Source organism: Vipera berus, assembly GCF_964194415.1.
Source record: "Vipera berus genome assembly, chromosome: 2".
NCBI classification, from domain to species: domain Eukaryota; kingdom Metazoa; phylum Chordata; class Lepidosauria; order Squamata; family Viperidae; genus Vipera; species Vipera berus.
Window position 1 is genome coordinate 233,688,830 of NC_138203.1, and position 144,179 is coordinate 233,833,008.

The window sequence follows — 144,179 nt, forward strand, 5'->3', positions numbered from 1 at the left end:
TTTCTGCTGCTTCTGCCAAGAAGGGAAATCAAATGGATTGGCCATCTATGAATATGATTTCAGAGAGGTGGACCTGGCACTTTCTTGCCTATCATAATTCCATCTTGTATACTTTATGGCATATTGCCAGGTATGGGAGTGCACCACTTGTCCTCAGCACTGCTGTATCTTTGCAGTCCTCTCAATGAGAGGAAGATCTGGGTCCCAAAACAACCCATCCAGCAATTCAGGACCAGGGAGGAAGGAAGAGGGTAGGGTGCCTTCAATATATGTGCGATCTCCCTCCTGCTTCACCCTATTCCCCTCTCTGCCCCACTAGCCTTCTTGCTGATGGATAGGTTTGTTGTGAGAAGTAGTCCAAGTGCCACAAAACCAGATGGAGCACTTCCATACAAGTGATCTCTCACTCAGGAAACTTGAAGAGTAGATAAAGTCCCCATCCCAGCACCCATGCTCCTTCATCTGCTCAAGTTTGCCTTGTAAGAGCTACTGGCGTTGTTTCCTACTGGCAAACTGTTCAATAAGAGAGAGCCCTATAATTATACCAGCCAGAATTTGGATAAAGTCCTTTTCTCCTCTTGCCATCCTTGGAAAACACCAAACACTTTTCTGCGTGAGAGGCAGCATGGCTGATGAGGATTTTTATGGGGAGGAAGGGAGAGACTTGTTCTTTCGGTGAACTCTTATCAGCTCTAGTATCAGCGTTCGCAGGGGAGAGGCAGGCTGGAACTTTTCCTTTCTAGATTATCTGATGTCAGGACACAAGCTTTAGCTCTGCCTTCACTGAATTACAAAGCAGCCAGCCACCTAGTATGGTATGAACCCAGCCCATATGACTAATTTAAAGATCAATAGGCTATGTAAACCAGACAACAGGAATACATTCTAGTTAATCACGAGGAAGCCTATGAACACAGCCATTATTTTTCTAAAATGTAGGGCAATGAAAGCTGCATCTGTAGCCTTGCCTGGATGAACATGGAGCCCTGTGACTGAGCTAAGTGGATGGTGTGGGTCACAAACCTTTAAAATACATTTTAACCAGCAAATGAAGGAGCTCTTCACACAAGCTCTTCTGCAAGCTTCTTGTGGGGACAAGGGTTAATCATGTCAGATTCCTCCAGCAAGGAGTACTTGCATCAGTGTTTTTAAAAGGGCCCACCTGGATATAGGTGGTAAAGGTGTGGTACTCCTGGGCTAGGGGAAAGGATGGAACTTGCTCGCCTAGACCCGCTCAACTGACTTTTTATTGGTTAACTAGGTGGTCCAAGTCTCTCCTGAACACTGAATTACGTAAAATGAAGACAAACACTGTTTGTGGATTTATAAAACAGCCCTAAAACACAAAATGAATGCGGATAAAATGTTTAATCAATACGCTGAATGTGCCTATACCTCGTTCTTCTGCCCATTCACTAAAGTTTGGGACCTCTATCTTTCATGCTGCCTCTTAGAAATCCTACTTTCTTGTTAAAGGTAAAGGTAAAGTTTCCCCCGCACATGCGTGCTAGTCGTTTCCAACTCTAGGGGCCGGTGCTCATCTCCGTTTCAAAGCCGAAGAGCCAGCGCTTGTCCGAGGACGTCTCCGTGGTCATGTGGCCGGCATGACTAGACGCCAAAGGCGCACGGAACACTGTTACCTTCCCACCGTAGTGGTCCCTATTTTTCTACTTGCATTTTTACGTGCTTTCGAACTGCTAGGTTGGCAGAAGCTGGGACGAGTAACAGGCGCTCACTCTGTTACACGGCACTCGGGATTCGACCCACCAAACTGCCGACCTTCAGATCGACAAGCTCAGTGTCCTAACCCACTGAGCCACCACGTCCGCAAAACTCAGGTTATTTTGCAAAAGTAGGAAAAATGCAGAGCCTTTCACTTCTCTCCCACAGATTTCTTGCTATGGTAAGAAAGATCCTGGCTTTCTTCACTCCACACATTGAGACATGTTGCTTAACTAGTTTTCTGGCTTTACATGACACATTAAATCAGAATTTATAAATCACACTGTTTCCATTCACACAATATTCAAAAACTACAGGATGATTTGATACTTCCTTAGTAAATTGCATTAACCTAAAAAAAAACACCAGATAAACCATAGCTTAACATGATGTCTTATTCTGGATGCTGGTTGCATCTATACACCACACCAAATGAAAAGCCAGATAACAGAGCGCTCAAACCAACATCTTAGGCAATTAAACAGCCACTTTTTTGATTTACAGAAACAGAGCCAGTGACAGGCTTAGTGTATATTATCTACATTCTATAATGGCAACCAGGTCCAGAGGATGTAGTAAAGTTAATACTTTGGTTAAGAGCAGGGCAGGATGAAGTGGTTGCATGGATGAACTAAACTCTCCAGCTTAACTGCCTTAACATGTCATAAGGCAGCTGTATGAGTGAGAAAATCATTTAATCGCTTCACAATCCCACCTTTTGGCATGGCACTCCAGGGTATAGATGTTTCTGTGGTTAAATCAATCCCCTCTCAGCCTTGCCAAAACGTCTCCTCCCAATGGCTGCTGTGATACTTTAGGGAATCATTAGCTACAGCTGCAGGGCCTTATCTTTCAGGTTCAACCTGTCTGGCAAGCCCTAATGGTAAGGATTAACACCTGGTCCCACCTTATGAATGTCTCATCTGGACTCTTTTTCTCTAGCTTCCCCTCTTTGGTAAGGAAAATATAGACAGGTTCAGCAATGATTCCTTTTGCTGTGGTTTACTCCATAACTTTCACACACACCCCCATGAACTACAGCATCTGGAAACCTACAGCATGCTAAGTCAATGGCAAATGAATTACCTTATTATTTAGGAGGGTGTGTGAGTGTAATATATGGACTTACAAAAAAAATGTGTTTCTTTTGTCACCCAAACTTTAGGCTTACACATTTTGCTATGCCAAAATGTACTTTATTTTTGGCTTTGAATATTGTATGAATTGAGATTTAGAAAAAATGAGTACAGCTAAATGTCATGTGCGAACCCACCCTTTATGGCTTAATTAACAAACTATATACTGTATTATGCAAACTGGGTCAGTTGATTAACAAGGGTAAATCAAAAGCTCTACAGTATTCATAAGGCATTCTAAACAAAAATGCTTCATTAAACATCCATTATGCATTGCCATTTTATCCATTATATGAGGCTCTTTAAACTATCCTAGGTTTACTGAATCATCAGGCCTTAGACCAGTCATCAATATGAGTTTGTTATAACTGAAATTTCATTGTAGATTACTAATGCCAGTTTCCAAAAGACCAAATGAAGGTCCTTTGGGGGTTGGACAATATAGCAAACCTTATGCTTTGATGAAAGAGCCACACATAACTGGGTAAGACCTTGATATGTGTGATTGTTTAGCATATATTTTGGGATAATGTACAATAGTATTGAAGCTATATAATCTAGCTAATATGTAGCATAACTGCTTTGGACTGAACAAAATGTATAAAGGCAACTTACCTGTAGTTTCAGGATTCACATTACTAAACTATGGTTTGTTGAACCAACCACACTAGCTGGATTAACACATATGCTAAGCCATTTTATTTGCTTGTTAGATGACCCAACTACCTTGTATTCCTTCATCCCATCTTGGGCTATGTGTTTTCAGCAGCTGCTTGAACAGAATTTTCCTCCATGCTCCTGAAGCATGCAGAGACAAACATCAAATCATTCATTAAAATTGGCCTAATTGCTGTCAGCTGGGCCATGTGTCACTAACAGCAAAAAAGATTCCCATGTAACTTGCCAGCCTTAAAGTGCTAATTGCAGTGTATCCTTGCCCTGTTAAATGATATTTGATTTAGAACACTGGTCTGAGAAGTATGTCCTGATATTTCAATGTTGATAATAATAATTATTTTTTTTACTTCTCCGTCTCCCAGGTTCTGTCTTCACAAGCAGGGAAAGGCCTCTGTGATTTGTGCAGCCGGGAGCAGTGTGCCAAATGTCTTTTATATGAGTCCAAGGGAATTCAACCTGGCTACCTGCACGATTACTTTTCCACTTGAAAAACATCTTTGCTGAAACAAGATTGTGTGAGACTTGCCACTTTCTGTCAGATGCCAACACACACACAACTGTCATTGTTAGGGCCTCAGTTAGCCTTATAGCAGCAATATAAGTATCTGGGTTTTTTTTAACTGTTTGCTATCTTTTCTTGACTTGGCCTGTACTTTGGAGTGAGTCAGACTTTCTTTACTGTGCTGAAAACCACAATTGTGTCTGTAATTCATCCCAGTGAACCACAGAGAAACAAACCACATAATGGCCATTTTCTAATAAGGCTTCTCTTATGCTACTATGCTCTGGATTTCTTAAAAACTGGAGTCACCCACCCATGAGCTAAACTAGGAGACTGCTTAGGGTGCCAGTTGACAGTCATATTTTAAAGAGAACAATCAAACTTTAAAAAGTCCAAAAGGGCTTTGGAGGGTAATTACATGATTTGCCTAGACTTCTACTTCTTTGTAACTAATCTAGGATCACGAACCCTTGGGATTACAGTACATTTTCCTTGCTTTCCAGTCATGAGAACAACACTACAAGGTGTCCCTCTATATTTATCTGCCTAATATTATAGGATGATGGGTAAACTAGGTTACTGCTCTCATTCTAACCCTTCCTAAGACAGGAAACTGATCATCTAGGGATAGGGTGAGTCAGATAAATGGGTGCCATTGCAAATGTTCTCAGAATATAGTTGAATAAATTGTATGCATCCCCCATATGAACCCACAGAAAATGACGTGTGGATTTTAAAAAGTGACCAGTTTGCATCACCTGTGAAAAAGATTAGCTGGTTGTGAATTAAGTAGATTAAGCTTCACGAACTTTATTGCACTGAAAGATCCCTTCTGAAAGTTCCTTTAGAGGTCTAAAGGAAAACCGGAGTCCCATACTTTATCCTTGTTTTTGTCTCAGGGTTTGAAAGATTCCAGGACAAATCAAGTCATATTATGTGTTTTGCTTAAATATTCACAGTCCAAGCAAAATTATTTACATTATTAGGAGGCTGCAGTTGCAATGCTAAATGTTTTTTAAACCCAATGATCTCTATTTCAAAATGTCCACACACCGAGTGATTCATTTAGCTGCTTGTATTTGCTATACTAAATCATAAGGGCAGGGGGAAGTTTCAAGCAGAAATATACAATAGAGGAAGCTGAACCACTTTTTAACCACTAAGTGCCAGCCTTAAATGCCTTGTTGAGTAAGCCAGTGTTTCACAATTAAACAATTTAACCATAAAATGCCAAAGGTGGAATGTCTGAAAACCTGGCTTATGCAGATTTGTATGGCTGTGTTGTCTTTAGTAGGTTTCTTTGCAGAAATATTAAATTAGCATGGCAGTGATAAGAAAATGGTATATACCATGCTTTATTCATACATTTTACCTGTTATAATTCCCCAAAAATGAAAGCGTGTAATACACACACACACCAATAGTTACCTCACGGGTATACAACTGTAATGCTTAAGTAATAAAATATGTTAAAGCAATGTATTATTTGGATTCTGCAACTGTTGTCATAGATGTGTTTTGCTGAAACATACCAAGAGGCATGTGTTTGTACAAGTCTTATATGGATGAACACCTATTCATATTTTAAATCATCTATTAGTTTCCCCAAGACATCTGATTGCAAGATTTCTTTTTCCTTTCTCCTTCTTTCCTCCCTTCCCTCCCTCTCACTCATTGTAGCTTACTCAACAAGCTATGATTAAACTATTATGGATTAACACAATGCATATGGCTTCATACCAAACTGTATGCCATAATGTGGCTTGCTTGGTTTTACCTTAGTCTCAGACATTAGAGTTTCTAAATTATGCCCTATGGCTTAACATATTATATGACTTACTCAACAACCGTAATTAAACAAATCAGTTTAGCTGAACATGTGGACCTAGCCTGTGCTGTAACAGCTGTGTGAAATACATAAGGGGTGTGTATTTGTTTGGCCAGGATTGTTTTAAGATACAGTGGATTGATTCTAAATCTCCTAAAGATTTGCAGCTGTAATGTTATCATTTAATAGTAATCTTGATTCCTTTATCTCCATAGATTGTAGAAAAATTGTGGAATGTAAGACTGAAAATATTGCAAATAGTGAAAGCATGTCTCAGATCAAGCCTTCTGCAGTATTGACACAGAGACCATCAGAACTATATAATCAAATAACATTACAATAAAAAGAGTTACTATGGAGCTGCCTTAGTCAGCCTGTCATATGCTTTTTCTTCACTAGTATCAGTGAATGCCAGCAATGCTTTTCTCTCCCACACCCTTCTTCCGTTGGAAGCAAAGCTGAAAGGCCACTCCTTAATGAAATAACGAGAACAAAAACTTCTTCCTCCTGTTTAAACCTCAGAAATGTCTAAAAGATGCTTGCTTGCTTGCTTGAACTCTATATTTCTGTACTCTCTACAATTCCAGCTTTATAAGGGGCTTGCAGGAATTGTGCTGTTGGTGGCTATTAAAGCAAATGAAAGTAGTACTGCAGGGGTCCCCAAACCCCCGTCCATGGACCAGTGCCGGGCCGTGGCATGCCAGCAACCGGTTTGCACAAACAAGCAAAGCCACATCTGCGAGATGCAGGCACGCACCCTCTGGTCTGCAGAAAAACCTCTCTCCACCAAGCCGGTCCCTGGTACTCAAAAGGTTGGGGACTTCTGTAGTACTGTACATACAGAAGTGTGATTTGTCTCTCTCCCCTGCTCCATTTCAGGGATCTGCAATTGCCATCTCTGGAAAGCTGCCTATTTCTGGACATTTGGTGTTACCCTACAACATGTAGGGAGGATGAATTTGAAGAATTGGTACATGAAGTTGTAATAGTGGAGGTAACAACCTCCTGCCTGGTTTTGCATTAAATATATTAATCACTTGCACAGCTTGTAAATATATTAATATATTAATATACACTAAATATATTAATCACTTGTTTAACACAACTCACACCTCGCTAGAGCTCATTCTGTTGTTCCGGCATTATGGTCATTAAAATTGGTTGCTTTAATTTTACTTACAGAAAACCTTCTTAATGTAAAGAGCAATTGCCCCTTTCCCAAAGTTTATTTTTGCTAACGCATATATATCTTTTTAGAGCAATTTTCAAAATTTCTACTACTGGTATGGTTTAGGCTTTGTGAATCTTGTGTCAGTATAATGAATACAACCTGACAATATGGGAGGTCTCCTTCAGACTTAAGGTTTTATAAATAAATGCCAACAAACCAGCAAAATGTGTACTTGCCAATAGTGTACATTGTTCTTAACAGCTACTTTGACAGTCAATAGCACTCTACATTTTCATAAAGTAATATTTTATCATTGTTATTGGTTTGTGGGTGGGATGTATTCAGTAATTTAATAAAATCTCTATTAATTCAAGGAAAAAATAAAAAACCATATGTAGGGAAAGTACCTTCTAGACAGACATCTGGTTGTGCAATATGCAAAGGCTGACTAAGAAACTATCTTACTCAATATTTGCTATAGAAGTCAAACAAAAAAGGAACAGGATATGATATACTGCTGAAATACACATGCATGTAATCTACATACATGCACATACATTTGCTTTTACAATATACAGCCAAGGTCTTTCTCTGAGGGCTAGCTCACTTGTAATAATACACAGCACTTTAAAAATTTGCCAGCAAATCTGGGCATATTTCCAAAGCATGTTTTGTTTGAATATGTGTTCATTGTCAATGAGCATTCATATATTGTGGTTATGAGCACATATGAAAGGTGTTCCAGGTTTGGGGATCAAATCCTGCCCACTTGGGAATTTCTGTTCCTAGCCCACCCACCCCCAAGATTGGCCAGCCTGAAAGCAATTGTAAATTGTTTCATGGCTGCAGTGTGTATGTATTCATGGGAGGTCCAACACATCTTCCTAAAGCAAAGAGGCGAAGGAGTTGCCACCTACATAGCTGTAAGTCTTGCTTTGAGCTGCAATAATACATCCAGTGGGGAAATGACCCTTGATTGACTTAAATACATACCTAGCAAGTTGGTTGTATACAAAGCAAACTCACTAGCCATGGCAAAAACATGAGCTTGTTTGGAAGACTGTGATCTAAATATATCGGAAACAGAAGGGTACAAACCAAACATTTGGAGTTTCTGCATGCTACTTGGTTATTATTTTGAAGCAATTTTCTAAGGGACTTTGTAAAACCTCATTTCATAAGCACCAGACTAGAAACCTCGAAACTGTGAGGTCTGGTCTTGCCTTAGGCATGAACCCAGCTGGATGATCTTGGACCAGTCACTTCTTTTTGGCCCTAGCAAGGAGACAATGGCAAACCAATTTTGGAAAAATTAACAAAGTAATTCATCATTCCATGTCACAAAAGATTTTTCAAGCTAATGCTTAAGTATTCATACTGAAACCAAGGCTCTAATTTTAGAAGGTGCTGATTTGTTTTCCATTCTACGAGCTAAGTATTCAAAGATTTGTTTCTTAATTTGATGGAAAACTATACCAAATATCTTAATGGATATATCTGATAATGCACATTCTTCTGACTTCCACAAGATCCATGTTCTTTTGGGTATTTATGACATCTTTTGTTATGAAGAGAGATCTCTCTCTCTCTGGCAATTCCGTTTTTCTACACTCGCTGGGAAAAAAGACCCTTGTCTATAAAATACTTCATTAATCTTCATTTTTAAATGAGAGATTCTGAAACATAGTAAATTTGTTTGGTTTTCCCAATAAGATCGATTAAGGCATACGAAAGCCATCAGTAACATGACCACCCATGGAGACTTTGGCCAAGTAACTTAATGTACCTCTTCCTATTTATTTGTTTATTTAAAAAACCTTAAGCTAGAAGTGAAAGACCACTTTGGCTTAGAATAAGCTCAGTAGAGGAAAGGATGTATTTATTGGTCAGGCAGTGACAAGAAGGGTTGGGAAACTGCAATGGGCAAAAGTTTCAGAACGCTGAAACTCCATCCAAAAGTTAGAGGCCCAGTGATGAATTTTTCAGCTTGGTTTAACTTAACAAACCTCATCATCATCATAAATAACTGATTTTTCTCCACAAACCCTATTCAAGGGAAAAAAATGCCATACATCTATATGCATAATGATGAAAAATATAAAACATTAAAAAATGATAGAAATTGATTTTGGATATTGAAATTAATGATAGTGTTTACAGATCACACAAAGGCAAAATATAGTTTGTTTACTTTTAATTAAACATCTATTAATTTTAATTAAAATTCTGTATTAATGTTTCGTAATGTCAATAATTAACAGCAAGTATTCCCCTTGGCATCGATGTTTTTCTCCATAAGAAGAACAAGGGGAAAGGAAGTATGGAGGGGATGCTAATAACCATGAGCTTCAGCTGGCAACTAGCTATCTGGATATTTTTCACAGATGTGCCACATCTGACACGTAAGTTAGCATTATAATAAACTTCATATTTTAAAAGACTATTTTGTTCACAAAACCTGAACAAGGCAACAGCAGAAATATAGTTTAAATATAGTCACTGACAATGACAGGGCCACCAGATTTGGGATGCAAAAATCTAAATGAATACAACAAGGCAGGAAAGAATTTGCTCTATCTTTTCCTTCTCAGATCTCTACAGCAAGATCTTTTCCAGATCTTTACAGCCCAGGTCTGCTAGCCCTCACTATATCTAATAAGGTGTGCATTCTAGGCATAGTAACATCAAGACTCAGAAAACAAATATTTTGTAAGGTATTATGAAATACCGTGCATACTGACAGTACTTCCAACTAATCTTATTGAAGTACTGTATAAATATCTTAGGGAAGGCTGTCCATGACCTATTCCTTCTTTCCTAAGAATAGTTTCTTTTGACATTGTGAGCAACCATATGAAAGTTTGGCTTATTGCTAAATGGATAAGCATAATTCTAGAAGGCCTCTTTTGCAAACCTACCGTACTCCTTTCTCTGTTTCATTTCTCTTTTTTAAATCATGTTTTGCTGTTTTGGTGCTATGTCCCAGGATGCTTGTAGATGTTTATCTGGAATAACACAGAAGCCATAGAAACCCAAAACTGTATTAGCAATAGCCAATCCTCATTTCTTTAGCTACAAAAATGCCTTTTGCAAATAATATCCATGCAGTCGTGGGATTCAGCCAGTTCGCACCACTTCAGCAGAAACGGTAGCTAATTTTTTGTTGCCCAGAATAGACTTCTGGAAGCGGCATCCACACAGAGAACCGGTTGCTCACATAGTTGAATCCCACCACTGTACCCATGGCTCCAAATCCAATCTTTAAAAGAAGGTGGCTCTCCCTGCAACCTGAAACACAGTGTACCTCCTATTGCTTAACCCCACAACTCTTCCATCTCCAAAACATCTTGGATTTGGCATCAACTCAAAGGGCACCTCGCAGACTTTGCTCTTTCCGCATTTTAGGGATCGGCTAGGAAATGCGATATCCTTTTCTAACCGGCCTGTTGACAGGAAAAAGAATAATCCAAGTATGACATAGTCTCTTAAATCTCAAGGACAGGCTTCCAGGATCATACCGAAAAACACCTCAGACACAGGCTGCTGGAATCTATTTCCCCTTCCCTCCTTTTAAGACAAGGGACTCAAAATAACATTGCAGTGAAGGAGAACGGTCTGTCGGTTGCATAGGCCACTTGGTCACACAATCTATTGTATAAATCTGGCTTGGGCAAAGGCCAGCTACAGTGCAGACAGTTCTTAAGGAAACTGCCTTGGGAAAAATAGAGCAAGGGACTTAAGCCTCATAAAGGAAACTCAGAAAGAACAAGAATTTGAGTGTACGATTTAGACTCTAGTCATTTTCATCAGTAGGGACGCGGTGGCTCAGTGGGTTAGGACGCTGAGCTTGTCGATCAGAAGGTCGGCAGTTTGGCGGGTCGAATCCCGAGTGCCGCGTAACAGAGTGAGCGCCTGTTACTCGTCCCAGCTTCTGCCCACCTAGCAGTTTGAAAGCACGTAAAAATGCAAGTAGAAAAATAGGGACCACTATGGTGGGAAGGTAACAGCGTTCCGTGCGCCTTTGGCGTCTAGTCATGCCGGCCACATGACCACGGAGACGTCCTCGGACAAACGCTGGCTCTTCGGCTATGAAACGGAGATGAGCACCGGCCCCTAGAGTCGGAAACGACTAGCACGCATGTGCGGGGGAACCTTTACCTTTTACATTTTCATCAGTAGACTCAAATAGAAAGAATCTTACTCAAAAACAAGTCTAAGGAGTAGAATCAAGTAGCTTAACAGGTCTGAGCGTCTTATTAGCCAATTCAGCAGAAAAAGTATTTACCTATTCCAGACATGTCAAACACAAGGCCCGGGGGCCAGATCCGGCCCGTGTAGTGGTTTCATGTGGCCCGTGAAGCCATCCTGGAAACAGTGAGGGAACGGCCCCCACTGCCTTGGCTCCGGCCCAGGCCATCAGGAACCAATGTACAATTTTGTGGTGGTCATCTATGCTGAAATACAGCCACACCCACCCAGTAGGCCACGCCCACCCTGGCCCCACCCACCCGGCCCCTCAAGGGTAACCACAATGCTGATGCGGCCCTCAATGAAATTGAGTTTGACACCCCTGACCTATTCAATACAAATAACGGGACCACATACTGGCTGTTTCATGGAAAGCTAAATTTAAGAGGAACTGGGGTCTACCAATTAGGTGAAACCAGCACATTTTGGGGCTCTCCCATGGATGATTATTAGGCTCACTGTAAAAACAGGGAGGATTCATGAATATACAGGTTCCATTTAAAGAAAATCAATTTAGCACCATTCACAGAGGCTTCTACATTGGTCAGAGTGACTATACTAATTACTAAAACACAATCAAGACAAGACAATCATCATACAAAACAAATTATGCAGTAAAAGGAATTAGGTACAATATACAGAAAAGTATTTTCCTAGCAGACACTTCAACACTGGAGACTTCCAGACAGAGGTATGCCCACACTGAAACAGTATTTTCTTCTTGATGATACATTAAAACATTTTCAACTCTTCAGGCATTTAACTTTTCATATTTTCAGCACGATGATTAGTTTTTGCTCTATTTTCTTTCACCAATAAATAGGTTGTGTTAACGAAATGGAATTGCTTTTTAAAAATAGAAAATAGTTTAAAATAGCATAAAATATATTACTAAAGTTATATAAGAGTAATATAGTCATGACAACTTTTAAAAATGGAGAAAATGTTGAATTATTCCTCATATGCTTTTCTTACAATATTATCTAATATAGTATATAGGGATGTGGTGGCTCAGTGGGTTAGGACGCTGAGCTTTGTCGATCAGGTCGGCAGTTTGGCAGGTCAAATCCCGAGTGCCGCGTAACAGAGTGAGCGACTGTTACTCGTCCCAGCTTCTGCCAACCTAGCAGTTTGAAAGCACGTAAAAATGCAAGTAGAAAAATAGGGACCACCACGGTGGGAAGGTAACAGCGTTCCGTGTGCCTTTGGCGCCTAGTCATGCCGGCCACATGACCATGGAGACGTCCTCGGACAAGCGCTGGCTCTTCGGCTTTGAAACGGAGATGAGCACCCTAGAGTCGGAAACGACTAGCACGCATGTGCAGGGAACCTTTTTTAAATATAGTATAGAATTTTTAAAATCTAGAAGACGATGCCTTGTCTTGCTTGTGTTATGCCGGTCTTGTACTGGGAATTTTGTCCATCTACAGTTTTGACCTGCCATGTGAATATTTTTGATCGTTCTATGAATTTTCTCACCAGCGTAACAAAAAACAAAGCATTTTACTGGTCATAAGGAAAAAAAAATCCATATCAGCATAAGAATTTCTTTAGATTTTTTTTTAGAAAGGTAAATAAAATAGCAAGCTTTCAAAAAGCCCAGCTCTTCTTACAAGGTAAGATTGTATTAAATAAATGCATTTTTCCTAATGAAGAGAAGGACGTTGAAAGCTGGGAGATTTTTGTGACCTCTGAGTTAAAATATCATTTCTATACCAGAACTGAACAGGCTTTGTGCTTGAGTGATCTACTTTGCTTTTTATTAGGAACAAAAGCACCATCCAACAGAATCTGGCATGCAACTACTGTATTTTCTTTCAGTTGTTGTTTAGCTTGGAGAAACAATAGAAAAAGGCACCAAATCAGAAGCAGCATTTCTGGCCTGCAGATTTAATTGGTACAGGATGGGAGATCTCAGCAAATGATTTTCTCCATTGCCATTACCATTATTACAATAAACTGCCTCAGCTAAAAGTCTCTTCTATACTTGCTACCTTTAGTTTCATACACAGATCAATACACTTTGATGACGTTTTTTTTAAAAAATCAAAATACGTTTCATGAAATAAAGATATGTAACAATTAGTCATACATCCCACAATTCTTCCAGGTATATTATACCTGGGCTGCAAAATCCGAACTATGGCAGTTAAGAATATTCTCTATATTTTTTTTTGAGTCTAGCAGTTGTGGGGATTTTTGGATCCCAAATAGGGCAGCCCTATAGGAGGAAAGCCATGGCAAATCTAGACAGCACACTAAAAAGCAGAGACATCACCCTGTCAACAAAAGTGCGTATAGTCAAGGCTATGGTCTTCCCAGTTGCAATGTATGGCTGTGAAAGCTGGACCATAAGAAAGGCTGAGTGCCAAAGAATTGAAGCCTTTGAACTGTGGTGCCGGAGAAGATTCCTGCAAGTCCCTTGGACTGCAAGGCGATCAAACTGGTCAGTCCTAGAGGAGATCAACCCTGACTGCTCTTTAGAAGGCCAGATCCTGAAGGTGAAACTCAAATACTTTGGCCACCTAATGAGAAGGAAGGACTCACTGGAGAAGAGCCTAATGCTGGGAAAGATTGAGGGCAATAGAAGAAGGAGACGACAGAGAATGAGGTGGTTGGATGGAGTCACTGAAGCAGTAGGTGTGAGCTTAAATGGACTCCAGAAGATGGTAGAGGACAGGAAGACCTGCAGGAACGTTGTCCATAGGGTCGCGATGGGTCGGACACGACTTCGCAACTAACAACAACAATAGGAGTTTATACAGGCCACCCACCCGTTCACCAATAATTGGGGCCAGAGATTATTATAAATACAAACGTCTTTCTTTGCACTTAATCTCCCCGGGGCGAAGAACGGTATTTCCTGCAGGACTACAACTCCCATTAATCCTAACCCGACTATGCTGGCCTGGCTAATTTGCAGTCCGGCAGCTGGAGAGTCACAGTTTGTTTGCCTCTGCACTAAACAATGCAGGCACTCTAACGCGTTGCCCCACGCTTAGTGCGGCGGCGCCTCTGAACCGGGGTTGGGTGGGTGGGTGGAGGGCAAGATTTTCTTCGTCCCTGCCCTCCTGCTGCGATTGTCCTCTTCGCAGGCTCCGCCCCTTCCTTGGCCGGGATCCAATCCGTTAATCGGAGAGGGGTATTTAAGGTCTCGCCAAAAAAAAAGACGCCCTCGCTACTCCTTTGTAAGTCGGCACGTGGGTCTGGAGCGCGCGCGGCTCTCTGCTCTCTGCTCGGTCGGCGTTGCTAAGCTGACGGCGGGCTTCTCTCGCCCCTGCCGCTTCACCGCCTGCGCTTGGCCGCGACCCACTGGAAGCAGGGAGGGAGCGAGACACCGGCCTGGACCGGCGGGGTTGGTTGGTTGGTCGGTCTGCCCGCTCGTTACAGCCCAGACAAGAGAAGGCGGGGCGGCCCCAGCATGAGCACGCAGGCGCGGGGCCAGGCGGCTCGCAGTGACTGCGGCGGCGGAGGTGGGAGCGGTAGCGGCGAGCTCGGTCAGGGCTCGCACCCTCGGTGGCAGGAGCACCAGTATCCTTTGGGCCGGAGCGACCTCGAGGCGGACTGCCCAGCCATGCCCGTGACGGAGAAGGACCTGGCGGACGACGCGCCCTGGAAGCGGATCCAGCAAAACACCTTCACCCGCTGGTGCAACGAGCACCTCCGCTGCGTGAACAAGCGCATCGGCAACCTGCAGTTCGACCTGAGTGATGGGCTGCGCCTCATCGCCTTGCTGGAGGTGCTTAGCCAGAAGCGCATGTACCGCAAGTACCACCAGAGACCCACTTTCCGACAGATGCAGCTGGAGAACGTCTCGGTGGCGCTCGAGTTCCTGGAGAAGGAGAATATCAAGCTGGTCTCCATCGGTGAGCTGGGCAAAGAGCTGAAGCCGGGACGGGGGGGAGGGAGGGAGAGAGGGAGGGGGGGGAGCCTCGCCTCCCAGGCTTGTGTGGCACTTGGCCAGAGGAAGGCAAAACAGCTTCGCTTCCTCGCCCTTAAGGTGTTTTAGATCCCGAGCGTCACGGCAGACCCTAATTTTCCGCTTACCAGCTTGGCGTTGCCCCTCCACCCCCACCCCGAGAGCCCCTTCCCAATATTTGCAGCCGCTGGGTCGCCTTTTGCGTGAAAGTGGGACCCTTTCAAAGCTTGAGGGTTGGTAGAGACGAGCCGGTGTGAGTTGGCTTTGTCCCGCCAGCTGCCACCAAGCCTCTTCCTGGAGGTGTCGGAGAGCCTGCGGCAGCAGGAGGAAACTAGGTGGGGCTCTAGGTTGGGGAAGCCTAGCCCGCCACTCGCGGGCGGATACCTGCCGGGTGCTTGTTATACCCGCCAGCCTGGCTTTAGAAGCGGCTCGGTAAGGCGCCGCTGTGGGCGATAAGATATCCGGGATACCGTTTTCTTAACGCTAACAAACCCGCTCAAGTAAGAGCGTACAAGGGGTTTCTAGTCAAGAAGGAAAGGCGCTTTTAAGTTTGGGATATCCGCTCCTCTCACTCTCTCCCCCCTCCCCTTTCCCCAAATCCGGCTTTTCCATTGCATAGACCAGGGGTCTTCAAACTTGGCCCTTTTGTGACTTGTGGACTTCAACTCCCAGAATTCCTCAGCCAGCATGGCTGGCTGAGGAATTCTGGGAGTTGAAGTCCACAAGTCACAAAAGGGCCAAGTTTGAAGACCCCTGGCATAGACTATCTCTGGCTGGCTCTATGAGGGGGTCAGAGCAAATTCCGAGGAAGGGCAGACGTGGCTATAGCTTGGCAGACAGGATTTCCTGAGGTGCCTCCCTCCCAGCAGGTAGAGAGCCCTTTCCCTTAGGCTGCAGGATTTGGCCGCCTGTGTTGGAAATGTGAGGAGTTTGCACTGTAAAAAGATCCAGCCTCTCAAAACTTCAGGGAGAAGTGTGTATCAAAACCGTCTTTGTATCTCTTCAAAACCAAAACCAAAAAAGTGTTGTTATGGCAATCTATTTATTATGTTTGTATTTCTCTGAAAAGAAATGTTAAGATGACACACATTTTTCCAATCAACAGCACTCTGTGAGATAGCTTGGTTAAGAGAAGTGAGTTGCCCAAAATCACAAAGTAGACTCTGCAATCTGACAGGGAAGTATTTGTATGTAATGTGTAAAAAAAACAAACCCACTTAATTTTTACCCTGGAAAATATGCCTTGAAATCATACCGTACTATGTTTAATTGCAGTATGGTGCAATATTAATATTTTTAGCAAGGATTCTAAAGTGCCTATATTTGTAATTCTATTAACTTAAAGCAAACAGGTCCTGCATTATGCTAAACCCCAAAATGGCTTGATTGGTTTTGGCTTTGTGTGATGTGAGGAGTTAGCCATTGTGGTGGATAAACTAAGAATAAGGCTTAATGTTTGTGTACCAGGACATGTCTTGCTTAAGAAAAAAAGGTGGATAAATCAAACTCTGGGCTATTAACGTATATGACCCCAGATTAATGTTAACTTCCTAAATAAACAGAGCAGAAACTCTTTACAGTGGGCTCTTTTGGGTATCTTTGAGTCAGTTTTGAGATCCTGGCAACTGTCTTAAGAAGTCCATGCATTTCTTGGCAAGGGTTTGGGGAGTGGTTTGCCATTGCTGCCTTCCTCGGGTTAAGAGAAAATGGTTGGCCCAAAGTTGGCCAACATGCTTTGTGCCTAAGGTGAAATTCATGGTCTCCAGTTTAGCCTCAGATATTTAACCATTACACTAATTAATGCTCTTTAACATTAATTAAAATTATCCTGTTGATTACTAAGATATCCTAATGGTTTACAAAAAGATCTATCTTTCAGTTTTCAATGTCAAAAGATGCTATCTGTTTAGGTGAACTTTGTCTCATTATATCAGAGAGCTTGGCAGTTAATTCAATATGAAACTTCAAATATTAGGCTAAAGGTGAACAGACTTCAGGCTTATGGGACTGATTTAGTTTCTTTTCTAAATCTATAAACTCCAATTGGAGCCAAGTGGAAAATAAAGGTACAGGGAGACACATGTAAAGAATTAAGGAACAAGGTGCCTCTGAGCAGATGTTTATCTCAGGAATTTATGATGAGCACTGATATGCAGCTAGCAAGACTTTTCACCACACCAGTTTCTCTTGTATAACATCCTAAAGGGAATATGAAGGTTTTAAACATTTCTGATTAAACAACTGAGAATTGGAAACCGATCTGTTCCAGTTCACTGAGAACAAGTAGGAAATCTGTGACCCTACAGATACTGGAGTCCTACTGAGAATATTGACCATGGTGGCAAAGGCTGTGTTATAAACCAACACTATTTGGAAGACACATACTCCATTCCTTGCTTTAAAATGTACCACCAGTTTATGATTGTAATTTTTGTTTCCCCTTGAGAAATTGCCTAGTATAGCATGTGACTCTCCTAGATCTATATAAGGAATAAAGTAGCCTCACAGTAACCCTAAATTTCAAGGTTAGGAGAATTAGACTGCAAGCTAATAATTCTTAGGACATAAATGAGGAATGTATTTGGATTTCCTGTTTCTATGTCTTTAATGTTCTGGGCTCAGCCTAAAGCAAAAGTTAAATCCTTGCAGACCCACCCAGCATATCTGTAGCCTGGTATCTTTTCCACAGGGCAACCCTAAAGGGCTGTTATCCCGTGCAGGAATTGGCAGAAAACTCGGCTGGTTTAAATGAAGAACTAAGAGCCCTGCCTGTAATTTTTCTTTAGAAGTCTAGTATCCTACAGCAGACAAATGTCATGAATGCCCTCTGCAGCTTTGACACCACTGCACGAAAAGGAGCCCTGGCAGCCATACCGAGAAGGTGCACTTGAAGAACAGCCATCCAGTTATTGCAGCTTAGCTGCTGCACAGTTGGAGCAGTTGGGAGGCATCCTTGATGTATGTGCAGTGATCTTCTGGAAGACTGCCAGACAACTTTTGGACATTCTTCCTGCAACTGCAGGGCTTAAGACACGGGTGTTAAACTCGCCACGTAACGTGACGTGTTGTGACGTATCGTGACTTTTCCCATTGCCGGAGCTGGGGTGGTCAGAGTCTCCACATGATGCAACCGGCCCGCGGGCCAGCAGTTTGACACCCCTGGCTTAAGGTGTGCAGGGTGTGTGTGTGTGCCTGAGTCGTAGGAGTCTGCTGCTGGCATCTCTGTGGTAAAGCTACCATGGGGTTACTGTGCAGGTACAGGCTGGCTGATATCCAAAGAGCCTCTCCCTGTTTCTGGCCCCCACATGTTGGAAAGAAGTGTGGATAAAATGGTTTTTTGAGTGGCAGAGTGGCAGAGGCCTGACTCTCCTGCTGCTACCGAAAAGCTGAGTAGTAGCATAGAAGTGATGAATTTACAAGGAAAATAAAACTACGATTTGTCTGTGGGGAGCTCAGACATACCTCTTTAACAATTGTTACCCTGTTCGATGAATTGAAGTTCTGTCTGAATTCTAGCTAAGGATGTTAGTTGGTTCTCTTTTCAGTTGTGTCTCCAGGGTATAAAACTATGTTGTTCCGAGCAAAACGTGACCTTGAATTAGAGACCTGAAGCATAACTTTAGAGACGTTGTGTCTGTATAAATAGACTTGAGGCTTCAAGGAGAAGTATAGAAGAAGGAATGCTGGCTCTCTGTATGTAACCCATATGTTTTGAAGCAAGGGAACTGTGCTGATCTCAGATGGAGTCTCCTCGTAGAAACATATCTCTGACAGCTGCTATAAACTTGCTTTTCCAGAAATTACTTCACTCTCCTTTTTCAGTTTAAAAATTAACAGTAGAATAACTTGTTACCTCAGTTGGCACTTTGCACAATAGGAGTCATGTGTACTCTTGTACTACTTATGCTGCTATAACTAGCAGAAACTTGACACAACTATTAAGGCAGCTTCTTTTACATTATACTGGGAGAGGCTGCTTAAACCCTCATTAAAATTGGGATTATGATTACTGTAAAACGCAGTATCTACGTGTATATCATATCTTGGATAGTTAGAACTGAAGCTATAGAATACCAATGTATTGGATTTTAAAACCTGTGAAGACTATTACTAGGTAATCCTTGACCTACAACCACAATTGAACCTAATTTTTTTGTTGCTAAGCGAGACGGTTGTTAAGTGAATTTGCCCCATTTTACAGCACTTTTTGCTATGGTTGTTAAGTGAATCCCTGCAGTTATTAAGCGAATCTGGCCTCCCCATTGATTTTGCTTGTCAAAAGGTTGCAAAAGGTGATCACATGACCCAAAGACACTGCAACTGTCATAAATACCTGCCAGTTGCCAAGTGTCTAAGTTTTGTTCACATGACCATAGGGATGCTGCAATGATGGTGTGAAAAATGGCCATAAGTGCCATTGTAACTTCAAACAGTCACTAAATGAACTGTTATAGCTTGAGGACTATCTCTATTGTAAAATGTTTAAAGCACACTTACCTTAGGCTGCAAAATAGAAATGTATACTTTATTTTTTCAGCGCCATTCACTGGTAACTTGTAGCATGAGGTTAAGGGTTAGGAAATAATAGGGTAGTTGCTTAAACCCTTTTATTGCAGTTTCAGGTCGGCAAGTGGTCATTTGAAGATTTCTTTAAAAAATCTGATGGCACTAGGTGTGTGGTTCCTTATCATTTCTCTCTCTGGAAATAGCCTTGAATGTTTTCTCTGTTCCAGTGGCGTAGCGTGGGGGGTGCAGGGGGGGCCGGCCGCACCGGGCGCAACATCTGGGGGGGCGCGCTCGCACTGAGCTGCTCAGGGAGCCCCAAGGGCTGCACAGAGTTGGCTTGGCTCCGCTCCTGAGCTGCTCTTTCTTGCAAAGCGAAATGAGTCCGGCAGGTGAGATGGGCGGCCACATAAACTGAATAAAATAAATAGAAGCGGCCAACTCTCCGCCCAGGCTCAGGCCAACCGCAAGCGCCCCGCAGGCGCCCTGGCAGGTTTGGCCGAGCGAAGACGGACCCGCTGGCCGGCCGGCCTAGCTTCGTGCACATGCGTGGCTTTATTTAGCGGGGCTCATGTGCGAGCTTGAATGCAGCAGCTCTTGCAGGTCGGAGCCCCGCCCAGCCGCCCTCGAGAGGGACCAGGAAGCATCCCGCATGTGTGCGACTCTTCTTGGAAAGTCTACGCCACTGCGGGGAACGTCTTTTCAGCAGTGCCGTGACGTCACCGCCCGCCCGCCCCTCTATTTCCGCTTCCGGTTGCCTTGCCCCGGGTGCTGACAACCCACGCTACGCCACTGCTCTGTTCAATTATTGACTTCATGTGGGAGAACAAGGAGAAATTAGAAAGAGAGGGGGAGGGGGAGGGAGGGAGGGAGAGAGAGAGAGAGAGAGAGAGAGAGGGAGAGAGGGAGAGAGAGAGGGAGAGAGAGAGAGAGAGAGGCTCTGTTATCAATAAGGAACTGAATTAGGGGACTGGATGGGAGTTTACTAACCTTGAAAAAGCAAGTTCCTGAATTCTCAACTGTCAGTAGGTTGGCTAGGAGCGCATTTGCACAGTTGCATCTAATGAGTCAATTGTGGCCATTTCCAAACTGATCAAACTTGACAACTATTATCTGTGCCTTGGTTATATCCTGTTGACTGTTGCAACTTGCCACATTTAGGAAAAGTCTTTAAGTTGCAATCGGTATGAAATATATAATGTAACTGATGCAAAGTATAAGGAACATATGCATTGGCATCCATGACATGTTGCGGTGTCATCAAAATGACTGTGTGGTGAGGTCATCATGCAAATGCTACAATTACATGTTTATGTCATGTTTGACTCAAATGTGTAAGTTGTGGAAAATGGGTGATAATGCCATACAGGTGTTGTAATTTTCTCCCTGCAGATGCTCATGTCTCTGGGGTGCCTGATCTTTCTTAGTGCCATAAGATGTTAATGTTATTCTTCAAAGCCCTGAGTGGCTTGAATCCTTGCTATTTCAATTGTATCACTTCTATTAGTTTTCAATGCCGATTACTAGCTTTTGTTTGTACTTAAATTTAAAATAACCATTTTGTTAGCTTCCTTTCATACTTGCAAAGAAGAAAGGTGGGTACACAAGACACATAAATGCTTCCCATGGATGTTTCCTGCATGACTATCTCTTCTTTCTCAAGTTCTATTTCCTTTTTTCTGGGACCAATGATCTTGAGAACATATGATATAGCTTGAGCAATCATGTCTAGTTAAAGCAGACTAAATTCAATGAAGCTGGCAAGTGTCTGTAGATTTACAGTTTAGGCCAAGGAGAAAAATTTAAACTATAAATGCTATAATAAGTTTGTAGCTTTACCTCTGTTTAAGTTATTTTACAAGTTTGCCATTGGACAAAACCATGTTTTGGCCCTAGTATTACCAGAATTCCTGGAGTGTATGCAAACAGTTAAATGTCTTACATGTTATTATCAAGTAGTGAATTTGTTTAGAATTTGGCCTTTTCTCTCTCTCTCTCTCTCTCTGTCTCTCTGTCTCTCTCTCTCTCACACACACACACACAAACACACACACGCACAAAGAGAGAGAGAGAGAGATTGCTCACTTATGTAGATGTAAATTATTTTAGGCAATAAATTCTATTAGTATTGGCCTTGTGTACGACTATTCATCTAAGATGCAAGTAGCTGCCTTGAAATTGAAAGTTGCATCACACAACGTAACGACTGCGTTGTACCCATGCGACCTCTGACCCGACGCAGATCCCGTTGGGCCCCATGGTTCTCTGTGGAGCTCCGGGAGATGAAGCGGCGGAGACGAGGTCTAGAGAGCGGTTGGAGATCCAGCCGATCCGAATCCGACCGATTGCAGTTAAGAACCTTTATAAGGTCTTATCTTGCGGCGATAAGGACGGCGAAGTCTAACTACTTTGCCGCCCTTATCGCGTCCGCAGATAATCGCCCGGCCGCCCTGTTTAGGGTGACTCGCTCCCTCCTTAATCAGGAGGTGAGAGAGGATCCCTTGCAGGGACGAGCCGAGGAGTTTAGTCATCATCTGGCGGACAAAATCGCTCGGATCCGGACCGGCTTGGACTCTGACTGGGCAAAGTCTAATGTGGAGGAATCAGGCGGTCTTGAGCACGTTATCTGGAATGAGTTCGACCCTGTTTCCCCTGATGATGTGGACAGGATCATGGGGAGACTGAGCACCACCACCTGTTTGTTGGATCCGTGCCCCTCCTGGCTAGCTTATGCGGCTCGGGAAGGAACACGAGGCTGGTTCCATGCAGTAATAACTGCTTCCTTGAAGGAGGGTGTCTTTCCTGCCGCCTTGAAGGAGGCGGTGGTGAGACCCCTTCTCAAGAAGCCTGCTTTGGACCCGGCTGTTTTAAACAACTACCGTCCAGTCTCCAACCTTCGCTTTCTGGCGAAGGTTGTTGAGAGTGTGGTGGCGCATCAGCTCCCTCTGTTCCTGGAGGAAACTGATTATCTGGACCCGTACCAATTGGGCTTCAGGCCCGGACACAGCACGGAGATGGCATTGGTCGCGCTGGTGAATGATCTCTGGAGGGCTAGGGACAGGGGTTGCTCCTCTGTCCTGGTCCTATTAGATCTCTCAGCGGCGTTCGATACCATCGACCATGGTATCTTACTGCGGCGTCTCAGGGGGCTGGGAGTGGGAGGCACCGTTTTACGGTGGTTCTCCTCCTACCTCCAGGGCCGCTCGCAGTCGGTGTTGACAGGAGGGCAGAGATCCGCCCCGAGGTCTCTCATTTGTGGAGTCCCTCAGGGGTCGGTTCTCTCGCCTCTCCTGTTCAACATCTATATGAAGCCGCTGGGCGAGATCATTCGTGGTTTTGGGGTGGGGTATCATCAGTACGCTGATGATACCCAACTTTTTCTTTCCACCCCGAACCAACCCAGTGATGCCCTCTCCGTGATGTCCCGGTGCCTGGAGGCGGTTCAGGTCTGGATGGGGAGAAACAGGCTTCGTCTCAATCCCGCCAAGACTGAGTGGCTGTGCATATCGGCATCTCGCGTTAACCAAGTTATTCCATCCTTAATGATGGGGGGTGAGGTGTTACCCCCCGTCGATAGGGCTCGCAACTTGGGCGTCCTCCTGGATTCACGGCTCAATTTCGAAGACCATATAGGAGCCGTGACCAGGGGGGCTTTTGCCCAGGTTCGCCTGGTGCGCCAGTTGCGTCCCTATCTGGACCGAGACGCCCTACGCACAGTTACTCATGCGCTTGTGACCTCCCGTTTGGACTACTGTAACACTCTCTACATGGGGCTGCCCTTGAAGACCTCTCGGAGGCTTCAACTGGTGCAGAATGCGGCCGCGCGAGTTGTAATGGGGGTTTCCCGATACTCCCATGTAATACCTCTACTCCGTGAGCTGCATTGGCTTCCGGTTGCCCTCCGGGTGAAATTCAAGGTGCTGGTTATCACCTATAAAGCCCTACATGGCCTGGGTTCGGGATATCTGAGGGAACACCTGCTGCTGGCATCAAATACCCTTCGCCCAGTGCGCTCCCACAGGGAGGGTCTGCTCAGGGTCCCGCCGGTAAGAGACTGCCGGCGGGTGACACCCAGGGATAGGGCCTTCTCGGTGGGAGCGCCTGCCCTCTGGAACCAGCTGCCGGTGGAGCTGAGAACTGCCCCCGACCTTCGATCATTCCGCCGGGGCCTGAAGACCTGGCTCTTCGAGCTCTCGGGCCCAGACTGAGGAGGAATTTTTAATTTGGGGTTCTTTTTAACTGACTACAGGGTTAATTTAATATTTTTTAATTTGGTTCTTAATTTTTGTATTTTGGATTTTTAATTCCCTGTAAACCGCCCTGAGTCCTCAGGGAATAGGGCGGTATATAAATATAACTAAATAAAATAAATAAACATAAGAGGCTATTAAACAGGGATTTTTTGTTGAAAATTAAATAAAGTAATAATTAAGCACCTGTGTGTTTTAGCTCTGTAAGCATAGTTAATGACTAGCAATCAAATTTAATAACTTATATTACACTGAACTATTTTCGTTCACTTGCATGAAGTGAATGATTTATTGATTTATCTTTTTTCTCATACTGACAACTGGATCAGAAATATAAGTTTAGTAGATTTATTGAAGTGGTAATCCATCCAAATGTAACACAGAATGATGCATGATTGGGAGTCCCAGTTTTAAAGTTCAGGTTGTGATATGTTTTGTTAACTATACATTCCATATTTATATATGGAAACTTTTCCCACCTTAAACATGGCGGGCTTTTTTGTGACCAGTAAAATGATAGTTGTTAGATCAGTGATTGGACTAAAATTTTGAAGTGTCACTCATACAAGAAAGATGCATGTCTCCAATGAGTGAACAAGTTCCAGTAAAATGAAGCAAATTGAAGCATCTGTCTGTTTTCCCTTCTTAATTTATAATGTTAAGATGGCTTGTATCTCTCTATATGAGGTCCTAATTGTAGAATCCTGTCTAGGTACAGGTTGTCCCTGATTTACAACTATTGTTTTAATGACCATTCAAAGTTTAACAGTGTGGAAAAAAGTGATTTATGACTCTTGCAGTGTCCCTCTAGTCATGTGATTGTAATTTGGGTACTTGGCAACCAAGCTAAGCATCCTGAGATGTGCAAGCTTCCCAGGGGGCTTCTAACAAAGCTGGATCAGCTTAACAATCTTGACAGAAAAGGTCGCAGAATTGGGTGCAACTCGCTTAATGGCTGAATTTCTTAATAGAAATTCTGATTCCAATTGTGGCGGTAAATCAATGACTACCTTTACGTATTCCTGAGAGGGACGTATGTTTAGCTACTGTCTTGGTGATCATGTTTCCCTATATTGTCAAAAAAGGCAATTCTCTGTCAAAAGGTATTGTAACTCTTTGTAAAAGAGAAATGCATCATATCATGCAACATACTGGCATGAGTCACTCTATCAGGATTATTGATAAGCATTGTTGATATGATTTTGTTACAGGGAGATGTGCCAAACTCACTCCACGGTAATACTTTAGTAGTCCATTCATGTGGCATGTTTCCCTGAAAATAAGACTTGCCCCCCAAATAAGCCCTAGCCTGATTTTTGGGGTGGGCCTAACATAAGCCCTACCCCAAAAATAAGCCTGGGGGGAGTGGGTGTGGCCAGCACAAGCTGCAGTGAGCGTGCAGGGGTTGATGGTGTCTGGCAGCAGCCATAGCTGCCAGCCCCTTGGAGCAGCGCAGGTAAGTCCAGCGCAGAGGCAGAGGAGAGGCAGGCAATCCAGATGCGTCCCGCACTTTTCACCCAGAGGGACATGGAACCTTTGTCTACTTGTGAATGGGGTGGTTGGAAATGGAACAAATCCCTTGGTTTCCAAGTGCCCCATTTGCACAAAGATTCCAGTCTCCCTCTGGGCAAAAAGTGTTTGGGTGCCTATGGGGTGCTTGGAGCAGCTCCACCCCTCCCCCATCTGTTTCACCTTGTGGCGGCAGGCTATGGCTGCGAGCAGCCACAGAAGTGGGCCAGTGGCCAAACGGCCTCCTGCTAGATGGGCCTGTTGGTGCCGGTGAAGCAGGTGTCGGGGAAAAAAAATAAGGCATCCCCCCCCCTCCAAAGTAAGGCTTGGTGCCTCTTTTGGAGGGCAAAAAATATATAAGACCAGGTCTTATTTTCAGGTAAACATGGTAGCACTTGTACTTTTATCAGTGGCTCAGCAGGGTGTTTGCTAAGGCATGTCAATTACCTTGCATTTAATTTATTATTCAAGCAACTTCCAGTCTTCCTTTTGGTTTAAAGAACCAACCTGTATTTTAACTTAGAGTATTGGGTGGAGTTGTTTAACTGAAAGATTTGATTTATGGGTTTCTTTATATGCAGTTTCCTTAGTAAAACTAGTATAGATTAAATCAGGAAGGTGGTTTTATTACTGGCAGCTAATGTTCACACCCTATATTTATACATACAAAAATACCTAGGTAACAGTTGAATTAGTTATTACAATGTAGAATGATATCAGCTATACAGTTTGGGAGAGGGAGGAAGGATAGAAATTGCCATATTTGGAATTTGATATATGTGTTATGAGTCAAATTCTAGGTAAGGGAGGAGAATGAACCCCCCCCCCCCAGTGTCTGTGGGTGTGTATGTATGTATGTGTGTGAGAGAGAGATTCTGAGCTCTGTCTCATCCCAGTGCTGGATTTTGATTGTGTGAATTTTCAAAATTGGTAACATTTCCCAACTTGAGGAGGGACATTTATGAAGAGTGAAATATTAAGAACTAAGGCTTAACACATATACCTGGGAAATCTTGATTCTACTTGCCTTTGCATCTCTCTGCAGCCACCAGTCCCCCTAATTTATTAGGTTAAAGATGATTCATTTATGTCACAAGTCTATTTATCACCCATCTGGGACAGTTTCTGAGTAAGTGCTAAGAAAGTCAAGAGATGATGTTAAGAAATGCATAGTCCCTTATGTCAACATGCAAAAAGGGGTAGAAAACTCTTAATCATAGGATAATAGAGTTGAAAGAGACCATTTAGCCCACAGTTGTCAAACATGACTGTGTCACATGACGTATCGTGAGGTTTTTTTGCCTTTGTGGAGCCGGGGTGGGCATGGCTTACATGTGACACATCCGGCCCATGGGCTGCCAGTTTGACACCCCTGATTTAGGCCATTGAGCCCAATGGAGGAAGCCCTTCTCTGTGCAAAGAAATATTGATAATGAAGTCAATGTTTAGTGGAAATTCTTTGTTTGGTGTAAAAGCCGTTTGGCTAAGGAAAAAAAAGGACTTTTTCCGTTCAATACAAAACATAGTTTTTACTTTATATCAGACTTGTGAATTAATGTCTTTATTCAGGCTCTAGTGTGTAGGGGTGTAAAGGAATGCAGTGAAAACAGTGTTGGGGCTAATAGGGAAAATAAATTTCATAAGACTTTAAATTTTTTTCCATAAATTGAATTTGTTTGATAACATGGAAAGCACTGTTTAAATTGCAACCAATAAGCTAAAAATTATTGTTAATTATTTATTAATTTGGATTAGAGAAGCAAAAATATACGAACGATATCAAGAGAGTAAAAGAATTGAAATGGAAATGGGCTGGTCACATAGCAGGAAGAACTGATGGCAGTTGGAGCAAGGCAGTCTTTAGAATGGATCCCACTTGATAAAAAGCATCCATGAAAGAGACCTAAAACAAGATGGATTGACGACATCAGCAAGTATTGCGGGCCCAATTGGCAAAAGAAAGCTCAGGACATGCGGAAGAGGCCTTCATTCTGCAGTAGATAGACAATGGCTAGAATGATGATGATGATGATGATGAAACTAAAAGTGGAAATATCCTATCAGCTAGTCAGAATATTATATAGCTGTAATAGCTCAGAGCTTAGCATGAAAATGGCTTTGCTGATTCTGCTTCAGAAAGCAAATTACATAGAGTAAGTTCTGTTCTCCTTTGGCCTGTTTGACCAAAACATGTGCTACATGTTAAGATTCTGTGTTGAAAGGAATGTTAGCAGATTTGTCTCTTGTCTGTTTCCTGTAAAGGGTTTTTTTTATGGAGGAGAACTTTTGTTTAGGGATTATCACTATAAAGGACAACTCAACACTTTTGGTGCTAAAACAGATTTAAAATACAGTAAACCTTCTGTGGAAGGGACAAGGTTCAATGGTTGATATTAGCCTGATGACTAAGTCTTTAATCATGGGGAGTTAAAGCTCAGATTGATGCATCTCAGAACAAATATTTCCCCATCAGATTTGACCTTCTATAGTTTCATAATGGCATTCCTTCTTTATTTATTTATTGAGGCTTTTATGTTGCTTAAATGTATAGATTCTTTCATATGGATTAAAATAGATTAAAATAGGATTCTAATGACATGCTCAGTTTTAATAAAGGCTGATGCTAAATTTAATAATAGCTGCCTGGTGTCCTCTTATTTTGAACTGAAAAGTCTAACAGTATAGATGAACTGTGTTCAGAGATAAAACATTTCATGTACAATTTGTACTGCATCTGTCACTGTAAAATTGGTCTACACAGTATTGTATTTGGACTGCTGTAGGGTGTATTTATGTACATGAGCTGGTTTCCATGTAACCTACTTACTACTCTTGGCATGTTGAATTGTGCATTGGCACAAAGTGTCTGAAGGCCATTGGCACAAAGTGTCTGCATTCTAACCACAGTGGTTAGAATGCAGTATTGCAGGTTATTTCTGCTGACTGCCAGGGGTTTGATCCTCACCGGCTCAGGGGTGACTTAGCCTTCCCTCCTTCCAAGGTCAGTAAATTGAGGGCCCAGATTGTTGGAGGCAATAGGCTGACTCCGTAAAACCATTTAGAGTAGGGGTCCCCAACCCCCGGACCGTGGACCAGTGCTGGTCCACAGCATGCCAGCACAAACAAGCAAAGCCCTATCTGAAGGATGCAGGCAGCACACAAAATCACACACCCTCCGGTCCATGGAAAAACCTCTCTCCACGGAACCAGTCCCTGGTGCCCAAAAGGTTGGAGACCTCTGGCTTAGAGGGGAATGTGCAGTATTGTGAAGCGGTATAAGTGCTAATTGCTATACTAATTTGGATGTTGATATAGGGGGGAGGAGAGGTGAGCCCATGGCTTGGTTTTCATTGCTGATAACTCTGTTGAGATTTATATAGACAAAATTTAACTGATTGGTTTGTAAGGAGAATTTTTTTTTAGCAAAACATGGCCTTCTGCAAAGATAGAGACCACCCAGAAAGAAAGAGAGAGTTGTATGTATGTTTCAGGCTCAATTTATACTGTGCTTTAGGAATACTTCAAAGGAATGAGCAAACGGTAACCTCCATGATCAAGCAAGTTAGCTGGGCCTCATGCCAACATTCTTATCTGTTCGAAACTAGTGCCGTAAGCCTGGCCATTGCAGGTACTCTACTGAATAATCTCATATATTGGTGTGAGGAAACTTGCAAGAAGGCTAGACATATTGCCTTGAGCCCCTGGAGGAAAAGCAGGATTTATATCTAAAATATAGATTGCTATTTTCAGCACTGTTGCTCTCTTTATTGCTTCTTATTATGAAGAGACTACTCTGACATAATTCAAAATACTCTTGGAGTGTTAATGTAGATCCAAGCCTTGGAATCCCCCTGTAGCTTCTTAGTCAGCTGAAGTGGTATGATATACATGGGAAAGAGGGATTCAAAATTCAGTGTTGTTTCAACTCTGAATCCATTTAATTCTGATGCTGTATCTTCAGGTTTTAGATGGTTACACTATCCTTCAAAGACAGCCAGTGACCGCTAAGAAATAGTTTAATTGTCACAAACGAACTTTTATTTGACAGAATATTGGCTTTTGTGAATTATGCTTTGGAATTCAGTTTCTAAAGCATCTTTTTTATACTACTACATATAAAAAGTAAACGAATAACCCTTGCTCTTCAGTTATGTGTCAAGGCTGCCAGCTGTTAAGGGAAACATCTGGATTTCCTCTAGCAGTAGGTGATAAGGCAGTTGAAAAACAGGATGGTTGCAAAAAAACAGGATAATATGCAAAATATCAAGGCCTGTATTTTAGTATTGGTGATAAGGTTGGAGAAATACTATAATTAAAACTGCTGCTGCTTTTGCCTTAACAATGTTGATTATCTAATCTTTTTTGAAGGAGGTATCAAGACTCCTTTTTTCTTTAATCTATGGCTTATGTGTGGTAAAATATGAGTAATAAAAGTGAGCTATCATTTGTGATTTTGTTTAGCTGATTTAAAATTATTTTGGGATATTATATCTTCAAAGTTTCTAGCATAATCATGAATAAGATGTTTTAAAATAACTTAATTTGAGGAAGTATCTCATGGCACCACATTTTAAAAGGTGCAACACACTGTAAAAACTGTTTCCCATGAATTTAGGATGTTCAGGGTTATTTTTTCAAAATGCTTTTCTTTGGCGCTGATAAAATCTGGCTGAACTGTGCATTCTTACATGAATGGGATTTCCTTTTGCCAGTTTTGTTCATGTTGTGACTGTGGATAGTTTCAGATGGAAAAAGTGAATCAAAGTATACATTGCAGTCAAGGATTTCCCCAAACAGTAATCAGTTTTGATTACTTCCAAAGTGTTGGTTTTGGCTTTGAAACCTATCCATTCTCCTTCAGTGCTTGGCGTGTGCTGCACAGAAGATACTTGACTAAACTATATCCGAATAGCTTTACTTATCTGTGCACGCTTCTGTTGGTGGCAGCTGCCTAGATGTATCTTGATCCATACACAGCTAAGGAAACTTACTTGTTAGTACTGAAGATGTTATGACCTGAAAGCTTCCTAGACCTTTTTATTAACATATGATTCCTAGTGCTGGGTGAATCAAGATCGGTTATTCTAAATGAGTGTCTGAAGAGTTTTGAAATAGCAGTAGGCAGATATCCTGATGGCTTCTAATTAAAATAAAAAACACTATATTTCTGAATCAGAGGGAGGATGTTGAGCATAAACCACTAAGGAAGGTGGAGTATGGGAAGCACAACCATTTTTAAATCCCCTTCAACTTAGTCAGGATATCCTTCTCCTGTTCTCATTATCTTAAGTTTCTTTATATACATCCAGGAATAGCATAAGGCATTTTAACTTCCTCAGCAACTGGTGCTCGTCTTAATCATAGAACCTTCAGATAATAGGGTTGGGAGAGATCTTAGAAGTCTTTTATTCCAATCTGCCACTCAATGCAGAATTTACTGGATCCTCCTATGTTTAGCCTATTGGTTCTGGTCCTGCCCTGCAGGACATTAGGGAATCCACTCCCTCTTCTGTAGCAAAAGCTTTTCAGGAATTTGAAGGCTGCTATCGCATCATCCTGTCGCCATCACATTAATTGCCTTTTTTTTTAAAAAAAATAAGCTAAATATACCTATATCCTTGTAGTGTTGTTCTTTGGGCATGGTTTCCAAATTCTAACTCTCCTCTGAATTTCTGTGCAGTGTTTCTCTCCATTTCTGGCAACAGTGTTTTAAACAGTGTTTTGTCCTGCAGTGTCAGCTACATAGAATCTTTCTTACCCCTTGTGATAATTTCTGATGCTGGGTGCTACAGCAGTGAGACTTGAATTAAATCTAGCACAGAAGGGACTGGTCTCTGAAGATTCTTCTTCTTTTATTTTATTAAACAAACTTTATTATTTAAAACTTTGGACAAGGTGTTGACGGTCTGACATTCCTTCTTGTCTTACATCATTTTTGTGTTTTATATACATATATGCACTTTATGTACATGTCATTTATATACAGTTATAGAATATTCAATCTTATCAACCACCTTACTCTAGTAATATGTGAAATCAACATCCTGTGTGTTTCTGTTGTGACCTTCCTTTCTGTTCCCACCATAAATAAAACTTATTCCAAATTTTGTAGTAATCTGACTGATCCTTATTTTTAATTTCCAGAGTTAACTTGTCCATTTCTGCGCACTCCCAAATTTTATTTATCACTTCCCTCTCGTCCGGTATTTCACTGTTTTTCCATTTCTGGGCGAATGTCATCCTCGCTGCTGTGATGATGTGTATCATTATATATAACTCTTCTTTAGTATGCTTCTCTGTTGTTATGCCTGGTAGGCATAACAGGAAAAATTCTGGTCTATGATCTACACTCCGTCCTGATATTTCTTCTAACCATATCCGAATCCTTTGCCAATACTTTTGCATCTTATTACAGAACCACCAAACATGAAAATAAGTACCTAATTCTTCGGAACACTTCCAACAGCTAGGGGATATTGTCTTGTACATTTTGGCTAATCGTGCTGGGGGGAAAATGCCACTGGTAAAACATTTTATATAAATTTTCTTTATAAGCTGAGGCCAGCATTATCTTTTTATTTCTATCCCAGAGAGTTTGCCAAATATCAAAATCTATGCCATGTCCCAAATTTTTAGCCCATGTCAGCATTGGTTCTTTAACTTGTTCCTCAAACATTTTATACCCCAATAGCAAACTATACAATTTCCTTATTTGTTTCTCATCTGGCCCCATTAAAATTTTATCCAATGCAGTTTCTTGAATATTTATCCCCTACTGTTTATCTTTCCCGTATTGTGTTTGTATCTGTAAGTAAGCCCACCATTCCAATTTTATCCCTTGTTGTTCTAGTTCCTGTCTAGATTTCAATACTCCCACTTCATTTGTAATATCCTTGTATGTAATACTGTTTTCCAAATTAAACAAATTTGGGTAAACTATCGCTTCAACGGTGGACAACCAGACTGGTACTTTAATGTAATTTTGTTTTCTAATTTTATTCCAAATTTTAACTAACGCTTGTCTAATCTGATGGTTTTGAAAATGTTAATATAGCCCTTGTTTCTCATTCCATAGGAATGCGTGCCAGCCTAATTGCAGTACATGGCCTTCTAGAGTTAATAATCTTTTGTTCTTTAAAATTATCCATTCTCTAATCCAGGTTAATGCCGCTGCATGGTAATATGTTTCCCAGTCTGGTAGTCCAAAACCTCCATTTTCTTTAACATCCTGAAGATGTTTCATTTTAGTCCTCGGTTTTTTCCCTTGCCATATGTAATTTAATGTCAATTTGTTCAGGTTCCCAAAAATTTTTTGATCAAATTGTATAGGAATATTTTGGTAGAGGAATAGGATTTTAGGTAATACATTCATTTTTATGACAGCGATTCTCCCTAACAATGAAAGGCTCAAATTTCCCCATCTTTCCAGGTCTTCTTTTATTTGTTTCACTATTTTGTCATAATTGTCTTCTTTGATTGAGGTGCATCTGGCTGTAATAGTAATTCCTAGATATTTTAATCTTCTTAACTATTTGTATATCCATAATCTTAGCCAAGTTTTCTTTCTGTTTATTCGTCATATTTTTAACAATCATTTTAGTTTTATCCTTGTTTATTTTCAGCCCAGCGGCTTCTCCATATTTATCTAATTCTTCCAACAGTTTCGGTCCCGATTGTTGTGGATCCTCCATAATAAAGACCAAATCGTCCGCAAATGCTTGAAGTTTAAAAATTTCTTTTTAAATTTCTAATCCTTTTATATGCAGTTCATTTCTAATTATCCTTGTTAGAACCTCTAGCATCAGTATAAATAGTAATGGGGATAAGGTACATCCTTGTCGTGTTCCTTTTTGTATTTGAAATTTCCTGGTTGTTTCCCCATTTATTATTATTTTAGATTCCTGATTAGTATATATTGCCCTTATTATATTTATAAATTTTTCACCCATATCCATATACCTAAGTTGTTGATATATAAATGGCCACTTAACATTGTCAAAGGCCTTCTGGGCATCTAGGAATAATAATGCCATTTGTTATGTGATGACAAAGGGAGAATATACTATCAAGAAGAGGAGAAAAAAATTATAGCCCAGGAATTTTATGAGAAATTATATAAGGAAAATAGCCAGGAAAATGAGGAGAAAGCGAAGGAATGTTTCAAAAAAGCAACACTACCAAAAGTTACAGAGGAAATTAAAAATAAGTTGAATGAAGAAATTAGGATGTCAGAAGTGATAATGGCCATTAATAAACAAAAAAATAATAAAGCATCGAGTCCTGACGGCCTCCTGATAAGGAACAACAAAATATTTTAGGACAACCTTTATTGGATGTGTTTAATGCAGTCCTGGATGAAGCAAAAACCCCGAAGTCATGGTCAGAGGCAAATATTGTTTCGATTCCAAAAGATAACACAGACCATACATCAATTCAGAACTATAGACCAATATCTTTACTTAATTCTGACGATATTTATAACAGTTATAGCTGAGCGATTAAAGAGGTTTTTAAATGATTTTATACATGTGGACCAGAATGGATTTCTAGCCAAAAGACAAACTAAGCACAACATTAGGATAATATTGGACATGCTAGAATATTATGAAATACATTCTGAAGATTCTTTATGAGCATTGTTCAACTGCCTCTTTGCATAAGATCAGCCTTCTGGTTTGTTTTTAATCAGACTGTCATCTGAAATTTGAATCATCTTTTGGCAAGGACTAAAAGTTATTATCCCACATTTTAATAAAAATAACAGGAACTAATGTGCTCTTACACTAAAAAATTCACTTAAATAGCCGTTGAAGAAAGGGAATGGAATTTAAATATTACATTGTGCCTGAATCAAACAAGTTGTAATGAGTTCCAGTTCAGGAAATGCCAAGTAGGTATTTTCTACTTTTCTTCTTTGGGTGAGGGATGGGAGAAACAGCGGTTGAAAATTTGCTACATAAACACAAAAGGTAATGCGCCCAACCAGTTTAACTAGAAAAATATTTTTGCTGGTCTTCATTTTCTGTTTCTGGCATAGAGGTATGATTTCTGCATGTAAGTTATGCAGATCAATAGGTATCTGTCCAAATCTGTTTTGACATAAGAAAAATGATAAAGCATTTTTTCTGGACAAATGAGAAGGCAGCAGCTGGTTTTAAGCCGATTTTGGTGCTTTAAGATTGTCCATAGACTCTGAGCCAAACAGCTTTTAAATATAACTTTGGGCTGCAGTCAAGGTTTGTTGTTTCAAATAGATGAAATTGAGCGTATGATACCGGAGGTGCTCCTTCCAAATTTGCTTTGAGGCAGCAACTGTTCTTGTCCTGTTGGAAAGTCTTTACTCATACTAAAACATTTGCTTGCAATAGATGGATAGGCATGGGATCATAGTTTATGTCATTGCAAAGAATATAGGCTGCAAAGCCCACAGATCCAGCATTCTCTGCTTAGTTTGCCTTGTTTTGCTACTTCTTGTGAAATATCAGACTGAAAGACTGCTTTCTATAGAAGACAGTATTTGGCTAGTAAGAGCTGTTTAGTGGAAACAAACAAAAGCTGCTCATATAAACTTAAGGATGGGTTTTATTTTTTTCTAGCATTTTCCTATGGAAGTTTAGATTGGATAGTCCTTCCGTATTGTAAAAAGGACAATTAGGAAGACCCCCTCTTGAGGTTTCATCTTTGGACTGTAAAATTGGGGAAAAGCTCTGTTCTACAGTCTGTATATTTCACTACGTTCTACTTACTGGAACACTAAAAAGTAGTTTCATGATTTCCAGCTGAATTCCACGGCAGGCTGAAAATGTGCTTCATTTTTTTTAGAAGTTATTTAAATTTAGAGGCTGCCCGACTCAAAATGACCCTGACTGACTTGCAATTAAAATAGGAAAAGAACCATGGACACATACAGGAACAGAGATTGACACCCATGGCAGCCCCAGGCTAGGTAGAACAGCCTGGTCCTCAGGGACTTTTGGAATGTCATCAAGGTGGGAGCTGACCTGATCTCAGGTGGGATGGTCTTCCAGAGGGCAGGTGCTACAAGAGGGAGGACAAAGCATCTTGGTGTGCTTCAAGATCTTGGGTTGAAGTTTGGAGTTAAAATAATTGCATAAATCAAAAGAAACAGTGGAGCTGTTTGGGTTGGACTTCTTTGAAAAGAAGCTCAGAACCCTAAAGCATCTTTTCTTTTAATTTTTATAGTCACTCACCTTTGTTTTCCCAGTTCTCTGAGCTGAACATTTTGCACGAACAGTGGATGCAGCAACCTTTTAAAAAGGTGGTGATTTGCGTAGTGAATGCCTGTGGCATCTTGCCCAAAGTCCCCTCAAATCTGGTGGGAATTAAAGATCCCTAAGCACTTAAGGTGGCCTGATTTGAAATTAATAGCAATTTTGAGCAAGAGGCTACATATCTGCATGGATAGGCAAGAATAGTTGCCAAGAAAATCTTACTGGAATACGTACTTGCATCAATTTTCAGATGCTTCTGAAGACATCATTTCAGTCAAGGCTGAAATAAAGCAAACTGATCTCATCTCCAGCTTTTTTTCCCCTTCCCTTCACATACATGAGGACGAAGAGATGACCTCACTTATAAGCAATTCGCTTTGTGAAGTATAAGAGAGGGCCTGCACTCTTGGGAGTTAATTGTCAGTATAATGATTTTGTCAGTTATGTCATTTATCCAAAAAAGTTTTGAAGCAAACTTTGAAGCAAAAATTCTGTAGGATGACTATAGCAAAATTTTGTTAGAAAAGAAAACATTTCTAGGGGCTGACTACTCCCAGATCTAAATAACCTTGCTAAGTATCTGCCTCAGTCGGTTGGTGCAAATATGCAGCCCTGTCTTTGCCGGTGACAGGGCATCATTTCTATTGCTCCTGCTGAGATCTGCCACAAGTTCTTTGTGGATCTTGTGGCACAGGTTGGCAGTTCCTCTAAGAGAATGATGAGTTTGGGCAAAATAATTTATGGCCACAGGCCTATTTTTATGCTGTTCCATTAAGACTCTGTGCCAAACGTAGATTCCCAGTTACGTTTCAGATCAAGGCTGAAAATTAAAAGCTCCCAGTACTGTAAAACCTCAATTTAGTGTGCCTCCGGAGGATACAACAGATACTTTAATTCAGTCTTCACTCCCAAGTAATGGACAAAGTCCATTGTTTCTTGAAGCATTTTGAACAATTGATGTAGTTAAACAAATGACATGAGTTGACACAAATGACATATTTCACTTCAGTTGTGTAAACTCATATTTAACAGGATAACTTTAACAAACACCACTTCTTCCCAAATACTTCAATAAATTCAGGGTTTTCTGTTACTATTTGTTGTTGTTGTTGAGTCGCTAAGTTATTCTGAGTTAGCAAATAGGCTGGTTTGGGGTAAAATTCTCAAATACTGAAATTTGTCATTCATTGCTTTATATAAACAAACTCTTTATCATTCAGGCTGCAGCATGTTTCCACATCAGAGACAAAGTGCTTCCATGGCTAAAACATCTTAAAAGAAATTATAAGAATTATCAAAATATAAACAGCTGATTTCCGTTAAATTTTAGAATTACTAACACTTTTTCCAAAAGCTAGAATAGTAATAAAATAGATGTAGTTTAAAGTCACAATAATATCCCTTTTAGGAATTAAAGTGTAAAAACTTTATCCATAAATTTACAAATAACCCTGACAATTATAAACTCTTGTCAGTTTGAACTTCCGCGGTGTATTTGAGCAGCCAAATGTTCTCTGTTTTGCAAAATAGCTGTAAATATACTGCACCCATGATGAGGCAACTGACATGTCTCCTTGCATTACTTGACCACAATATCTATCTCCACCTCCTCTTAAAAGACAAATTTTATCGTGCAGTGTTATGTCTCTACTAGCTTGATAACTTGAAAGTCTAATTTATTACAACCTTAGATTTTATGAAGCTGGCTTTGTTCCAGAAAAGAAGCTTTTCCTATGTTCAGAACTTGTTTAAGATTTCAATTGTTAAGTGCAGGGTGGGCTGTCATAAGGTTGCCCTACTCTGTTATAAGATACCTTTAGATTGCTGGCTGAAAGGTCAACTGAATCTTTCCAGAAGGTTCTGTACATTGGTAGTTTTTCTGTTCTGTAGAATTTTGTTTGTTCTGATTTTAGCTAACTCATACAGGTAGTCCTCAAATAACATCCACAATTGAGCCAAATTTTCTGTTACTAAGACAGTTAAGTGAGTTTTGCCTCATTTTACAACCTTTCTTGCCATAATTGTTAAGTGAATAACTGTAGTTGTTAAGTTAGTAAGAGTTCTTAAGTGAATCTGGCTTCCCCATTGACTTTGTTTGTCAGAAGGTCACAGAAGGTGATCACATGACCCCGGGACACTGCAGCCATCATAAATACATGCCAGTTGCCAAGCATCTGAATTTTGATCATGTGACCATGGGAATGCTACAATGGTCGTAAGTGTGAAAAATGGTCATAAATCACTTTTTTTGTTGTAATTTCGAACAGTCACTAAACTAATAGTTGTAAATCACGGAGTACCTGTATGGAATCATTTGGAAAGTTCCCTCCATGTAAGGATCCACCTCAGCTAACCACCCAAGAAAGCAGAACTCTTGAAACAGGTATTGTCTCAAAAGGAAACTTTTATTAGGGGTTAGTGACAGTAGGAAAGTCAAGGTCAGATCTGGGGAAAATCCCGCTTAAATGGCATAGTTAAGCTAGCGATCTTCCTCCTCCCACCAAAGTCATAGTGTCCATTCGAAAGCCAGCCAATCCACAGTTGTCACGATGTTTGGGTAACTGGCACAGTTGATGTGGCATCTCAAGGTCTTCTCCAGTTTCGTTTCTCAGTAACTGTCTCCCTGATAAGGGAGACACATTCTTTTCTCAAGTGGAGAGAGGCAGAGAGAAAAAATAGAAAGCAAAAGTTATCCCAAGTGAAAGCAAATCTCTCCCCCCCCCCAGCAGAATGGCAGGCCCGAAACGAGAGCACATATGCCGGGGAAGCAATAAGGGTTGGGGGACCTGACACTCCAATTGTTACACATGGACACAAGGGTTGCTATTTCTAAACTCTTACGAGTCCTGGAATGTCATAGTAAAGTTTTGAGTTATGGTGCTCATTCCTCTTCTGTTGTTATGTCATAACCATGAAGGGTTTGGAAGCTCCCACTTTTGTTCTTAATTAACTGCATTAATTAATGGTTTGTTTGAATTGAGTGGGTTTCAAGCATAGCTGATGAAGCTGAATTAGTGTTTATTAGGCTTAGTCAAAGTGATTGAAAAACAAATACAATTGGTTCCAGATGCTTCCTTTTTATTCCATTTGGTATAAGCTAAATATATGCATAATGGTTCATTTTTGTAATGTTATACCGTGGCTTGAAATGACATCACATAAGGTGGTTTCAGAGTCTTTCATCTTTGTAGATAGAATAAATCATTTTCACTGGAAGTATTCCTTTTATTTTACAGAATACCTCTGATTGCAAGGATATCCTTTGGTCCTCTGTATGTGTTGCAAGGTAACTTATTGGCAGCAACAAAACGGACAGCTTATTGCTTGTTTGGGATGAGAATGGAAATTAGCCTATGATAATTGTGGTTATGTGACTTGGACATTATAAATGACTATAAATGCAAGCTTGGTTGATAAGCTCTCCAAATATGATCATATGACCGGGGATGACATGGCCATCAGAACTCAGGAACTGGGTTGTAAGTTTCTCTGGGGAGGTCTAGCATAACTTTGAATGGATGCTAAGCTACCAGTTGTTAAGGGAAGACTACTATACCTATTTTTGGAATATGAACAGTTTTTACTTGATGTCTATGAATGGTCTTGGTTGATGTTTTCTTCAATTCCATTCTTCATTTTTTTCACAAAAATTACAGCACCCCTGCTTCACATTGATTTAATGATTTATTTTCTCTATGGAGGATAACGATTTTAACAGAATATTTTTTGTGGAAGTGGATATACACTGTGCTTGTAACAAAAACTTCTCTGTCCCTTAAAACATACAGTAATTTCTATTCAGTTTCTGAAATTATTACTAACCTTGAAAAAGCAACACAATGAAAAACATGGGTTGATGCTGATCATTTCAAGGATGAAGCATGTGTTCCACAACTGCAGATATGTAATTACCAGCTGTAATGGGAGAAGGCAACACTTCAAACCTAAGGAATGTCAGTAATGAAAGAGGAGAAGGTTATACTCCTGGGTTTGAGTTTGTCCAGCTCCCTTGCATTCACTTCTTGGCAAAACCAGCAGCATCCTTCATTGGGGATTTTACAAGTACTTTTGAATGAACTGTAGTAATAGGCAGCTTGTAGCACCCTGGTCTCCTCTTTCTGTCCCACTGGTCAAACTAAAAATGCTACATAATACACAGTACCCCGCAGCTTTTACAGGACTCCCTTGTGATTACAGGAAGATACTGTGCTAATTTAGCTTGAAGAAGGTAACAAGTGGAGAGGACAGTCTGTTTCCTGAACCCTTGAAATCTCTCAGAGGAGATTACTCAAAAAGAAAGCCTATTTAATCCCTGAGCAAATCCCGTACATGTTACAACATTGGCAAATGATTAAAAGTTTGAAGGCTGTATTGGAAGGTGGAAGATCCTATGAGTTCCCAGGTGCTGCTACCTGCAACATCCATTAGCTATATGAACTTCTCCAGACAGTCACCAGCCTGGTTTTTTTTTAAGGACTGGCAGGTCTGCTTACTTTATTCTTCCATTGGTGATGCTCTTCTAGCACTTGCTTGCTCATGTCAGTAAAAAACACAGCCCTTCTCTGTGTTGCAGTTGCTAAGGGAACTGACTATGGCAATTTATCATGTTTCCGCTGATTGTCTGCAAATTCCTTGTATTGAAGCAGAACAAAGTTTTAAAAAAGCATCAAGTCTTTTGCTCATTGTTAGAGTCTATGGGTCCCAATTCACACTACGGTGATTAAGCAGGGACATGAGCTTTATCTCCAATGGTGTAACAATTGGAATGTGAGTTTATCTTACATTTCAGGGACTTTTGAAAGCAGATTGCATTCTGGTAATAATGATATATTCATATTCTCTCTCTCTCTCTCTCTCTCTCTCTCTCTCTCTCTCTCTCTCTCTCTCTCTCTCTCTCTCTCTCTCACACACACACACACACACACACACACACACACACACACACCCCAAAGTCCCACACAATATCTTTAAAAGAGTTATTTGTATTGCAACTTGAATAATCTTTCTGCAAGGGACTTTTTCCTTAGTAAATATTTAACGTTGGTCTGTAGGATGCAATTTTCAAAGGTAAAAATATCTACTATGCATTTGCTGAGTCTCGATATTGATTCATCAGTTGGAGCTCATAATGCTTTGCAATTCATGGTTTAAAGACTACAACTCACGGTTGTACACATGGTTGAGAATACAACTCAGTGAGACGACAACTCATGGTTAGGAGTTGGACAAAATATTGTTACTATCAAAAGTGTCAGTTTTCCAAAGTTTGGAGAAAGCTTGGAAATAAAATGTAAGCTTTAGGCTGGTGCTTTGCAGTATGTACAATTTATTTAAAAAAGTAAACAGAAGGGCAGGGTAGTGGGTGAGGTGATGTTCAGTGGGCACATGAATGCTGTGTTTGGAATCCTGAAATTAAATCATTCTATCTCATCCTCTTCTCTTACACATCACTGCTGACTCCTGATGACCACAGAGAGAAGTTTGTACAGTTTTCTTGGCAATCTTTTCAGAAGTAGTCTCTTGATTTCTGAAAGTTTTACTGCCTCTGCTTTGACTAAAGAAGTCTATTATAAGGTTTAACAATATTTGATTGTAATTTTTACAATTCTTATACAACTGTAATACTGAGATTTTTTACTGTATAATTTAAATTTAAGGAGATGAAAATAGATCACTTACTATGTATTATTTTATTGGTTTCTGTAAAAAAAACTTCAATTGTTTAAGAAAATCTTCAGGAGGTCTGAGCAAATCATACACTGGGCTTCTCATAGATTGAAGTGTCCAGAATAGTTTGGCACAGCATTTCTTCTTTTTGGCTATGTTTCCTAATGTGATATAAATTCTTACACTTTGCAACAGCTCAGTAAATTATAGAATTCTAGCAGAGTCACAGCATTGTGCAAGTTCAGTTTGTGGGTGGAAATTGTCACAGTCCTTATACTTTAAAAGTACATTTTGGCTGTTGAGCAATTGCTGTTGTAATCTGGCATGTTTAAGGCTTTACAATACTGTTTTAAAATACAAGATGAAGCTACAAGGGGAATTTCATCTCTTGGAGACCAGTGTCTCCTCTGTAAGCATACTTTCGCATCTACTATTAAATATTGCAATATACCGTGTTTTCCTGAAAATAACCCCCCCCAAAAAAGACCTACCCTGATTCATGGAGGTGGGTCTAATATAAGCCCTACTCCAAAATTAAGCCCTAATTAGGAACTCACCCACTCCCTCCCACCTGGCTGCCGCAGTGGGGCAAGAGGTCGCATAGCCTCCTGTCGCGAGCAACCAAAGCAGAAGTGGGCCAGCAGCCATGTGAGTTCCTGCTGGATGGGGTTGTTGGTGCTGCTGCGGCGAGGCGAGACAGATGTCACGAAAAATATAAGACACCGCCCGAAAGTAAGACCTAATGCCTCTTTTGGAGGCAAAAATAATATAAGACCGGGTCTTACTTTTGGGGAAACACGGTAGTTAAACATTGTTTCTCAGGCCTTAGGTTAACTTAATAACTTAGTTCAGTTGCCTAAGTAATTTAAGATTACAATCAACAGTGACAGTGTCTGAGTGCAAATTGCACTCTTAATTGACTAGGCAAGAAATCAAAGCCATTAACGTTAAAATTATTGCCTGCAATGGAAGGAGTTTTATTATTGAACACTTAGCTGCAATCCGCTTGCATTGTAAGTTTTTGCTCTTAACCTTACCTGGCGAATAAAACCTACAGGTGGCAGCATCTGGATCACTTCGGCTGGACAGGGGAAGGCTTACTAGGTCAGGTTTAGTAAGATTATGCAGCATATTTGATTTGAAAGGACAAAAAAAGGGCTTTAACCTGTGCATGGACACACACCTGGTGGCAGCTTTTGAAACCAAACACATCTTGCATTTCAAATTAAGACAAAGAAACTTTGCTGTTTGGTGTTGCATGAATCCCAGGTGTTGCATATCCTAATATCTGTGGGCTTCTTTTCTATAATTTCTGCACAGTGCTTGTTCATTGCAAGTTGCTTCATAAGATATTCAATTATTAGAGCTGTGGAATGCTTTGGATTTAATTTAGAAATGTTTCAGGTAGCTGCAAATGCAGCTCCAGTTTATGACTCATTAAAGCAGTTATGTCTTTTCTGGGATTATGCAGAAATTGCAGCTGCACAATTCTGGAAACATATATAGTTGACTTAGTGAAACAAAGTCAGATGGTGCATTTTGTACTCCTGTGCATTCTGAAGTACTTCTTCCAAATCAAATCTGAAATATTGCTCAAATCCTATTAACTTATAGTAACCAGATTTAAATTTTGCATTCAGTTGTTTGTTGTTACAGCATTTTAAGAATATATAGTATCTAACAACAATAAATGGGTCACACACACAAGATTTATTGTGGGTTAGCTGACTTTCCAAATCCAACTGGCCTCCAAAATATCATTTAGGAACACAATATATTTGCTTTCAATTTTATTAACCCTGAAACAACCTATACAGATGTGGTAATGGGCACTGGAGAAACATTTTGATATATTGGTTAAGGGATCAGGCTAGAAACCAGGAGACTATGAGTGCTACTCCCATCTTGGTCATAAAGCCAACTGTGTAATCTTGGGCCAGTCATGTTCTCTCAGCCCTAGGAAGAAGGCAACGGCAAACCATTTCTGAAAAACTGACAAGAAAACTAGGGATTTGTCTAGGCAGTCTTTGAGAATCATACTAGGCCAGCCAGAATTGTCAAGTCAGCACCCTTGCAATTTAAATTATTAATAATATAATTCACTCATTCTAGATTTTTCCTACTCCCCACATATCTGTTATTTAGAACTGAAGAACAATAGACAGCATCATGTATAAGCTTAGCATTTGAAAGATCCCAGATTCAAACCTTGCATTTCCAGGCCTAGAAAGGCCTAGAAATGGATTTTTTTCAGAGCTAGTGGTAGTTAATATAGATAAATATTACCTATCTAATCTAAACGGTATACATCTTCCACAGTGCATAATTAACCTCAGGAATTCATTTGCGCAAAGCATGGTGATGGCTGCTAGTTTGGATGGCTGTAAAGGGGAGTTGTATAATTAATGAGGAAGAGGTCTTATCAAAGGTTTTGAAGAATCAGTTACCTCTGGGCTGAAGTAGTCTCTACAAGGACCCACAGTGACTACAAGCATCCCAAAGGCAATTACTTGGACACAATGAGAAACCAAATGCGAAATGGCCTTGGGTCTTGGCTTAGAGTTTTATTTGGGTATGATATCACTGTGTTCTTAAACAATTGGTTAAGAAAATTTTGCTAGTAGTTTTAAGCAAATGGAATTCTTTTGCTCAAACTTTAGGCATTGTGCCATTTTAAGCATTTATTCCATAACATTTTGTGCAATCCCCCCCCCCCCCGAAATCTAATTAAATTTCAAAACCTTGGGTTAAAACTCAAATGTGAGATAACTGCTTTGGAATGAACTGAAAAACAAATGGTTCAAACCTTTGTGTGATAGATTGTGTTTAATCCTTAGATGTAGTGATTTCTAATCTTCATTGTTCCTATACAGCACAAAACTCATTCTTGTCAGCCAAGGTCCACTATTTAAACCAAAACAGAACTGTAATCTGACAGAAGAGCAATTGCCTAGTGTTACTAGCCAGCTAGACAACCCTCTTGAAATCTCTATTCCAGCTCTTCACTCTCATCTCTTTGGCTTGCAATCTGCTTCCTGCTCAGTTAAATATTAAGCCAGAGCTTCTAGGAAGATAGGTGAAACATTAAGCCTCAGGAACAATTCATTCTTCAGGAAGAATGATAGTAAATATTTCCTTTCTTTATGTATATCTATCAAAAAGATAAGCTTATATTCCTGCCCACTGTCACTACCACGACAGTCCATTGAAGCTATACAAACATTCTTTTCTTTCTGAGAAAAGGTATTACACTAAAGATGATAAATTTGATGCTGTTTGAATTGTGAACGGAGTTCAGACTGAGTAGGCTTTAGATTCATAGAATCTACTTAGTGTTTCACTATGGCCCTGATATCTGTCAAATAGGATCAAGGTGCAGATTTTGCAGATCTCTTAGAAATTGTCAGTAGGTCATCAGTATACTTTCTGCTGAGATGATAATATGCTTAAACTTCGTACCTTCATTGCCTGCCTGGGGCTAAACTGAATCAAAGTTAGGAATTTCCAACTGTTCTTAGTTAGTGGGCCCATTTAGTTTATTGAGATATTGCAGGGCATGCCATGGTGGGCATGGCCGGTCATAAAATATCTTCCTATTGAAATTGCTCTTCATCCCTTTCTCTTTCTTCATAATGCTCTCTATTAGCTTAAGTATGTCTTGTTTTGGCAGGCAGCCAAAAAAAGCATTGGGCTGAAAACTATACTTTTTTTTTGTATGAAAGCCTCTGTGTCATATTTATTTTTGGAAATAAAGGTTATAGTTGAGACTGCTGTTTGGCTTTGCAGTGTGTAGTTAAATAATCAGCAATATGGGTATGGAGGTTTGACAGATGCCAAGAAAGGAATCTGTGGTCATGTTGATGTCCACATGAGTGCATTGGGAATCCAAGCTCCTGACTGTGATTCATTATAGCAGACTAAATATCTTCTTTCACATAAAGAAAAGATCCCTGGGCTAAGAACATCTCACTTAAGGACAATCACTAAATACAAACCGGCTGCCTATTACTAAAAATGGTGGATGGCATTCGCCTTCCCTGAGCTGACAAACCACTGAACCTGTTCGTGCTTTCACAAACCACTGAAGCTGTGTGTTTTTAATATGTAGCCTATTTTCAGCGGCATGGTGCAGCTTCAGTGGTTCTTCAGGTTGAGGAAAGACAACGTTGTCTGCCATTTTTAATAATAGGCAACTTCTTTATAAGTACGAATTCCGACTTACCTATAAATTCAAGTTAAATACAGAATTAGGAATTCAACTTGTTCTTAACCTGAGTACTGCCTGTATAAATGTGGCACTTAATAGAATGGCAACTCTCTTTTTCTCTTTTCAGACAGTAAAGCTATTGTTGATGGAAACTTGAAACTAATCCTAGGGTTAGTATGGACCCTTATCCTCCATTATTCAATCTCTATGCCAGTGTGGGAAGATGAAGGAGATGATGATGCCAAGAAACAAACGCCTAAACAGAGACTCTTGGGATGGATTCAGAACAAAATCCCATATCTCCCAATAACAAACTTCAACCAAAATTGGCAAGATGGCAAAGCACTAGGCGCCTTGGTTGATAGCTGTGCTCCAGGTAAGCCTCCTGTGGTTTGTCTTTTTACATCGCATTTAGAAATAACTGAGAGCTTTCAACATAAATAACTTTTTTGTAACCTGCACTTGCACTCAGCATTTTGTAGACTGCGAGCTGTGGGAGACATTGGGTAGTGCTATGTGAACAGAACTGTTTTGTACAGTATTGGTGTTTGATGTCACAGAATTACTTTTTTAAAAAAGAGACAGCTTTAGAGTGTACACTACTGTTTTAGTTTTTCTGTTATAAAATATTGGGGAACCATGCTGTTAACATTTGACTGCTGGGTTCTTTGGGGACCACTCAAAAAAGCTTGAGAGTTGTGTATTTATTTATTTGTTTCCCTTTATTATTTTTACAAATAATTCCAGGCGGCAAACATATTAAATGTACTTTCCTCCTATTTTCTCCACAAAAACAACCCTATGAAATGGGTTGGGCTGAGAGAGAGTAACTGGCCCAAAGTCACCTAGCTGACTTTCATGGCTAAGGCTATCATGGAATGAGATTTCAGAGCTTGTCTTTTAACCACGGTAGAAATTGTATTCCTTTCTAAGAAAAGCTTTGAGCTTGATAAGAGCCACAGCAATTAGAGGCTGTACTGGTTGCCATCAACATCAGTATTTCTTGCAAACCCCGCAACTTTGGAATCTTTAGACTTGTTACGTGCAGGTGGATTGGGTGGGTTTGGGGCTTTGCTTTGCACTGATAGCTTTGTCTGCCAATCTCCACTTTCTAATTTTGTGCCATTCAAAGCCTTGGTGGAGCAGTGGGCTAATGCCTCCTTAAGTAACACCAGCTGCCTGCAATTAGTGCAGGTCCTCATCCCACCAGGCTCAAGGTTGACTCAGCCTTCCATCCTTCCGAGGTAGGTAAAATGAGGACCCAGATTGTTGGGGGCAATAAGCTGACTTTGTAATAATGCCGCTGGGGGGTGCCCCGAAAGCCCTAATAAGCAGGCATATACATAGAATGAAGGCTATTGCTAAGCACATTGATTTGTGCTTAAATTGCAAGCCGCCCTGAGTCTTCGGAGAAGGGCGGGATATAAATGGGATTAAAATAAAAAATAAAATAAAATAAATAAAATAAATATTTTTCTCTGGCTAAGTGTTCATGCTTTTTTAACGACAGATTTAACTTTTCCCTAATTCCTATCTTCAGGTCTCTGCCCAGACTGGGAAAGCTGGGATCCTAAGAAGCCTGTAAATAATGCTCGTGAAGCTATGCAGCAAGCAGATGATTGGTTAGGTGTCCCTCAGGTATGAAAAAGGGAGAGGCTTCACTAAGGCTCTCTAAGGAGTAGCCTATAAACTAAACAGCCACATTTGATTAACGTTTAGGAACAACATTATTCACTTGTCAGAATATGGAATGTGACTAATCCTCTAATGTCTTTATGCAAGTAATGTACTTCTTGCATGAAATAGAAGTGGCTACTTTATGAAAGCTTCTTTAGAATATATTTGAATTTGAAGGACTCATTTTTCAATAATTTTTTTTAACAAAGAGTACCAATTCCATTTTTAACTGAAAATTCATTTTGGCTCTGTCAGAAATTCAGATTGATTCTATTCACAAAAGGATTCATTTACATCAGAGCTTATAAGTGTACAGTAATCAATCTGAATGCCTACAGAGCTGCTTAGTTGTCTTTCTATTGTAAAAATAGGGAAAAAAATGTGGCTGGAAATGTTTGCACTGTGATCCAACATGTAAATAGCACCTGGATGGGATGTTGCTAAAGTAGAATAAAGACTTTGTATGTTTTTATGTACATTTCAGATCATGCCATTTATAGTTGGCTTTCTCTGGGGGTGATGAGATATCTAAACATGTTAATATATAGGCGTATATTATTAAAAATATATGGTAAAACTGATAAAACTTCCTCAATTTTGAATAGCAGTAATAGTATCATTTTAATAGGTAGATTACAACTTGATGTACATTTTTGAAAAGGCGATTTGCCCTTATTAATGCATTTAGTTAACTGTAGTTCCAAACCTAAGCAAATAGTTAAGAAGCAGGAATGTTGGCAAGGAAGTTGAAGGCCCACTTAACACTGTCCTTTAATGGTTTTTTAGGTCATCACTCCTGAAGAAATCATACATCCTAATGTGGATGAGCATTCTGTAATGACCTATTTGTCACAGTTCCCCAAAGCAAAGCTGAAACCAGGTGCTCCTTTAAAACCTAAACTTAATCCAAAGAAGGCAAGAGCATATGGCAGAGGTAAGGTCCTATGTAATCTGGCTTTGGTTCCTGGACTAGAATTAATGTATTGGTTTTATTTTTGGAGCCCTGTTTTGTTTTGTTTGAATTTGTCTGTGTGGTTTTAGGTTTCATATGTTTTTATAGGTTTTTGTTTGTTTGTTACACTGTGCGTTCTATTGGAATTGGGCAGCTATAATAAATTTAAATCATAAATAGGCAACACTTAGCATATTTATAACTCTGACGGAAAAGCTAGTTGATTCTTACTATGTAACCAAACATCTATATTTCACTGTGTTTATTTGGTGCACTGCTAACATTCAGAAATGTGGAAATTGTCCAAAAGGCACTCCTACGTTGATATGAATTCCCCAATCCAGTGAGAAACCAGTTCAGCAAGGCTATTATTTTTTTGTATCTGTAATGTTTCTTTACATGACATTCTTGAGCAGATTATTGTTGATGTCCCTAGACTTAAGCCTTTTGTATTCCATCACTGTCAGGTAGATGTAACTAGCTTGAAAAAGTAGATGAAAACATGGAGACGGTTAAGTCATAGATATTATTAGCAGCAAGATCACGTAACCCAAGGATTTTTTTTTTAAAAAAAGGTACACACATAGAGTTTTGGAAAAAGGTATAAGTTGGTTTTATTGTATATTATAAGCTGTTTTTATTAGTAGTAAGCTTGCAGGACTTTTTCAAATCTAGGGGAGCGCCTGGACTGATTCAGCTTTACATTAACTCATCTTTTGGTGGTTTGATTGGAGGATCATTTGACTCCTCTAAACAATGGAAAGAATAGTGGACAAAGGTCTCCCTGGAGAAAAACAAGATTTCTTGAGGATAGAATAATCCAAGATAATGGAAACATGCCTGTGTTTTAAGGAACAAAGCTATCAGAATATGTAGGTGTTAGGACCATGTCCACTTCAATTTATATGTAGGCAGTTTTCAGCAGCTATTCTTGTGCTAGTTATGCTCTAATTTTTGTATTTTATGGATACTGAAGGGTATCCTGTAGGAGAAGATTGTATAAATACTTGTTTTTAGAAATCTCATAGACACATGAGGGAGAAGAAAACATTGAAACAATGGGAATTACTGGGTCAGGAATATTGGAGCATTGCAAAGCTAGGTTTATGGGATTGCTGGCCACTATTTTGGATGACTTAAGCAAATCCATAAACTTATCTGCCAATGGTGATTTGTCATGATAGCTTAATTCAGTGTTAACTCTGAGAGCATATCAAGATTTAGTAAATGAATACTTTTACACATGAGCGTGGCTTTTTTATATGTTTACAGGAATTGAACCTCATGGAAATATGGTCAGACAACCTGCCAACTTCACTGTTGATACTATCAGTGCTGGTCAAGGTGAAGTAATGGTTTTCATAGAAGATCCAGAAGGAAACAGAGAAGAGGTGTGCATATTGAGGAATGTTGAGTAGAATAAACAATTACTTTGGGTTATTCTCTCGTAATTGGAAAATGATATTCTTGCATGATAGTAATTAGAATGAATTTCATGGGACTATAGTGTGACTAATATAGTGCATGTATAAGAACTGGGATTCACTCCTTGGTATCTCCAGTTCAGGTACTAAGCTCTTTATTCAATTTTTATGTCAGTTGTCTGAATTCTTAGACAAGCTACACAGTTAGAATACAGTATATCAAAAATAGAGGAAAATGCAAAAATGAATGTGAAAATTAACAATTAAAATAATGGAAAAAATGTGTTTGGTTGTTCTAAAGGCAGAGAAACTGGAGGCCAAATAGATCTTCCAGAGACATTCTCTGAGGGATGCAGGAGAAGTTGATCGAGCACCGCCTTTTCCATGTATCTCAACAAATTCTTAGGACATCTTCAGCTATTGATTTTAATCTAGACATGTTCATAATGGAAAAGATTTTTTTCAGACAGGTCCTAAGCCATTCAGGATTTATAATGGGAGAGCTTACTCCTTGTTATCCTCTTGGTAGGCAAAATCATATCTGTTTCAATAAACTTTTGATGTATAGATTGGTCTGATTGCTAAGGTGAATCAGTAACACTCTTTACTGATGGATTTAAAATTGAAATAGGTTTGACTTGGATGTTTGATTACCATTCTGTTACTCTTGTTAGCTTCTCTGAGTGACATTTTCGATGGAAATTTAGACTAGAGTATGAATCCAGTAAATAGGTTTTGCAGTGGCTGTTGCATTACAAAACAATATTGGACAGTTCCTTAACTAGAAAATTAAGAGTGGCTCTTTCATGTCATCTTTTATAATGCTGCTCTAATGGAGGAGACTGTTTCAGTGGGAGAATTTCGTTTGTTTGGCATGAAAGAGATACTGTGAGGTAAATTTCTAGCGGAGGAGCATTTTCCCCCCAAAAGTGCTATTTTAAGCTTAGATACCAGGAAAAGATTGCAATTCTGAGTGAAAATATTGAGCTAATGTTTCTTTTTAGGCCAAAGTGACACCTGACAATGACAAGAACAAGACATTTGCTGTTCAGTACGTGCCAAAAGTTACAGGTCTTCACAAGGTAAGGCAATCTGAAGACTTTGTACGTAGGGAGGAGAACTAGAACTGAACTGAGAAATGTTTTTATAAATGTAGGATTGTAATACATTCAGAGTATGGTGGCTACAGCAATATTTATCATGCTTTATAAAACTCCTTCTGAAATATGCATTTGCCACCCCAGCATCTTGATAGTTTGGTTTACCAATTTTTATGAAGCATCCCATGGAAGCAAAATCAAAAACCTTGTCTTGTATTTTGGGGCTTCTTGAAATTTGGCCCAAATAAATTGTGAAGGTTTTGATTTGTTTAGATTCACCTCACCCACTATTATTTAAAGTATTAAATATATTTTCAGCCATGTCTATAGGTAGCCCTCAACTTTAAATTTTAATTGAACCTGGAATTATGGTTGTAAGTCATGTTGGTTGTTAAGTGGGTCATGACATGACCATAATCGATTTTATGCCATTTTTTTGCAGCAGTCATTAAGTGAACTATCACAGTAGTTAAGCGAATACCTTGGTTGTTAAGTGAATCCAGTGTCCACAATGGGCATTTTTTAATGTAAAGTGGAAGGAAATGCTGGTTTCCAGCAAAAAATGTGACATGTCACAGTCATGTGACCATATCAGTTTTGATACAGGTTTTACTCAGGGATTTGCAGTGCTTTCAGATGCAAACCCAAAACTTTGCTTTGGAGGCAGCAGGGGTACATCTATTAATTCATCTTTGAAGAAGTTGTGTCTATGCTCACAACTGCATTGTGATCCTAAGAAAATACACATTTGAGTTAAGGAGGCTCCAGCAGCAGCTCTGTGCTTTTTCCAAAGTTCCATGTTGATGCTTCCTTAACTGAAACAATTATTTTCCTCGCAGTGGTATCTTTTCTACTGACAATAATCACCCTCCAGAGGCACTGTTTTCATTACTTTTATAGAATATAGGAAAATGGACACCAGTCAAATCTTGAGGGGATGTGTGGAGTCTTTTCTAAGAAAAGGAGCCTCAACACAGAAACACTGTCTACATCCTCTTGAATGGCAGGGACTTTAAACATGTCTTTTTAATGCCATGGTGGCGCAGCGGTTAGAATATAGTACTGAGGCTAACTCATTGCTCACTCCAGGAGTTCAGTCCTGACTGGCTCAAGATTGACTCAGACTTCCATCCTTCCACGGTCGGTAAAATGAGGACCCAGATTGTTGGGAGCAATATGCTGGCTCTGTAAACATCTTAGAGAGTGCTGTAAAGCTCCCTGAAGCCGTATAGAAGTCTAAGTGCTATTGCTATTTTAAGAAAAGCAGTTTGTATGATGAGCTGGTTGTGGAAAGAGATGGCTTTGGAGATATTTGAATGGTATATGACCACCACAATTTTCAGTGGCCAGGAGATGGTCTGTCACATTTTGCATCACTTGCCACACGCATTCTCTGTTATATCTAAAATGAACACTTAATTTTTTTTAGGTTACAGTTCTGTTTGCTGGCCAGCATATTTCAAAGAGTCCATTTGAAGTAGATGTTGATAAAGCCCAGGGAGATGCCAGTAAAGTAACAGCCAAAGGTCCAGGCTTGGAAATAACAGGAAATATAGCTAATAAACCTACTTACTTTGACATCTACACAGCAGGTAAGGTGGACTAAACAAAATTGTAGGTTTTTTTAAAACTGTATATGATGCCACATTGTAATAACCTGTAGTAAACTGAGATTTACTGAACCCTTTACTTGCACATTTGAAGATGAAACAACTAAGATTTTTGTGGAAATTTAAATTTTATTTAACAATTAGATGAAATTAATAAGACTATTCACTTTTTATGTAATTATAGTAACATTTAAAACTATAGTTTGGGAGAACACTTGAAAGGGACTGGTTAGGCCTTCAGAGGTCATGGATTCTGCAGTCTACTTTAGATTAAACCTTTGTTTTCAGAAATCTTTCCTCAGAAAATCACAGGTGAAAAATGGCAAATACTTTTTCCAATTTCAGCAAAAAGTCCACAAAAGTTTTCCAGTCTTTTATTAATTTGTTGTTGTTGTTTTATCCTTGACCAGGCAGGTTAGTTTGGCCATTTCTACTAATTCTTCCATATTTATAATTTATTTCTCCATTGGGGGAAGGCATTTTGAATTGGTGCTCCTTTTGAATTGCATCACTCATTGTTGATTTGGCTAATGTTTCTCCACAGTCTGCTAGAAGATGAAGTAACTAGGTGTGGCATTTTGTTGCTGATCAAGTTTGCATGGAAACTTAATTTGTGGTTAGCTTTACTTTGCTTAAAGATATCAAAGATGTCCCAGTCAGGGTGCGTGTCTTGTTAGGCTGTGTTGCAGAAGAAACATTTGCTTCTTTTGGCTTACCTAATTTTAGGAATACCTAGTTGGGGGGAAAAAACTAGGTTTTTTAAAAAAAATTCTAGCTTTTTTGTCTCAGATATTAGGGTTGTAGAAAGCATCTTTCAACTCTGCCAGTTTGATTTTTATTTTCAGATTTTATGTTCAAATGCATTGTGTTGAACATTTGCAATAAATCAGATGCCCCTCAAGGCAAAATTGCATCATATTAAGTAAGATCCTTCCTGTTAATCCTGTACAATTTTTATCGTTACTAATCGGTTTTTTAATATTATGCATTTCCCTTTTCTCCCCTTCATATTGGCCTCTAGCTGTCAGGTTAATTATGGAAGCTAAATTTTGAGCTTATCTTTTCTGTCTTCTAGGTGCTGGTGTTGGTGATATAGGCGTAGAGGTTGAAGATCCCCAAGGAACAAACATAGCTGAGGTTATGGTAGAAGACAAAGGAAATCAAGTTCATCGCTGTGTTTATAAACCTCTTCAAGCTGGCCCTCACACTATAAAAGTAGTATTTGCTGGAGAGCATGTTCCAAAGAGTCCTTGGGGTATTCTTGTTGGTGAAGGTATGTTTTAGAGAGGGATGAAATATTATGTGCATATTAGCACTTATATGAATACAGATTTTTTTTTAAAAAAAATTACAAATGCAAGCTAATTTTTTTAAAAAAATATTAGCATTCTGGCTTGGTGAAGAGTGATTAAATTCTTCCTTGAAAACTCTTTACTAACTAAATGTAATTGATCTGCCATTTTAAATGGTCATGTTTTTCTTTTTGGCACTTCTGCAGTAGAGTACCTTCTTGCTATATTTCTTAAACCCACTATATTTTCTTTATTTTTGTATCATAACTCTTTTTCCCCCTTCTGAAATGATACTGGCTTTCTGTTCCATCCTTGCCTACTCCTGTGCTTTCAGACCTCTGCTTACTTCTCCTGAGCCACTCTCAATTTGTGGGAAGTTGGACTTCACTGCTATTGACTTCCTAGTTGAGCAAGCTCTGTCGGTAAGATGTGTTCAGGGTGACCATGTATGTGTTGCCTTTTTTTAATCCCTGGAAATCTATTCTGTAAGTTTGCAATTTAAAGAAATGCTTTAGAATGTTGCAAGCAATTTCTCAGATTAGGGAGATTCTTGCAAGCAGTCTTCAAGATGTTGAACTGCCTTACCGCAAATAGCCAACTTGGTTGTAGGAGACTTGAAAGTAGAAAATTGTTAATTGGACTTAAACTTTAGCTTGCTGTTCATATCTTCCTTTTGCTAGAGTGAGCAAACAGGCAAAGAACAGCTAATGCCTATAGAAAAAATATTTAGGAAAAGCACGATGGTATACATGCATGGTCAGAGCAGTTGCTGTGGAGTATGTGCTAAAAACCTTCAAAGAAACAGTGGCTGAGTGCAGAAAGATATGTACTGAATTGAGCTATTGCAAGATGCCTGGGGTATGTTTAGAAAAGCTGCGATATCATGATGAGACAAATGCCGATAAGTAGGTTCTTAACTTAAGCCAGGGAGAAGCAGTCTAGAGTCTGCCAAATACTTTGTCTCTTGGTTTTTTAATTGTTTAAATAAAAATAATAAGAACAAATAAATGGGAAATTGGCATATTCTGCAAGCAGTGAGTCAGCTTATACCTGTGACTTTTTAAGACATTCTTCCAAGAAATAAAAACAGTTGATAGTTGCAGCAAAGTTCTGTGATTAGAACTGTGCATACTTACTTAGGAAAAAGTAATGGAGTATCAGAGAATATCTGGTATCAAGAAGAATTGAGAGGGAATAATCTTCTGGTTTGTGACTAACTATGCATCCATCACAATAATTTACCAGACAGGCCTTCCCCATGAAACTGCTTTGTTACAATGTCTATCATATATCCTCAACATTTTAAATGTTCCCTCTGTCGCAAAATGCCCCTGGCTTAATATTTTCTAAGCTGCCTTCTATCCCCCCCCCCTCAAAGTTTCTGTCTATTAGTTATTCCAATATATCTAGTAATATTTGAAGACCGTTTGTGTGTTACTTTCCCGCTACATTAGAGCTTCCTATGCCAAGCACACACCTGTGGTGGGCTTGTCTGGATTATTTGGTTAATTTCTATGGAACTCTTTCACTATATTGTGCTTTCTTCTTCTTCTTCCTCTCCTCTTCCAAAACTCTTGAAACTGATTCTGAAAATTTGTTTAAGCTAGAAAGCTTCATGTTTCTAAAATTGGAGCTTTGGAAATGGGAATATTTGATTGCCTTTTACTGTTCTCAAATACATAGCTGTTCTGCAGCAACCAATGACAAAAGGCTTATTAATATTCAGTATACTTGTATACGTACAAAGTAAAGACTTTAACCAAGAACAGGCTTCTTAAGACTACAAAATGGTATTCAGGTTTTGCATTTCATGTAATGTCTTATCCATCTTAAAGGAAGCCAAGAGAAGCTGTTCCAGCCTGGCTTGGTTAAATTAAATATCTTTAGGAATCAAAGACTGCATTCATGTCTGTCTGCAATTTGCTTGTAGCCTGCAATCCAAATGCCTGCCGTGCCAGTGGTAGGGGCCTCCAACCCAAAGGGGTTAGGATCAGAGAAACTGCAGACTTCAAGGTTGATACTAAAGCCGCAGGGAGTGGAGATATCCATGTGGCAATAAAAGGACCAAGTAAGTGCTGAACATTTTTTTTTGCATTGCTTTGCACAGTGATATGAGTCTTTTGCAAATAACTCCAATCAGGCACTGATTCTGCTATCTGCATGTTGACTTTACTTCTCAAGAGAACTCTAGAAGTGAAATAGAGCTCCACTTTTCACTGAGATATTTATTTAATATATGGATAGAAGCATGAAAACACTAATTTCACTTAAAATAACATATTGTTTACATGTTCATATAGAATTAACATGAACTGCATAACCCCTGTGTAAGTTTTTTGTAATCTTTGATATGGAATCATGTATTTGATGAGGCTCTTGGCCAAAATGTCTGTGCAGGAAAATCCTTATTCTAAGACGAGACTAAACTTGTAGGAAAACATTGCTTGGGGGAAAAAAAAGCAAAACCCAATAATTCTGATATGCAAAATGAAAAGACAGACTTTCAGACAAAGCTCAATTCTCCAATTTATAGGACAGAAGCTACTTTCTATCTCCAGATTGAGATTCCCTCTGTGTGTATGTGTGTGTTTGTGAGTGCGTAGGCCAAATCACACTACATGAATCAACTTTTGGAGGAGTCACTCAACCTTTTTGAAAGAGATATCTTATGGAAACGTTGATAACCCGCAAGGTTTATTTCAGATAGAAACATTAGCAGAAGAGATTTGCATAACAAGCCTGACTTGCTATATGTAGCTAGCCTTTTTAACTAGTCTTGAAATAGTTTACATATGTTGAATGCAACTGGTGTGATCATATCAGGTTTTCAAAGCAGTCATTCTTTTCCTTGTCTATAGACTGAAGACAAAAATAACTCAGAACATTACACTTTACATATTCCCTTGAGTGAAAAACCACAAAAAACTAGGGTCTTTAAACTGAGACATCATATGATTTTTTTTTTGTTCTTCAGTTTAACAAAACTACGTCAGTGTGGAAATCGCAATGAACTGAAAGATCATCTATGTGACAGTCATCTCTTCAATTTTGGGAACATAGCCTGGTTTGAAAGGGATTTCTGGCCTCCAAATTAAACAAATGGAGTTCCATCTCAATTTCATATAAATTAGTATAGATTTTGGGGAGCCTTTGATAAAATGAGTTGTAATATTTACACAATGCTGCTTGAGCATTGGCTAGAAAATGTTGCCAACTGTGCAATAGTAAAGAGAATAGGCTTGTGTCAACAAACTTTAGAATATTTAGACTCTCAAGAAAATTAAATCAAGTAGGCATTCCCCAAATATTTGTGGTCATGAGGTCCAACAAAGCTTAAGCTTTCTTTGTTTTCACATATGACATGGATAATGTTGCAGACTAAGGAATAACATAGGGAAATGTATTAAGCATGGTAACGTAACACTTTTACTCATCACATTCTTCTGGAAATGTTTATGCTGTCTTTATTACATGACTAGGGGTAGTATCTCCCCTTTGCAACAGTTTTTGGATGAGAAGAAAAAATGACTTCATTCTTGGCAATTGATCTTGAAACATGCAATTACCTAGATCTAGAGAATATAGGCTGGAGTTATTAAAGACTAATGCTAAATTAATGATATTTCTTCAGAAGGATTAGAAGAACTTGTAAAACAAAAGGAATTCATGGATGGAGTATATGCATTTGAATACTATCCAGTAACCCCAGGGAAATACATTGTCACAATTTCTTGGGGAGGTCACAACATCCCAAAAAGGTGAGTTGAAATATTTCATATGTTGTAATTGAAAGTGATTCCAGAGTAAATTATTTTCAAATCATATGTGTTGGAAGAATATTGTATTTGTGACAGTTTCGGTTTTAGTTCTAAGCTTTACTGTGGGACAAAGGAATATCCTGTCTTTCCAGTCTAGCCTAAATTTGGTAATAGGTACTAAGAGACAATTAAAAACAAGACTTTGGAGCAGAAAAATGTTTAGCATATCAAATTCCCAATTTAATTTTTGTGTTCTCCCTTTTCTTGAAAATACTAATGGATGTCTACATGGTTTTCTTTGGTATTTCATCGTAACTCTCTTGTGGTGACTTAGGTATGGAATTGGATATTAGCTCTAAATTGTTTGGTAAGCTTTTTGATAGCCCTTTGGTTGTTCCTGAAACATCTTAGCTCCAATCTGTTACTGACTGTTCTTGCTCAATAAACATATACGGATTAAATATATTTGTGCCCATGATTGTTGCCTCTTCATTTTTCCTAATTCTACTTTCTTCTCCTAGCCCATTTGAAGTGCAAGTCGGTCCTGAAGCTGGTACTCAGAAAGTAAGAGCTTGGGGGCCAGGCCTTCATGAAGGAGTTGTTGGTAAATCAGCAGACTTCATTGTAGAATCCATTGGTCCGGAAGTTGGATCCCTAGGTAATAACCTGACTCATTACACTGCTTCTTTCCAAAACAGATGTTACATGATAGATGATGTCTAATTATTTCAATAGTAAGAATTTCCTGTGGTTGAACTAATGGGTTGAATCTTATTTTCTAACTATATTTAAATGGAATTGGCTTTGCAGAGTACTTTTGATGTCAAGTCTATATCCTATTCTCATCTGAGAGAGATTAGCAATAAGCAATGACCAATCATTTTTTTCTTCAAAGTTACCAAGCTAATAACATTATTAGCCTTGCCTTGAAACAGAATCTAATATAATAGTAGGAAAGAACATCCTAACAAAAATCATAGGCAATATTAATGCTTAGCACTGTGGATTACAGGTACGGAATTACAGTGCAATATGTAGATTAAATTAATTCACACATCACACTAAACTATGGTTTGCTGACTCATTGAAAGTGGCTGGGATCACACAAAATTCTAAACCATAAATGGCAGCTTATAAACTATAATGTTCTGTTAGACATCACACAAAACCTAAACTAAGCAAACAGGTACTGTTTATCACCAGGTACAATCTGTTAACCCAGCTATTGAGGTCATGTAGATATTGGCTGGAAAAAAAAACTTTGAGAGATTGCTGTTGTAAATGGGAAAATAGGTTTTGAACAGATAATCAGGCTCACACATTTTGTTAGACTGGGTTTATATATTATTCTAATATATGAAATTTTCATGGCTATGATTAATGAATTGTATGATCCAACCAACTATTGTTTATTCAACAGACTCTTGTATTGACATTGCAGCTTAATACACAGCCTTAAAAATCCTAAATTTGAGTGGCTCTAACTGCTAAAAACTTTTTTTTCAGGCTTTGCCATTGAAGGCCCATCGCAAGCAAAAATTGAGTGTGATGATCAGAATGACGGCTCATGTGATGTGAAATATTGGCCTAAAGAGCCTGGTGAATATGCTGTTCACATTATGTGTGATGATGAAGACATCAAAGATAGTCCTTACATGGCATACATCCAGCCAGCATCTTTAGACTTCAACTCTGACAAGGCAAGGATACAAAGAGATAATGATGATTGTACCTTTTTATATATCACTCAAGGCAGGAAATATTACTTATCTAATAAACCTGCCTCCTATGAGGTGGATTGGGCTGAGAATGAGTGATTGGTCAAAAGTCACACTGTTGGCTTTCAGGCCCCAAGGAGGGCCAGAACTCACAATTTTTCTTTTGAAAATTTTTAGAAATTGTAAGAATTTGGTAGTTTGGGGGATTGGATTCCATCAGATTAGGCCAGAGGCCTGAGCTGTTTACTTACAACTGTATTGTTAAATTCAGGATTGGGCCTTTTAAATAAGAGCAATCTATGTTACAGGCTAAATGAATAGCCATCTTGTTATGTATTGGGCTCAATTGTAATACCACGTGGTTAACTGGAGCAGCTAATGGCTCTCCGGCAACCCAGACTCCAGGTCTCCAGTGCTGCTATTGGCTGTCCCTAGGCGGCAATGGTTGCTTTAAACCTATTGGCTGCTGCCCAGGGGCTAGGCTATAAATTGCTGCTATTTGCAGCCCAATTCTCAGTTCAGATCCTGCAAGCAATAAACCATGAGCTTTGTTGAACTCACTTGCCTCGTCTCCTTTCCTGCTTGAAGAACCCGCTACATAACACATCTTATAATAATTCTTTTTGTTGTTGTTCATTTGTTTCTGCCTCATCCTGGCCAGTTTGTGAATAATAGGTACGAGCCTCTGTTCTAGTTTAGCTTTAGAAATGTAATCCTTGAGAAATGTATTTGATGGAGGAATATATAAATAGAAATGTGCATGCTTCATTTACATTGTAGGATGCTCCCTTGATCATTCTATAAATTACTTATTTTACTTTTATATTTGACCTAATACTTAGGTCAATCAGACAACCTGTTTGACTGGATGTGAAGACAATGCAGTATTGGTAATATAATGGACTGTAAAGGAATCTTGGCCTATTCTCACCTTATTATCTTGCTAATCTTTTTTTTAGGTAAAAGCTTATGGCCCAGGATTTGAAAGAACTGGCTGCATTGTGAACAATCCTGCAGACTTTGTAGTTGATACAAAGGAAGCTGGGAATGCTCCTCTGAAGATTTATGCACAAGTAAGGCAAAGATCCAAGCGACTTTTGCTCCTAATCCATGTAGCTTTATCCATAGATTATTTAGGCATCTTGAGTTGTGTATACAAATGCTTGGCAATATTCATAAGTTTCTTCCTAAATATAGTGGGGCTAAAGCAGGGGTGTCAAACTCAATTTCATTGAGGGCCACATCAGCATTGAGGTTGCCCTTAGGGGGCTGGGTGGGTATGGCCTGGGTGGGCATGGCCTACTGGGTGGGTGTGGTTAGAGTGCGTATGGCCTACTGGGTGGGCATGGCCAGCTCTACATCGTTCGCATCAAGGGTGCCTATGGGGGCCTGGGCAGGATCTGAGGGTCTCTGGTAGAAGGAGGGTCTCTGGGCCAGGGCCAAGGCAGTGGGGGCCGTTCCCTCACTGTTTCCAGGATGGCTTCACGGGCCACATGAAACCACTTCGCGGGCCGGATCTGGCCCCCGGGCCTTGTGTTTGACATGTCTGATTTAAAGAATACGTCATAAGGGCCTGCCCCATCTCTGTATCTGAAAGGATTTGATTTGGAACACATTTTTATTACAATGATGTGAGTTTTCTATCACCTCACTGAGAACCAATTTGCACCTCAATCAAGGTAATATAAACCATTTGCTTTGCTAAGCAAATAGAATTCATTGATTCTGCATCTACAATCTACATCTTATTTCTAAGTGGAAAGAAAATAATAGACTGGAAATAAAGTTTGATATGCTACCTTCTTCTGCCTTTCAATTTAGAAATACTTTCAGGATAGGTAATAACAACTGAACGTGAAGTAGAGATCATAATGAAAATAGAAATCAAGTTCTTTTCCATAAGCTCTGGGGAACTGATCCCAGTGCCTCACTCTCCTGGAATCATTTCCACAAGGTAGTTGGTGATACTTGACCATGGTGGGGAAGAGATAATCCAGCTGTAGCAGAACAAGCACAAATGTACGGGGAGCAGAAGTTTCATAAAAGGAAGGCCTAACTTTACTGGTTACGTTAAACTATGTACCTGCCTCCCCTTGCATGACTTTATTTGTACAACTAATGTTAAAACTGAGTTCATATTTAGCAGCTTTCATGGAACCCAGGCATGCTTTTCCCTTTTTTTTAGGATGCAGATGGAAATCCTATTGATATTCAAATGAGGAGCAAGCCTGATGGCATCTATGCCTGCTCTTACATTCCAACCAAACCCATCAAGCATACTATTGCTGTTACTTGGGGAGGAGCAAATGTCCCTAACAGTCCTTGCAGAGTAAGTAGCAAAGTGCTTAAATATCTCCAGCTGCTTGTTTTCCAGTTGCAGTGTGCTTCCTGACACCTTTTGCAAACACCTGCTTAGATTAACTGATATTTACTTGAAAGCAAATCCTATTCTTTTTAAATCGCTTTTTATTCATCACATTTTTTTTGAAAAAGGAACAAGTGAAAATAAAAAATAATCGATGCAAGGATAGTAAGAGGAAGAATGCTAGAGAAGTTGTACATTTAGTTCCCAGTATATCATTAATGAAAAATTAACCATAAAACTACATTATTGTTAACAATAAAGGATTTTAGAGATATTTTTGAATCTCTGAATAGAGTGTCAGTCCACTATTTTGTCATTCAGAAACATCATTTAAAAAGAATGAAAAGTACTAAAATATTATGAATATCTACTTTCTAACTGTCCCTTTGTTGTACTCTGATACACAATATTTATAAAAATTTAACAATTTCATGTATTTCTGAATAGATCTTAGTCTTACTGTTATTCTAAAATGAGATTAGGAAGACTCAGATTAGGAGTGGGAAAATTGGATTAAATGAAGGACCAGTGTTTTTTTAATTCCTGAACAAATGTCTGGAGTTTAGAGTATGAATTAGTCAGCTTTGGAGATCATGTTAAATAACTCAACATGGCTAAAAAGGGACTACAAAACTAGAGGAATTAAAGTGGTGAATGTTATATAGTTTACGCAAGCACAAACTGAGCAAATAATGGCTATGTATTGTCTGAGGCAGTAGTGCCAGTAGATGTCCTTAATGCCAGTTGATAGAGAAGATAAATAGGAACTCTCTTTGGTTCACATGGGTTCCTCAGGGGTTTCCAGTTGGCCACTATGAAAAGTAAATAATAACTAATTAGGCCACTAGTCTTTCCTACGTGGCTGAGGTGTTGGATGGGGGCCAGAGACCGAAGGTCCACCCCCCAGTCCATTCCTAGAGGATTGTTGGAAAAAGTTGCATGACTCCTTGAGTTCTTAGAGAATAGATTCAACGAATACCTAAAACAACATGTTGAATGTTAGTAGAAGAAATGTAAAGGATTGTCTGACCAATGTTGAATATTCTAAAGTGCTTAATCTATATTTATTAAGTTCACATTTTGAAAATATATGTCACCCTAGGTCCAGATTGGACAAGGCACTCATCCTCAGAAGGTGAAAGTTATTGGACCAGGGGTGGCAAGAAGTGGTCTGAAAGCTAACGAGCCTACTCATTTCACTGTGGACTGTACAGAAGCGGGAGAAGGTAAAAAACAGATTGGTATAGCAAATTGTTGAATAGTGACATCCCAGTAATCAAGCTGAAATGCTGTTCAAAGAGAATGCTTGATTCCCACAATGTTGCTTTTAGGTGGATGTGCTTTCTCATTCTAGTGGCTGATAGAAATAGTGTATTTTAAAGAAGAAATATTTAAGCAGCAAAAGATGTTATAGAGGGACAATTGTCAATACAATTTCTAGTGAATTGTTTCTTTCTAGGTGATGTGAGTGTGGGCATCAAGTGTGATGCTCATGTAATAAGTGAAAAAGAGGAAGACATAGAATTCGGCATCATTCACAATGCTAATGATACATTTACAGTGAAATACAACCCACCTGCAGCTGGGCGCTATACTGTTAAAGTACTATTTGCTGGAGAGGTAAGTCATTATCTCATGAGGCTTTTGATGCCAATCCTTGTTTCCAGTCCCTAAAATATCTCAGATGTATGATTTCTAATGCTGGGTATAAGACTGAAACCATCTGGATAGAGAAAGTTGGATTAGTGGTTGTATTGTATTGTAATCATATCATGAATGAGGGCAAATATATGTGTCCTGGGATAATGTTGCAGGATCCAATCTGAGTTGGTCACCAGGATCAGAGATTTAGTCCTCCAAGATTTCAGACTTGTGCTGGAGCCCATCCTCGGGGAACTTCTCTCTCTCTCCTCCATTCCCTGAGGATGGCTCCAGCACAAATGCGAAATCTTGGAGGACTAAGCCTTTGATCCCAGTGACTGATTCAGATTGATCCCATACAGTATCTCTGTATGGTATTAAGTGATATATTTAATATGTATTTCATTCTTCTATTTTAGTTGCAGCATATAGAATAGCTTACGGCACTCAAAATATACAAAAATATGTCATGTCTTAATAAACACGTACTTGGAACAGATTGACAGAAGCAATCTGATAAAGATTGGCCTTAGTTCTAATATATACAGCTACAGTGACTTTTATTTTATTTAAGTGATGTAATAAACGTGGATGGCCTTATGATTAAATAGGACAAAGACTGCTGTCTTATGTTTCTAGAAAAACTTAGTAGTAGAAGATTAATTTATTTTGATCTCCTGGTTATTCACAAATGTGCTACAAACAAATATTTTCATTTTTGGTTTGTTTACAGGGAAACGCAATAATTTGTAAATCTAGTAGTTTAAAGAGCAAGTATGTTCAAGGGACAGTACATATTACTATTCAAGCCTCAGGATCTTTCTTCTTTATGGAGGCTTTGTTGAAAAGTTACTGCATGTAATATCAATTTTTTGTTTGTTTATTTGACTTAAGGAAATTCCTACCAGTCCTTTCAGAGTGAAAGTGGAACCATCACATGATGCAAACAAGGTGAAAACTGAAGGACCTGGACTAGGTGCAATAGGTAAGATTTCTGCTTGATTATTAAGCAACTATTTAATTAGTCAATTAAAAAAACCCTATTTCTTGTCAAGCCCCATAAATGGATTCTAGAAAATTAAATCTGGAGTATGAAAAATTAAATTTGATATTTGTAATATTTATCCAAAAAGTATTGCACTTCTTTTTCCACAATGTGTCTAGACATGAATTCCATTCCTTTATCTATCCAGGTGTGGAAAATGGGAAGCCCACGCACTTCACTGTGTTCACAAAAGGTGCTGGGAAAGCCCCTCTGGATGTCCAGTTCAGTGGACCAATGGAAGGAGATGCTGTCAAAGATTTGGACTTCATTGACAACTATGATTATTCCCACACTGTAAAATACACTCCTGTACAGCAGGTAAAGTCTCCTATGAAAAGACAGAAATGTGGTTTACTTTTCTTTAAGTCTACAAGTCTGAGGCAGTTATCATTGTAAATAAAATGTGTAGGTGTTCTGCAATAATTTCAGATCTTCTTCTGTACACAGCAAGTTTCTAACACACATGTATTTTTATTAAATAATGCTGTGAAAGCTGTTTAATACATTTTAAACTCTGAATTCAGCTGAATTTTGTTTATAGGAATTTAAGTCATAGTTTCCAATTAGCATGTGTTTCTAACAGTGTGCAATGTTACTGTTGGCTCTGGGACATCATCAAGCAAGCAGCAAAGCAAAACTGAAGATTACTGTTCACCCTGAACTGGAATCCACACACGTTGGTGTAATTCATCTGCTTGTTAGATGAGCTGTCATTTAGTTCTGTGCTGAGAGAGACAGTAAGGGTGATTATTGCAGAGACAGTTTTCAAAGTAAACTAAGATATTTTTCATATTGTTATGATCTCTAGGCTATCTTGCTGACCCCAACAACTTTTAGGTGTCTCTACTTTGGAGTAATTAAATTCAGTGATGTCTTTGTTTTAGTTGGATCTTGGTAGCATCATTGATGCCAATTTTATCTTAGGCATGCTGCTGTTGTAAGTGGAAATGGATTTTAACTTCTGAACAGTGTTTCTTTGTATTAACTCTGGCAACTTGCATGTCTGAAAGTGTAGCTTACATTTGATGAACTGTCTTCAAAATATGGTTGACTCTTGTCAAATGTCTTTTGGCAGCAGTTAACATTTCTTGGTTTGGTTAGTGTTCAGAAAGTCAAGCCTTTTTCAAAGCCAATTAATCCATGATACACGCCAATAGACTTATAGATGATATCTAATAATATAATATAAAATAAAAGATTAAAGGAGATTTAATAATGGAATTCTATTATCGTTCTGTTATGGATTGAAAACCTAACATTAGCTAGTGACAGTTTTGAATAATGCTGCCTTATTTAAATGGTATACATTATACATTTCTGTATTTCTGGAAAGCGCTCTGAATGGAAATGGGAGATAAAACATTTAAAGGGTGAGGTTGGCAAGCAAATTAGTCCTTGCTGTCAGATTTGTAAATATTGTAATGAGAAATCTACTTATTAAACATTAAGCTGTGTCTAACCCTGTGAAAATATAACTTCAATTTCCAAGGAATTAATTACCAGAACTGTCTTATGATATATAACTTGGTTACAAGGAGTTATCTTATTATGCTGCTCTGGCCCTTGCCCAAGTAACTTTGTTAAAAAATTGTGAAAATATCTATTCTATAATAATAATAATAAACCTTTATTGTCAAAGAACATGTGTACATTGACATTAGCTGAGCCTCCCCCCGTGCTCTCTCCCCACAACACCCAGTGACAACCCTCCATCCTACCACACCAGCTATACTATACTAATATTCCACATAAAAGAGAAAAGGGTGGTTCTGGGTATATTAATCTTGCCCATGCCCATCTTGCCCATATTTTAAGCAGCTAAATGGCAGTTTCTAGGGCAGTCAACATTTCTTCCTTCTAAGCATTTAACTAAACTGGTAAACAGAAACAACAGGCCAATTGTCCTTCTGTCTTTGAGGGTGGTTATAGTTGCTATTGAAACTTCAGAACAGTATACAAAGTGACAGTGGGGGGTGAATGTGAACCAAAAAAAGTAGCTAACCAATTTTTTTTACAAATTTTATTGATTTTCTAATATTACCTTTACATATTTGAAAAGCAGCGTGGTGGCTAGGTAGCAGTAATTCAATTACATACAAATATCATTTGTACAGATTTCAGATTGCTACCATAAAGATTTCCTCTCTTTTTCCCTTCATATGTACTGTCTATTTGTGAATTTAAAGACAAGTTTTATCCTATCGGTCACATAAAAAATAACTTTCTTACATATATCCATAGTTTTTAGTTTACATATATTCTAGTTGTTTTAACATACAATCTTTTAGACAATCAATGACCTGATAAATTTTTCAATTTTAATTTGCACTAACATTTAGATTCAACATTTAATATTTATCATTCCCATCTTTTTTGCTAATTTTCAGTTTTGTTTTTTTAAGTAGTAATCAAAATTTCTTTTTTATTTCAGTATTTAATACTTCCTCTCTTCCTCTTTGTATCTGCTATCTCTTGCTTAAACTGATAATTTCCGGTCCATATAGACCTATTTATTACTTTAAACAATAATTTTTTAACTTATCTACATTATTCACCTTTACATGACCTTTATGCACAAATCAATATTCAAATTAGCTATTAGTATTTATACTGCTAAATTTTAATGACTGAAATTTTTTCTTTATCTCAGTTCATAACAATGTCTTGTGTTCAACATGCATAGCTTATCTATTTAAGTACATTCTGTTTTAGATTTCAGTAAGATGGTCAAAACTCCATTCTTCTTGAGTCTTATTCTGGCTTTTTTCTTTTGCCAAATCATCTTCCATGTCCTTGTTTTTGGGTCATCAGACCAATCTCCTTGTAGTATCATGTATATTAATTGATGTTGCCAAAACCATCTGGTCGCCATTTTTTTGAGAGGACTTGTAGGTCTAGTGGGTCGTCTCTTTATTCTTCCATATCGACGTGGTTGTTCTGAGTTGTTTGTCTTCTCATCCAACTGTTTTTTTCTAGATCCTCTAGTTCCTTCTGTGTTGTATAAGAAACCTTTTCCTTTTTCCAAGTTGTCGATATCTTTTATGGATTTTCAAATACCAATATTTGTTGAATTGTAGATTCTTCTGTCATAGTATTTGAAAGTTTCATTTTTTCTATTGTATTTTGTATAGATGGTTCTTTAGTTGTGGTCAAAGTTTGGGCTTTCATATCTGGGCTGTATTCTTGTTCCTTCACATAGCCTCTTAGTATTTCATTGGTAGTGGTAAGAGCTTGAATTAGTGTTTTCAACATAGCGAGAGTTTGTTGATCTTCATCTATAAAGAAATTTTGTTCCTGGCCTTCTTCTGTATTGATATTTTAAACTAAAGGCTTTACACTTAGAAAATCCAAGAGAGATAAAAAAAATTTCTAGTTAGGGAACATAGAGCCTTTCACAGCTGTTGTTTCAGAGCTCTCAAGATTATGTATCTTATCTATTTCCCTGGGCAGTCAGCCAGGCCCCTTTTAAAGTTTCCCTTTGAGTCCCAAAGTTATCTTAATCTTTTTGGTTTTTCTTTTTTCTTTTTTCATAAGAAACCCAGATTTTCAACAGAAGTAAATAATGAAAAATAAGAAATAAAAAAATATTTCAGTCCACATGCTTTAAGAAATAAAGTTCCAATTGGGATTCAGTTACTTTTTCAACATTTAAAACGCCCCTGGGTATTTAGTTGCCGCTCTTTCTGGAGGGAGAGCTAAAGTCCCCCTTCCCTCACCACAGGGGGGAGAATGCTTAGCAGCTTAAGGAGGTACAGAAAGTAATTAGGTTGTAAAAGAGGTAGATCTCACCCAGTCTCTTCTGCGCTGCTTTAAGAGTTGCCTGGTGGAAAATGTTCACAACCTAGGGATGAGCCATAATGGCCGGTCCTTTTGTCCGCTGGTTTGGAGGGATCGCCAGATCTAATGGGAGAGTTGCAGCTCTCCCGCGATCCAGCGAGCACCCCTCCTTGCTGGTCGCCTCTTCAGGTTTGCCACGCAGCCGTTATGGATGGCTGGGAGACTTGCTCTTTGTCCCCCGTCCAGTTTCGCATCGCTGGGGGCCCCTGAAAAGGGATAATAACCAAAGTATATTCAGAGCATACCTGGCCTGTTCAGATGTGCAGATATAAAAACCATATCATCTTAAATAGATAATATCAGTGAAGATATTATCTAATTTTGCAACAAAACATCTGCAAGCAAACAACCAAGCTCAAAGATAACCAAGGATTCCAGATTATAATCTGTCAGGTCTCAGAAATCTTACAGAAATGCCTGAATTCAAAATTGGTTTTATTATACAAATGATAACAACCCCCAAGGGGAAAACAGCATCTTTTATTGTTTCTAAAAAACATCACTTTAAACTGCTGATAAAAATATCATATTTCTCAGTATTTCTGATTTGTTATTCTTAGAGATGTGTTGGTATATACTATGAAAGATTCTTCACTAGAAATCTGGAAGTGAGCATTATCTACCTGCATGATTTCTGGAAAAGTTCATCTTCACATGTTAATTTATTACAGTGTTTGCTGGGTTTCTTAGTATGAAATGACTTTAAAAATATATCTGATCATTCCAGGGTAAGATGGGAATTCAGGTGAATTATGGTGGTGATCCTATTCCTGGAAGTCCTTTCACTGTAGATGTTGCTGCGCCACTTGACTTGAGCAAAGTTAAAATCAGTGGTCTAGAAAACAGTAAGTAACTCATCTAGTGTACACTTTGTTAGAATACAAATGAAAAACTTCACTGCAGAACACGCTGTTGTAAAGTGAAGGATAAAACCTTATGTTTGTGAATTGGGCAACCATATAAATTTGTTAAATAAATAAATAAATAAATAAATAAATAAATAAATAAATAAATAAATAAATAAATAAAAAAACTATGCTTGGATGTAGTGATACTCCCTTTATGCATATATGCCTATTCCTCATACCATTGATGGATTTTCCAGGCATCTGGTGGAAAGAGACCCATTTTCAGTCTGTTTTCTTTATTTTCTAAGGAGTCGAAGTAGGGAAAGATCAAGAATTTATCATTGACACAAAAGCAGCTGGTGGACAAGGTAAACTTGATGTGGCCATATTTGCCCCAAATGAGAAAATGTTACCATGCTTAGTGGAACCTGTCACTGGAAAACAGCATTGGAGGGCCATGTATATTCCAAAAGTAGAAGGATTTCATGCCATTGATGTCAATTATGATGGGAATCCAGTTCTGGGAAGCCCTTTTACAATAGAAGCCATCTTACCACCAGATCCTTCTAAGGTAAGAATCCTTTTTCATGGGTAGACAATTCATTGGTACCATTTGCAAGTGTGCCCTTTAGTTATGATGTACAGCAAATGCTTTAATGTCTGCTGGACAACTCATATTTTGTTACTAAGGAAGTTCTGTGTGTAAAGAACAAACTTGGTCGTGTTTTCATAGCTCATAAATGTCTTGCCAAAAGCATCCCAGTTGGTCAAAATTAGCTTGAGGGTTGTTGTTTTTTTGAAATTTTTCTAGCATAGCTGCAATAACTTAGAAACTGGTACAACAGTTGGATCTGGTATGATTGCATATTTATCTTATCTGTGTATACGTACCTTAGGGAACATCTGCTGCCGGCATCAAGCTCCCTGCGCCCTGTGCGTTCCCACAGAGAGGGCCTCCTCAGGGTGCCACCGATCAGAGAATGTCGATTGGTGGCGCCCAGGGGGAGATCCTTCTCTGTGGGCGCTCCGGAGCTGTGGAATCAGTTGCCGGTAGAGCTCCGGATGGCGCCCGATCTTCGCTCCTTTCGTCGCGATCTCAAGACGTTTTTGTTTGTACAAGCCGGCCTAGCCTGATGGGGATTGGTGGGGTTTTTATTTTTTTTGTATTCTTAATTTTATTTTTGGGGTTTTATAATTGTATTAATTGTTTTAACTTGGGCAATTATTTAATCTCTTTTTAATGTTTGTACTTTGTATTTGACTTTTGCCCTGTGAACCGCCCTGAGTCCTCAGGGAGAAGGGCGGTATATAAATATTATTAAATTAAATTAAATTAAATTATGATTTAAGCACTTAAGCCCTATAACTTTCTTGATTTAAAGACCTGCTAAATAAATGAGAAGATTAAAACATCCATCTGTCTATGTCTGGATTGGTTTGAAAACTAATTGTGAGCCTATCAGTATGATAAAGAATAGCAGTATTCTGATTAAGTTAGATAGTATGGAAAAGTGTCACTGCCTTTTGAAAATAAAACTGGCATTTGAGCTTGGTGTTGCAGTGTGCTTCTAAACAATAATATAGATCTACCTGCATCTTCAGAACTAGATTTAAAATTATAGAAAGGATAAATGATTTAGGAAGTATTATATTCAGCACCTCTTGCTAATGTTTCTAGGTGAGAGCTTATGGACCAGGCCTCCAGGAAGGACTTGTTGGAAAACCTGCAGAATTCACAATAGATACCAAAGGAGCTGGAACTGGTGGTCTAGGCTTGACAGTTGAAGGACCATGTGAAGCCAAAATAGAGTGCTCAGATAATGGAGATGGAACCTGTTCAGTCTCCTATTTACCTACAAAACCGGGTGAATACCTGGTGAACATTCTTTTTGAGGAAGTCCATATTCCTGGTTCTCCTTTCAAAGCTGACATTGAAATGCCATTTGATATTTCAAAAGTAATTGCCACGGGCCCTGGACTTCAACATGGCAAAGTGGGTGAAGCTGGATTGCTTAATGTGGATTGTTCAAAAGCTGGACCTGGAAAACTAGACATGGAAGTTGTATCTGATTCTGGTTCTAAAGCTGATGTTGGGGTTAAAGATAATAAAGATGGAACTTATACAGTTACATATGTACCCTTTAATGCTGGTATGCACACACTCAAGATGAAATATGGTGGAGAACTAGTGCCAAATTTTCCTGCACATGTCATAGTTGACCCTGCCGTTGACACAAGCAAAGTTCAAGTGTTTGGACCAGGAATTGAAGGGAAAGGTAGGTTTGTATAATTTTTTTTAGATTAATAGGAATGCTGCAGAAATTCCTAACCAGTTTAGATGTGCCTGTCACAGAATATAATCTTTGTACTTTTCACAATATAAAATTAACAGCTTCCTCATTTTTATAATGAAACTACTAGTAAATCATAGAGTTAGAGGAGCATTTTGAGGAAAGTGAGTAGTAGAGTTGCTTTAACCTAAATTGCTATATAATGCTAGACAAGATTATGATTACAGTTAGACAGTCAGCATTCTTGCTGGACTTGAGCAGTTAAACCTGTATAAAAACATCTGTAAATATATATGGCCCTAGAGCATGATTTTGTTCAAATGACACAATAATTACTTTGCAGATGTTTTCCGTGAGGCTACAACAGATTTTACTGTCGATGCTAGCCCCTTAACCAAAACTGGTGGAGATCACATCAAAGCCCAAATTGCAAATCCCTCTGGAGCTTCCACAGATTGTCTTATCAAAGACAATGCTGATGGCACATATGCAGTAGAGTTTACTCCATTTGAAAAAGGTGAGTACTACATGCTATTATTCTGGAGGAAAGCAGTGGGAAATAGATTGTGAGGCCTTCTAAAGACCTGTTGAAGTTCTTAATCAACTGCAGTGAATGGAAGTATGCTATCTTCTCTTCCTCCATTGCACCCATACTAGTGGGGATTTTTCATCCTATGGAAGTTGGAAGGAAAAAGCTATTGCATTATTTTGTGAGATTGGATCCATTTTAAATTGATCTGCAGCATTGGAGCAGATCATAGAGATGGAAACTCAGAACCTCTGGTCTCATGATTTTGGGTTCTTTTTTACTTGTATGTCTTGATATGGATAGGATGTGTAGAGATAAACAAACTCTATAGCTTGTTTACTTGATCCTTTTATATCACATCTGATTAAATTGGCCAGGATTAGATTGGCTTCATAGTTAAAAAAGATGAGCAAGGAATGTCTTCTTAAGATATTGCCTTATTGGTTAAAGACTGCAGTAATAAGACCTTGATTGAGAAAAGTCTGAGAGACATGTACAATTCTTGGGCCAATCTCAAATGTTAATGATGTTAATGTAATGTTGAATTATATACCAGAGCTTTGAAATTTGATTGTTTATCTGTTTATTTTGTTTGGGTATGGGGAGTTGTAAACACAATTATATTGGGGCATTAAAAAAGTATTGTTATTCTATATGTCAGAGAATGACTGTTGAAAATGTGTGATCTATCTGGTCTGGAAAAAGCAATATTTTCTAAGTCAAAGAATGCAGCCATACGTCTTGTTGAGGCAGAGATTCTTACAGTAACATCTTGTACTGTTCATATTGTAGCAGTTAATTCATTGGTAAATGAGTGAGTTGATAAATATAAAATATAAGATAGAATTTTCTTCTTTTTTCTTTGTTAGCTTTTGATATTTTTAAAGTTTGCCTTTTTAGCATTAAAAATTGTTACAAAAATTAAGATATTAAATAACAAAGAGTAGAAATGTGGGTATGAATCAAGTATATATTTAGTTAATAAATGCATGATAGATTGCTACATTAATCTTCTTAGAGCCTGTCCATAAAGGTACACCTTCTACTTACAGGTCCTCATACAGTTGACGTGACATATGATGATGTTCCTGTTCCAAACAGTCCATTCAAAGTGGATGTCACAGAAGGATGTCATCCTTCACGTGTTGTGGCCCAAGGAACTGGGTTACAAGAAGCCTTCACAAATAAACCCAACCCATTTACTGTTGTTACTCGGTAAGTTTTATGAACATATTTTGTTGTTGTTGTTAGCTGCAAAGTCTTATCCGACCCATCGCGACCCTTTGGACAACGTTCCTCCAGGCCTTCCTGTCCTCTACCATCTTCTGGAGTCCATTTAAGCTCACGCCTACTGCTTCAGTGACTCCATCCAGCCACCTCATTCTCTGTCGTCCCCTTCTTCTATTGCCCTCAATCTTTCCCAGCATTAGGCTCTTCTCCAGTGAGTCTTTCCTTCTCATTAGGTGGCCAAAGTATTTAAGTTTTAGCTTCAAGATCTGGCCTTCTAAGACTCTTAAATATCAATAGCCTTGCTGTCCGGAACCGATGGAACAGGTTGAAAAAGGTGTAGTAAATTCAAAATTAATCATGCAGAATAAAGCCATACTGGCTGATCTATCTCTGTGTAACCTTTAAATCTGACACTTGTCTCTTCTTGGTATTAGCTGCTTAGTAGGGACATGTTCTGGACTGTGTATAAATATCATAAGACATTCAGAGCTCTTTGGAGCATTAATGTAAGTTGAATGATGAATAATGAAAGATGCAATATAGTTCTCAAGAACTCCCAGCCCCACCCCTTGAAGTTATTATCTGATGTATACCTGCCAATATATGTCATCATCTAAGACTTCAACATTCTCCAACCTTAATCAGAGTCTGAGTATGGGGGAAAACCCTTTAGTCTCTGTCCTACGTAGTCTGTATTAGCGTTCCTAAACAATAGTTGCTATGTGAGAAAGTATAGTAGAACGGCACAGTTGATAGCAAAGTCCAATACACAAGCATAACAAAGTAGTCCTTAAAATAAAGTGATGATAATTAAGAATAATAACTTTCCTTTATTTTTGCAGAGGAGCTGGAATTGGTGGTCTTGGAATAACAGTTGAAGGCCCTTCAGAATCCAAAATTAGCTGTAAAGATAACAAGGATGGCAGCTGTAGTGCAGAATATATCCCATATGTACCAGGAGATTATGATGTCAACATAACTTATGGGGGTGAACATGTTCCTGGTAAGACTATTCCTGCATTGTAAGAATGGAAAATGAAAAGGCTATGAATTGTTCTTCTTATCAAAGGACATTTAAAACACTGATAATGAAACTTGGGAAAAGTTGAACATGTTTAAATTTATTAAATAGAACATACTATCCAGACAGAAAATACTGATCTTCCAGAATTCTAGGCAAATGTTAAATTATTCTTAGAGTGATGAAGAATAAATTTTAATTTGATTTTGGTCAGCTAGTGATTCTGCCAGTGAATATAATACTTCCCTATGTTTTACCAACCTCCAATTTTATAATATCTTAAAATGTGATGAATGCTAAAGAATCAAGACTTTAACATGCATCCTAACTCTTCTTTTGTATATACTTAGAACCATATAGTTGGAAGGGACAATTTAGGCCACTGAGTCTGTCTCCCAATGCGATACAGGAATCCCAGTTAAAAAATATCTACTAAATGGTTCTATAGAACCTATTTGACCATTTTGCTTTATGGTAGTGTAGAGTAGAACTTGCAACTTAATGGGATAATGTGCTCTTTTGTTTCTCAGATGGATTGGTGTGTCAAAGAGCTAAAACCTAACATCAAATATAGTATCAAGATAAAACAGGAAAAATCCAACTAGTGTACTCAGGCTGAAGAAATGACTGGATTAATTTTAATAAATATGTAAAATACTATTTTCATGTATTCCCTCCACCCCACTCACTACTCTCTCTACCTGCTACTAATCTCTAATCAGATAGTGAAAAAAAGTTGCCATCACTGGTCTAACTCTCCTGCACTGCTATAAATAAGATGCAGCAGTTTTATTCAGTTATCAATTTTAGTAGTATTTTTAGGCTAGCTCTGATCTGATTACAGTAAATTACAAATACCGTCAAACCCACAAATTGGATAAAACACCCCTAAACAATGATTTGAAGGAAAGATAAAAGCTCAGAACAATGATAAGTCTCTAATAACTGGCAGTGCTGGAATCTGATGGACTTAAATTGTAAATCATTCCACAGATGGTAGTTCTTCTTTATTCTTAGTCTAAATCAGTGATGGTGAGTCTTTTGGGCTTGGCATGTCAAAAATTTGGAAAATGTCTAACTTGACTCTGCTAGCATGTTACACACACTCAGCTAAATAAAAGGGAAACAGTTCTCTATCCCCCTTCCACCCACAGCAGCACTTGATGGCAGCATTGAGGTTGGGCCTGTAGTCAAGGCCTGGGCCTTGACTTCAGCCCTAATGAGGCACGTGAGCCTTGGGAATAGTACAGTTGCTTCCTGGCCCAGCTCTCCCCACAATCTGCCACATGCTTCTTACCTTCTTCAGGTGATGTTCTCTTTCTGTTGACAGGCCCTTGTGACCTACCCAAGGCTGCTCTGGTTCATATGAGGCCTTCGTTCTTGAAGCGGCTTCAGACAGTGCTCTCCTGGGGCCTCTGCAGTGTCTGAAAACTGCAAAACCATGCCCTGTTGCATGATTTTCAGAGACTCTTGTGACCATGCAAGAACATGGGACTTTTGTGTGACTTCTGGAGGCTGCATAAGACCACAACCGATTCTTATGTAGCCTCGTCAGTCTCCGAAACCTGCGCAAGAACAGGGTGTGCTTTCAAGCATAGTTGTTTGGTCTTGCTGGCCTTTGGTGCATTATTCAAAACCTTGTGGCATGACATTTTTGATACATGTATCATAGGTTTGTCATCACTGGTCAGTTGTTGTTCATTCTCTTGGTTCCTTATAATAGTGCATATTTTAAGATGCAATATAAAGTTTTGTTTACATTTCATTGTACAGTCTGAATCATACCTCAGGACTGAGTTGCTGTAATAGTTTTCCTGTCTCTTCTGCTCATAGTTGCATATTAATACTTTGCTGAATGCTGAGGGGTTTTTTTCCACCCCCCTCATCAGTCTAGCCAGCGAAGTTATTCTTAATGCTTAAATGTAGTTTTGAATTCCAGTCAAATTGATACTTTTCTTGATGATTGAAGTAAATTAACAAATTTTCTAACAGGTTTTCCTTTTTTAGGGGAAGGGCCATTAACCTGATTTTAGTTGAGCTTTTTCTGCTTAATATAAAATTGAAAGCAATGTGAGCTAAGCTATGGAGAAGGTGGCTGCTGATTTATCCTCAGAGGTTATAATGCATCCCTTTTGCATCATATTGCGTGTTTATTGTTGTCCAAAACTTGCTTTTGTTTTATTGGTAGGTAGTCCATTTAAGGTTCCTGTAAAAGATGTAATTGACCCCAACAAGGTGAAAGTTGCAGGACCAGGTTTGGGGACAGCTGTGCGTGCCAGACTTCCTCAGGTCTTTACTGTGGATACCAGCAAAGCCGGAGTAGCCCCACTTGACGTTACAGTGACAGCACTCAGAGGTAGGATGTTTCTCTCTATAACTTAGTATTTCTTTTAAATGAGAATGTATAGATACTGTATACACAAATGCAAGATCTCTATTTCAGTACTGAAACTTATAAAGAACTTATTTAAGAAATGGTCCCAAATGGTGGTAGGTAAAAGTAGCACTGCATGTATTTTACTGCTTTGTGCCGACCAAATATTTATAGAGCTGCAAAAAGTTAGAGACTGCTATAATCAAGATAATCCTGACACACATAATCTTTGGAAATCCTAAAGTAATTTTAAAAACCCAGACATTAATTAGGAATGCTTTAGTCTGATTGATGAGTTCAGAGCACATCTGAAGAATCTCTTATACCTAACAGAGTATTTTCCAGATGGCTGTCTGGAAATTTAAGGAGTTCCCCCCATTCATCTTGGGGAAGGCTGCTGTAACAAATCAATATGTCTTCTCAATAAATGTATATCCAAAGCATTACAGAGGATTAGGTTGAACAGGCATTTCCCAAACTGCATATGCCCAAGAATCTAGTGCTTTAAAAGTATCTAAATTATAAGAATAAAAAATACTGTGTGTTCTAGGCAACAAATAATTATATTTCTACCAGTTGAACTAAGGAAAAATCTCTATGCTTCTCTTCAGTAATATTTAAATCATGCAAAGGGACTAAGAAGATTCAGCTTTATTTATAGTTACTGAAGAGTGATAAATGATTGTCTCTTAAGTCAGACAGGAGTAGACACACCCACATGCATAAATACATCAAAAGAGTTAGGAAAGGAGGGTCAGTAATTCATGAGAATGTGGGGCAATAGAAAGCAAACTTAATTCGAATAATACTGAATGGTAAGCATTGTTGTATGAATAAGTGCAGATTTATTCAGTACAAATTTTTAAAAAGGGATATAAGCAAAAAATAATTCAATACCGTATATTACATAAAGTCTGAACAGTCAAGTGTGAATGGCAGCAGACATGGGTTGTAAGTCAAAACATATGGAGGGCAGAAGATTGTGTAACCATACACCATTGTACATTAAGTAAGCAATGCTACTTACTCTAGTGAAAGATTGAGTATTAAATATCAATATCCAACATTTTAATATCATAGCATTTTTTATCCTGCCTTTTATTATTTTTTAAAATAAGTCAAACATACCTAATATTCCTTTCTCTTCCTATTTTCTCTGAAGTTAAACCAGATTTTTACCTGTAGACATTTGAAAAACTATTTAAAGCTGACCCATGTTAATTTTGCAGTGTTAATCACTTCAGCAACCTTATTTGAGTTTAATTACTAAGTAAAGTCAGCCCTGGTTTGCACATGGATGGGAGACCACCAGGAAATACCAGAACTAGGGATTAGACTGAGAAGTCAAAAAAGCGTCTCAAAAGATAATAGTGTCAGCCTACTTTAATAATGCTCTCAGCTTTCAACTTATATTGAGAGCATCTTTACCCTTAACAGAACTAACTTAGCTTCTTTTTTAAAAGATGGATGGAAGAAAGTAGTTATAGTGATTTCAGTCAGTATGAATGGTTTTATGACCAGCTATAAATAATTTTCATCTAAACAAATTTGACAATTGACAGAGCTCTAATTTTTTTGGGCGGGGATGATTTGAGTTAAATAGTTTTTTAATTCTAGCTGATGAGCCGGATTCCCAGTCATGGCGCAGTCCATTGAAAACACTTTCAGAGTTCTTTAGAGGTGAACTACCTGAGACAGGTTTGAATTCTCACTAATTATCTATACTTTAAATAAATCTTCTAAACTCTAACTGTAGCTTTAATCAATAGAAGAGAGGTTTATAAGAAGTGGACTTCTCTATAAGCTTCTGCTGTTCTATAAAATATTGAAATGTCTTTTTACCAAAATCTTCCATGCTGAATTAACTATGATAATCAAACTTGTGTTTGCTATTAATCCTATGAAATGATTCTCTACATAAATCCATGCTTTGTGGAAATCCATGGTTTCTGGGATAGACTTTAACCTTTTTCATATCTTTAGCTAGTAGGTCATAGAACACTTATTGGCTACGAAAATTTGTTTTTTTTCTAAACTTTTCAATAGTATACTATGAGTATGTGTACAATTATTAATAGTTCTATAGTCAAACCACATAATTATATTGGTTTTGTAGTATTTCTACAGATTGGGATCAACATCTAATTTTTCTGTTTGAGATGGGAAGCTAAACTTTAAGTATGTCCCATTACTGACCTAGCTAATTCTCTGTATTTGGGAAAACACTTTATTTCAATCTGTCCTTGATAGAAGATCCTTAGCTTTCAGTTATGAATCACTTGAGGAACTGCTAATGAATCATCTTTTCTCTAATTGGTGAAGTCACAGTGATAGAAACAAATTTGTGTAGCTGAACATGTCCTAAATAGATGTCTGCGCTGATTCCTTGAAAAGCTTTGGTCTGTTTTTTTTATGAATTGATGGCCTTTCTTTACAAATCAGCTCTGGACCCTTGGGAAGGCAGCCACTGAATGTATCAAAATATGGCCTCTCTCCTTCTTAGGATTGGCAGAACCTGTGCATATAACTGATAATGGTGATGGAACTTATGCTGTAGAATACACTCCTACACAAGAAGGCCCTTATGCAATTGCAGTTAAATATGCAGATGAAGAAATTCCTAGAAGGTAAAAATGGGTGAAAAATAGGAGGCGGTGGTGAGGCCCCTCCTCAAGAAACCTGCCTTGGATCCAGCTATTTTAAATAACTTTCGTCCTGTCTCCAACCTTCGCTTCCTTGCGAAGGTTGTTGAGAGCGTGGTGGCACGGCAGCTCCCTTTGGTCCTGGAGGAAACTGAGTATCTGGACCTGTACCAATCGGGTTTCAGGCCCGGGTACAGCACAGAGACGGCATTGGTCGCGCTGGTGGATGATATCTGGCGGGCCCGAGATAGGGGTTATTCCTCTGTCCTGGTCCTATTAGATCTCTCAGCGGCTTTTGATACCATCAACCATGGTATTTTGCTGCGACGTCTTGAGGGGTTGGGAGTGGGAGGCACCGTTTTACGGTGGTTCTCCTCCTACCTCTCGGGCCATTCACAGATGGTGTTGGCAGGAGGGCAGAGGTCAACCCCGAAGCCCCTTAGTTGTGGGGTGCCTCAGGGGTCGGTCCTCTCGCCCCTCCTGTTCAACATCTATATGAAGCCACTGGGTGAGATCATCCGTGGTTTCGGGGTGATGATACCCAGCTTTTCATCTTCACCCCGAACCAACCCAGCGATGCCCTCGACGTGATGTCCCGTTGCCTGGAAGCGGTACGGATCTGGATGGGGAAGAACAGGCTCCAGCTCAACCCGGCCAAGACTGAGTGCCTTTACGTACCAGCATCTCGTTTAGTCCAAGAGGTTCCATCTTTGGTTATGGGAGGAGAGGTGTTACCTCCCGTTGATAGGGCGCGCAACTTAGGCGTCCTCCTGGATACACAACTCAGTTTTGAAGATCATATAGGAGTTGTGGCCAGGGGGGCATTTGCCCATGTTCTCCTGGTGTGCCAGTTGCGCCCCTATCTGGACCGAGATGCCCTACGTACGGTCACTCACGCACTTGTTACCTCCCGTATAGATTACTACAATGCTCTCTACATGGGGCTGCCCTTGAAGACCACCCGGAGGCTCCAGCTGGTGCAGAATGCGGCCGCGCGGGTAGTGATGGGAGCATCCCGATACTCCCATATTACACCCCTCCTGCGTGAGCTGCATTGGTTACCGGTTGCCCTCCGGGTGAGATTTAAGGTGCTGGTACTTACCTTTAAAGCCCTACATGGCCTAGGCCTGGGATATTTGCAGGACCGTCTGCTGCCGGGAACGACTTCCCATCGCCCAGTGCGCTCACACAGGGAGGGCCTCCTCAGGGTGCCTTCGGCTAGACAATGTCGACTGGCGACCCCCAGGGGGAGGGCCTTCTCTGTGGGAGCACCAGCCCTGTGAAACCAACTTCCCCTTGAGCTCCGGATGGCCCCGGATCTCCGGTCCTTTCGCCGTGGCCTTAAAACATTCCTTTTCCATCAGGCTGACCTGGACTGACGACAGGGATTTTTAAAATGTTTTTAATTTTATTATTGGGGCTGCTAGTTTAATTCTTTTTTAACTTTTGTATTATTGTATTTCTTTATTGTTGTTAGCCGCCCTGAGTCCTTCGAAAGATAGGGTGGCATATAAGTCCCAAAAATAAATAAATAAATAAATTATTCAATAGGACTTAAAAAGTGCATTTGGCTGCCTCCTTAGTCGGAGCAGGTTGCATCTTTGGTGCATTATTTAGCTTTGGTGCTTAAGAGTACCATAGTTTTTGAAGAAATGGTTCAGGTTTTCCTTATGGTTGCAAGAGAATGGGAAGCAGCGGCAAAGTGAAGGTTATTTCTTTGGGCCAGAGAACTGGTAAACTTCCTGCAACTTTTTTGATGGTTAATATACTGAAAAAACTAATTTGGAACAAGCTAATACAAAAAATAAAATAAAATGAGGGACGCGGTGGCTCAGTGGGTTAGGACGGCAGTTTGGTGGGTCGAATCCCGAGTGCCACATAGCAGAGTGAGTGCCTGTTACTCGTCCCAGCTCCTGCCAACCTAGCAGTTCGAAAGCACGTAAAAATGCAAGTAGGAAAATAGGGACCACTATGGTGGGAAGGTAACAGCGTTCTGTGCACCTTTGGCCTCTAGTCATGCCGGCCACATGACCACGGAGACATCCTCGGACAAGCGCTGGCTCTTCGGCTTTGAAATGGAGATGAGCACCGGCCCCTAGAGTCGGAAACGACTAGCATGCATGTGCGGGGGAACCTTTACCTTACCTTTAATACAAAATAAGTGATCCATTCTGTTTCATGGAGTTTTTATTATAAATATTATAAACATTATAAGGTTGAGTGACTCGTTAGGAAGTCAGTATTTTTATTTTGGATAATAAGCGGGCATCTCTTACTCGAGTTGAATGAGTTCTTCTCATTTGCATACAAGCATGAATGAATGAATAATTCTTTCTCTCAATAGCCCATTCAAATTAAAGGTGCTTCCAACATATGATGCCAGTAAAGTGACAGCTAATGGGCCCGGACTTGTCTCCCATGGGATTCCAGCAAGCATACCTACGGAATTTGTTGTGGACACTAAAGATGCAGGACAAGGCCTTCTCTCAGTACACATAACAGTAAGATACTACTACTACTGCTACCACTACTACCTCTTTTGTTCTCGCCGCCCCCTCCATCCCCTCCATAGTTTTTGCTTCTTTTACATTGGTGTATTTCACTTACTGATTATAAAAATGTAATGTGACCACTTGGAAAACCTGTTGACCCTAGTGGAAGTTGATTTGATCGTAATAAATCATAACATTTTTTTATATGAACTATTCCTGGCCCTTCCAAATTCCTTAAAATTAGGTCAGTCTACAGCTTTCAACATGAATGAACATAGACAAGGGTCTGGAGAAAAGCTCATACATGTTTTGGAACTCACCATAATGGTCTCTTTCAGGGACACTTTGTTAGACTTTCAGAAAAACTTAATGGCTTTAGAAAGATGTTGGCTAGCGCCTAGAATGATTAAAACGATATGTCTCACAACAAAAATAGAAGCAGAAGATTCATGAAGAAGTATACAATGTGATTATCTGTATTATGAAAAAAATGATGTTTTTTAGAATTGGAGGGGAATCTCAAGGACTTCTGGCTACTTCAGCTATTACTGGTGAAAACTCACACAGTTCTCCGTGTTAAAAAGATTTCCAATAATACTAGAATGCAGTGCAAGTAGTCTTCGACTTATAACCATTTGTTTAGTGACCGTTTGAAGTTACAACAGTATTGAAAAAGAGACCTATGATTGGTCCTCACACAACCGTTCCAGCATCCCCACAGTCACATGGTTAAAATTTGGGTGCTTGGCAACTATCATGTATTTATGATGGTTGCAGGAACCCAGAGTTATACCTGATCACCATTTGCAATCTCCTCACCTGGTCCTGATGAGCAAAATCAATGGCAGAAGCCAGATGTAATTCACTTAACAAATGCTACAATTTGCTTAAAAGTCACGACAAACAAAGTTCTAAAATCAGGCACAACTCACTTAACAACTGCCTTGTTTAGCATTGGAAATTCTGACCCCAGTTGTGGTTGAAAGTCAAGGACTACCAGTATTTGCCAATAATCTTTGTTTAAGAATACTATTCAGTTAACATCTTGGGGAAGTTGTGAAGTTGTGATTGCATATAGAATAACTGAGTTAGTTTACTTCCCATTGCTGCTTCTGGTCAAATATAGGTTTATGAAGTGTGGTAATCAGTAGTACCAGCTATTTACACAGTGAGTGGAAATCTAAAGCCATTGAAATTTCAACTTTCTTGTATCATCAAGGAAACATGCATGCTTACTTTCCAAAGAATATTATCTGAAGGGTTTTCGAGTCATTAGGCGCAATGTTAACAGGAGCTAACATCCTGCATTTCTGTGGTGTGCCAATACAGTTCTTTTTTGTTCTGAAGCAACCATTTTAAATAAAACAAGTACCGTATATACTTGAGTATAAGCCGAATTTTTCAGCCTACTTTTTGGGCTGAAAAATTCCACTTCGGCTTATACTCCAGTGAACAAAAAAACTTACCGAGGACTTGTGCGCGGCCGAGGCTTTGGTGCTTCCGGGATCGTGCGCACCTCTCCCAAGCCACCGCCGTCCGTAGACCTGCCGAAGTTTGGGGAGGTTTGGGGAGGTGCGCGCGCACCTCCCCAAACCTCCCCAAACGTCGGCAGGTCTCCGGACCTCCGCGCCCTGCCTGCCTGCTTCTTTCCGCTGCCTGGCTGCCCTACGATGTAACCCGCTTCATGATCGAGTGCGACGCCTGCAAGGACTGGTTTCACGGCAGGTAACACAAAGCGATCGGGCCTTTCCTCCCCCCCCTTCCCTCCCCCCTCCCGCTCTAGGGCAGAGATCCCCTTCCTGCCGTGAAACCAGTCCTTGCAGGCGTCGCACTCGATCATGAAGCGGGTTACATCGTAGGGCAGCCAGGCAGCGGAAAGAAGCAGGCAGGCAGGGCGCGGAGGTCCGGAGACCTGCCGACGTTTGGGGAGGTTTGGGGAGGTGCACGCGCACCTCCCCAAACCTCCCCAAACTTCGGCAGGTCTCCGGACGGCGGCGGCTTGGGAGAGGTGCGCGCGATCCTGGAAGCACCGAAGCCTCGGCCGCGCGCAAGTCCTCGGTAAGCTCTGGGCGGTCACTTGCTTCGCGTCTCCTGAGGGAAGGGGGGGCGACTGGAGCGGGCGCCGCGATTTGCCCGGGGAACGCGCGGGCCCCGAATGGCAGCGTGGAGCGAGGAAGCGGACAGCCAGGGCTTCCCCGAGAGCCGCGGCCACACAGGGTATTCCTGTGTATTCAGGCTTGCAAAATGGCGGATCGAGCCTCTGCTGGCGGCAGAGGCTTGCAGAACGGCGGATCCCAGCCTCGGCTTATACTTGAGTCAAGAACTTTTCCCAGTTTTGGGGGGTAAAATTGGGGGTCTCGGCTTATACTCGAGTCGGCTTATACTCAAGTATATACGGTATATTAAGAATGTAGTCAACCTAAGCACTCAAGCAAGTCTGAATTCTTCCTCCATTCATACACCTTACCCTCGTCTCTTGTTTGTGATAAAGCTTGGCTATTTTAATGATGGCTTCATGTCCGGCATTCAGGATCAGGAAGGCAAACCAAAGAGGGCAGATATTCATGACAACCAAGATGGCACATATGCAGTAACATATATCCCTGATAAGACTGGTCGTTATTCTATTGGCATTAAATATGGTGAGGATGATATACCTCTTTCTCCGTATCGAGTTCGTGTATCCCCAGCAGGAGATGCAAGCAAATGTCTAGCAACAGGTAAGTCCTTACTTTGATTTTACAATTAGCAGTCTGCTAGATATTGAAAAGCTGCAAATAAGGTGGATATATGGAGGATGCTGGAAATTTGATTAAAGAAATGTCTTAATTTTACAATTTTGCCATAATTCTTAAGTATAGCAGTTTGATGCTACTTGAACAAATGTTACTGGTTTCTTGTCTCCCCTTAGGTCTATTTAGAAATCGATAAGCTTATTCAGATTCAAACACTGAAAAAAGGTAGTTGTCCCAAGAGGTATCCCAGCTTACTTTAATCAATTAGTAATGAAACATTTGCAATAGAAGATATGGCACTGTGAGCCTCTTGACTGTTTCAAGGTGCCCAATAAAGTCCAGGAGAAGAGAAATTAGTATAAGATTTATACTGTTCTTATGGAAAGTGATAAATTCTATAGGCCGTGAGAAAATAGTGTCAGTATTTGCAGCGTATGCATACAAGAGACCTCTCTAACACAGTGCTAACTACGAATGCTAAGTAATGAAATAAAAAAGCAGATTAATTTCTGTCATGTATTGCATTCTACAAAGCTGTAAACAAGATTGCTTGTTTTTAAAGGCTTTATGGTATCATTGTTACCTGCATTAGGCTTTTGGTTGAATTGGATTTTTTTTTAGTGATGCACATATCCAATTGAAAATTGCATAGTCATTTTATGACAGTATGTGAAAACTGCTGTAATCCTCTTATCAAATGTCTTTCAGGCCCTGGCATTGAAGCAAAAGTGAAGACAGCTGAAGAAGTGGGCTTTGTAGTAGATGCTAAATCTGCAGGCAAGGGTAAAGTCACATGTACGATCCTGACACCAGATGGTACAGAAACTGAAGCAGAGGTCATTGAAAATGAAGATGGAACATATGACATCTATTATACAGCTGCTAAACCAGGAACCTATGTGATTTATGTCCGCTTTGGTGGAGTGGATATTCCTAATAGTCCCTTCACTGTCATGGTAGGAGAACCAGCTGCTTAATAATATTTTCTTAGTGGACATAAATAGAGATACAGATTGAGGAACGATGTTAGTTAGGCAATTTGACCCATGCTATTAGCTTATAGTCCAAATTAGTTTTACAGTTGTATAAAAATTCCCAAATCTTAACTGCAAATAGTGTCTATATCTGAATATTTTACACCTGTAATTCATGGCATCTGTTGGTTTAATTCTAAATAATATATTTCCATAATAGTTGTATTATGGAATTAAACATACAGTATCCAGCAATGAAAGTGTACCTTAGATTCGCATAAAGTGTAAGCGTTTTTGTGATCATAAATTATACTGTTATAATTTTGCAAATGTTAGGGCGGCTGAACTGCAAAGATATAATGCCCTTTGTCTCTTTACTATGCATGCTTTCTCCCCTGTCATTTCAGCCAATCACAGATTGTGCTATTTGTAAGAGTTCCATTCAACCTATTGTCCAGTGAGGTTTGACTGTGGAGATGACAGTATAGGTAAAATATGGTGACTAAGGACAAGGTCAAGTTTGGTTATACAGTAGTCCCCCACAACAGTTCTGGGGATACATTTTAATGTTCATCTAATGTATTTCAAAAAGTAATTTTTTATACACACACACATGTACATGTACATATACATACATTACATACACACACACACACACACACACACACACACACACATATATATATATATATATATATATATATATATATATATATATATATATATATATATATATATATATATATATATATATATATATATATATATATATATATATATATATGTATATGTATATATAATTTTTGAAATACATTAGCATTTGCATTTTTAAAGCTGTTATAGAAAGTTCTAAAATTCCATTCAACAAATACTTAAGGGAGGGGGACATTTTGAGGAGAAGATGCAGAAAGGCACTCATCTTTTCCCAGCAGTCTTCTAAAGGCCTTCACAACTACCACCAGTTTGCATCTTCATGTATCTGTTTACCAACTGAAAAGCCATATTGTCTCTTTTTGAAAATCAATTTGGTTTGGGGCTACCACTCATTCTTAATACTTGAGTACAATTGAATGCAAAGTGATAGATTTTATATTATAGAGCTCTGAACTGTGGAAATTGAAAAGCAAATCATAAAAGAGGTTTTGGACAAACTTCTTACCGTGAATGCTATCTAAGGATTCCTTTCTGACCTATCTTCATTCCATATCTTAAAGGAGATGTTCCAGTTGTTTCTTACTTATCTGTGTGAACATAGGATAAAATATTGCCATTTAAAGTGGCTGTTTCTACCTCTTATTCTCTTTAGTGTTTTAGTATTCTGTTACCTATCTGCTCCCTACGTTAATGGGTTTGTTAAAGAAAATATCAACTGCTGTTGGGAAAGCGGACAAAACTGGAGAAAGCACAAAGAAATTTGAGATTGGCTTGCTGGGAACTACCATGCAATTCTCCTGTGCTAGTTTTGGGCTAGGCAATAACATTCCTGTTCTGTCATATGCTTCTTTCCCACTCTATGGTATTTGGTATTTTTATGCTTTGTGCGAAGAAATAGGGGTTCATTTTTGTAAACTGTACTTTTTGCCACTAACCAGGCCTCAGATGCAGATGAAGTTGCAGTATTGTCTCAGGAGCCACTAAATGCAGCCTGTCCCCCTGGATTCCATCCCTGGGTACACAATTTTACAATTTTTTTCCATGTTCCATTCAAGAAATGACAGCCTGCCTTTCTCTTGGGGTTGCTTAAGCTTGCTTTTGTGTCATATCTTAGTGGTGGTCCAAGTGCTACTTTGGAGGAAGCCAAATTTGATTCAGAAATTTCTATTCATTACTGTGCTAATGACTTTTTAAGCAACTTTTAACATCACAATCATTTCAAGGCTCTTAAGGTACTCTATCCTTATAAAACCGCACATCAATTTCCTTCTAGCCATATGAAAGCAGATAGCTTTGTATTATGGTGTCTTCTTAAACAAATTAACTCTCCCCTAGGCCGTGACAAATTGTTGTTCTTTCAGATGGAACTCTCCTTGTATGTGCAATGTCTTGCAACTTCATTGTGCCATTTATATGTTCTAAATATCTTTGTGATTCAGTGGTGTCTTCATTCTGGAAGCAGCAGTGTAATAAAAAAATAGCCCAACATCTTAACTGCACAGATAAAATTACATTTTTTTCTTCTTTAGGTCACAGAGGAAGCATATGTACCTGACGGTGGTATGAATGGTGTAGGCTTTAAGCCCTTTGATGTGGTCATTCCTTTTGCAGTAAGAAAAGGGGAAATTACTGGTAAATAGTTTACTGCATTCAAATCCTAGTTCACCCAGCTTGCTAGCATCCTTCAAAATTCTTTGCTCTGTGAGAGAGTCTTCATGTATCTGAAGTATAGACCTAACTTCATAAAATTTGCAGTCTGATTTGCTTACTATATAATCCAAAAGGCGATGATGGAGAATAAATCCTATTAAAATAGTTGTTCTTAGTTTTGCACAGTGGACCGTTCATGCTCAGTTGCTTTCATTGCTAAAGGGCATTTTTCTATCCTTGTGATAAAGTGTTGCTATCTGGAGTTCCTGGATGGTATACCTCTTGGAAGTCTCCAGGTTGGGGAATTATAGTCCAGAACATCAACTCCCGATTGAATTCTTTAAGTCTATCAGGTTTGGGCATATCGTACAAATTCAAAGTATAATTTTCGAATTGTGAGGCAACTATAATAGATCCTCTCCCCTCGAATATTTTTTAAAAAACTAACAGTTTTAGAGGCTGATTTTAAATTATTACTAGTTATACTCTAGTATATGATACGAAAATAATACATCTCCAAGGTGTCTGATAGCATCAAGGTAGAAATGGGAGGCAGGAATAGTCCAACTGTCTTCTTCCTTAGATAATTTACAAAATAGCCCCTTGATGTTGTACAGGCTTGAGTATGAAAATGCTTGGATGGCTTTTTTCTTTAAATATAATGTAATCTTACTGTTTTTAGGGGAAGTCTACATGCCTTCAGGAAAGACTGCAACACCAGAAATTGTGGATAATAAGGATGGCACAGTTACAGTTAGATATGCTCCTGTTGAGGTTGGGTTACATGAAATGCATATCAAATACATGGGTAACCATATTCCAGGTAAGTACCAATTAATTCTAATTAACATTAGTTTGGATTGCAAAAAACCTGAGTGAATGGGAATTGTAATTATACATAATACTCTAGATGTTGATAACTTCAGCTTTGTAAATGGCTGCAGTCGTGATTTGCATTATGCATCATAAAAAGAGAAACATTGGGTTAAAGAATCACAAATTGTTACTGAGTGTGCGCCAGATTTAAAAAAGCTTTGGCTTTGTGAAGTGAAATTTGTTGCTATTTCCCTTTGGTCAATTGAAGCATATAATTTTGGGGGGATAAAGATTAAGAGCTGTACAAAAAGCTTGTGTAAAATATTAGGCCTACTTTCCTTAAATTACAGTTTGCTCTCTTTTGTACACTATAAATAGCAGAAATTGAATTTCAAGTAAATTATTGTGAATCACTATAGATTTGACTGCTTGTAACATATTGCTGGTTTGTGTAAATTATTTAAAAATACACATTGTATGAAAATCCTTGGCTCTGCTCCCTTAATATTGTACACAGGAGAAAAATTTAGTAGCCTGGAATATATTTAGAATAGAATAGAGCTGGAAGGGACCTTGGAGGTCTTCTAGTCCAGCCTCCTGCTCGAGCAGGAGAACCTATACCATGTCAGACAACTGACTGTTTAGTGCAGGGGTGTCAAACTCAATTTCATTGAGGGCCGCATCAGCATTGCGGTTGCCCTCAGGGGGCCGGGTGGGTATGGCCAGGGTGGGCGTGGCCTACTGGGTGGGCGTCGCTAGAGTGCGTATGGCCTACTGGGTGGGCGTGGCCAGCTCTACATCGTTCGCATCAAGGCTGCCTATGGGGGCCTGGGCAGTAGTGGGACAGATCTGAGGGTCTCTGGCAGAAGGAGGGTCTCTGGGCCAGGGCCAAAGCAGTGGGGGCCATTCCCTCACTGTTTCCAGGATGGCTTCGCGGGCCACATGAAACCACTTCGCGGGCCGGATCTGGCCCCCGGGCCTTGTGTTTGACATGTCTGGTCTAGTGACATTTAACAATGTATCTTCATACAGTCTGCTCTGAACTGTAGTGCTTTGGTTGCTTTAGGGCAGATTTGATGGTTTCTATCATTCTAGTTATTTTACCACTTTCTAATGTGTGGTGAGAAGAATAATTTAAGTTTCTCATCCTGATACTTTCATGGGGTATGGACAGATAGTGATTGTATGTTGGCTTATGCAAGTAAATGTCCAAAGTGTAGGCAGGGTAATGTTAAAAAAAATATTCTGGGCACATCCCGTTAAGATGGAGTTGATTAATTTAGAATGGACAGGTTTATGCTTAGCTATGTTAGCCTTAAAGCCGGTGAGTAAAGCTAGGGATAGAAGCACCATTAAAACTCAGCCACAAAAACAGCCTTTATAGGGCTTCCACAATTTTAATGGTTTGGCTTTTTCTTGTATACGGTAACAGATGTGACCCTGTAAGTAATAAAGTCAGGACCTGTAGTTTGTTTGTTGATAGAAAACAACGGGACAAGAGGGTTATAGAAATACATGTATGTCTATCGTTGGCCAGTTAAGGCAAACAAGTGATGTCATATTTTATTTTTGTTTATTTTTATCCCAACTTTATTATTTTTATAAATAACTCAAGGTTGTAAACATACTTAATACTCTTTCCTCTTTCGTTTTTCCCCACAACAACAAACCTGTGAGGTGAATTGGGCTGAGAGATCGAGAGTGAGTTTCTGGCCCTGAGCCCTTGTTGAGTGAAGAACATTTATAATCCCTTTTGGAGAGGCAATATAAGTAAAATCATTAAAATCTGTGTACTGATGATAGACTTTTATCCCCTGCAGAGAGCCCTTTGCAGTTCTATGTGAACTATCCAAATAGTGGAAATGTGACTGCTTATGGACCGGGTCTTGTCTATGGTGTAGCAAACAAGCCAGCAACCTTCACCATAGTCACAGAGGATGCTGGGGAAGGTAAGCAGTGCTTTTTTGTAAAAGAAAAAGGTGCCGGAACTCACACATGTCATATAACCCGCCTTACCTACCCTACAAGGTTCCATCCAAAAAAGGTGCCGGAACTCTGTTCTGAGCGTTCTATGAGAAAAAAAGCCCTGAAGGTAAGTATTAGCTTTTTAGCCTCAGTACACCAAAGATGAAGCAAATTCTATTTGAGTGTGTTCTTTAATTTCCAAGTAAGCATTAATACAGGCTTCAATTGCCGACTTAGAGTTATAAAGATATTTTAACAATGAACATGGGCATCATTCCTCATTTCAGTATCTTATCCCGCAACTACAGGCGTGCATTATGATAGTCTTACTTGCTTAAGCATAATATTTCTACAAGGGGTTTTGCTACTTTGCAGATATTACTATATTTTAAACTTAACTAAATATACTTGTCATCATATTTAAAGGATAGCCTGAGAGTATCTCATAGTCGCTGAGTGAGCTTGGTGACTAAGTTTGGAATCTGTTGTTCAAACACAACATTGAAGATATAACAGTGATAATCTAGGAGAAATTATGCATGCTATCTTACAAAATTAGTATTGGATGCTTGTAGAACATCGAGTTCATCTTCCCACTTCAGTCAGCGTGCCAAAAATTAATTCCCATAATTAAATATGATGATGAATTTATTATGGAGATGTTTAAAAAGAAAACCATATTACTTGATCGGAAAATCTTCCAAGAAGGCCCCAAACATCTGAAACTGCAATTTACTCTTTGTAATTTTAGCCAAAGTATTGGAAATATACATAGGACAATACTAGTAATGCTTTTCACCCAATGTGACAGGTGGCTTGGATTTGGCAATTGAGGGTCCTTCAAAAGCTGAGATCAGCTGCATTGATAACAAGGATGGCACTTGCACAGTCACTTACCTGCCAACACTTCCAGGAAACTACAGCATATTAGTGAAGTACAATGACAAACATATCCCAGGGAGCCCATTCATTGCCAGAATCACAGGTATGACAATATAAGGATTAGGTTTCTGATCCACATAGTGTGCTAGATTTATAACTACACAGTTTAGTTCTAACACTTTAACGCTTAAAGTATGTCACATTTTCATAAATTTCAACAGAGCTTGAGATACCAGCAAAATGTGGAAACAATTTACTATAAAAGCATTCGAAATTAATATGGGAACATATCCACGTTTTCAGTTTGATTGTTGTCTGATAAAGTCCCATTTAGAGTTTCCATTTCTTCAGCCCTAAAGTTCCATCTAGGAACAACTGAACAAGAATAGTCTTCTTTATGTATCTGCTGGTCCTAATGGGATTTTTCTTTCCTAAGATGACAGTAGGAGGCGATCCCAAGTTAAACTTGGCTCTGCTGCTGACTTCTTGCTGGACATTAATGAGACTGATCTTAGCCTCTTGTCAGCCAGTATTAAAGCCCCATCTGGCAGAGATGAACCTTGTCTTCTGAAAAGACTGCCAAATAATCACATTGGTAAGTCCCTGATCTTCTAGGGAGGCTGTGTAATTGTTTTTATGATTTTTTTTTTGTCAGGACCACAGTTAAAAGCTGATAAATAGCTTAAATTTGGGTCTCAAATTTGTGAGTACTAATGCTGTCTGTAATATCAGACCCCTGCTGGGGGAGCGGGGGAGGGAAAAGTGGACAAGGCATTACTTTCTTTGCTTTGTGAGGTACATACCTGACATGCTTGATCTGGCAGGTATCTCGTTCATCCCTCGAGAGGTGGGAGAACATTTGGTCAGCATAATGAAGAATGGAAGTCATGTGCCCAACAGTCCAGTGTCCATTATGGTAGTTCAGTCTGAGATCGGTGATGCAAGTAGAGCGAGAGTTTCTGGTCGTGGCTTGGTTGAAGGTCGCACTTTTGAAATGTGTGACTTCATTGTCGATACCAGAGATGCAGGTCAGTAATACAAAGCCTTTTCATTTGCATGGATGTCTTATGGCTTAACCTAGGAAACTGCCTCTTCCTATACATGTAAGAAACAGAAAGACATACACTTGACAATTCACTTGATTTGCCATTGTTTGAAACAATTTTGTTCAACTCTGCAGTAAGAAATAACATATGTGTTTCTGTCACTGGACAGAATTAAAACTATGGTTTAACTCCTAATTTGAATTATAAATTGTCAAGCTGAAAAAATATAGAATTTCCTGAGACTGTGAACAAAATAGAAAAGGGTTCAATGGTGTGCAGTTTTGATAACTTAATATATTATTTTATATAACTCATAGCATTGTGCAGTGCCACAACTCAAACATTTGGTAAGCTCTGTCCATGAACATGCCCTGACAGAAGAAACTTGTAATATCTTGATTTTTTTAAAGGATAAAACGTCCAGGAAATATTTCACAACTATTCATCATTATAGGCACTCACTCTGCATCTTCTTTTCTAGGGTATGGTGGAATATCACTGGCAGTAGAAGGACCTAGCAAAGTGGATATCCAGACAGAAGACCTTGATGACGGAACATGCAGAGTGTCATACTTTCCAACTGTGCCTGGTGTTTACATAGTGTCAACTAAATTTGCTGATGAGCATATCCCAGGTAAGAATAGAAGGGAAAGTTAGGTAAGTTAAGGCTAGTTGTTTTGGTAACTCACAGCATTACCCTATTATATACCTAGCAATACTAGTAGAGTAGAAGAATACTGAAAACACTGGAAGGAACAGCTTGATTATCTGGACGGTGAATTCTGTGCACTTTATAATCCTCTAGTCTAGGTTATTTCAGCACTTTTCAGGGCTGAACTCTTTAGTGGAAAAGGACAGCTTTCTTTGCAGTCTTTATCAAGCATTTCTGCTTCGTGTTTATGATGTAATTATACATTGTACGTAGACTTGTAACTAGTATCTTTCTGAAAATTCTTACCGACCTAAATCTGCCCTGTTGATAAGTGCAACTCCATGTGATCTTGTATATTTTAATTAAAGGCAGCCCATTTACTGTGAAAATAAGTGGTGAAGGCAGGGTCAAGGAAAGCATCACACGCACCAGGCGAGCTCCCTCTGTGGCCACTGTTGGAAGTTTGTGTGATCTTAACTTAAAAATTCCAGGTAAGCTTTGTCCTTTAATAAACATTTAAATAAATAGTGCCTAGAAAATGGTGATATTTAAATAAAGTGGACTATTAACATTCGTTAAGTGATTCTGTTCTACTGCGTTTGTTTGAACAGAAACAACTTGAGTTCTCTCAACCGTCAGAAAAGAACTCACAATAGAGTTCTTTTGTGGCTGACCCAAAGATATTCCATGAGGTCCCTTGGTTGAGAGTGGACTTGAACCTGGGTCTCCCCAGATTCAAGTCCAACATCAAAAGCACTGACTGTGCTCCATTCATAATTAATATTCTGTTTTGCATTCCCCATTTGTTTTTTGAGCAAAAGCATTAAGCGTTTGGCCTTTCAGATTTCATGCTTTGTATCTAGTCTATTTTGGTACAGGTAGTCCTGGACTTACAATTGTACCTTTAATGATGGTTCAAAATTAGGACAGCCTTGGAAGCAATGCTTTATATCCTGTAAAGCTCTTCTGGCCATTGCAAAATGGCCATGTGATTGCGAGTCTGAGTGCTTGGCAACCTGTTCTCACTTACGACTGGTTGCCAAACGCCCCTGAGATCATGTGATTGCCATTTGCAGTCTTTTCTGCAAAGTCAGTGGGGAAGCAAGTAAGGGAGATTGCAGGCTGCTGCTACTTGCTGAGGGGATCCTTGTTTCTTGGGGCTGGCCTCTTCTGAAGATTCTGAGCTCTGTTCCTGCACTCCACTGAAGGAATTCCCTTCCGTGCATGGAGAGGAACTGAAATTCTTCAGCAGACATCTCTTTCAGCCAACCCTCGGAGATAACAGAGAGCCGAAATCCAAGCAGAGAGACTTGGCAATAAAGTAAGGAGCACTGGGTGCCTCAGGCAGGTGGAGGAGGCCCACACAATCTGCGCACAAGACTCTCTTCACTCGGACTTCCGGTGGCTGCGCGGCGCCGGAGACAGCCCTCCCGGGCTGCCCGCGGCTCAGCTGAGTGATTTTCGCCCGAAACAGCGCCGATCAGCTGTTTGGGCGAATTTGAAGCCCCCTCCTCGGGAGAAGAGAAGGGGGTGAGGCCCCAGGTAGGGGTCGAGTTCTCCGGGGCCGCCTGAGCTTGTAGCTTGGGCGGCTGAAGGATCGAACTCCCCCGTAGCCTGGGTCGCTCCCAGCTGGCCAGCGCCTCTGCTCCTGATTTCTTGGAGCAGAGCCAGGCGTCTGCGACCACCCCTGCCTGAAGGAAGGACTATGGAATAAAAAGAGCAGGCAGAGCGGTACAAGAGGAAAAGGTGAAGAGGATTATTTTATTTTACTCTCGAGCTTGATGGACTTTTTAAACTTAAAGTGAAGGTGCGTCACAATTGAAAGTAAAAGATGGCGGCTAAACCTCCCCCTAAAACTCTTCGGAGTGCTGGAACTTCTCCGGTGCAACAATCATCATTGCAGGCATTGCATCCTCCTGATGTATTGACATCGAAGGATTTACAAGATGCTCTTGAAAAACATACCCAGGTAATTTTGGAATCAATGGGTGATAAATTTGCACAGATGGAGGAGAAATTGGAGAAGTTGGAGGAGAGAATGGAGGAGAGGATGGAACAGAAGTTCAGTGTGATGAAGGTAGACATTTTGTCTTCAGTGTATAAAGTGGCTGAATGTGTGGAAGATTTGGAGGAAAAAGTGGAAGATTTGACTCAAAAGAATGCCATATTAGAAGCAAAAGTATTGGAGAATGAAGATTTAAGAGACAAAATGGATAGAGACTTGAGTCTTGCTCAATATTTCCAGATGCAGTTTGCCATTAGAATCAGAGGTTTAAAGGAGAATATTAAGGAAGATCTAAAGCAGCTGGTTTCTGAGGCTCTCGAAGTGGTATTGAAACAGCCAGCATCTGAAATAAAAGGAGGCATGGATAAAGTGTTTCGTGTGAATTCATGGATTGCTAGACAGAGAAAGTTGCCTAGAGATGTGGTGGTTTATTTTGCAAAAAGGGAAATTAGAGATGAAGTTATACAAGCTGCCTATGATACTAAAGTTGTGATTGCTGATCAAGAAGTTCTGGTTCTAAAAGAAATTCCTCCAAAGATTTTAAGGAGAAGGAAGGATTTTACATTTCTTGTGCAAGAGCTCAAGCAACGAGATATAAGGTTCAGATGGGAGATCCCAGCTGGGTTGATGGTGATGCATGAAGGTAAAAGGTACCGTCTGGTTACTGTGATGCAAGCGCGTGATTTTTACAATAATGTTTTAAAAGCAACCCCATTAACACTTCTGGAAGCTGCAAAGGGATCTGGAGAAGGAGAACATCAAGAGGCTGAAGATGGACAGACAGAGGAGAATGGTGCTGGAGATCAAGTTACAACTTCTTTGGATGATCCCAGAGAACAGAGGGTGACGCGTGCTGCTTTAAAACGATTAAAAAAGATAAAAGAACAAGATCAGCAGAAGTCTATGGAACTTTCACAACGTACTTATAGCCAAGCAGTGGGAGGTGGGAAAAGATTTGGGTGAGGAATGTAAAACTTACACAAGCTTGAAATCTAAGAGAGAATTTTTACAAAATGTTTTATAGATGGCATTTAGATCTTAAAAAGCTAAGTATGTATCTGAATTATTAGCCTAAATGTTGGAGGTGCGGTGATGAAGACGCAATATATTTTCATATATGGTGGACTTGTAAAAAGGTTAAGGCTTTTTGGATAAAAGTCTGGTGGAACATACAGAAGATTTTTAAACGGAGGTTAAAGTTTTGTCCGCAACCTTTTTTTTTTGTTTGTTTTTTGTTGGGAATAATTATAGATGCTACAGTTGTGGACACTAAGTTGATGTTGAATTTAATTGGCAGCAAGACTTTTGATAGGTCAGTACTGGAAGAAAGAGGAACTGCCGATCATAGAAGAGTGGACTTTAAAGGTTTCCGACCTGGTTGAAATGGCGAAGATTTCGGCCTATTTGAAAGATTACTTGCAAGAACGCTATATTATGGAAGGGAGAAAATGGATTGAGTTTATCTAGAATAAGTATAGGGTTAAGAAGTTTTATGTAGTATTTGAATAAGTCTTCTTTCTTTTTTTCTTTTTCTATATTAGTTTTTTTATATATATTTAATATTACTAAGGTTTGTTTTATCCTATATAAGCTAGAGAGTGATAGATTTTAGAGTTTATGGTTGTTAGTATATGGTTGTTTATGATTGTTTTTTTATATATATACCTTGTATTTAGCTCTGGGAAGTCGGGGGGGGGGAGGGGGGAGAGGAAGGGGGGGAGGGAGAAGGGAGGGGGAGGGGGGATTTTTTAAGGGAAAAATTGTATGTTAAAACTTTTCAATAAAAATAAAAAAAAAAGACTCTCTTCACTCATGGGCTGAAAATCCTATTTGGACATCAGCAGGAAAGATTTTCAGTTCTTGAGTACAACCTCCCAGTGTCTCCTCCCCGCATCGAGGTACCCCACGCTCCTTACTTTGTACTCCATCCACTTAACAACCTGCCAGGTTGCTGGAGTGCCAGAGTTGTGGTCTTTGACTGAAGCATTCATGAGGGCAGACTCATTTAATGACTGCTTTCCTAAAGAACTGAGATTCTGATCCCAATTGTGGTCGTACATCGACTACCTGTATCTCCTTCCTTCCTTCCTTCCTTCCTTCCTTCCTTCCTTCCTTCCTTCCTTCCTTCCTTCCTTCCTTCCTTCCTTCCTTCCTTCCTTCCTTCCTTCCTTCCTTCCTTCCTCCTTACAAGTATCTTTCACTGACTGTAGTTACGGGAGAAGGGAATCACTCTGAATTACCTGTCTATATGGAATTTGACAAGCTGTAGTATTCCAGTGTTATTTGCTTTATTTCTCCCCCCCCAAAGAAATTGATATAGGTGATATGTCATCCCAAGTAACCAGCCCATCTGGAAGGATTACTGATGCAGAAATAGTGGAGCATGACAAAAACACATACTGTGTCCGCTTTGTGCCACAAGAAATGGGTGTCCACACTGTGGCTGTGAAATACAGAGGGCAGCATGTGCCTGGCAGTCCATTCCAGTTTACAGTTGGGCCTCTTGGTGAAGGAGGAGCCAATAAAGTCAGAGCTAGTGGTCCAGGACTTGAAAGAGCAGAGGCTGGCATCCCAGGTAAGACCTTTACTGCTTTATTCCAAGCGTCTCAATTCCTTTTACTGGCCTGAGCATCTTTTTTGGAGATGTATCTATGATTGTGTTCTTAGAACAGGATGATTAATTGTTGACTGGATATGAATCTTATCATACAACTGCTTCTGCTGGAATATATTTTGGGATAGCACCACTCTGTGGCAACAAATGCCAGTACTACAAGAAGGGGATGGGGAGAGTCACGTGTCTGCCTCTAATTGGTTTCTTTTGTTAACAGCTGAGTTTAACATATGGACAAGAGAGGCCGGAGCTGGTGGTCTCTCCATTTCAGTGGAAGGGCCAAGTAAGGCAGAAATTGCTTTTGAAGACCACAAAGATGGATCTTGTGGTGTGTCCTATACTGCTCAAGAGCCTGGTATGAGATTTAAGTGTGATGGAATAACATTATAACTTGGAAACAGGTTATTTGCTTTTCTAGTTTGCTTAATGAAGTTCTTGTGTCTTTCAGGTAACTATGAGGTGTCCATCAAATTTAATGATGAGCAAATTCCTGAAAGCCCGTACCTGGTTCCTGTGATAGCACCCTCCGATGATGCTCGTAGGCTTACTGTTATGAGCCTTCAGGTGAGACACAAGGAAATATCCCTGTAATTTACCACAGGCTGATTTCATCCTTGTTCTCAGTGCTCCTATCCTTCCTAGTGTTGCTTCTTTGGACAAAATCTTTCTGCTTGGAGAAAATAAGAGTTTTTAGTTAAGAAACAGTGTAGAGCAGAACATAGCTTGATCTTAGTGGATTAAGCTTCATATACATTGCTATTTACATTATTTTGCCACAAGACATTTTAGTGTAGGGAACCTAAAGTGGACAGTAATACTTGGCAGCAAGCAAGAAGGCTACATGAGTAAATCTACCATTACAGAGTAGTGCAAACTAATGATAAGTATGTTTTGAGAATGCAAATGGTTGAACAAGTAGGGCTCTAGAATGATTATAAAGCAGCAATTGACACTAGCGGGTTCATGAATCCTAGAAATTCATGGTTCAAATAGTCACCCAACATCAGCCAGAGGAAGAGTGGATTCCAGCTGTCATACAGTCAATCAAATGGCCTGAGAGAGACCACTTAGACCACTGAGTCCACTGTTTAAGATGAAAGAAACACAGAAGATTTTACATTAACATTTGACCAGCTAGCATGAATAAATTATTGCTGCACTTTGAAGTAACTATGTTAAGTGACACAATCTTGTATTTAGTTAAATTAGGTATTGCTTGAGTAAACCACCTTTCAAATGTGTGCATTGATGCAGGTTTCTAGCTAAAACACACTAAAAATACTACAAGGATGTAAATTAGCTGCTATGGTATCGATGTTTTTCTTGTGTTTCATTTAAAGACTCCTGACAGAATGTGCACGTCAGCTGATTAAAACCCTGAAGAGGGAAATAAAGCTAAGTGGAAGGCAGGGGCAGTGAAACAAGAAATTGTCTTATAGAGCGAGTCTTTTGTATTTTGAACAGCTCTTGATTCACTTTTAATGCCTTATATGTATGTTTGCTCAATAAGCATTTATTTCTCTCTTGAGGGTAAAGCTGAAAATGAAATCTCAAGTAAGCTATGAACTGAGAGCAGAGCATTGCAGTTTAAAACCGTGGTGAAGTATCTAGACTTTCTTAGAGTCTAAGGCAAAAGTGGGCCATGGAGAAGTATGTAGTGTTAAGTGTTGCCCAACAGATACAGATTTACATATTCTTTTAGTTCCTTTTTCATAGTTCCAGGGATCCTCAAATACTGCATCTGTTCCCATGGTGGAAAGCATGATTTCCATGAAGAGAAAGCTGCAAGTATCATAATTCAACCATTATCTCATGCTGCTACTGGCAATATGTTAATTATATGTTAACAAACGTTAACATATAATATATAATTTACATACTGACCGTATGTTAACTATATGTTAACAAATGTTAGAAATAATATATAAACAATATGTTTACAAAATTGAGACAATAAAAAAGCAAAGAAGGAAACAAAAAGACCAGAACGTATCCCCAGCAGCCAAAACTCAGATAAGCAGAGATTAACACCAAACAAACAATGAAGCAGAAAACAATACCCTAATCAAAGAGACCCAGGGGAAGAACCACACCCACACCAATACTGGCAGGGCAAGCAAATGTAAATAAACAAGGAGCAAACCCCACACCCAGTGGCATTGATGATGATACTTAGTTTGGTAATGAAATGTCTGCAAACAAACAACCAAACTCAGTACCAAGGATTCTACAATATATTAATTGGCAAACCACACTATGGAAACTCAGATTTCCCACAGAAAACTAAATATTTCAGGAATTAAATTGCTGATTGCACCACTATTATGGAATAATTAGATGTCTGATACTAGTTTTTATGTCAGTATTCTAACTTCTAGACTTGCAGTGTCAATGTTCTGGCTAGCGTGTGTGATTAAAATAATTTAGAATAATTGAACTATCTCTTATTATCTTTCTGTGTGGTCCAGTATTTTCTCTCAAGATTAGAATTAGCCCCTAAACAGAACTTGTGTGTTTATACTCAGAAGCACAGAGAGGACCTTACATGTTTCTGCCTAGTTATTCACTTCATGGAACAGTGAGTGACACTCCCTTAATTAAGTTACACAGGTAAGTAGTAAGCAGTCATGCCAGGGGTATTCAAGTATTTTACGGAACACAGAGTTACGTTTAGAATAAAATTGATAAATTCTCTAATATTTTTGAGAAATTCAGTACAATATAGTTTGAAGATAACCATGCTTTGTTTTTCTATTGCTTTTTAGGCAAACTGTCTTTTTATCTCTAGAAGTTGCAAAGTATTAATATATATTATGTTATATTCCATGTTAACCAAATGACAATGCCTGTGATTAATCTTGACTTGCATTCTTAGGAATCTGGGTTAAAAATTAACCAGCCAGCAGCATTTGCTATAAGGCTTAATGGGGCAAAGGGCAAGATTGATGCTAAAGTGCACAGCCCCATTGGAGCAGTAGAAGAATGTCATGTTTCTGAGTTGGAGCCAGGTGAGAAACTGCACACAAGGTCTCAAAAAAACTCCAGCAATCTAGAACATAATAGCTAAATGTTATTAACCAACATCTCTCTCTATCCATCCTAACTTAGCAGAATGATGTGAATATAAAATTGGAAGAAAGAATAGTGTTTGCCATCTTAGCCTTACTCATTGAAATTTAATAAAAAAGAAAATGCAAGGCAGTATGCTGCTACTGCAACATCTCAAGTGATCTCTCTTTTTATCCTGTTGTATTGTTGTTGCCTTTTAAAGATCTTCTAGTTATATCCTATTTGAAGAAGTTAGCCCCCATCTTAACTTAATGGAGGTTAATCCATTGTATAACTCTAAACATGTTTCCAGAATATTTGCCAGGTTAAATTACTGCTTTTCTAAGCATGGACAATATTCTAATATTTAGATGTATTCATTGTGGAATAAATGAATTTAATCTCTTTTACCTGTAATCAATGAGAGTCAGCTTTTACTGCCATTGGTGATTATATCTAGTCTCAAGAAAATAAACAGGTTGCAACTGATCTGGTAGTAAAGCAGTGAGAACAGATTTAATTGTGACAAGTCGAGTATTCATAAATGCTAGTCAGTTCTGCCATCTGAACTGATCTAGGCTGATTTCAAATCAATGTTATCAATACATGCATGCACAAAATTTAATGATTGATTTTCTGAGTCAGTTCAGATCAGTTTTGTAGACTCATAATAAATTCTTCCTGAATGAATATCCCATTAGGAGCCTTTTCCTATATAGGTAATCCTTGACTTACAACCATTCATTTAGTGACTGTTCAAAGTGAGAAGGCCACTGAAAAAAGTAACTTATGACCGGTTTTCAGACTTATGACCATTGCAGCATCTCCATGGTCACATGATCAAAATTTGGGTGATTGGCATCTGGAATGGACTTACGACACTTGCAGTGTCCTGGGGTCACGTGATCATCTTTTGCAATCTTTCCAACTGGCTTCAGGCAAGCAAAGTCAATGGGGAAAGCCAGGTTCACTTAAGGACTGCATGATTCACTGAATAACTGCAGTGATTCGCTTAACAAGTGAAGCAAAAAAAAAAAGTTTGTAAAATGGGGCAAAACTCACAATTGCCTTGCTTAACAATGTAACTTTGAGCTCAATTGTGGTCATAAGTCGAAGACTACCTGCAGTAGGCAGAAGGATTAACTTTGAGGAACAGAACGAAGAGCCACTACCAAGACAACAATTAGATAAAAGAAATCTGAGTTGGGGCACAACCTGAGAAAACTCCCCTCCCTAGACCTCATGAAGTTAAAAGGGGAAATGCATTCAGACGCGCAAAGGTCTGTTACCATAATCTTATAATAAAAATAGTATTGGCCTGCATGACTTTGCTCATCTGATTTACTCTGAAAAGCTGAGAAAGATAGATCTCCCATTTCTGTTAGAATCCATATAATAAATTCAAGCTCACTACTCTCTTTAATAGATAGTTCCTAGATAATTCCCTTTGTTAGAAAATATTCACTCATCAGTAGCCACCAAGGAAACAAAGTTATTCTTGAGGTCTATAAAAACATGGTTTTATGCATGCTTACTCAGGAGTAGATTTTACTGAATGTACTGATTCTTACTGGTACAAGTAGTCCTCAACTTGTGGTTGCGGTCGATGAGTACCTGTAGTTAGGCCTGTCTTGTGTTTCAGCTTCCTGTGACCCCGAGCCAGCCTTCCCCAACCTGGGCTCCTTCCAGCTGAATTGGGATTTTAAGATCCCACCAGCATGGCTTTTGGAATGCATGAAGTTCCGGTCTGAACTAACTGGGGGAGTGTACCAGAGTTGAGGAAAAAAGAAAGTTTGGAATATTAAATATTTCCCCCCCAGTATGAGCTTCTGAACTAATTATTTAATAATATTTGTTATAGATAAATACGCTGTCCGATTCATTCCACGGGAAAATGGCATTCATTCGATAGACGTGAAGTTCAATGGGAGCCATGTTGTAGGCAGTCCTTTCAAAATTAGAGTGGGGGAGCCAGGTCTTGCAGATAGTCCAGCTCTTGTTACTGCCTATGGACCAGGCCTGGAGAATGGCACAACAGGTAATTTCTTCCTTTAGATTGTTTTTGATTTAGATTTAATATTTGGTTTTTGCCTGAATAAGATTATCTTTCATCGCATTTGCAAACACTGCCTTCTTGTTTTCAACTGGAATTGCAGTGCTGATTAAGAAAAAAGCAAATTTGCAGCAGGATGGTGGCTTATTGCTACATGAACTGTATGGGTCTGCACTTCACGTCCATGCGTTTTATTTGTACTTTGCTTTCCAGGATTACAATCTATGTTTACTATAGACACTACAAAAGCTGGTCCCGGTACTCTTGCTGTTACAATTGAGGGGCCATCAAAGGTGAAAATGGATTGCCAAGAAGCTCCGGAGGGGTACAATGTAATGTATACACCGATGGCTCCGGGAAACTACTTGATTGGAATTAAATATGGAGGACCTAATCATATTGCTGGTAGTCCTTTCAGAGCAAAGGTGACAGGTAAGAATAATCACAATCATAATGGCTGGCTGTAATGGCCAACAAACCATAATGGTGAATTTGTGGCTTGTCACATTTATGGCTTAGCCCTGTGTGTGAATAAGCCCAAAGTATCTTGTATCAAAAGTATGAGTGGAAGGATTGTAAAATGAAGAAGATGGCCAGTAGGATTGTAGACTTGATTCACGACTGTTTTTATATAGCTATGAATTCTTGTGCAGAACATAAACATGTTGTGTTTTTTTAGGTCAGCGACTGGTCAGCCCTGGCATCTCAAATGAAACATCTTCTCTTATGGTGGAATCTGTGACTAGGTCAACCACAGATACCTTCTACAGAGGCATTCCCAAGTCATCGTCTGATACAAGCAAAATTCTTGCTAGGGGTGCAGGGCTGTCTAGAGCCTTCGTGGGCCAGAAAAATTCTTTCTCTGTGGATTGCAGCAAAGCAGGTAGTTTATTTTTGAAAGCATGAGCTCATTACTAATTTGACAGCTGTACCTGAGTTTTGAAGTTTGCTGAAAACTTTATAAATAAATGCTGATTATGTCTTTTTATGTCTCAGAGTGCCACTTTAACTGTCCTTGCTTGCTGGAAGTCAGATATTTGCTACAGCACAGTAAAAGGCCTATACAGTGATTGAGCAGTATTGATATTTCTCTTTAATACAGTAGTCACCAGGTTGTTTGTGTTAATTTGGATTGGTACAATGTCTGCAGAAATGAAATACTGAAATTCTGTGATTTTCAATGATGCTAGGTATTGAATTCTGCTGTAACATTAACATCCTCTTTATGCTTTAGGTTCAAATATGCTGTTAGTTGGTGTCCATGGACCTACAACACCTTGTGAAGAAGTATCTGTGAAACACTTGGGAAATTACCAGTACAATGTAACGTATATTGTCAAGGAAAAAGGTGATTACCTACTAGCTGTGAAGTGGGGTGAAGAACACATTCCTGGAAGTCCTTTCCATGTTACTGTCCCATAAATTCCTCTTGCTTCTTCTCAAGGGAAACCTGCAATACTGTGAGCAGTCTTGTGACCAATGTATACAGATCACTTTTAATGAAACCCAAATTAAAATTGTTCTTTGCCTTAAGCATCTTTGATATGTTTTGTAAATTTATTGTCTGCTTTAGTTTGTACTGTTCTGAATCAAAACACAATCATGTAATAAATAAGGGCACTATAGTTTTTTTCTTTTTTCTTTTGGGTAGATTCTGGAATTAACATGTTAAACTGGATTTTATTTTGGATAAATTGGTATCTTAAACTACTGACTTGCAATACTTTCTGTTTTTGAATTGGAATCATTTCACTTTGCTGTAGAATATCACAATGACTGCTGTCAGTTAAAGTTCTTCTGTAAAGACATTAGATGAAAAACCCGGTACTTAATATGCCTTTATCTACTTGATATACTTTTTCACAGCTAATAGTGAAAACTGAAATTAGTGTTATCTTTAAACACTAAAACAGTTTGCATAATGGTTGACTGTTTACAATTGGGGAAATTGATCTTTTTTCGTGAAGGAAACTATTAAACTATTCTGGAAGCCTTTATCACTGATGTTTTATGCAGGTTTGGTAAAGAATGGTGTAACTGTGATTGCCTTGAGCAATAGAATGCCAAATTAAGTTGATATTCTAGCAAAGATGCACATTGAGAGGTGCTTGAAGCTGTGACTGATTGTATGCAATCACCGTTATTCCAGCTGTTTGTGTATACAATAATCTAAGCTGGATAATTTCCTTTGGTAATGCCTCTTAATAATGAGGTGAAGACTAATCTAGGCAGTTGACTATTATGTGAAACTGAATATTTCTACTAATCAACAGTGCAAATTAAAATTGATTGAAAAAATTTAGTTCAAGGAGTTCATGAACAAATCCTCTTAAGTGTTTTTTTTTGGGGGGGGAGGGGGAACAAGGAAAGAACATTATGACCATTCTGGTTTTCAAAATGACAGAAAGTAAAATAAATAAATAAATCTTCCAAATATTGAACTAAATGGTTTTCAAAAGCCTCTGGTGCTTCTTCCTCCCCCTCCCCTTTAGCAGAGCTTTAAATGTGCTTGATGGATGAAGACACTTAATGGAAGTAATTTAGTTCTTTTCCTTCTGTTTAGCAAAAGATTTCTACTTGGTCAGCTTTATTTTTATAGTTTTATATCAATGCACTAAGTCTAAGCACAGCTTCTTGAAAAGGAAATGGAATAGCCAGATTTTTTTAAAAAAAAACTGGACTGTGTGCCTTAATGTGAAATGCTCACTACATTGTAAACTATCAGAAAAGCAAAATAAACTGGAATAAATGTAATATTGTATCTCATAACTTATTAAAAACCATGAATGTTTGCTTCAAGAAATAAAATGTGCATGTTAAAACAACCGAGATGAGTTTCTGCAATAATTAGTTTTCCCTTTTAACTTAATGTCAAATGGATAATATGACTTAACCTGAAATTTCCGCAGGCAGAAATTAAATAGCATAGAGGAGTCAGATGCTTGGCAAAGCAAATTAGTTTTAAGTAAGGAGAAAAATTAGCAATATATGTAAAAGCAAAAACCATGATGTTGACCACGAGGGAAGAAAAGATATGAAAATCCATGCCAAGGCAATTCCTTTTTAAGCCAGCTGAAAGAGTACAAAGTCACATTTCCAAGAACGCTTCATCAGGCAATATGGTTAAAAAACAAGAGGAAAAGAAGAAAGGGAAATAAAGCTTGCATTGATTTAGAATCCTGAAATACTGTGGTAGATATCTTGTTCTGCTCAAACCAGAGCCCAAAAGGCTTGCTTCTAGTGAGTAATTTAAAGACTGAAGTTTATACATGGACCAAAGATAGATAAAAGGCACTTAAGCTATAGAAACCACAGTCTTAAATGATGGTGCTGAGTTAATAAAAACTAACGGACTATGAAACTAATGCTTTAGTTGGGAAAGCGAGCCAATCCGGATGGGAGTTGGATGCTACTACTACTACTACTACTCTGAATTGCTGTTTGTTTGCAACATGCATTCCACTATCACATTCAAGGCAGCCATCGTTTTGCTGGCTCTTGACAAAAGATGAGTGAAAATTGCATACTGGTAACAGCGCTATCCAGCTCCAGATTGCATGGTGAGATCAAACATAAGCAGAAGAAAAAACATCTTGTAAAATTTCAACCACTCCACATCCAACTTGATGTGTCAGATTATCAGAATTGATTTCCTTTAAAATCTAAAGGTCCCATCTCTCTTCAAAGACCATGTCAAGTTTCTGACGGAATGAGTTTTTCAAAGGACTCTGAGGCAATGTTTACCTTAAAAGTCTTTTATTATCCCTATAACATCAGCAAATCTTGCTAAGAGAAGCTGGAGTCTGAATTCCCCTCCCCTTAGCACAATATGTTAAGCACAATTCTCCTCCTTTGCATTGCTGTCATAAATCACATTCTCCAATTAATTTGAAGGGTCAGTTTTCCCTTCTGTTAGACAACCCACCAAATTCTATTCTTCTCTTATTTCATAACAGCCTTGAGAGACATTCTTCCTCCTCCCTCCCAGCAATAACTAATCCTAGCTTTAACAGTAACACACAAGTTTAACATACGAAATAGCTGCTTCTTCATCTTTTGTCAAAGCAAGAACATTCGATGTTAGCAGTGTTGACAGGCCATCCTCATGGAGTGGACAAGACAATTTTTTTTGTACTCCAACCAAGCCCAATAAAATTTGGTTTCATTCAAGACTGGCCAGAAATTCACTTTGGATTTAACTTTTCACATGGAAATAAATATGAAGCAAGAAATTCTGAGTTTGGTAGTTCATGAATGAATATTATTATTTAGCATAAGAGAAGAACATGACAAGAGAAGTAAACATATATACACAGTCCGTGTAATTATAAGTAAAGTTGCTATGAGGGTATAACAGTGGCCTCATAACTGGATATCTAGTTCAAATATCCAGGTGATCGCCTCTGACAGATAAAATCAGCTTTTCAGACAGAAGATTTTCCATCAGCAATTCACTATTGGGTTTACTTCACACTAATGCATTGTTTAGCCAAGTTTTGTTATACAAGCCTCTATTGGCTGCATTTACACATTGAACTAAAGCACGGGTATCAAACTCGCGATGTCACATCACGTGTCACGACATATTGTGACTTTTTTCCCATTCCCGGCAATGGGGTGGGTGCGGTTTTGGCATGACGCCTCCAGCCTGCGGGACGGTAGTTTGACACCCCTGAACTAAACCATAAATTGTGACATACAAATCCTAGTGGTTGAAGTCACACAAAATAGCCAAAGTCAAAACCATCATGTTATATGTTAATGTATTGCTTGTCCTATTCTGATAACTATATGTACTAGCGTGCCTCTAGCAAATTTCCCAAGACCTAAACAACAGTTCCTCCAGCCAGAAGGGCACCATTTTCTATAAAAGTCTTCAAGCATCAAATACATTTATGATAATGGGTTTACATGAGAGCTGGTCTATTAAACCAAAATCTAAAAATTCTCATTGCTTTCTATGCTTGGTCTCTTTCTTCAGTAGTAGACTACTGAAGTGGCATCTTCAGGGTAACAGATACCCCAAACCCCAAACCAGATAAACTTAAGCAGAAGCAAAAGACAGCAATCTAATTCTTTTGAATATATTAGTTTGCCAGAGGAGATACTTATTTCCTGAATGAGCAGGAAAAAAATGTCTTTATTTAGATCAAGAACAGGTGCTCTCCTTTTGTTCTCCAACTGCTAATCATTTGCTTCCAATTTGTTTTGTTTTGTTTTGGATGACTTCAAAAAACTGGGGAGTATATACAGAGTATATATTCTGTAGTATCTCCAACAGGCCTTAGTGAATTAGTGGGAGCTATGTACATATGCATAAGGATGAGTGTTACGACACTGTTTGTTTGTTTCATCTCAGAATGGTGTTCCTTCCTGTAATGACTCGTATCTAGACTTTTAAAAATTTCCTGCACTGCACTACAGAGGAATCTCTAATTTTCAAGACTGAGCCGAATTAAAAGACATGTGAATAAGAAATGGAAGGTGGGTGTAATTGCTTAGGAGGTGTACCAACAAACACCTAATATCTACAGAGAAAAAGTTAAAGTGCAGAAGGAACTTTTATTAGAAAAAGGGAACAAAAGCAATAAAAGGGCTCTTTTTAAAATTATTAATTCCATCAGTACAATAAGAATAAAATTGTAAGTCCACTGTTTGGATAAATTGTAGGATGGTAACAGTTGATAGGGCAGAGACCCTCAACTTTGCTACTCTGTTTCCCTGGAAATAAGACCCAGTCTAATATTTTTGTTGGCATCAAAAGACACCGTCGGCCCCTGTGCGCTTGCTGCCTCCTGTGCTGGCCATGGCCACCCTCCCGGTTTAATTTTTGGGGTAGGGCTTATATTAGGAGCATGCTAAAAAAATCAGGCTAGGGCTTATTTTCTGGATGGGTCTTATTATTGGGAAACACTGTATATTTTCTCCCCAAAAGGAATTGTTTTAAAATACATTTAAACAAAACAATTGACACAAGGAGGGAGTGGCAACCCAAATGAAACAGGGATGGTAGAGCATATTCAGTATCGTGAATGAATTTAAATCACCAATTGGATCTGAAAACTTGAAGCTTCAGTTAATTATCTCACAGACTCTTTCTGTGAAATCATGGAGGAAAAGCTTAAACCCAAAGAACTGGTGAAGACAAATGTTCTTCCACCCTTCCTGGTAGACTATTCCAAGAAATCAACTCCACAGGTAGTCTATAACTACTTTTATTGAGATTGGCTACAATAACAAGAACCTTGCAAGTCTGATTATGCTGTCTTCCTCCTCCTCCTTATAGTTCACTGAATTTGGGAGGTTTCTCCCTGAACCACTTCCAGATGGTATCTGGATATTTCTGGACTTAAAAAAATGCTTAGTCCCAAATGTCTAGGGAACAGAGCCTGCGTATGTTTGCCAAGGTAATCTTCCTTACTCTCTACAACAGGGGTGTCAAACTGCCGACCCGCAGGCCAGATGCGTCACGTGGAAGCTGCACCCACCCCATTGCCAGCAATGGCAAAACAGTCCCGATACGTTGCGCGATGTCACGTGATGTCGCAGGTTTGACATGTTTGCTCTACAATATTGGAGTATGTACAGAGGTGAGTAATCAATAAAGGATCTGGAGCAGATAACTCATGAAAAATTACCAAAAGAATTAGGTACATTTAACCTGGACAGCTTGTGATATGGCAGCTGTCGTGTATCTAAAGTGCTTTTATGTGGAAGTAGAACAATTAGGTGTTACAAGGAATAGGACAAGAAACTATAGGTCTGAATTACAAAGAGGTAGACTTTAAACATTAGGGGGAAAAAATCTTAATAATAAGAGCTGTCCAACAGGAGATTAACTTAATAGTGGTGCAGTCTCCTTCAGGCAGATATTGATCTTATGGTAGAAGTAATACGTATGACAAAAATTATTTTTCCCTACTTTCAGCAGTGGGGGCAGGGGGATAAAAATATTCATTTTCTCTAGCCTGGTTTAGCATTATGACATGTTTTCTAATATAACATGAAAATTATATATAGCTACCACAAACTGTGGTATTCTGTTTGCCATGCCATGCTAAAGCACAAGACTTAATTAGAGGTTGTGGCTCAAATTATTCCCTCCTCATTTTTATTAGTTTGCTCACCATGTATTCCTTGAAACTAGAGTGTGTGTGGGGGGGGTATTTGGTATTAGTCTTTTAAAGTCACAGTTTACCTCCTGAAAACAAAACACTCTCATTTCTCAAAGGGTGCAGTGGGTCTTCCACTGAGTGATGAAGCCTTACAGAAGGAAAGTGCATAGTTGTTCTGGAGTCTTTCCTTTCATTAGCCTTCTTTCTCCCCTTCTCACTCCCTACCCCATGTTCTTGGCTGAATTCTGGTTGGACTCAGATTCATGATTGCAAAAGGCAACCATTCAAATGCACACTAAAAGGCAAACAAGAGATTTATCAGTTCCAGATTTAGGACGTGGGCTGGTACATATCTTGGAGAAGGTGTACCTTTGCTACTACAAAGGGGGATGGACTGAAAAAGCTGCTTTTTAAAAGGTTGTGGAATAAAAAAAACAACAGTTGAGATGCCCTTGTTTTGTAAGGCTGAACAAGAGGCAGTTTTGCTCTTTCAGGGAGAAAAACACTCTCCACACAGGATAGTTAGCAAATGCAACATTTTGCGGCTTCTGCTGACAACCATTTACATTTTCCCTGGGCTAGTTCCAATACAACTTAAAACCAAGGAAAATATATATTTGGCAAATCCATTGCTTACTCTTTGTGTGTGTGTGTGTGTGTGTGTGTGTGTGTGTGTGTGTGTGTGTGTGAGAGAGAGAGAGAGAGAGAGAGAGAGAGAGAGAGAGAGAGAGAGAGAGAGAGAGAGAGAGAGAGAGAGAGAGAGAATATGTGTGTACACATTGACAGACACAAATGTTCAAGGAGATTCCTTTGTTGTTTCACTTTGGTTTACAACCCCTGCACATATTGTCAGTGGCCCATTGACATCTCTCTCCTTCCATGCACAGACAGCCTTAATGCAACAATAGCCTAGCAACAGTAGCAGGAAAATGAGGCAAACCATTGGCCTGTAATTTGAGCCTGGCTTCACAGACCCTTTTGTGCCTGTTTCCTTGGACACCAGAAGCAGGAAGTGATAAGTTATACCAAACACCTCCAAGAATCCTGCACCAGCGCTCGGCTTTTCTTGCAGGCTATGAGGGGCCTACTAACTAGTCAGGAACAGGACGGCTGGAGGGAACTGGTTAACAAGGAGGTTTTCTGCAGGGCCAGCTGGAAGGCAAAATACGGACAAAAATACCCCCAGCGCCTGCCCAATTATGGCATCTCCAGGCAAAAGTGTTTGCTGCCTGCCATCCACCTTCCCAAGGAGCACTCAAGCTCTAGAAAGCGAGAAGGAACTCCCCAAAAGGAAGACCGGCAGGAGCCAGCAGAAGAGAAGGTTGGGCTGAGTCTTCAGGAGCCTCTTCCAGAGATGAGGGTCCCAACCCCAGAGACCACACAGCTGCTATACAAGGGCTTCTCCCATGAAGGCAAAGGGAGGCAGCAGTACCTCAAAGAGAGAATGATGAAGTCTCCTGAAGAAAAATTTTGCTACCCAGTGCTGTCTTCATGGGAGTATGGTTGGCGCTTAGGTAAGCAGAACCCAACTGCTGGTTCCCCACTCTGATGCTTCCAATGGGAGAGGTTATGGAGATGCTGTAAGGGCACCCAGTTTATGGATGGCAATACAACCACAGTCCCTAAGATTTCACACCCCCTTTACTAAACAAAAGAGTCTTTTCCCCATTTGTTCCCATGACATCTCCTTCCTCTCATTTCCCACCAGCTAGCCAAGCTTAGCTAGATTGGAATTCAAGTAGCATTTCCCCATTATTCCAACAGTATCGAAGGGCAGCCTCAAGGTGTGTAAAATTTTGGTCAGCCATGGAAGGTAGTCAGTGACTATAGGGACAGAGAAGAGAGGTGGGAAAATAGTGGTAGATGTTGGTAATGGGTGTGGCAAATTTCATGAAGGTACTGATTTCCACTGACTCAGTGGTGGATAGAGAGCCATTCAACTCAACCAAGGAAAAGGAATCTCTACGCAGTGGCCAGGGCATATTTACAGCATATCACAGCATATTTAGCTGCATTTAGGTGCAGCAGAGCAGGCATCTCCTATGCAACCTTCCTCACATTCCTTCCTCCCTGAGTTATTCCTGTTCTGGCTACCCATCTCCTACACCACCATCTGGATTTGTAAAAAGTTGCCCTCTACCTCACTGACCCTCCTTCTTTCTCCTCTGCCTTCATGTTTGCTTCATTCTCCTGTCTTATCAGGACTCGAAATCTCAGTTTCCCAGCATTGGACTGTGCCTGAATCAAAGGCAGCATATAAATCTACCTAATAAATACAGACCACCCTTTGATAGAGCAAAGGATAGAGAATCTTCTAATTTGCCTGGAGTTTTGCTTTCCAAATCTAGGAGTATTAATAAAAAAATCCAGAAATCTCACATATAGTTAGAAGGGGAGGGAAAGAGGAGAAGATAGACCCAGTTGTGTATATGTAAAATAAAAAGTTATATAAGACGAGGAGGTGGAAAGAAACAGGCTGTGTGGGTCATGGAAAGGTTTGCTGCTTAACTGAAACTGATTGTAAAGGCAAAGCTGCATCACTACATTTTGCTCTTCGAGCTCTCTGGCCCAGGCTGAGGATTAATTTTATTTTTTATTTTAACTGGGGTTTTATTTATGCAGGGACAAATATAATTTATTTTAAATTTGTTTTTAACTTTTGTATCTTGGTTTTTTTAATCACCCTGTAAACCGCCCTGAGTCCTTCGGGAAATGTAATAAAATAAATAAATAAATAAATAAATAATAAATAATGATATTTTTTGCTAAAACATTAGCTAGCTTATCTAAGATATCAAAGCAAAAGATTCCATTTAACACAGAATGCCAAAAAGAGCCCACATTCATAACTAGGAGTGTGCAGAAAACCATCAGTTACTGTGATGGGGACATGAGCTGCAAGGAAAACTGCTTTTGAAAAGTTGGCTGGACTACAGAGAGCTGCAGAGAACTGGTCACTGCAGGCTTGAAGACTATGTATCTATAGTTGTTTTGTTACTTGGAGATGCATGTAGTTGTAAAACCTCACTCTTCATTAATGTCTTCCTCTCCTAGGATATTTTAGTAGTTGCCCTTGCCCTGTGGCTCCAACCAGCCTATCCAGTGCTAGCCAAAGCCCAGTTGCACTGCTACCCCCTCCCTACCACTCTTCCACCTGTTAGGATCTAGGTGGGGCTGGGAGGTGTCCTGCTGGGCTTCCCAGGTCTTCTTTTCAAGGGATCCACTATTAGTGATCCCTGCAAGAGTAGCACTACACAAATACTGCCCTCCCAATCCTATTTGCTGCCTCCAGGGGGAGAATGGCTGTCAGGAGTGCCAGCAAGTGGTCAACACTGTGGGTGTAGACTTGGACAAAGCTTCTGAAGTGAAGTGTCTCAACAAAGATTCTTGAGATTTATTATGAATGGGAGCAAGGTTAGGATAATGGTAAGTGGCCTAAAGGATGGGAAACAGAACATGGGAAAATGTATTACTTGAGGAAGTTTGATTATTCTCATATGATGGATTTTTTTGTCATTGAAATGGAGGCAATAGAAGTATGGAGGGAAGAAAACAAAGTCTCATTTTAGAATAAAATTAATTTCTTTCTCTGTCAAAAAAAATGTACATCTTCCTCACTCTGAAGAAGAAATTTGTTGTTGTTGAATTAATACTGTGTTAATTTTTGACCTAGTGTCCCTTCTAGATACACTCTGTATTTAATATGATTAAGTTCAGATTTAATGGAATTCTATTTTGAATGATCAGTTTGTTTTATAAGAATCCATCTTCGGTGTTAATTTAGGTCTTAACTAAGGGGTGGGAATTCCAAACCTAATTTTTTTGCATTGGGTCTACATTCCTTAAATATGCCACAGGCAAATCTTTTCCTAATTTGATAATTTCCAGGGTTTTTAGGATTAGGATTTAAAGAGGTTGGCATTATAAAGACATATAGATAAATACAAAATAACTACTTTGCCCATGGATCAGGTCAAAGTGATACATTTGCTTATTTATCTTCTGAACTTCGCTTTATTGTAATTTGGAGTCATTTTGCTAGCTTATACACAGAAATCAGAACAGCTCTGTGTGTAGGGTAATGGTGGCATGACCACCACTACTGGAGTCAGGTGGCTTTATATATTGCTAAAATAAATAAAGTACTCTAAATATGTTGTTTGTTTTTTGACCATAAAATTTTTCTATAAAGTTAAGTTGGTGTACACCAGGGTTCCTCAATGTTACCAACTTTAAGAATTTTCCAGCCGGCTAGGGAATTTTGGAAGTTGAAGTCCAACATCTTAAAGTTCAACATCTTAAAGTTGCTAAGATAAGAAAATCCTGGTCTAGATCTTCCCTAAGCTGATGCTCCCCAGATGTCTTGAGTTTACAACTGACAGAAATCTCAGCTGGGAATTCCTGGAATATCTGGAAAGCAACTGGTTGTGTACGGAAGGTCTGGGAACCCACACATCATATCCTTCTGAAGTTGTTTTTAGACTTGTTAGAGATTTGCTGGCCAATTTGGCATTGCTAAGAGAAAGAATTATGCTTGCTCAGCTAACCACTCACCATAAATTCATTTTTAATGATGGAATCTGAATAAAGTTCCAGTACATTCAATGGAGTCGTAAGGCCTAAGTATACATCTGTTTTATCATGTCAGGAAGCTGATGACATATTTAACTTTATCTTTTCTTGTCAGCTAATGAATCATGGTTGTTTTACAATGGAAACTGGACATTATGTCATTTAACAAGTGGTTTTCTGCTCAACATTATTCAGACAAGTTTACCTTGATAACTACAATTGCAGTCTCTACAGCTCTAAATGTAAAGATTTCTGTCTGAAAATGCAAGAAAAAATGATTTTCTGCTGTTATAGAGGTGGACATTGAGGTTTCTTCCACAAATGCTTTTTATTTTGTTCACCAACCCTTTCCTTTGGTTTCTCTTCAAATTGTAATTATCTTATGCCTTATATAAGTTCTGTTCTTTATAATGGGTTGTTTTGTGCATTATTGTTTTACAAGCCATATTTTGCTCAGCGAGAGCTATAAAACAGTAGATCCTTCGGCAATTCAAACGTATTCAAATTGAGCAACCAACAAAACAGGATTCCTCTTCCTTGTCAGATAAGAGGAAACCATGGTTACTTGCTAATTGTAAGCATGCACAGATGTCTGTACTGGAGCTTTGAGCAGAATAGGTCATCACTCTTTGCAGCTATAGGTGATGATCTCACAAGCAATCTGTCTTTCAGGGCAAATAAATCCCTGGTGCAGATTTCATCATGTCAGGAAATGGATGACATGTCTACTGTTATCTTGCCTTACCAGATGATGAATTGTGTTTGTTGTGCTGAGGGATCTGAACATTGCGTCATTTGGCAGTTTGAATTCTGTTAAAAATTATTCAAGAAAGTACCTTTCCAAGGAAGCTGTGGCTACGGCATTATGTTATGTACAGATGTGGTGGTTGGTGGTTTCTATTCAAACATACCTCAGCAAACATTAAGAAGAAACCTTTTCTGTCTCATCTATCTGTATATCTATCTATCTATCTATCTATCTATCTATCTATCTATCTATCTATCTATCTATCTATCTATCTATCTATCTATCTATCGTTGCTATACCAAAAGCCATCAATGTGTATAAGTTAACGCATAACAAAATAAAACAGCAAGCTTCTGAGTACTGCCAAGCAACTAGATCATCCTTGCTTAGTAGATGTGGGATTAATTGCTAGTTTTTATTAGTTTTCCAGTTTACCTTCTGATGACTGTTGGTTATAGCCTGGTGCCTGTCACCTTGCTGATGTTAAGCCCCTCCCCTCCCTTGCTGCCTCCCCTATCACAATGGTGGTATTTGCGGGTTCCAGCTTCTTTCATTAGAATGACTACAGCAGTGTTGTACATTTAAAAGGGGGGCGGGGCTTCCACTGCAATGCCATAATGCTGCTTCTTTTGGTTTGATCTCCTTGGCCTCCCCAGCCACATGGACAGAGGCTAACCTTAAAGAAGATTGACAGTGTATAGAGCAATAACAACAAAGCGCATGGATACCTTTTTATTCTGCTTTGAAGGACATGCTTTTTCTTTTAATATTTGCATGCCCATCTTGTTTTTAATTTAAAAAAGAGTAAAATATTAAGACGACCACCCCTATTTGTCTTGTTAATATATCTCAACTTCACCTTTATTTCAGGGGATGCCATTAAGGACATCAGGGCACCAGTTCACAGAAAATCTTGCATTGTAAAGGGTACTTTCTACTTCAAAAATGGGATCTTCTATACTCCATCCAAAACTGACAAATTAGCATGAATACTGGCTGAAAAAAAGAAAAAAAATGTTCCACTATGTTGCTATATGCTTGCTGTGATATTAAATGAGAAGCCCTACATGAACTGGATCCAGATTTAATCTATTTAATCTATTTAAACCAGCGAGGTCCAAATGAATCACGTTCTCTAGGTCAACCTTTCAAATACCAAGGGCAAAAAATAGAGGTTTTTTTAAATGTATGAAGAAACAAAGAAACGAATAAACAAAACATATGCAAAGCAACCCCCCCCCAACTCCGATAATGAGTTTTCCAGTTGCAGTTTCCATTGTCTTTATGAAACCAGGGAAACATTGGCAATGTCAGGATAGTGTCAGGATTATGTTCTGCAAGTTGACAAGACAATCATTTACAAAGGAAAGAGCTTAAATCTTCCAGGGCCCAGTCCCCATCAGAGCCAAAAGAGGACTGGGGGGTGGATGAAAAAATCAGGGAAGAGACTGAAGGGTTAAAATTGGCAGAATCTGTAAACTACTTGAGCTCTATTCTATGAGCCCCAGAGGTCAAGAATGAAAGGCATGAGCAAGCTGGAGGGTGAACCTTGGGTGTCCTAGAAAGTGATTTTCAGATCTACCTTTACCCGCTCTGGGGAAGAAATGAGACACCCCTTGTTCTGAACTGATGGTCCCCTGTGGATCCCAGATACTTCATTCAAGACAGGGGAACAAAAGCCCTGTTGTTGCCACTTGTGCACATGAGAATGCGAGAGGGAAAGCAAGCTAGCATGGGCGCTCATGCTATGCAAAGTGCACAGGTATGCTTGGCAAAGCTGATTCCACACTTAGCAGATATAATTTACAGGAAACCTGAGAATCTCACGCTCAGAAGGTGCTTCCTGAAGCCAAGAAAAATGGCATTGCAGCCATCAGCTTATATTACACAAAGGGAAAAAACAGCCCAACCTATTAAAAACAGTACCGCAAAAAACAGATTTGAAACACAAATTAAGATAGGCAAGAAAATGGTAAGTGAGCACCTGTCCAGCCTAGACGAGTTCAAATCACCAGGAGCAGATGGCTTACGCTCCAAGGTTCTCAAGGAACTGGCGGATGTGATCTCAAAATCATTGGACTATATCTTTCAAAGATCCTGGAGCACTGGGGAACTATCAGAGGACTGGAAAAGAGCTGATGTAGTTCCCATCTTCAAAAAAGGAGAAAAAAATGGATCCAGGAAATTACAGACCTATCAGCCTAAACTCAATACCTGGGAAGATTCTGGAAAAGACAATCAAACAACGAATCAGCGAGCACCTAGAGGCAAACAAATTCATTACTAAAAGCCAACATGGGTTTGTCAAAAACAGATCATGCTAGAGAAATCTTATTGCATTCTTTGACCAAGTGACAAAATTAGAGGACCAGAGGAATGCTGTGGATATAATTTATTTGGACTTCAGTAAGATATTTGATAAAGTAGATCACAACCTACTACTCAATAAGATAGAAAAATGTGGGTTAGACAGAATCACCACCAGATGGATTCGTTGCTGGCTGACTGGCTGCACTCAGTGTGTAGTTCTCAATGAAGGGAAGTGACTAGTGGGGTGCCCCAAGGCTCTGTTCTGGTCCCAGTGCTCTTCAACATCTTCATCAACGATTTGGATGAGGAGATAGATGGGGAACTCATCAAATTTGCAGACGACACCAAGCTGGCAGGAATAGCCAATACTCCAAAAGATAGGCTTAAGATACAGAAGGATCTTGACAGACTTGTACATTGGGCACTATCTAACAAAATGAAATTCAGTGGTGAAAAAAGTAAGGTTCTACATTTAGGCAAGAAAACAAAATGCACAGATATATTTTAGGAGGTACCTTGTTGAATAGTAGTAACTGTGAAAGGAATCTCGGAGTCCTAGTTGACAATCACTTAAATATGAGTGCTGCAGCTGCCAAAAAGACCAACACAGTGCTAGGTTGCATTAATAGAGGGATAAAATCAAGATCATGTGAAATGTTAATACCACTTTACAATGCCTTGGTAAGGCCACACTTGGAATACTGCATACAGATTTGGTCACCATGATGTAAAAAAGATGTTGAGACTCTAGAAAGAGTACAGAGAAGATCAACAAAATGATTTGGGGACTGGAAACTAAAACTTACAAGGAACGACTGCTGGAATTGGGTATGTCTAGTTTAATGAAGAGAAGGATGAGGGGCAACATGATAGCAGTGTTCCAATATCTCAGGGGCTGCTACAAGGAAGAGGGAGTCAAGCTATTCTCCAGAGCGCCTGAAGGCAGGACAAGAAGCAATGGATGGAAACTAACCAAAGAGAGAAGCAACCTAGAACTAAGGAGAAACTTCCTGACAGTTAGAACAATTAATCAGTGGAACAACCTGCCTCCAGAAGCTGTGAATGATCCATCACTGGAAGTCTTTAAGAAGAGATTGGACAGCCATTTGTCTGAAATGGTATAGGGTTTCCTGCCTGAGCAGGGGGTTGGACTAGATGACCTCCAAGATCCCTGCCAACTTTATATTATTATTATTATTATTATTATTATTATTATTATTATTATTATTATTATTATTATTATTATTATTATTATTATTATTATTATTGTATTCTCCAGTTTTTCTCACTGTCTGATTTGAAAACGTAGCTGATTATAATTTTTATTTTTTCATTAAATTAGTTTTTACTTGAAGAGATCCTGTGTGTCAGTGCTCCACTGTGATTGATGGAACACAGCAAACTATTATAAAGCAAAATTATACAAAATAAATGTAATGAACAAGCTATCTCTTTATCTCTTCCAATGTACCTGAAAAGTGGCTCTTTTTTAACCAAAAATAAAGTTCACCTTTCATTGGCAAAGATAAGGTAAGGCAAGGTAAGGCAAGGCAAGGCAAGGCAAGATAAGATGACCTTCATTGTCATTTTTTTACTGTGGGCACATTGGCACAAATTAAAGAGGACATTTAGTTACTTGCTCTCAAAAGTGTACACAAACACAACACATTTAAACATGCTATATACAACATATGTATAAACTTTCACCCTTACATATAAATAACATAAATATTAATCGCTAACTTGAACACGTAGGTTGTATCCATAGGTTTCATAGTCATAGGTTTCATAGTTATAAGTTTTGTGTAATGACTTGATTGAAAGATGATAGCAACATGAAATATATTTTACTGTGTGATTTATTACATTTTGTCTAAAGTGCTCCAGAGGAATAAAGGATGACAATATAAGTGCACAATCTGATACACTGAGGATGCTTTTTCTGATGTGGTTAAATTACTGCCTTTTCTGTGATTAGCATGTGCTGGTTGATGGACTGAAACTCCATTTGTTGTTCCAGTGTTGGTCTTTTCATTGTTCTTTAACTCTCATTCTTTTCTGCATTTCTCCTCTTAGTTTGGCTCAGAGCCATTTAAAGAGTTTGGGAAGTTACATTTGCCTAAGGGTGCATGGATGACATCATGACCTACCCTAACTAGTCTATGTGAATGCACCTCCTGTCACTCTTGCAAGACAAGGATTTGGTAGCAGTCATTCCATTCCACACAACTTAATCTGACTTCTAGGCTTGGCCTTGGCCACAATGGGATAAAAATCTTGAGTGCAGATTAGAATGAAGTCATATTAAATAGCTGATCAGCCTTTGTCCCTGTGAGACTGCATTTCCCTCATGGCTGTTCAAATCTGATTTTTCTTCTTCCCCCTTTTCCCAAATTTCAGCAGACTCTTTTCTTTGTGCTTCATGGCCAAATGACCTGGTATTTCTGCTGTCAGAACGAAGGGCTTCATTCTGGCTCATCAGCTACTCACCCTGTGACTCTTCTAGAGTTAAGTGGTGGCAATGTAAGTCAAGTAATTTGGGAGCAATTTCTCTTGTATAAAAGGATAAGTCACTCCAATCCTTCAGAGCCAGGTTGAAGAGATCAGTGATGTAGATCAAGATAATATCTATAGGCTTCCAGGTGGAATTTCAGCTGGTCTTCTGAGTGATGGGTTCTAGGCAGGCTTCTGCCGAAAGTGCCACAAAAAAGACATGAGTCTCTTGGAGAATATTTTGGACTATATCTCCACCCCAATCTGTCTTGAGAGAGTTCAAGATCTCAATATTTCAACTCATATTGTTTTATGAAATTTGCTTCTTTCCCATCCTCTGCTTGTAGCAATATCCTGCCTAATAAAAACTTCCTGAGAATTTTATGCATAGATGTTCCTTTGCAGACTTTTAGTGGCTCCTAATAATGATATCAAACAACTGTGGCAAAGACAGTATTCAGCAGGAGATCAGCTCCACACTGTGTGAGAGATTTTAATGTATATTCAAGGTAATGGGCATGTCTGAGCTATTAACTCAGGAGGGGACATAATGAGAAGATAATTGTTAAGATAAATGTCTTGCTTCAGAAATGTTCTTCAATCTGCTCCGGGAAAGGGAGCAGCAACCATTTCGTGTCCTCCAAATCCACTGGAACCCAGTTGCCAAGCTTAAAACACAGCCTGCCTCCACCCACACGCATACCACAAGCCCATCTGATGCATGCCATTTCATGAATCATAAAAGAGATGTTTTGGGTTTAACTCTGAAACTATATTTTCTTTCTTTTTCTAAATTATACTTTGGCTTGCCCTGGTACTCCTTGGTTGCATTCCAAGCAGGACAGAAGTCTGTTTGTGCATATACTTGTGGATTTGCTGAAGGCATTTATTCCCATGTATTTTGTAATCTGGGAAAATAAATCTTAACACCAGCACAGTAAGAAACGTTTACAATGAGAAGTATATTACTATCCATTGTCAGTATCAGAAGATTTAGGTAAAAATAAGCAAATTACGTGTTCTGTCCCAGCCTATGTACATCCTTGTTAAATGCACAAAACCCCTTTTGACAAGTAGGCTGGAGACTCAGAAGAAAACAAACCTCTTTTAATATTGGTAACAAACCTGCCAAATGGTCCAAAAACAAAGGCAACAAAACACAATCCAAATGGAGAAAATTGTCCACACGAAACACAATGCAAAACAGAGAATTATTCACTGCCAATACCAACAGAACATGATGTTATGAAGTACTTTGCAACAGTTGCCTTCAGCAACCAGCACCGCCCACACATTCCCTTTTTGTAATTCAGTCCTCAAGGCATGGCTTCTCAATGCCTTCTCCCCTTCCTCCGGAGTCGCCCGATTGCCTCCTGCTGGCCTACTCTCCTGGCCTGTCTTCGTTTGCGGGTGTCTCTCATGTCCTTCAGCTGTGCATCCTTCGAGTCCAACCCAGCCTCCCCATACAACTGCGTCTCATCCTGAGCACGAGCGGAAGGGCCAGGCTCCTCACTGGAATATAAGTCCTGGAGCTCATCAGAGCCTTCCTCTGACTCTGATGGCTCCCCAGGCCCTCCTCCTCCTCCTCCTCCTCCTCCTCCTCCTCCTCAGATTTCCTGGACTCAGCTGCTGGGATCACAGGCACTACGTTCTGTAAAGTTCCATGTTCCAAAGATGTCTACTAGTATATATAATACTGGTGTAAGAATTTTCACTGTATCACCTGCAGAAAAGTGTCCATCATGTATTATTCACATGTGCAATCTTTTATTTCAGGCAGGGAGACTGGGAATTTTTGGGAATTATTGTCAGCACATCTTAAAAAACCTAAGGTTCAGAAATGCTGCTCTAATTGAGGCTTTTATTGTATGTGTTATGTACTGGGTTTTGGTGATACACCACATAGGTTGCTGGAGCAGCTAACGGCTCTCCAGCAACCCAGACTAACTGTCTCCTGTCCTGCAATTGGCTAGCCCCAGGCAGCAATGATTGGTTCAAACCTATTGGCTGCCACCTAGGGGCTAGACCACAGGTCGGCAGCCCGCAGCTCCGGAGCCGCATGCAGCTCTTTCAGCTGTCTCCTGCGGCTCCCAGTCCTCCACCATGTGCAGTCAAAAAAAAAGTGGGACTAAAAAAGTTCAACCAATCAATTCAAACTTCTCATGGAAAAGAAAAAAACTTGTGAAGTTTGAATTGATTCGTTGAAGTTCTTTGGTTTGTGGGACTGCCCACAAACCTCTTCTTCTTTGGACTGGACATGGCGTCAGTGGAGGAAGAGACGGAAGGACTGCTGGAAAGGTAAGTAGTGGGTCGGTCGGATGGGGCATGCGGGTGTGGTGGTGGTGTTTCTGAGCAGCATTTAGAGTCTCGGGTGCTGCCAGATCCCCTCCTTCTTTTCCCCCTTTTCTCTCTCTGTCTCTCTGTGTCTGTCGGACCCATGGGGAATGGCTGGTAGGGAGGCGGCAGTCTGGCATTTTTCCCCCTCTCATTGTGTGTGTGTGTGGGGGGGGGACCCACGGGGAACAGCTGGTAGAGGCAGCAGCAGTCTGGTGTTTGCGTCTCTCTGTGTGTCGAGCCCATGGGCCCGACACACACACAGGAGGGGGGGAAATGCCGGACGGCCACCTCTTTGCTTCAGCTTACTTTTTGCATTTGGGATGAAGACTGGAGACTCGAGAGAGGGAGATTGTAAGGAGGGCAAGATCAGCACTTTCTGCATTTGGGACGAAGACTCGAGATTTGGCGTTTCTCAGCCCGCGCTGATCTCGCGCTCCTTACAGTCTCCCTCTCTCGAGTCTTCATCCCAAATGCAGAAAGCAAGCTGAAACAAAGGGAGACTGTAAGGAGCGCGAGATCAGCATGTGCGGAGAAATGCTGAATCTCGAGTCTTCATTCCAAATGCTTGCCTTCTGCAATGCAAGCAACTGGGACGGCTCAGCAGAGGGAATGGGCATTTCTCCACGCACGCTGATCAGCGCGCGCAAAGAAATGTGGATTCCCTGTGCGCCCTTGCAAGATAGTGTTCCAGGGAGGTAACTGGGATGGCTCAGTAGAGGGAATGGGCATTTCTCCCCGTGCGCTGATAAGCGGGCGCGGAGAAATGCTAAATCTCGAGTCTTCATTTCAAATGCTTGCCTTCTGCAACGCAAGCAACTGGGATGGCTCAGCAGAGGGAATGGGCATTTCTCCATGCGCAGGAGAGGTCTGTTAGGGAGGCGGTGGTCCGGCATTGTTTACCTCCCTCCTGTGTGTGTGTGTGTGTGCCGGACCTGCGGGAACGGTTGGTACAGGTGGCCGTCCGGTGTTTGCCCGCCGCCGCCAACCTTTCTGTTTTTTCCACCTGGCAGGCAGGCATTGCTACTCCTGCCACCAAAGACGCTCCAGCATCTCGGCGAGCGCACTGGGCTGCCCCGCTCCTTGGGGCTCGCTGCTGCCATGGGGGCCGGCACGAGGATTTGTTTCTGCGGGTTAAATTGGAACCAAGCAGTAAGTGAAAAAGTTAGCAGCAGTAGCGGGAGTGGTTTTAATTGTCAAGCGTCCCCATGGAAGTCAATGGAGGTGCCGCGGCTGGCCTTTTGAGTTGATGAGTGAATGAGAGTGAGAGAGAAACATTTTTTGAGCAGTGTGAGTGAATGAGAGTGTGAAAGAGGCTTTTTAGAGCAAAAGTGAGGGAAGCCCTACATGGCCTGGGTCCGGGGTATTTGAGGGAACACCTGCTGCCGGCATCAAATGCCCTTCGTCCAGTGCGCTCCCACAGGGAGGGTCTGCTCAGGGTCCCACCGGTAAGAGATTGCCGGCGGGTGACACCCAGGGATAGGGCCTTCTCAGTGGGGGCGCCTGCCCTCTGGAACCAGCTGCCAGTGGAGCTGAGGACTGCCCCCGACCTCCGGTCATTCCGCCGGGGCCTGAAGACCTGGCTAATCGAGCTCTCGGGCCCAGGCTGAGGAGTAATTTATTTTAATCGGGGTTTTTTTAATTGCACAGGGTTAGTTTAATCTTTTTTAAATTGGTTTTTAACTTTTGTAATGCTGGTCTTTTAACTCCCTGTAAACCGCCCTGAGTCCTCAGGGAAAGGGCGGTATATAAATGCAATAAAATAAAATTAAATAAATAAATGAGAGCGCGAGAGAGAAGCTTTTGGAAACAAAACATGAGTGAATGAGAGCGCGAGAGAAGCTTTTCCAAGCAAAGGCGAGTGAATGAGAGCGGAGGGGGCAGGGTGGCTGCATGTCTCCCCTTAGGCTCCACTGTTCTGTCAAGCCTCTTGTTTTGCGCATGTGCGCGCATGCGCCCCTTCTTTGTGGCTCTCAGTTTTTTCTTTTGTGAGGGAACCGGTTCCGAGTGGCTCTTTCACTGTTTCAGGTTGCCAACCCCTGGGCTAGACTATATATTGTGGCTGGTTGCAGCCTTGGTTCAGTACAGTTCTAGCAAGAAATAAAGTATGAGTTATCCTGAACTCAGCCTCGTGTCGTCACGAGGAGTAGGCAGCACACGCCGGAGGGAAGAGGCATTTCCCTCCCCGCCTTTCTCAAGGCTGTCTAGCAAGCTACACTAGCAGCCTCGTGCTCAGTGGACGCATTTCCTGAGCCTTGAAGCAGGATCCGAAGATTGCAGGAACCAGAGTGAAGAATGCCAAAGGTCGGCAAATTAAGAGAATTCGATGTGAAACATCCGGAGGAATGGCCATCTTACCTTTTGCAAGTAGAAAACTATCTCAGAGCCAATCAGATCATGGAAGAAGGACTGAAGGCCGCAATGCTGCTTTGCGTGTGTGGCCCAGCAACCTTTGATTTGGCCAAGAATCTTTTTATGCTGACACCCATCAAAGCGGTCATCTATGCAGATCTAAAAAAGAAGCTAACTGGGCACTTCTAGCCCAAGATGTCTGAGATGGCTTGGTGATTCAAATTCAACCAAAGAGTGCAGCTACCCGGGGAGACAGCTTCGGAGTTCATTGCGGGCCTAAGACAGGCCGCACGCCTATGCAAATTCTCAAATTTAGAAGAACTGGCTCGTCTGTGGCGTTCAGGACAGAACGCTTCAGCGGACACTATTTGCTAGACCCAATTTAACGTTTTCCAAAGCACAGGACAAGGTGATGGCTGATGAAGCCACCAGGGGTGCAGTGCAGACAGTTCAACCCACCAAACCTTCAAAAGTTGAAGAATCGGTCCATCTTGAGGTTGCCAAATGCATTGGAGAATCGTCAGAGGAAGAAGAACCCGAAATCAACCAACTCCAAAAGCAACCCAACGCGCAACACCACAACAGCCACCAGTGAGAGGACGGTTACAAGGCAGTTCTCTTACCAAGGTGTAAGGGGTGCAGCGGCAACCATATTCGTGCCAATTGCAGATTTTGTTCGGCCACATGTAGGGCTTGCAGAAGAACAGGCCACATCACGGTGGTTTGCAGAGCCTGCCAGAGAGACCGGCCATGCAAACACCAGTCAGAAGAACCGACTAGAAGAGGTACTGGGGCCCAGGGTCCAGTTAGTGTGGGATTCTTCAGAAGCCGTAGAAGCGTATGCCTCAACAGGGCTTGATGCCCTCTCAAACCCAAACTTAAGCTCTTGGTAGAGCTACAAGGAGTTCCATGTAAGATGGAATTGGACTCTGGCTCTGCAGTCTCAATCATTTCGCACGACACATTCAACTTCGTGTGTAGGCGCAGTAACAATTGGGCCAAACTAAGACCCTCAGATATCATTTTAACAGATTTTCAAAATGCTCACGTTAAAGTTAAGGGAGAAGCCACTGTATTGGTAAAATTTAAAGGGTTTTTGGGGTACCTGGATGTAATAGTAGTAGAGGGCCAGGGAACGAGTCTCATTGGACTTGATTGGTTTGATGCCTTAGGTATTCAGATTACTGGCATAAACCGGACACAAACTGCAGACCTCATGTCAGTGTGCGAAGAATACGTGGATGTTTTTTATTCAACCCTAGGGACATACACAGGCCTGCCTATTTCTTTTAAGTTAGATTCCAACATTGTCCCAATCAGGGTTAAACCTCGCAGGGTCCCCTTTGCCTTAAAACATAAAATTGATTCTGAAATTGATAAGCTTGTAGAACAGGGCGTGTTACAGCCTGTTGATGGTGGGGAGTGGGAAACTCCTATTGGCACTCCACTTAAGGCCAACGGGGAAATTTGCATTTGTGCTGATTATAAATGCACATTAAATAAGGCCCTCAAGCAGCATGCTTATCCGGTTCCAGTGGTCAACCATATTTTAGCCTCTTTGCAAGTGGGGACTATTTTTGCTAAACTTGATTTAGCACAGGCCTATCAGCAATTGCCGGTTGATGAGGCCACAGCTGCGGATCAAATGATCGTGACTCACAGAGGGGCATTCAAAGTTAAACGCTTACAGTTTGGAGTCAGTGTTGCACTGGGTATTTTCCAAGGGGTTATGGAACATACATTTAAGGGTATCCAGGGCGTCTGCCCTTATTTTGATGATGTTCTTATTGCTGGGGAATCCCCAGAAGTGTTGGCCAGAAGGCTCAGGTCTGTCTTGCAGAGGCTTCACGAAGCAGGCCTCAAATTAAAAAAGAACAAGTGTAGTATTGGGGTTTCATCAATAGAATTCTTGGGTTTCTGCATTGATGCTAATGGCATTCACCCTGCTGATTCTAAAGTGAAGGCCATTAAAATGGCTCCTAGGCCCAAATCAAAAGGAGAGCTGCAAGCATTTTTGGGTCTCCTAAATTTTTATTACACATTCCTACCTCATAAGGCAGCAATAGCAGAGCCCCTCTACAGGCTACTTGACAAAAAAGCTCCTTGGAAATGGACTAACTTACACAAAAAAAGGTTCCAGGATTTGAAAGCACTTCTGTCAGAAAAGTCCACTGTAACTCATTATATAGAGTCTAAACCTGTATGTCTTGCATGTGATGCATCTCCCTATAGGGTGGGGGCAGTCTTAAGCCACATAGAAAAAAATGAAAAACAGGTTCCTATAGCATTTTACTCAAAGACCTTGTCCTCTGCTGAGCGCAACTATGCCCAGATTGACAAAGAGGCCCTGGCCATAGTTGCTGGAATTAAAAAATTTCATGATTATTTATATGGCAGGGATTTCACTGTCTACACTGACCACAAACCTCTGTTGGGACTGTTCACAACAGACAAACAAACCCCCCACATACTATCTCCAAGAATGTTGAGATGGTCTATTTTTCTGTCTGCATACAATTTTAAATTAATTCACAAACCAGGAAAAGAAATGGGCCACGTGGATGGCCTCAGCAGACTACCACTGCCACTAATGGATCCAGATCCAGCTCTGCTGCTAGAATACTGTCCATACAGGACATACCTGAGTTTCCCCTCCATGCAGGGGACATTGCTGCTGAAACTGCCACAGCTAAAATACTTAGTAGAGTGTTGTCATGGGTATACACGGGCTGGTTAGAAAAAAGTCCAGGCTCTGAATTTCAAAGTTATTTTGTCAGGAGGCATGAGTTGTCTGTACATAAAGGGTGCATTTTATGGGGGAACAGAGTCATAATTCCCACTTCCCTAAGAGACAGGGTCTTACACTCTTTACATAAAGGTCATCCAGGCATTGTCAGAATGAAAGCCTTAGCTAGAAGCTACTTTGGTGGCCTGGCCTTGATAAGGCCATCGAGGGTCAAGTCCATGGTTGTTATACATGCCAGCAATCTAGGTCTGAAATGCCATAGGCCCCAGTTCGCAGGTGGGAGGAAATGCACACTCCCTGGTCTAGGATTCACATAGACTACGCTGGGCCTTTTTAGGGGCAGTTCTTCCTGATAGTAGTGGATAGCCACTCAAAATGGCTGAAAGTAATTCCAGTTCCTAGCTTGACTACTGCTAGGACCATCCAGGTGCTGAGAAAACTCTTTGCAACACATGGGTCACCTGATGTCTTAGTTTCTGACAATAGGGCCCAATTCACTGCTGCTGAATTTCAGGCTTTCCTTAGAGCTAATCTCATCAGGCATGCAACGTCTGCACAGTTTCATCCATCTTCTAATGGTCAAGCTGAACGCATAGTGAGGACAACGAAGGAGGCACTCAAGCACATTGTCACTGGTGACTGCCATTACAGATTGGCAGATTTCTTACTCTGCCAGCATTCTACACCCTGCACGGCCACAGATAAAAGTCCTGCAGAACTACATTGGAAGCTGTGTTTGATTACTAAAGTGGACAGGTTGCATCCAGACAGAGTGGCAGCAGAAGCCTCTTGACCAAACCCCCCATGGGCGATTGGATTTGGGCCAGGAACTATGGTCAGGGGAATTTGTGGGTTCCTGGTCAAATCACCAAGGCATCTGGACCCCAATCTTATGAAGTGGGGTTGGAGGGAGGGCGAGTTGTCAGAAGACACATTGATCAGCTCAGGAAAAGGTTTCCAGAACGGCCACTAAGTGAGGACTGCATCATAGATCCCTCCCAAGGTCCTCAAACTTGCGGCCAAGCCAGCCCTCATTTAGTCTACCAGGACTTTTCCTTTTCAGTGGAGACGGAACCAGAGGGAGAACCAGGGAGCTCGGGAGTGCAACATGGACCCCCTGATGAAGCGAGCCAACCGAATGTCAGCAACCGCTGTGCCTACTCTGCCAAACAATTTAACTCTGGGGTGGGCCAACATGGTGAGGCCAGCCAGAGTGTTTTGAATCGCCTTGACTCAGGAGCACAAAGGGACATGAATCTACCCAGCCCACTGGGTAAGCTGGTAGACCACAAAGTGATGGGAACTCCAAGATGTTCCTCTAGGCCACACAAGGCTCCTTCGTACCTTACAGATTACACTGTAAAATAAAGAGATGTATATTGTTGTAAAACTTGTTGCCACTAAACTACAGAAACTAGTGTTTTGTGTAACTGCCTATTACTGCAAATGGAAGCATGATCATTTAGACGTTGTTTAATCTCATTGTAGTCCACAGTGATTATATTATTATTTTTTATTATTTATCACTTTATTGTGTGTGCGTTGATTAATAAGTCTTGTCAACTGTCAAGACTAATTGTGGTTGTCATAGTTTGATCTAAGAGGGGAGGGATGTTATGTACTGGGTTTTGGTGATACACCACGTGGTTTTCTGGAGCAGCTAATGGCTCTCCAGCAACCCAGACTGTCTCCTGTCCTGCAATTTGCTATCCCCAGGCGGTAATGGTTGGTTCAAACCTATTGGCTGCCGCCTAGGGGCTAGACTATATATTGCAGCTGGTTGCAGCCCTTGCTTCAGTACAGTGTTCTGTACCAGCCTGCTACCGGCCCTGCAGAAAAGGCAGGGACAACCCCTTTTACAAGAAGGCAAGAGGCTGGAATTACGCCTGCCAAATTTATTGCTACAAAAACAAATAGAACAAGACACGAACCAAGAAACAGGAGCTTTTCAAGCGGTTGCCTTCAGCAAACCAGCCCTCCCACGCATTCCCCCTTAAATACAGAGGCGTGGCTTCTCTCTGCCTCTTTCCGAGGAGCCCCATTGCCTTCCTCTGTTTACTCCTGATTGACTGCCTCCTGCGTCGGGCATCCTTGAACAGGGCCAGCTGTGGGTCATCTTCATCCACGCTGTCAGGCTCACACAGCTGGGTCTGCGTCGTGACCAGATGAGAGGGGCCTGGCTGAGGGCTCTCATCAAGCTGTCCAATCCCCTCAGCAAGCTCTTCAACACCCCCTTCCTCCTCCTCCTCTGAGTCGTCCGACCCACAGGCTGACCCTGAATCACAACATACAGTTCTAGCAAGAAATAAAGTATGAGTTATCCTGAACTCAGCCTCGTGTCGTCATTCCTGCACCGAAGAGCCCACTATTTAACAGTATGAATGCCCTGTGTCCTTCAAGAATTTTTTCAAGGGATTCTAATGATATATGGGTTTGTAATTAGTAATCCCTCAGTATTTTATCAGCTCTCAAGTTTTGGGGGACTGTACTTCATTTACAGATTTTCTATATGCTTATTTTTGTAACAGCATTTACTTTTCAGTAATTTTTCTACTATATACAACTTGTTTAGTGTTCATGCTGCAGCTAATAAGAAATTCTTCTCATTCTTGCTTTGTCTGCCTGCCATCTCATGTTGAACCAAGCAAGCTAAAGCCTTAATAGCCTTATGACTCAGACATCTTGGGCAAACTCAGTCCATTTGCTTGATGAATGATTGAACATATTCAACTCAGGGGAAAAAAAGTATATTCAATAAGCATCCTATTGGCTCTCAGTCCTGCAAAACATGTTAATGTAGCCACTAAGCTAGTCAGGCTGGCAGTAAGTAAAGTCAAAGGCAGATACCAAGTGAAGTTTTCAGTATAGCATGACATAGAAGAAAACAGAAAATTATCACAAACATTGAATTATGACAGGGAAAATTACAGGGGAAGGGTTGCCTTTATTTGAAATCTGAATGAGTTTTGTTGAGGCTAGCAGTCGATCCTTTTGGTGGAAGAAACAATTGATTATTTCTGGCTTCTTCTCCTCAGTGGAATGAAGCCATGTTGGGGAAATAATTTTATTGTTGTGAATATTCCCAGTTGAGTCACAAGGAAATGATTTCACTGGATAAAATAGGAATTTGTTCTAGGTCAGGAATGAAATACAGAATCCTCTTTTTTTTTCCTATCTAAGCTGTGCATTTCCTCAATTTGAAAAAAAAGGCCAATAGTTTGAGCTTGGGCAGTTCATCATCACCACAGCAGTAAAAATTGTAACTCGGAACACCCTTCTGTAGGCTGAAAATAAGACTCAGGAGAACCTTAAGTTGGTTAAAATTCAGAAATACTCCTTTGTTCGATTAAGTAAATCAAAATAAAAAGGAAGTGCTTTATAGTTAAATAGGTGTCTTGTGAGCTAAAGCAAGGAAAGGTTTGTGCGCCCTCTGGTGGAAATAGTAAGATGAAATGAAGAAAAAAATTATATGTAAAGAAAAGAAAATCACCCATTCCTTTATTGACAATCAAATTCCGATGTTTATCTAGGGCAATGGTGGTGAACCTATGGCATGAGTGCCAGGGGCGGCACTCAAAGCACTCTCTTTGGGCACACGTGCCCAAACATTCTTACATTTATCAATATTTTCTAGCTTATACATATCCTGGTTATTTTAACATTCAGTCTTTATGGACAATCAATGTCTTAATTAGTTTTTCCCATTTTTTAGTTTCCCATTAATATTTAAGTTTAACATTTAATATTTATAATTTCCAAGTTTTAAGTAACCAAATTTCCCTTTATCACAATTCATCACAAAGTTTAATATTCAGGATACATGTCCTATCTATTTGAATATATTCTGTTTCTCACCATATTACATCATCTAATTAATAACACAGTATAACATTCTTATTTTCTATTAATTTCCAAATGTCTTAAATTTAGTAACCAAAGTTTCTCTTGTTTCAACATCAAATACTTCCTCTCTTTTTCTCTTAATGTCTACTATCACATATTTAAGCTAGTATAGTTCTTATTATATCAGCTAAGTAAAAACATGTTTATTACATTTATCAATAGATTTTTAGCTTATATATATCTTAATTACTTTTACATTCAACCTTTATAAACAAATCCATATTCAAATTTAAATTTTAATATCTATAAATCACCAAAGTTTTTTTTATCTCAGTTCATAACAAAATCTAGTATTCAAAGTACACATCTTGTCTATTTGAGTATATTCTATTTTAATCCTCACGAATAAGTCAGTGTTGTCAGTCCCTTTTCTGGGTTTTCCGTTAACTGTGTTTGTTGATCAGTTGAATCTTCTATCATAGTATTTGTTCCACTTCTATTATATTCTGTGTAGTTGATTCTTTAGTTGTAATCAAAGATTGGGTTCATATATCTAGGCTGACATCTTGTTCTTTTCTGTAGCTTCTTATTTCATCAGAAGCTGTAAGAATAGTTTCATAAATTGCTTTCAACATGACAGTCTGTTCCTCATCTTCATCTATGTTCTCTTAGTGGTGTGTTAAATTAAAAGCTTTACAATCAGAATGAAAATATTTTTTTCACTGAGTATAGAACACAGCTGGGCTTCTCACAGCTGATATCTGCCAAGGTTGCAAACATCTTATCTATACTCTGGGCTTCAAGCCAAGTCTCTTTTAGACAATAACAAATTGTAATATCAGGTTTAGCCACAAGATGTCACCCATACTGTTTAAGTTTTTTTTTTAAATCCAATTTTTTATAATCCTTTTTCCAATTTTACTTCTTTTTGGTAAGTAAAACCCAAATTTTCAATAAGAATAAGCAGGGCTTTTTTCCTCATAGAACGCTCAAAACGGTGTTCTGGCACCATTTTTTGCAAAAAAAAAAAAAAAGCTTTTGCACAAGCTGTGCTGCTATTGGCTTAAGCCTATTGCAGGCTTTGCTCTTTTATGACTCATAGACTTCAACTCCCAGAATTCCTGAGTCAGCTATGCTATTGGCTTTTGGAAGCCAATAGGAATTGCTGCTGAGCTTGCCAAAAGACCCGGCAGGCAAATGTTGCACAGGCAAGTTGCAGTGAAGGCAGGAAGATTGCACTCCTCCCTGCTCCCCAACTACACCATCTCAACTAGGTAACTAAGATATTATTTGCAAATAGGATATCCAAGAATGACTCAAGGAAATTTTCCCTGCATGGAGGGAGTAGTGGTTTGTTTCACTTTGTTTTACTTTTCAAATTGCTGTAGGAAAGAAATGATGATTACAAAAAGGCAGGAAGTTATTTTTATTAGGAAGAATTCATTTATCCCATGTAGATCTTTGGGAGCTTAGTACCACCAGCACAGAACATTTGCTTTTCTGAAACTTCATTCAAATTCAATTCCTGATAGGGGCATTTGAAAAAAATGTTATTTATTAAATTTATATGCTGACTATCTCACCAGGATGACTCTGAAGTCAAGGAGAGGGCTTGCAACTTCTGTTTGTAGTTATCCATGTTTCTGCACACTGAGATAATTGGCCATTGTACAAATACAGAGCCTATCATGCTTTTATATTTATATGGAACAGATACATTACCTGAAATTTTTGGAATGTGTAAAAAATTTGAACCAGCCCAGAAACTCATTTCCCATTGTTTGTGTATATAGAAAGTAAACCCTGAAATAGATTTGGAAAGAGGAAGGACTTTGATTAAATGGAAATGTTGCTAAGCATAGAACTATTGAGTTAATTTGCAGCTGTTTCTGCTGTTTTATTTTTATGTGCTTATGATTTTACATCACATTTTAAAATCATCCAAATTAAATAGGAATAAGATTGTGACTGAAAAAATACTAATTCTGAAATATAGTAAATATCTTTAACAAGTAACGTTAAATTTAGCTTTAGTGTAATTTGCTTGTTTACTGTAGCTAAAACTGGAAATTATATTTCTAAAGCATTAGTTTGGATCATTGGAAAAAAATAAATATTTATGATTCAAAAATATAAATATGTGAGAAACATGTTTTTAAAGACCTTTGCAGCTTGTTCTCATATATATATATATTTAATCCCATTTATATCCCGCCCTTCTCCGAAGACTCAGGGCGGCTTACAATCTAAGCACAAATCAATGTGCTTAGCAATAGCCTTTATTCTATGTATATGCCTGCTTATTAGGGCTTTTGCCCCCCCCCAGCGGCATTATTACAAAGTCAGCTTATTGCCCAGTCTCATCCCCACTGCTTTATAGGTGCCTGGTGGTAAGTTTAACTTCAGCTGTCTGCAGCCTAGTGAGGGGCCATATTTCTATGGCTGGTCTTTTGTCAGCCAGTTTGGAGGGCTGCTCTAGATTGAGCAGAAGGGCTACCACCCTCCTGTTTCCGTTCTTGCCCTCCTTCGGTGGTAGCAAGGACTGTTGGGTGATGGCAGCTCTACGGGGCCTCCGTATTTCGGTGTAAGCGACCAAGCCAGAGCCCATGGAAGTGGAAGAGGATGAGATGTTGCTGGATGGAGGGGATGCCCATGCTGCTGCCATGAGTTGAAGCCAGTGGGGGAAGGGGCATTGGACCCATGTGCCCCCCTTCCTGGTATCCTGGAGGAAAAGACATAAAGCAGCCCCACCTCACCTGCCGCCAGCAGTTCAGAGAAGCCACCTCTGAGCTGGACAGCCAGCCAACAGCTGAGGAGGCGATGCAGTGGGTCATGCCCGGGAAAGGAAGAGTATGTGAGGCCAGGGGGGATGGGGCAGGTAGGAGGGAAACCAGCCATGCCATCCGGCCATGTGGAACCTTGGCAAATTACACCTACTGAGTAATAAATCAGGCAGAACCGCAACCGTCCCTCTCTTCAACCAGCCGTCTGCTAATTCGCTGCTATATGTCTTTTCCTCCAGATGGCTTTGGCAAATCCCCCCTCACCTGTCCACCCACCCTCTTCCCTTTTACTCTGCTTCCAAACCCTCTTTGCACCTCTGCCCACACTGCCACTGAAGCAGTGGGTGGAGCTCCTCTGCCGCCGTGGAGCAGGAGAGATTGCCCCACTCACCACCGCCCAGATGCCCTTGCTTCCCAAACCATTTCTTTTCTGACCTTTCTGCATCACGCACCTCCCCTACTCCACCTGCTGCTGGCCCGATATTCGCAGCAGGCTGCAGAGCCCCCATGTGCTTGCTGGCCTCTGTGTGCAGGGGCTGATAGTGTCAGGCAGTAGCTGCCCCAGCCCCTGCCTCTCCTTGCCCCATGGCAATGGCACCCCTACCCTGACCCCTGCCTCACCTCGCCCACTATCCCACATTCCAGAGACCCCCTGGATCTCTCCCCATTCTGCCTGGCCCCCACAGGCATCCCCACGAGCAACATTGAGGTGGCAACGGCTACCCTGACCATGCCCACCCAGCCTGCCTTGACCACTGCAGCCACGACCATCCAGTGGGCCATGCCCACCTGGCACCCGGTGATAAAATTAGTGGGTTTTGGGTTGCAGTTTGGGCACTTGGTCTCTGAAAGTTTCACCATCACTGATCTAGTGTATTAGAGTGAGCAAATATAATGAGAAGGACAGAAGTGAATATAGCTTTAACTTGTGTAGTTCTTTAAGTAAGAGAAGCTCACATTATTTTAGATTATGCTACTTTCTTATCCCAGAAGGGACAGAATCTGCTACTTTTTGCTGATAAAATCCTGATTTGGGGGAGGAGAATTATTGAAATATAATTATGTTTTAGTTCATATATTATTTTTGGAAGTGCAATGAATTTTTCTCCCTTCTTTAATTACATGTAGAAATCCTGTCAGGTGGGTTTAGATCGGTCTTACTTCAGAGATGGGAACTTTTGGCTCTCTTCTGGCTCTTCCTGAAGGATGACTTGCCCAAGCTCAGCAGTGGAGGCCCTGAAGAAGGATGCTGGTGGTTTACCAGCTTGGGTTTAACTGAAGTGTAGCTGGTGTGATTTTACTTGGCAAGCTCTATTTTTATCATTTGTCGGTCTTTGGTCTTGGAGATTTACACAAGACTAAAGTGTCAGTTAAGGGATGTGGTGGCTCAGTGGGTTAGGATGCTGAGCTTGTCAATCAGAAGGTTGGCAATTTGGCAGGTCGAATCCTGTGTGCCGCGTAACAGAGTGAGCGCCTGTTACTTGTCCCAGCTTCTGCCAACCTAGCAGTTCAAAAGCACGTAAAAATGCAAGCAGAAAAATAGGGATCACTACGGTGGGAAGGTAACAGTGTTCCGTGTGCCTTTAGCGTCTAGTCATGCTGGCCACATGACCCCGGAGACGTCCTCGGACAAGCACTGGTTCTTCGGCTTTGAAACAGAGATGAGCACCGGCCCCTAGAGTTGAAACAATTAGCACACATGTGAGGGGGAAACTTTACCTTTAAAGTGCCAGTTCCTGTGTTGTGTTTCCTCAGCAACTTCTTCCATTGTCCCACTACTTGAGCAAATCCTCCATATAGGGTAATCATCTGGTTATGCTAATCTGCATTTTCCTTTGGCATCCATGGTTCTATTTGCATTCTTGAACTGCTAAATGTTCAAAAGGGGGAGCAAAATGTTTTTCTTATCTGACTTTCCAAGCTGCTATGTTTAGACTCCACCAGCTTTGTTACGTCATCAATTCAATTTGACCAAAGGTCAAAATACATAAGTGGAAGCTGAACCATGCTGTCTTGATAGGCTGAGGAAAGCAAAAAAGAGGCAAGAAATGTGGCAGTTCTATTACAATGTTAATAACAAGTTGCTGTGGCATTTTGAAAATCTTTACATTCTAGAGCATTTGCTGCTTTGAATTGCTTGACGTGGGCAGCATAGAAATTTAATAGATAAGTAAAGGTAAAGGTAAAGGTTCCCCCGCACATGCGTGTTAGTCGTTTCCAACTCTAGGGGCCGGTGCTCATCTCCGTTTCAAAGCTGAAGAGCCAGCACTTGTCCGAGGACGTCTCTGTGGTCATGTGGCCGGCATGACTAGATGCCAAAGGCGCATGGAACGCTGTTACCTTCCCACCGTAGTGGTCCCTATTTTTCTACTTGCATTTTTATTTGCTTTCGAACTGCTAGGATGGCAGAAGCTGGGACGAGTAACAGGCACTCACTCTGTTACGCGGCACTCAGGATTCGACCCGCCAAACTGCCGACCTTCTGATTGACAGGCTCAGCGTCCTAACCCACTGAGCCACCGCGTCCCTTAATAGATAAGTAAGTAAGTAAATAAAAAATTGGGCTGGGTGACATATTATTTGATCTGCCCATATTTGTCTCTTGAGAAAAATCATTACAGCAGGTAAGGTCAAAGGTGTGCAGAGGAAAATAGTTAAATAGACAAGGAAAGAACACTGGCTTGCTGACTTGAGCAAGAACACAAGCAGGACATTGTTAGTGACTCATCACCCACCATAGGAGGTAAGTACACCATTTTCTCTCTTTCTGCAATGACCCTGCTAGAATCAAATGTTTCTGCTTTAGGGAAGAATTAATTATACCTGTAATATAGAACAACATTGTTGAAAAGAAGAATGACAGTATAATTAAAAATAGAATGGGGATGACAAAGGTAAGGGTTTAATATACATTAGCAAATCTTTTGTGTTTGTTCTTATTAAGGCTCTTTCTGTAGTAGGCAATATACAATAAAAGTGTAATAAATTGTTATTATTACTATTATTTTTCAATCCATAGCACAGCTTGCTTAATTTTGCCGTAGTATACTGTGCAGGTCAATAGTGGCATATTCAATAAACCATGGTTAAGCTATGATGAATAAACTAATGTAAGAGTTTTTATTGGGTTTCCCCCCATACATTCAGTAATAATTTTTCAACAAACATGCTGTCTGAGTTTACATTCGCTAATATATATTTAATTCTTAATTCTTTATTCTTTCCTCTTTCCTCTAGCCATCGATAAAATAAGTCCCAAGTTTGACAATATTCCGTTTCTTCTTTTTCTTTCAGTCTCATAGTCAGTCTATCCATCTCTGCGCATTCTAGTATTTTTTTAATTATTTTTTCATCTGACGGTATTCCTTCATTTTTCCAGTATTGTGCAAGTATAATTCTTGCCGCTGTTGTGACATGCAAAATCAAATATAAGCTTTGTTTGTTAGTCTTTTCTGCCATTATATCTAATTAAAAAAGTTCAGGTTTAAAATCTACATGTTCTCCCAACATCTTTTCTAGCCAGGTATGTATCTTTTTCCAATAACTCTTTACTTTGTCACATGTCCACCAAACATGGTAATAAGTGCCTGACTTATGCTTACATTTCCAACATCTATCTGACATGTTTTTAAACATTTTTGCTAGTCTTGCTAGTGGCAAATACCATCTATAAAACATTTTATATAAATTTTCTTTGTAGGTAGTTGACATTGTCAGTTTGTAATTTCTTTCCTATAAATTTTGCCATTTTTCGAATTCTATATTATATCCAAAAAATTTTGCCCATCTTATCATTGTTTCTTTAACTTGTTCACTTTCCATTTTCAAAGTTAATAGAAAATTATGCATTTTCTTAATTAGTTTCTCATCAGAAGTTTACAATGTCTTATCAAACACAGTTTTTTCCTTATAAAATCCATACAGTTTAACATCTTTATCATATCTAGCTTGCATTTATTTACCAAGGCATTGTAAAGTGGTATTAATACTTCACGTGATCTTGATTCTATCTCTCTGTTAATGCAGCCTAGCACTGTGTTGGCTTTTTTGGCAGCCGCAGCACACTGCTGGCTCATATTTAAGTGATTGTCCACTAGGACTCCGAGATCCCTCTCACAGTTACTTCTATTGAGCAAGGACCCACTATACTATAGCTGTACATTTGGTTTTTCTTGCCTAAATGTAGAACCTTACCTTTTTCACCATTGAATTTCATTTTGTTAGATAGTGCCCAGTGTTCAAATTTGTCCAGATCCTCCTGTATCTTAAGCCTGTCTTCTAGAGTGTTGGCTATTCCTGCCAGCTTGGTGTCGTCTGTAAATTTGATGAGTTCCCCATCTATCCTCTTGTCCAAATCATTGATGAAGATGTTGAAGAGCACTGGGCCCAGAACAGAGCCCTGGGGCACCCCACTATACACGTCCCTCCATGTAGAAGTGGTTCCATTGAGGACCACACGTTGAGTACGGCCAGTCAGCCAGCTATGAATCCATCTGGTGGTGATGCTGTCTAACCCACATTTTTTTATCTTATCAAGTAGCAGTTTGTGATCTACTTTATCAAATGCCTTACTGAAGTCCAAGTAAATTATATCCACAGCATTCATCTGATCCACTAATTTTTTCACTTGGTCAAAGAATGCAATAAGATTTGTCTGGCATGATCTGTTTTTGACAAGCCCATGTTGTCTTTTAGTAATGATTTTGTTTGCCTCTAGGCGCTCGCTGATTCGTTGTTAATCTTTTCCAGAATCTTCCCAGGTACTGAGGTCAGGCTTATAAGTCTGTAATTTCCTGGATCCATTTTTCCCCTTTTTTGAAGATAGGAACTACAGCAGCTCTTTTCCAGTCCTCTGGTAGTTCCCCAGTGCTCCAGGATCTTTGAAAGATATAGTTCAGTGGTTCTGAGATCACATCTGCCAGTTCCTTGAGAACCTTGGGGTGTAATCTATCTGGTCCTGATGATTTGAACTCATCTAGGCTGGACAGGTGCTCACCTACCATTTTCTTGCCTATTTTAACTTAGCTTTCCTCACTTCCTCTTTGCAGGCTCGGGCTATTTGCTGATATTCTGACTTAGTTATGTGCCCCTCTTTCCACTTTCTATACTTGTCCTTTTTATCTTTCAATTTATCAGAGAGTTCTTTATGCAGCCATGCTGGTTTCTTTTGAGAGCTGTTATTTTCCCTCTTTGTTGATATTGTGCTAGACTGGGCTTTTATTATCTCACTTTTCAAAATTTCTCAAGCTTCTTGAGTTGTTTTCCCCTTGAAGATTCTCATCCATGGAATCGTTCCCAAGCTCTCTTAATTTATTGAAATTACCTCTCTTAAATTCCAAGACTCTAGTTTCACTGTATTCTATTGCTTGTGTTTCCATAATGTTGAATTCCAATATTGCAAGATCACTTCCTCCCAAGGTTCCTGTGGCTTCAACACCTTCTATCATTTCATCTCTGTGTTCTGTTCCAGCCTACAACCGGCCCTGCAGAAATGTCAGGGACAACCCCTTTGTTATATTCAATAGGCTGGAATTAAGCCAACCAAATTTATTTGCAAAAACTAAACAAAACAGTTCAAAACAGAGTAAAACAAATACAGACCAAGACTATATCAGAAGCTCTTCAAACGGTTGCCTTCAGCAACCAGCACCTCCCACACATTCCCCTTTTAAACAACAGTCTCAGGGCGTGGCTTCTCTTTGCCTCCTCCCGAGGTGCCTCATTGCTTTTCTTTGTTCACTTCTGTTTGTCTGCCTCCTGCTTCGAGCGTCCTTGAACAAAGCCAGCTGTGGATCGTCTTCGTCTAATCTTTCAGGCTCACACAGCTGGGTCTGAGGAGGAACAAGACAGGAGGGGCCTGGCTGAGAGCTCTGCGATGCATCTGCAACCAAAGGCTCTCCAAACCCCTCCTCCTCTTCCTCCTCCTCCTCCTCAGAATTGTCCGATTCAGCTGCCAAAACCACAGGCTGACGCTGAATCACAACACTCTGTTAGTGAGAATTAGATCCAAAATGGCTAATCCCCTAGTTCCCTTCTCTACTTTTTGGGTGACAAAGTTGTCTGCTAGGTTTGTCAGGAATCTGTTTGATCTCCCACTTGGTGCAGAATTTGTCTCCCAGTTGATGTCAGGGTAGTTAAAGTCCCCCATTACTATTGTGATGTGCTTCCCACATACCCTGGTTAGCTGACTACGAAAAAGTTCATCTATTTCCTCTGTTTGGTTGGGTGGCCTAGTATACACCTATGGCAATGTCATTTTTCTCCCTTTTATATTGACCCAAATGCATTCAGGTTTACAGTTTTCATCATTGTTGTGCTCTATTTCTGTAGAGATGTAGTTATTTCTTATATAGAGAGCAACTCCACCTCCTCTTTTATTTGGTCTGTTTCTTTTGAATAATTTAAATCCCTCTAACTGTGTGTTCCATTTGTGGGTTTCATTCCACCATGTGTCTGTGATGGTGATAATATCATATCTGCCCTCATTAACCTGAATGGAAAAGGCCAGCGTATAGCACAATTCAATATGTGGCTAAAGGAGTGGTGTAAAGGGGAAGGCTTTGGATATATTAGTCATGATGTCTGTAGCTGCTCCAATGAAAAAATGTACAAAAGAGATGGTTTGCATCCATCAAAGAAAGGGACAGAGTTTATTGCTGTTTATTGCTCATACTCTGTACACTGGTGTATAGACATTTGAGTCCTTTATGACTGACCCTGTGTTTACTTTCTACATGACCTGTGTGGTGCCTGAGTTCCCCTATTGTCTTACTACCTATTTGGTTAGTGCACTTTGTGTGGCACTCACAAAGTGCAACTCTGTCCCTTTCTTTGATGGATACAAACCATCTCTTTTGTACATTTTTTCATTGGAGCAGCTACAGACATCATGACTAATATATCCAAAGCCTTCCCCTTTACACCACTCCTTTAGCCACATATTGAATTGTGCTATACGCTGGCCTTTTCCATTTTGCTCCTTGTACACTGGTAAAACCTCTGAAAAAGTAAGCCTACAGCCTATTCTGCTAAATTCCTGCCACAAGCTCTGGAAATCATTCTGCACAGAGAGTACATCTTTTTGGGACAGATCGTTAGTGCCCAGATGTACAATAGCCTCACATCACAGTCAATGCAGGCATTCTTGATTATTTTAGAAATACGCTTCTTGTCCCTACCGGCAGTAGCACCTGGAAGACACCTGACCTCTTTCAAAACCTCTCTGTCTTTTCCTAAACTTACATCCCTTATAATTGAATCACCAACCAGAAGGTGGCTTCTCTTTTTGGATGCCTTTCTCTTCTTGCATGACTGATATGTAATACCAGATTCGCACTTCTCCCTGCTGAAAACAAGTTCTTCATCTTTGACCACAATCCCCTGCTTATTAGAGTTATCATCACAAATACCTTTACCAGTCTCCTTAATGTCCCTATTAAGGTCAGCAAGGGCACTGTGTCTGTTGTGCAGGGACACAGCAAAAGCTTTGTGTTTATGGTTCACAGATCTCACCCTGCCAGATCCCACGGTTGTCCACACTGCCCTTCTCCTGCAGGAACTTTGTGGTAGAGGGGGCAGATAATGCGGAGGCTCAGTGGAGTAGAAGGGCTGAACTGGACATCTAATTTCTGTCTGAAGAGCACGGATTACAGACCCTAGATAAATAATTTGTCCTTGTAGACTAGTGATTTGTTTACAGATAGGACAGTTTCCAAGTATGAAAAGGGTACCGCCAAAGACAGTTGCTAGACAAGTGTTGCACTGAACTAAGCCTGATATCCTTAGATAGAAGGATGTACCACTGCTGTTTATGATCATTAGTTATATAATTCGTTATATAATTCGGCCCGTTAGGTGTGCGGGCCGCTACTTCTCTGGCCACGCCCAACAGACTTACTGAATGTAGCCAGTTGTTTCCCTGGATGTAATTCATAGTATCAAAATACTTCCATTATCACTCTTAAATTATTTTAAATTTGTCTCTTTGGCAAAAAAATCGATTTTGGTCTGAATGTATAAACAAAATATAAGTTAAGAATGTTTTCAGTCTCTCTGCCATTACTGAAGTAAAATTTTTATAATCCACATTCAGTAATGATATCTATAATTTTTTATATGTGTCAAATCTGAGTCTTCTTTTGGTACTAAGGTAATATTTGCTTCTATCCATGTATTTGGGAGTTTAGCCTCCAATAAAAGTCCATTGCAAACGTCTTTCAGTGTTTCACTTAGTCTATCTTGTAAAGGTTTGTATAACTCCACCGGTAGTCCATTTGGCCCAGGTGTTTTCTTGTTTTTTTGTTTTCTTATGGCCTCTGTTATTTCCATCATTGTTATTTTTCCTCTAACATAATCTTACAGGTTTCTGAATTTTTTGGAAGGTTATTTTCTTCCAGATATTGGATCATTCTGTCTCTTGTAATTTCTTCTATGCCATACAGTTTCTTGTAATATTCTTTAATTATCTTTTTATTTCTTCATTTTTAAATTGTAGGCAACCTTTTTCATCTATTAAATTGTTTGTCATTTTCTTCTCCTTCTGTTTTTTAAGTTTATAAGCTAACCATCTTCCTAGTTTATTTGCATTTTCAAAAAAACCTTTGTTTTGCTCTTTTTATTTGCTGTGCCAATTTTCCTGGATCCAACAGATTTAGTTTGTGTTTTATTGTTTCCATTTCTCTTTTCAGAATCTTCTTTTGTGGATTCATTTGCAGTTCTGATTCTAGTTTTTCATATTTTGCTTTTAATAGTACATATTGCTCTCTTTGCTGTTTGGTTTTTTTTTGCCATGTATGTTATAGCTATAACTCTAAAGCAGTGGTGGCGTACCTATGGCATGTGTGCCAGAGGTGGCACTCAAAGCCCTCTCTGTGGGCACACACACCGCCACCACTACCAGCTCACGCAGGTCCCTTAGGGCGCCGCTGCTGGCACTTTGCAATAAATAAGGGGGTTTGGGGTTGTGGTTTGGGCACTCGGTCTCTAAAAGGTTCACCATCACTGCTCTAAAGTATGCTTTGGCTGTATCTCATACATTTTGTAATGTTGTATCTTTTTTGTTTTCTTTGAAGAAAAATTCCATTTCTTTTTTTGCTAGTTCTATAAATTACAAGAAAAAAGAAAAAAGCCAACTATCTTAGCCTAAAATCCAGCCAAAAAGAACTATGCACAGGTATAGTATAGGTGGTACCTTGCTCGATAGTAGTAACTGTGAGAGGGATCTCGGAGTCCTAGTGGACAATCACTTAAATATGAGCCAGCAGTGTGCTGCAGCTGCCAAAAAAGCCAACACAGTGCTAGGCTGCATTAACAGAGGAATAAAATCAAGATCACGTGAAGTACTAATACCACTTTACAATGCCTTGGTAAGGCCACACCTGGAATACTGCATCCAGTTTTGGTCACCACAATGTAAAAAAGATGTTGAGACTCTAGAAAGAGTACAAAGAAGAGCAACAAAGATGATTGGGGGACTGGAGGCTAAAACATATAGGGAACGGTTGCTGGAATTGGGTATGTGTAGTTTAATGAAGAGAAGGGTGAGGGGTAACATGATAGCAGTGTTCCAATATCTCAGGGGCTGCCACAAAGAAGAGGGAGCCAAGCTATTCTCCAAAGCACCTGAAAGCAGGACAAGAAGCAATGGATGGAAACTAACCAAAGAGAGAAGCAACCTAGAACTAAGGAGAAACTTCCTGACAGTTAGAACAATTAATCAGTGGAACAACCTGCCTCCAGAAGTGGTGAATGCTCCAACACTGGAAGTTTTTAAGAAGAGACTGGACAGCCATTTGTCTGAAATGGTATAGGGTTTCCTGCCTTAGCAGGGGGTTGGACTAGATGACCTCCAAGGTCCCTTCCAACTTCTTCTTCTTCTTCTTCTTCTTCTTCTTCTTCTTCTTCTTCTTCTTCTTCTTCTTCTTCTTCTTCTTCTTCTTCTTCTTCTTCTTCTTCTTCTTCTTCTTCTTATTATTATTATTATTATTATTATTATTATTATTATTATTATTATTATTATTATTATTATTATTATTATTATTATTATGCCAACTGTTTTAGGCCAAATCCAAATCCTCCAGTAATTCCTGTTTTGGTTATATCCAGAGTCAACAAATATAATTGTAGAAAGTCTTTTCATCTGTAAACTCACACAAAGGCACTTTGCTTACACCAGGTTTTGTTCCAAGGTCAAACACTTTCAAATTCTTCTATTATTTAGTGTTACTATAGTATCTTCTTTCACCACTATAAGTCCTTGTACACTGGCTTGTCAATATCTGGTTTTAAAAGATTATTACAATTTTTTTCTTTTAAAGTTCTTTATAGGTTATTTACCCTAGGAATTATATCTAAATTTTTTTTCACATCCTG

General features: G+C 39.8%; 2 protein-coding genes across 6 annotated transcripts; both read left to right on the forward strand.

The window, feature by feature from the left end:
* Positions 1-14,734: 14,734 nt before the first annotated feature.
* On the forward strand, positions 14,735-110,895 carry FLNB (filamin B). Of its 5 annotated transcripts, none has more exons than XR_014025427.1 (49): positions 14,755-15,151; positions 45,700-45,948; positions 47,113-47,210; positions 48,036-48,183; positions 49,474-49,592; positions 50,630-50,707; positions 52,155-52,317; positions 53,411-53,608; positions 55,558-55,695; positions 57,259-57,385; positions 57,907-58,043; positions 58,892-59,085; positions 60,063-60,176; positions 61,289-61,432; positions 62,571-62,694; positions 62,928-63,088; positions 64,004-64,094; positions 64,303-64,472; positions 68,719-68,836; positions 69,148-69,410; positions 70,518-71,115; positions 71,474-71,647; positions 72,712-72,874; positions 73,732-73,892; positions 76,099-76,266; positions 77,902-77,982; positions 78,788-78,911; positions 81,271-81,427; positions 83,949-84,138; positions 84,862-85,109; positions 86,720-86,797; positions 87,311-87,413; positions 88,114-88,254; positions 90,068-90,196; positions 91,024-91,197; positions 91,531-91,689; positions 91,919-92,122; positions 92,622-92,774; positions 93,161-93,283; positions 97,106-97,372; positions 97,629-97,766; positions 97,860-97,975; positions 100,287-100,419; positions 102,321-102,497; positions 102,726-102,944; positions 103,192-103,395; positions 103,747-103,860; positions 107,872-107,996; positions 108,946-109,102. XR_014025427.1 is itself a non-coding variant. In XM_081320020.1 (49 exons), exons 1-48 carry the CDS (start codon positions 14,860-14,862, stop codon positions 109,065-109,067), a joined length of 7,944 nt encoding a protein of 2,647 aa, XP_081176146.1. In that variant the 5' UTR covers positions 14,755-14,859; the 3' UTR covers positions 109,068-109,102; positions 110,774-110,895. The 5 variants fall into 5 exon arrangements, 4 of the variants coding, with proteins under 4 accessions (XP_081176144.1, XP_081176145.1, XP_081176146.1 ...); XM_081320020.1 differs by lacking the exon at positions 107,872-107,996 and adding an exon at positions 110,774-110,895; XM_081320018.1 differs by lacking the exons at positions 107,872-107,996; positions 108,946-109,102 and having other exon boundaries at positions 14,735-15,151; positions 103,747-105,334.
* On the forward strand, positions 110,703-116,181 carry LOC308663530 (protein SPMIP1; the record flags this gene model as incomplete). Its single annotated transcript, XM_081320022.1, has 2 exons — positions 110,703-111,141; positions 115,818-116,181. 2 exons carry the CDS (start codon positions 110,703-110,705, stop codon positions 115,934-115,936), a joined length of 558 nt encoding a protein of 185 aa, XP_081176148.1. The 3' UTR covers positions 115,937-116,181.
* Between the last annotated feature and the right edge of the window lie 27,998 nt (positions 116,182-144,179).

Coding starts and splice junctions, on each gene's coding strand:
- FLNB (XM_081320020.1), top strand. CDS start 14,860: ATGCCCGTGACGGAGAAGGACCTGGCGGACGACGCGCCCTGGAAGCGG. Junction 60,177..61,288: donor CTCTGAAGATTTATGCACAA/GTAAGGCAAAGA, acceptor CCTTTTTTTTAG/GATGCAGATGGAAATCCTAT. Junction 71,116..71,473: donor ACCAGGAATTGAAGGGAAAG/GTAGGTTTGTAT, acceptor ATTACTTTGCAG/ATGTTTTCCGTGAGGCTACA.